The 123,317-nt window shown below is 39.3% G+C and overlaps 4 protein-coding genes across 7 annotated transcripts; 1 reads left to right on the forward strand and 3 right to left on the reverse strand.

Annotated features, from left to right (window-relative positions):
* Nucleotides 1-1,041: 1,041 nt before the first annotated feature.
* On the reverse strand, nt 1,042-37,906 carry SLC17A8 (solute carrier family 17 member 8). The gene is made up of 12 exons (XM_005242675.4): nt 35,701-37,906; nt 28,265-28,517; nt 24,448-24,566; nt 19,133-19,247; nt 18,579-18,666; nt 15,681-15,767; nt 14,593-14,732; nt 12,825-12,974; nt 9,732-9,864; nt 8,275-8,385; nt 6,783-6,910; nt 1,042-6,140 (listed from the first exon to the last, which is right to left on the reverse strand). The coding sequence occupies exons 1-12, from the start codon at nt 35,841-35,843 to the stop codon at nt 5,802-5,804; spliced, it is 1,806 nt and encodes a 601-aa protein (XP_005242732.3). The 5' UTR covers nt 35,844-37,906; the 3' UTR covers nt 1,042-5,801.
* A 13,650-nt stretch (nt 37,907-51,556) lies between these two features.
* SCYL2 (SCY1 like pseudokinase 2) lies at nt 51,557-92,814 on the reverse strand. Of its 2 annotated transcripts, XM_055808770.1 has the most exons (18): nt 92,665-92,814; nt 87,652-87,856; nt 79,547-79,704; nt 75,698-75,842; nt 74,971-75,120; nt 74,133-74,354; nt 73,160-73,276; nt 70,809-70,934; nt 69,198-69,374; nt 64,777-64,899; nt 63,411-63,524; nt 62,937-63,069; nt 61,001-61,119; nt 60,223-60,323; nt 59,404-59,470; nt 59,183-59,272; nt 57,955-58,074; nt 51,557-57,378 (listed from the first exon to the last, which is right to left on the reverse strand). In XM_055808770.1, exons 2-18 carry the CDS (start codon nt 87,826-87,828, stop codon nt 56,728-56,730), a joined length of 2,790 nt encoding a protein of 929 aa, XP_055664745.1. In that variant the 5' UTR covers nt 87,829-87,856; nt 92,665-92,814; the 3' UTR covers nt 51,557-56,727. The 2 variants fall into 2 exon arrangements, with proteins under 2 accessions (XP_055664745.1, XP_055664746.1); XM_055808771.1 differs by lacking the exon at nt 79,547-79,704.
* A 90-nt stretch (nt 92,815-92,904) lies between these two features.
* On the forward strand, nt 92,905-107,026 carry DEPDC4 (DEP domain containing 4). 3 transcript variants are annotated; one of them, XM_055808772.1, is made up of 9 exons: nt 92,905-93,030; nt 93,998-94,424; nt 94,943-95,097; nt 95,618-95,804; nt 98,080-98,306; nt 100,995-101,137; nt 101,361-101,486; nt 102,926-103,004; nt 105,417-107,026. In XM_055808772.1, the coding sequence occupies exons 1-9, from the start codon at nt 92,946-92,948 to the stop codon at nt 105,632-105,634; spliced, it is 1,647 nt and encodes a 548-aa protein (XP_055664747.1). In that variant the 5' UTR covers nt 92,905-92,945; the 3' UTR covers nt 105,635-107,026. The 3 variants fall into 3 exon arrangements, with proteins under 3 accessions (XP_055664747.1, XP_055664748.1, XP_055664749.1); XM_055808773.1 differs by having other exon boundaries at nt 94,946-95,097; XM_055808774.1 differs by lacking the exon at nt 92,905-93,030 and adding an exon at nt 93,131-93,427.
* A 1,657-nt stretch (nt 107,027-108,683) lies between these two features.
* ACTR6 (actin related protein 6) lies at nt 108,684-120,039 on the reverse strand. The gene is given in 15 exon segments (XM_055808775.1): nt 108,684-108,888; nt 110,243-110,372; nt 111,164-111,302; nt 112,225-112,396; nt 113,070-113,148; nt 113,336-113,349; nt 113,351-113,435; nt 114,110-114,165; nt 114,257-114,393; nt 115,217-115,340; nt 117,320-117,388; nt 119,144-119,205; nt 119,208-119,250; nt 119,252-119,261; nt 119,821-120,039. Coding segments are annotated over 14 exon segments (1,188 nt in total). The 5' UTR covers nt 119,889-120,039; the 3' UTR covers nt 108,684-108,888.
* Between the last annotated feature and the right edge of the window lie 3,278 nt (nt 120,040-123,317).

The raw sequence follows: 123,317 nt of genomic DNA on the forward strand, positions 1-123,317 counted from the left end.
CAAATCCTTGCTATTAATGACTCTGTGTTGCCCTGGGGTCTTGTGTACCATTCCATGAGTTAGCGAGGGTCAGAAGAAGCCACCCATGAAAACAAAAAAATACAGAGTAAAGATAAGGGTCCAGTGCAACTGTAGCCCTTTTCTGTGCTATGCCCAAAGCACCGTAACAGGTAAACCTGCAGCCAGCATGGAGCAATAGGAAAGTGAACAGTGAAGGACAGAGGATACTGAATTTCCTTGCTGAGGGACAACATGCCTGCTGGGTTTAGTCCCAGCTGCCTCTGCCTGCCCTGTACAGCAGCATTATTCCACAACAGTAATGTTACAGCCATTCAGGTTGATCGTCCTTCACTTGTTTTTGTCCTTAACATGAATGTCTTCCATGTCTAAATTCAAGTTGCACATTAGTACTATGATTTTCCCGTGCCCACCATGAAGCAGCAGGGACCCATAAGCTGCTTCCACCCCCCTGCAGATTTCTACCAGCACAAACTGCAGAACTGATCACTGTCAGGAAACAGATCTCTCAGGACATGCAGACATCTTTATTTTCATTACACGCAGAGGAGGGGGCAGGGAACAAGCAGATGGGATCAAAGTCCCCTCCCTAAAACAAGAAAAAGTCCCATTCTCCTTATCTTAATCATGGCATTAGCAAGTTTCTCTAATTCCCTCACTCTTCATCACAGCTATGCCCCGCAGAGAGAAAACACCTGGCACAGGTGTTTCTGGTGATGACTGCTAGCTCTCGAGAGCAGAGCTATCTTTATTGAGTACATTAAATATTTCCTGATTTACAAAAGTTGTCTTCCTGAGGCTGATGCTCCAAAGATTTGCGAGACACCTCTGGGCAACCACAGCTGTGAGCCAACGGAGATTTCTTTTTCATGAGTTTGAGTGTTTTCTTAACACGTATTTAACAAAACAGCCATGACCTGCTCAAAGGAGCTCTAAATTTGTGCAGGTAGAATTAACCCTAAAATAAGGAGCAAAGTAGATGCCAAAATTTTGTACAGCAAGAGTCTAAGCACCGACTTTATTGAGCAGATAAGTATGGTTATACATAAACAAATGTAGTCTGTTGGCTGCTGTAATTAAATGAGGGGAGGGAAACAAGTTAAATGGGTCAAGCTTTTGTTATGATCAAGACTTTAAATATCCAAATGGTATGCTCTTGGGGGAAAACCTGTTGGCTTTATTATGTTATTTAAAAGACAGTCCAGCACAAAGAAGTACAATCTTACTACATTTCTTACGTAATTTCTTTCTTTACTTACGTGAATTTGCATGTAGAAGAGCTCTAAACATGATAAGCAGTATAAACACTAAAACAAAAAAGGTTGAGATAAAAAAGGGACAATTTTTCATGTCATGGTAAACATTGTTATCAAATGAAGCTAAGAAATTACTGGTATCAGTATGTGAGTAATTAAAAGCATCTTTTCAAAGAAGCCTGCCAGACTGTCTTCTGTATGTACATATAGAGCTGCGGTAGTGTTAGTAGTGTATCTTACTAGCAGTGTTATCTAATCCAACATACGCATTTGGACGATATAAGAATGAGGAGTTTTTAATCTCTCCATTTATTTATTCCTGATTTCCTGAGAGTTAAGCTTTGAAATCAGTCCTGATTGAACTCCCTGAACCTTGGGATGATGAAGAATATCAGGTCTCAACATGCAGGTTTTTAACTCAAAAGTCTAGAGAACGCCAAGTTCTGTTTCAAGGATTTGGAAGCTGGTATCCATCCTCAGCACTGTCTGCATTGGCTCTTAGTGGCAACTGTTTTTCTGTTTTTCTCTTTTCCCCTTTCTGTTCTTTTAACCACAAGAAATATTCAGTCCTCTCTCTTAAATTATGAATAATTAAATAGCACTCTAAAATTAAGGTCTTTAACAGAAAATAGGAAGAAAAATAAGATAAGAAATTCAGGGTTTACAAAATTTTCCTCAAAATAATGACTAAACTTAAAGATTTCTTTAACTATCGGTAAACAGTAGTCAACTGGAAACATTCACACAAAGCCATGACACATTTTGCATGACTTTGAATTAATTTTTGCCTTGCTACCTTCAAAATAATTATGTTACACACATGAAACTCCTCCTGGCACTTTGTTAACATCTGGATGCTCTTGTTATATTTTTTACCCTAAAGTCTGTATATTCTTTTGGACTAAGAGATTATTTCCTTGGATAATTCACTCAGGTGAATTTTCATTGTTTCTGTCATTAATTTTTCCTTTCTTACTACAAGGAACCAAGGAAAATTTTGTTTAACTCTTGCATAAATATAAGAGGAGAATTAATACTGTTAAATTTCTGCTAGTAATGCCTAGAAAACATCAGACATCAAAGAAATAAAAGCTGCAGCTTGCTTTATTAAGAAAGATCAGTGGATAACAACACTGAACAACAAATACCTAGGACTTACTGTCCTACTTTTTCTCATCTCAGACTTAAATTAGTATTCTGTAGCCTACCTATTTTACCATTTCACAGTATGGAGAGATGACTCTTCCCAATATAAACCAAATGTTGCTTCCTTCAGCAATCAGAAAGCCATTTTCAAATCAAACTCTGAGCGTATGGGCACTGTCTTATATTTGAAAATATGCAAAAGTTATTTTGGGCATGGGGAGAGAGAAAAGTATAGAAATATGCAATAAATGAAGTTTAATCAAGCTAGTATTTCTCCTTAGAAAATACCATTTGATATTATCTGGGTGATGAAAATATCGTTGTCCACTAGCATTAGAACAGTGACCTCTTTGAAGTCAGGTTGGCATATGCCAGCTGTTTGCCTTATTGTTTAAATGTTCCAAATTCTAACGTATTTTAAGTCAGTTTTACCAGAAACACCCTCAGTGACTGCACTTTCTTCAGATCCCACAAGAAAAGGCTGTTGGAGCCAGTTGCAGATAGAGACACCCACTGGAGTTACAAAGCCTGTTTGTTCCCAGTAAGTTGGCTTTATTCTTGGTCATACATTATTGTGGAAGCCACTGTGTAAATCAAATTGTTTATTAAGTAACAAAAATTTCCTGGAAGAAAAAACTAACTTCCAAACAGTGCTGATGTTTACACTTCATGCAATGCACCTGAACAACTTAAAGAGATGAAAAGGAAAGGGAGAAAGGCAGCCCAAACATTTGAATGCTATTGCCTGGACAAGCATTGTGGTATGTACATAACTTCAACTGGTCAGAGATGATATTCTGCCTCTGGAAGCAGTTAAATCTAGAAAAGAAAGAAAGTACTTATTTAAATGCAAAAGGTTGTCCAAATGTTTCTAAACCATTTCTTTCAGGGCATTAAATAATACTCAAATGTCCACTGAAGTCAAACTTGCACTGAACTAAATCAGTGCAGTCTGTTGGTGGATACAAAATGATCCTGCTAATGTAAGATGTCACTTGTGATAGCTGTGGTGCATATCTATAGCAGTAAGAAAGCAGCTACGTTCACCAGAGAGGCAACTGAGCTCTCATGTGCCGGTTGGCCATTCCCGAACTTTTGGGATGTTTGTAGTTCTTTGTTGTAACAACAACATTCACTCCCTTTGTGTTCCTCATAGTGAGCCAGGAAAGCTACCCTTTATCATTACTGAAATGATGCTACTTCTCAAAAAACATTACTGTTTCTAGAATAGTCCATTGTTTGTTCTTCTCTTTCCTCTCTGCCAGATTATACTTAGATTCTTATATTAAATCCTTTCATAATATGATTTTTCCTGTTAAGAGTTTCTGCAGTAACTACATGCATGCTAAGTGCTTGGAGAGGGAGGAGGAAGCTGTTTAATTTGTGCATATGCAGAGGAGTGGCCCTTTCTTTCATAAGTTATGGTGGACATTGCAAAATAGTTTAACAGCAGCTGGTCCAGCTTTTGTGATAGACTGGTGAGAACATTTGACTCAAGCTTCTGCCACTTAAATCCCCAAATGTTGACTATGACCTGAAAGAAAGAAAATATCTTCTTATACCTGTTTTACATGTCAGTAGTGAAATCAGCAACTCTAGACTAAACTAAAATCTAGAATTTTGAAAAAAAAAATATTTTCTGTCCTTACAGAATAAAGATATTTTTTGAGGCTTATTAATAAACTGCATTGTATCAAAGTAGGATTGAGCTGTACCATAACAATACCCCTACCATTAAATTATTTGCTGAGACCAATAAAAGTGTCTTCACTGCAGTCAAATCAGCATCCATTCAGCTCCCTTTACTTCTGATCCATATATAGTTGTAGATTGTGTGTTGCTGGGCAGTAAAAGGAACAAGAGACATGAACAGAGAATCAGCTAGCTTCCTGATCTCCCTGCTTAATTATATTTGTAGGGAAGACAAATTATCCATGGATTCAAATGAATGTACAAGTGTAATTCCACTCACGGTATTCAATTGTACTTCAACAAAATAGCAAAATGCATGTTAGTGGCTATGTATGGTACATGAGAACAACAATACTGAAACATCACAAAGCACATCATAGGCTAGACAGGATAGCTTTCACTTGAATTTAATGAGGCATAATGTAATCATAACGAAAGACAAATTAAATCACAGCTTACTGAAATTCTCCATTCTGAAAAGAGTACTAATGCCACAATGAGTCTCTGGGTTGCAGCTAACTGAGATGATACAGCATGCTCCACTGGTTGATTCTAAAAATGGTAGAAAAAGGCTAAAGCCACTTTACACAGGCAAACATATACCAATGGCAAAAGAAAATTACTTTTAGACATAGGTACTCTGTTAACTCTCAAGTGTTACAGTACTTCATTTGCAGCAACAGTCAGACTGACGCATTGAAAAGTTATAGATGCAGAACTAAAGACTTTACTCGTGTAAGCAAGCTTTTTGACCTAAATGAGGACTGTTGGGTTTGAGGCCAGGAACTCTATCAGTATAATACTAGAAAAATATATTTAAATTACTTCACAATAATGAATTGAGTGAGAAACCTAATCCAAATAGGACTAAGATTTCCTTTCATAAGGATTAATTATATTACATCACTAATGATGATTTTGTATTCAAAATTTTTTCATGCCAGCACAAAATCTATGAAGGGGCAGAAATCTTACAAGTATCCAGTTTATGACCTTATCCAGACTCTGTGGGCTATGGTGGGCTATGCGTATAAAGCAGACTGTCAATCAATTTGAAGGAACTGTTGAAGCAATACTGTGCCATCTTTGCTACATGTTCCTCTTCCTGTTGTGGAGTGACCAGTAGTAATTAATTACAGCCTACTGTCATAAATCTGCTTTTCCCTCCACTCTGATCTTTTAACATGAGTCTGTAGTTTGACATGGAATAAGCAGCTCAAATACCAACCTACAGGAATCCTAAAAAGACAAAGCAGGGCCACTCAGACCAGATTCTCACACCACTGGAGCCCAGTAATTACACAAATCACAGTGGATCCAGCATCTGATATGACCTTGTCCTTTCTTTGTTCAGATAGGAAGATGAGGGTACTCCTTGCTCTTACAGTCAGTCCTACAGCTTGCACAAGGCAGGAACCTGCCATAGCTTGTCATCGCCTAATGGGTGCAGAAGTCCCTCCCAAGGGGATATGATGGCTGAGCAAGGATTTAGTATCACTTCTCCAAGTCCTATTGTTGTTAGCCCTCTTCCACACCACTAGAAGGGAACTACCGCCCCTTGTATCTAGCCACATGGCCCGATGTTACACAATTGAATAAGAGAATAAATATGGATACCTGATGATTTGGGGCAGCTAGGCAGGAGGGTGGGTGGGAGTAGCTGCTATACAAACCTTACAATTTCAAGTATTATGACAAATCTTGAAAATTTCCATTTTCATAATGGTAAGAAGTCTGTTCTTCCATGTCTTGAGTTACTTGCTTTTGCTTTCTCCATTCCCTTCTCTGTACTTCATTGTTTTGACTGGTAGCACCATACATCTTCTTTGGACTTACAAAAGTTTCATTATTCATCTCTGTTTCCTCAGCTAGTTCATCCTGATAAATTATGCCACATTTCTCTTCATTGAGGTTTTCAGGGTCAGCCCATTCCTGCTTCTCCCCAGAAGCAAAGATAGCGTAGAATATCACTCCACTGTAATGCACCAGCGCTGCGATCAGAAAGACGTTTTGCCATTCTTCACGGGTCTGAAAGAATGGTGCAGCTCTCATTAAGTTTGCAGTAAAAAAGAAATATTACTGTCTGAATTAGACCACAAATTAGCACATATTGAACAATGACTGTGATCAGTGTTTGATTTCTGATGTTACAGATGGAGCAATTTATGAGGGTCGTTATGAAGATTTTTTTCTTTCATAACAATGGCTAATAAAATATAACATGGGAATTTTTTTTCCTCACAGTGAATTTTCTGTCTTGCATGTGAAATATTCATGGAGTTGGAAATTCAGAGATTTCTCTAACAGTTAAGATAATCTTATTGTAAAACAGTGATTGGTTAGGAACCCTGTCAGGGATGCATTGTAGAGGAGTTTCCCAAGTCCTATAAGCATTCCCCAGTGGTACAAAGATATTGCAGAGACTTAGCCTCAGGTAGTATAAAATAATGTCTGATTAGTTACTTAGTAGATATTTAGATAAACAGGTAATTAGTTTATAATAGCCAAGAATCTGGCCACCAGGGTATTGTAAAAGTGAGTGTTTAAGACAACCAACAGAAAACAGCTGCAGAGATCAATGATGAAACGGAGTTTCCAGGAAGCTTTGAAATGTCTTATCTTTTGTGGCCTTACCTAATCCTTTTCCAAGAAAGCACAGAGAAATGTTACCTTATGTTTTGTCATTGCCCCAACGATAAGTGGGCACACCATTCCTGACAGTGTCCCCACACCATTGGAGATGCCCATCAGAATGCTAGCGTAACGCGGGGCTATGTCCAAGTGATTCACATTGAATCCTACAACAAACGAGAGACAACGGTCAACTGCACAGCATTGTGCTTGGTAGCTTTCTAGAGCTGTTCTGACTGAAGAAGCCAAAAAGGTAGGAACCCCCCTACTATATATACCAGAAAGAAGGGTAGTATTTTCTTGGTGATAAAGATGGAAGATATGTTGTAACTTTTTATTCTTTTTCAAAACCCCTTTGGGAATCATGTTGTATAGAAAACATAGTTTGTTTCGGCCTTGCTGAAATTTTAAAGTATCTGTGCTTCCCATTTTCTCATACTGAAACAATGCACTCTGCAAGTATCTTTAATTAAGGAATGAATGCCTCGTGTTAGTCAAATGTCTGATATATTTTTATTTATGACATAGTGGTTTTTAATACATATTTTCCAGTACTTTAAGTAGCAGTTTAACATGATAAAAAAACAGTAGGAAAAATAATTACCCTTACTATAGTGTATCTTTTGGATACATATTTTATTAAGAAATAAAAACAAATAGTAAAAATCAGCTGAGATAATTTTCGTGCTTTAGGTAATGAAAATTAGTCATAGGAGCTATGGATGATCACAAGAAAGGGTGATGAATTCCAAGTGCATGGGATTAAATACAGTAAAAAGTTGACTACTGGGAAAATCCTGCAATAAAAATTGATTGATAGAAATGGTCTTCTATGCAAGCACCTCGTAACTGAGTAAAAAAACTACTTCCCACCTGCACAGTCCTAAACCAGCAAAAGACCAGTAGTTACTTTGCTGGTCAATTTTGTTCAATAGATCCATCTTCCTGGCAGTCTGCTAGCTGACGGCCTTCCATATTCATAACAAAAGAGGTTTTTTTAATAATGATGGTACTGGTGGAGCTACAAAAGTCAATATGAGACTGGAGAGACCCATGAAAGTGTTACAAACAACTGTTCTGGAGAAGGGCTGGTTATAGGACACAACAGGGAGAGGACTGACCTAGAAAGCAGAAACTGGCAGCTAGGGCTGGGGGCGGGGCTGCAACTGATAGCATTTGAGCAACTATTCATTCCAGAGTAATTTTCTCTCTCTCTCCTTTTAGGGATACTGTTTATGGAAGAAGAAAAGGTGGCTGACACTGTAGAAGTATACTAGAAAATAACAGCACAAAGCTGATGTAAACTAGAATCAGTCAAGAACAGATTCTTTCAAAGCTTCATCTCTTATGTGCAACATGTTTCATGGACACCGGAGTAAATTACTTCTGATATGGGAAGAAACAGGGAATACCCATAAGCAGCCACATTAAGAGCAAACAGAATAATAGAAATTATGACAGTAACAACAGTGAGGATAATGACATCACTTTTATCACTAATAGTAAAACCAAGAATAAGATCAATTCTTACCTGAAATTGCAAAGCCACTGAAGCCTACTGCTAACACCAGAAAGGAAATAGCCACACCTTTTGTATGAGAATAACCAACTATCAAAAGCAAGGTTGCTTCCATCCCAAAGCCTTCAAATGAAACACATGGCAACAAATTACATTTAAATTACTATTGGTCATGGAGATACTAATAAGGTCTAACACGAACAGCAACTTAAGATGAGACAAAATTCTTTTGTATATTATAGCTGTTTTTGAACATGCGTGGAAGATTTGTGGATTCACAGAGATAGTTGAATATTTATTGTTTGAGAATATACTTTTTTCTCCTCATTGCTGTGTAAACGACTCAAGCAATTGGTGAAGTTAACTCACTGAGCAGTACAGGGACACAATGAGAAAGTGACTCTGCAAAGTCCTGAAAAATTCACAAACATGACAGGACAAGGAGAAAAACACTTCTTGCCTTCAATTTCTCATGGTTGTGGTGATGTGAGATGTGCTCGGTAAATGGAACAGAAGAGCATTTTACATATAAGTGTGGCACCAACACAATAGGACGTACCTAAGCATCACAGGGAATTTCCAGTCTCTGCCATCACAGAAACTGACATTTCTAATATGTAACATTACAATCCTTCTGGGTTGTTTGTTTTGGCTTGGTTTGGGGGTTTGTTGGGTTTTGGGGTTTGGTTTGGTTTTTTTCATTGTTGGTTTTTTTTAATGATACTGAAAATACACCCGGAAGATACAATGAATTTGAGAATCCTTTGTGACAATGCGTAGCCAAGCTGCATGGCATCTCTGACTGCAGGCATCTCTATTTCAGGCAGCCTATGCCATCCATAAATAATGTAAGCCAGGAACTGGCAGTGGAGAACGACTCCACAGGCTATCTGGCTTGAAAATTTTTCCCTAATTTAGTATCAACCCCACAAGTAGATGTCATTGATTTTCCAGTTCAGTGACTGAACTGGAAACAATTTTTTTTGTGCTGAGTAAAAATGCTTCTGTCCATCCCTCACCCTTTTTTTCACTCAACCCTTCCAGCCTAAACTTGACAGTGGTTTTTCTGCTGGAAGTAGCACATAGGAACATGGCCAGCTATTGCAAGACTGTATCTGCTTGGAAAAGCTCTCTCCAGCACCACAGTACAGGGTTACCTTTGTCCATACAAGTTTGCAGGATGAGGTCTATTTGATCATACTACTCTTCTCGGCCAGTCCCTATTGCCCTTTCAATTATTAACAAGGCTTCTTTCCTCCTCCCTTTTTAAAAGTGTGCTCATATGAGTAAGGATTTACACCATGAGGACATCTAACATCAGCTCTCCATTAAATCCTTCAGATGAACCAGCTGTAAATGCATTCTAGAGTAATTTGTCTCTTGTTACACTTAAACATGGACCAAACTATGATTTTTGCATCAGCTGCAGAACAGAATTGAAATATTGTATTTTCAGAATCCAATAGTACCTCCACAATTCATGACCTTCCTTACAGTGGTAGTGGTTAAAATATTCCTGCTCCGTAAGAAGTCCGCTAGTTGCCCTCCAATGGGTACGATGATAGTCATGACCATGTGAGGAACTGCCGACAAAAGGCCAACCTGCAATTAGACAAATGAGTGCTTACTGCTCATGTCCTCCCTCAGGATTTAGGGGGAAGGGAATAGGAACCATACCTTTCTTCACCCCTTTTTTACCCCCATCAGACACTTTTTTGATCCTGGATCCTTGTGTGGGGGAATTGCAGACAGGTCCAACAGGACCTGCAACCAAGACCTGGGTGACCTTAAGCTACTCTTTTTCCCATTTTTAAGGATTTCTGGGAGCTCGAGAGATTTCAGCATACTCTCGTCCAGGTAGTAGCAGCTTTTTTCCCAGGCCCTTCCAGTAATGGCAGTATGTGAGCCATGCCATAGCCAGAAGCTACCCACCTCAGCCCTGGTCCACCATCTCTGCTGGGGCTTTTGAGATGGGATTCACAGGATGCTGTACCTGGGAAGTGGAGCCTACAGGATGCTCCTTGGGGTGCCAGATGCTGTCCAGTCACTGTCCCTGACAGACAGGGTCAAAAACGGGGCTGTTTGCTCACTGCTGGGGTCAAACAGCACCCTGTCCAAAGGGGCAGTCAGTAACTGCCCCTGCCAGGAAGCCGGATCTGTGCAGACCATCTCTTGTCTGCCCAGCGCCTAAGGGCACCAATGAAATGTAAAGTGCCTGGGCACATTCCTTCAGTTTTTGAGGGGTAGGGTGGTGTTCCTTCCTTCCTTCCCTCTTTCTCTGTATATATATAATAAAAAGGAAAAAGACAACTCTGTCTAAAAAGTCTGGAGCTAATGCTCTGATGGAGTTTTCCCTCTCTCCAGTGACCAGCAAAGGAGCACAATAAAACTGCTTTAATTTAGCTGGTTAGAGTAGGTGCCCAAGGATGGGTGATGGAAGGAATATCTCCTTGTGGCCTAGGAGGAGAAGCCAGAGCACAAGTGAGAATCTCACCTTAGAAATATGCAATATCCCTGCTCTTCCATGGTTACACTGAAGAGCTGCATAGAAGACCGTTAATATTAAATTCTATCGTAGACATCACAAACCCCTGTCTTATGTGTCCTGATATTAGAGTGCCCTATCTTGGTTTTCACCTGCTTTTATATTTTTTTGTTATCCATGTTCTTAAGGAGCTCGTTTCTGGATAACAAATCTCTTCCTGTTGCCTGCTACTGTGTAAAGGAAGGAAAAACCTGCACATTGTGTATGGACCAAAGAACATATAGCATAAAGCCTGACATTATGGTATAATTTTACAAACTATTAGCATACATTTAAAGTCATGCATGTATTTTTATTTTTGTGGGATTGGAGCCTACAAATTGATGCTCATCTTCTTTTCATTTTCATAGAATCACAGAATGGTTGAGGTTGGAAGGAGCCTCAGGAGGTCATCTTCTTCAATCAATGCTCAAGCACAATCACCTAGAGCAGGCTACCTAGGACTGTGTGCAGACAGCTTCTGAATATCTCCAATGACGGAGACTGCAGCTGCTTTCCAGCTGGGTGACTCCCAGCATATATTGGTGTATGGGCCTGCTCCTCCCCAGGTGCAGGACTTTGCACTTCCCCTTGTTTGACTTCATGAGGTTCCTGTCAGCCCATTTTTCCAGCTGATTGAGGTCCCTCTGGAAGGCAGAAGAACCCTCTAGTGGATCAAGCCACTCCTCCCAGTTTTGTAACATCTGCAAACTTGCTGAGCGTATGCTCTGCCCCATCATCAAGATAATTAAGGAAGATGCCAAACAGGAACAGACCCAGTATGACCCCTGGGGTACACCACTAGCTACTGCCCTCCAACCAGACTTCGTGCCACTGATTACCACCCTCTGGGTCCAGCCATTCAGGCAGTTTTCAATCCGCCTCACTGTCTGCTCAACCAGTCCATACATCAACAGCTTCTCTATGAGATCTATAAGTACCTACCTTACTGAAGTCTAGGTAGCAATATACACCGCTCTTCCCTTTATCTACCAAGTCAGTCACTTCATCATAGAAGTTTATCAAATTGGTCAAGCATGACTTCCCCTTGGTGAATTTTCTGCCAAAAGGTTACTACTTTTTGTGATAACTCTGGTATTTATCCCAGGCATGGGAAAAGACTATTTTGCAGAGTTTTAGTGATCAGCATGTCATCTTCTAGAAGTTTTGGTTTTTTTGAAGCAGTAATTTAGTGAAAAGCTTATTATCTAGGATGTTCAACCTCCTTACATTGACAGTCAGTTTTACATTAGTTTTTAATTACTGAGGTACACAGAGGTGCAACTCTAGGGCTAATGAAAGGCAGTTCAAAACAAACAAATCTGTTTTGTCTTAATACCCCTTCATCTTGTTCTTCATCTCCATGCTGTACTTGGCTATTCAGTGTCATTGCTACCATGCCAGCATTGCAGAATCTGAGCACACTCGTGCTTCCAGACCACACAGGTAATGATGTTGTTTGGTATCAGTTTGCAGAATTACACTTGCTTGAGAATAATTTTCAATGTAACAAGTAGGTTTTTTAAAGGAATGTTGGGACAACTTCTCTGGAACAATTACTCTGAAGTCTTCATTCATGCTCTGAAGAGGGAATGTGACGATACTGACTAATGAAGTGGCAGTGGTCAGGAATATAAACCTATACAAAATTTGACCCCTCATCAATGAAAAGTAATGAAAAAAAAGATGATAAAAATTACCTGGCAAGCAATGCTAAATGGCCAGCACTAAACCAAATGTGCATTTCTGTTTACTTTGTGGTTTTCATGATATATGAGGTTTTTTAATTAACTCTCTCCCAAAACAACTTCTCAGTCATTTCCTTTCTTTTAATATAATAATATATATAATTTATATAATATAAAAATAATAATTTTATGCTAGCAAGCTTTTATTTCTATCAGATCACCAGAAGTATGTCATCCCAGCTACCGGAAATAATCTACTGTAATGATTCCAGGAGGATCTGGGGTTCCTCAAGCACTCTGCACCTTGTAGGGTGAGGTCTGAAGGTCACTGCTTCATCACAGACATTTACCTTGCTTATTGCAAATCCAAAGACTTCTTCAAAATAAGCAGGCTGACTTATAAGGAGCAAATAGAAGGTCCAGCTTCTGCAAAAGTTTGCCACAATGATTGCGTAGACTGGCATTGAAGTGAAAAATCTCTTCCAGGGAGTACTAAATTTCTAGGAAAAAAAAAACGAAACCAAAAGCGAGTAGGCAGAGGCAGAATAAACAATGAGACAGTACACGGCACCCAATTTACACTGAAAATCACTTATAATGCAAATAAAAGATATCTCCTGGATTAGTAGCAAAAGACAGGTAGAGAAACTTCCCTAGAATCTGTAGGATTTTTGAGGTGACTACTATTATAATACTACTATTGTCCTGTTTACTGAAATTACACAAGGTCTTCTGGAATCCTGCTATCGGGATAATAGAATCAATAACAGAATCAACGAAAACTAGAGAAAACCTTGTGTCATTCCCCACTTATTGGCATGATGAAGTTTGAGACATTCAATTGTGAAAAAAAGGTTATCCAAACTCAGAAACATGTGGTGGCACAGCAACAAGCAGCTACCTGCTTCAATCTAATTCATTTCATTCAGCAATAAATGGTAGTGGTAGATATATAATATATAGTGGTAGAGGATTTAATTAATACATTTAATTAATAAATAATAAAAATAATAAGTGGTAGAGGATTTAATTTCTATAACTTGCTTTTGGCATTTCTGTTTTCTATTTATGTTTCAATACTCCATACAGCAGGATTGCTTTACTTCAGAGCCCTGTTCACTTATAATGGAACTAAAATCAGAAGCTGAAATATGTAACTATGGCAATATACATTGACATTCTCCTTTTTTACAAAAATGGTCCTTGTGTTCTACAGACAACTGCCTGCCTGTGGTTTTGTGTGAATATATGATGGTGGTACTAATGTTCTCTGCAGTAAAACTACTGTACAGCAAGGGAAAACCATGACCTGGAACGAGTATGTGTGTCTCCAGCCAAGACCTGAGTGCCTTCAGCCATATTTCAGGAGCATGCCCAAAAGGAGAGTCTGGTACTTTACACTTTCAACAAGGCTGATACCCCAAACATGTAGAGGAAAGAGTCTGGAGTTATTTTGTTCCAGAATGTTCAAGAGCAAAAGCCAAGAAGAAAAGTCTATCAAGAAACAGTTTTATTTTTCACCACTAGCAAAAATAAATTACCTAAGGGAACGGAGAGAAGCCTGGTGGAAAAATAGGCTTTAACCTTAAGTTTCCAGGATCTTCCATAATTCTCTTAAAGAAAGGGTGAGAAGTCTTAAAACAAGGAGCTGAGAGGCTGTGAGAATGAGCAGGGCAGAAACCTTGTCCTCAAGCTTTCAGAATTGCAATCATCCTTAGTAAGAGCTCAACAGGCAGCTGGATAATTTAACATCTGCATCCAGTGTCTTGTTTAGCTATTTCCATTAATATTTTTAGAAAAAATATGATAGTTACTCAAGAGAGTAAGCAGGAGAGCAGAGTGTGTGGTTCCCTCTCTCTCCCCACTCCCTTCCCTGCATAGGTTAGTGAGGCCCCATAAGCCGAGAGCTGAAACAGCACTACATGGTTTGCCTGTTGCTGAACTCATCCTGCCCAGCTGCATGAGCCTGATCCTGCAGTTTTCATAAGAGGAAAAGCCCCTAAACATCAACAGAAAATAATTCTGCTGCTTTTATGCAGCCAATAGTATCCATCCAGTTATACGCTCATTCTGTGAAAGTGCTCACAAATTATAATCAGAAAAGCCTTATTTACTTACACTTGCACTAGCTAGGCTGGCTCCTTCTCCGATACTTGTTTCTATATATATCCTTTCTTCACTGGTTATTGTTGGATGTGCAGCAGGGCTCTCATAGGCATGAAGCAGCCAGAACATGTACCAAATAATCCCAAACATTCCTGCAGACGCAGGAAAAACAAAACTCAGTTTTAAAAGCCAATAAAGCCACACTTCAGTATCTGCAGGCCTTGAAGTTTGTTTTGAGAACCAGTTAGATCAAGTCTGCATAGAAAATATGCTCACAGAAGTAAGAAAATATGATAACTAACTCCGTGTAGTGGTAGTGTGTGCCTGCTCGCAAAGCATTTGAGCATTTTGTTACTTGTGTTACAAGATCTGCATGAGGCAGAGAAAAGGCAGAAGGAAAGCTCTATGTAGAATCTGAGGAAGAAAAAAACATGGAACATGGAACATGGAAGTCATAACATGGTTGCAATCTGCATAAAAGAACATTGCAATCAGATTGCAATGGCAAATCTTATGGTGTGTCCTGTGTCTCCAGAGGAAACAGAGAAACCCCTTCTTAACTGGGTTACTGATGCACAAGGCTATGTTTGAGCCAGCTCTGCCCCATCCTGTGTGGGGGAAGCATGAGGCACCACAGATCAGCCGCAAGGCCATACCCATGTGAGGGGACCACTTTGTAAAAGTGGCACTGCTTTACCGAGGGCGGGCAGCATGGGACAGATTTCTCAGGGCAGAAGGTTTCAGAGGCATCTGGTTCCTCACTGGCAGCGTGTGTTGTAGCACTTGGTGTTAGTGTGCACTCCTGGACACTTACCACATGAGTGTTTGTGCTACAGAGCGACCTTGGCAACTGCATCCAGCCCTCTCACTGGGTGACTATGAGCCGTAGCCTGGTCATTACAATTTTAAAACATTTTATAACAGAGGATTACAAAATAAAAGCTCTCAGAAGCTGCAATAAGTAGAGAATAAATTGGAATACCTATCTGCAACCTCTTCATCCACTAAAGCAACTTTGATCCATGCTTGTTATACAGGTTTAACAAAACAACTGGCAGTACCAGTCTAGTCATAGAGATCCTTCATGCTAAGCAACTCACCATAAATATAAAAGACTGATGACCATCCTATATACTGTACCAGCACACCTGCCAGTGGCATGGCAACCACCGCACCTGCATAAGACCCTGAGGAGAAAAAGGATTAATAAAACATATCAGCTATGATAGGCGCAGCCAGCTTGCAGTGCAGACAATCCAGACAGGTACTCATGGGGGCAGAGCTGGAGGGACATATCTGGCTGATTGGCACCATGATTTCTTCTGAACATGGGGAATGAGATGGAAGCTCTAAAATTTTGCTTGGGGTGTGTAAGGACTGGCCCTCGCTGGTGTGGGATCACCAGTCTCATTTTGCAGTTAGAAAGGCTCTGCCCTGTAGGCAAATGGGATTTGCAAATCCAAGACTGATGGCAAACCACCATGCAGGCATAAGCTGTTACGTATGCACTTCAGTGGGAAATCCCATCTAACCCCGTGGCATATGAGGTGTACTCTGGAGAAGCTAATGGCCCAAGTTTCAGAAGCCTTCTTGGTGTCCAGAAATCTTGATGGCTAAAGATATGCTGGGAGGCTCTTGTCATGGCTCTCGCCCCATGACCCCACAAGTGCTAGTAGTGGAGGGGGTGTTCAGATTAACCCTGAGTCTGTTTAACCATGTTCATTTAGTTCATATCAGTGGCATGAACAAACAGCTGGAATAAATAGACAAAAGTTGACAGGGAAAAAAAGGATAAAAATGTGGTCTGTGCCAAGGTTTCTGATTGGGAAATATATAATACTGGTGAAACATACTTCCAAGTGACTTGCAGAAAGAGACGAATATTTAAGTGCTTGGAAAGGAATTTCCATTAAGACCTTGGGGAGACTTCTTACAATCCAGATTCTTACAATTTGGTTTCAGTGCGGTGCCAGTGGCTTCACGTGTGAGAAGTGTTGGTTTAAATTATTCTAGGAAATGAGATACTTGTGTTTTTGAGAGTAGTACATACTTTGTTAGTGCACATTTGTTAATGCTCTACTCATTAGCAAATACTTCTCTGCAGTGTTTCACAGTGACTCATCTCCCTCATCTCTGTAATTCAGGCAAGAATATAGTCAAGAAGCCAGGAACCTGGTCAACATGGGGTTTCCTAATTCTTCCATTGTTCCTGTGCACCTTTCAAGTACAAGAATCAGCTACCTGTAGCCACTAAAATGGGTGCTGAGCAGCTGCAGCATGGAACTTTCTCTACCCAGTGCTGGGATTTCCAGGAGAGAGCACCGAGGGTGGAGAGGTTTCTCCTTTGGTCTATTGTTCTGAAGAAAATGGAAACACCTAAATAATCAGTAAATGCTGGAGTCATCTGTATTAAAAATAAAAGTCCTATAATATGCAGACCTGTTTTTTTTCTTTTGTTTCACTCCTCCTTTTAATCTTCCTCTTGTATTTTAGTGCTGTATTTTCCCTAGCCTTTCAGTTCTACTGCTGATGGACAAAATGTTTTTTCCTGTCACTTTCACATTTGCAATCGAGTATGTTCTTTTACAGGTATTCATCTTCAGCTGGCTTTACCCCACTACCTGTATTTATTTTCATTGCTTTCTCTTCCACCTGTCCCACTGCTTACTCTTCAAAGTCCTGATATTTCTGATTTATCTTCAGTACTGTTAGACATCCACTTACTGTTCCAATTTCCTAGTAACAAATGGGAATGGGAAGGAATACACCAAATACAGACAGTGAAGGTGTCCTAGCAGATGGGAAATAACAGAGTGAAGTAACGAGCAGTGGCTTTCTCTTCACTCCCAACACAGTGCATTTGAAATCCCAGCAGAACCATTACTGCCCTGTACTCTGTGTATCTGGACTTTTTAGGGTAAAAAAGTAGAGGGAGTACATTTGGATTATGCCTTACCTTCCTTACATTTAGCCGTCTACCCAAATCCAGCCTGGAAATGGTGAGGAAACTAACATTCACTGTTTCCCCTGGAATTAACAGGTAATTAAAGATTGCAGGGTGTATCCAAAAGAGGATGAAGACATCAACTAGGAAAGTATATGAAGAGAGGACAGCTCAAACTAGACATGGGAAAGTGCTGGACAGGTGTGACACTCACAGTGTCTTTTCTGGCAAGAAACTGTGGTAGTACAGTGACCTATGGCAAAAACTGCTACCTGGAGGATGGAATTAAAAGTAGAAAAAACTTCTTTTTTTGTTTTCCTTTTTCCCTTTTCATTAGTGTGGCTGTAAGTAAAAAGAAGATATCTTCCTTCAAGAACAAAGTGTAAAACCTCAGTATTTTCCCTGCTCCGTGCTTCATAACAAGGTTTAAGTCTGTTGCTAGAGGCTAGAAATATTAAAAGAGAATGAGAGAGTTCAGTTTCTCCCATCTTTCTACTGGGTTCCTCTGCTCAAAGTCTTCTGAAATTTCCCACAAGCCATCTTCCAGAAGGCCAGCTGTCAGCATTGGAAAGGGACCCAGAGAAGGGAAGAAAGTACGAGCCTGATCATAATTCAAAACAGAGTGAAGCAGAACAGCTAGTGGCAAGAAGTTACATCACCTCCACTGCAGTATGTTAAGCAGCTAGGCTAAAGCCCTCAAGTCCTTTGAAAATAATGTTTTTAGATGGGTGCTTGTTTAGAAGGGTCAATTCAACATGTATAATAAATGGAATCTCTAAAGATGGATCACATAAAAAAAAAAAAAAAGTAGTTTCTCTCTTGTGACTCCTCTAGACCCATTTTAGTTTACTATGGAAGTAATTCTGAGGGTTGGCTTTAAATGACAAAATGGTGACATATTAAACAAAAAGACTCTCAGGTTCCTGAGCTCAGACTACAAGCCAAATGCAGGGAAGGGCAGAGGGTTTGCACTTCCTTTTTAAATAGTGAAAAGAATAAAATATGTCTAATAGGAATATGTACTTACATAAACCATACGGGCCTATCAACTTACCGCAGAACGATGTGGTGGCCAATCTGCTTCTTTCCAGTGGAGGAGCCCACTTACTCCACATCCCGTGGCAGGCTGGGTAGGTGACACCCTGGCAGACATTTGACACATCATATGATTTGCTTTCACTGCATTCCTACTTCAAGCAGCTGCTGATACTGTCCAACCTGTCCTAGCTGTTTGTCACCATGGAATGATGTAGGAAGGGTTAGGTAAGCCTAAGTAAGGAAGTGCTTTGTTGTTTGGGTTATGAAGATGTTAAACTAATCTGGATAATTACTTAAATGGTAATGTGTTCTGAGGTTAGAATGTTGTTTAGTACATGCAGTGGATGATGCAAATAAACTAAAATAGCTCAAACTGCAACAGCAGAAACCTAAACTTTTTATTTTCTTTAAGGTAATTTAAAAATGATTAAAAATTGTCATCTAAAAATGAGTAACAAGTAAAACTATAGATTGATCAGAAAACCTGACCAAAAGATCTTATGACTTTTCAGAATGAAATCTCCAAAAACAAATGATGCATGAAAGGACCAGTATGGTGAGTGCTCCTACCTCCACCAGACCTTGCAGAATCCTTACAAACATCACACAGCCATAATGCACTCTTGCTGCAGAAGGGATGAACATGTTTAGTGTAGATGTTAGAAAGATAGCTGCTCCAAATACCCTGTGGAAAAAAGTAACACAAAAGGGAGTATAATTATTATCTACTTTTCCGAAGCAATGCTGTTCTCAGGTGCAGTTGCAGAGATAATCTCACCTACCACCTTCTCACCAACCCAAATACATGTAAAGCCCTCTTATTGGCAAAAGGGGATAAATCCCCATATGGTCAACACATTTTTTTCTCTGAGTGGAATAGAAGTTTTATACATACTTAAACAAAGATGCTGAACTTTTTTTTTGTATCAGAGGAATAACTATGGATGTTGGTACTGGAGGCTAAGCTGTTTAACACGAGTCCTGACCTGAGAGAAGCATTCCTGTCTTGGGGAAGAACTTAAATTCTGTTATATCAACAGGGTTTAACTTAAGTTGGGTAAAGTCTGGTTTAAATGCTTCTCTGAACACAGGAATGTGCTGGTTAGTTCCACTTGCTGCTGCTATAACATGTAAGAGCATTGTTTAAGAGCGACTCCTTTCCATCACTTCTCTAAATAACAGCTACATGTCCTTTGTGACTATGGCATAGAAGAGGCATATCTACAAGACAACTTCTGTGAAAAACATGATATAAACATTTTGTTATTCTGCTTTGGAAGAGCGCTTGCTGCAGCCAGGCATAAGTCAGTCACAGCTGTACATGTACCTGGGGCTCAGTGCCTTTGGAAAATCATATGCAGCCTCCCAAATGTTAGCACCCATTAGAGAAACAGGAGCAGAAACCTCTATGTAGTGGTAACGGATCCAAGCAGCATCCCTGAAATTCCAGGCCACTCGGAGGCCCTGGGGTACCACTCAAAGCCATGTCTGCCTCACTCACTGCAGTCTGCAGCAGCTTTTCCCAGCATAGACATGAGCTTTCCTGTGTTTAACTGAAAAGTGGTGCACACTTACTACCCTGTATCAGTACGAAACAACAGTGATGCTAGACCGGAAAGACAACTGGATTGACAGAGCAGTCATTTCAGTATGGCACACACTGCTATTTTGCCAGGCACTGATGCTATAGCACAAAGGAAAAGTGTCCCTGGATGCCCAGCTCTTGAAAGGACATCTGGGGAGCTCTTTTTAAAACTGAGGCTGCTGCACCATAAAAAACACCACTGGAAACCAAGAAAGAGACTGGCACCAACCAGCTGCACCAGTCGCTGAAATTACTGCCATTAATAGGCACGAGCTGTACTTGATTGAGTAGATTTCACATTATCTTCACATCTGGCTGACTGAAGCCTTAGGTTTCCTTTCTGTGCAACAAATGGGACTCAATAGCTGCATCACACACTCTGAACATCAGGAGTTCATTACTCCAGCCTCTACTGAAGCTGATATACATGAGGATCCCATCTGAGATCCTGTTACAGCACTGAAAGTATCAGGACTGGCAGTAGGAGTTCTCCACAACTGCCAAGCACCATTTAAATTGAATGGATTACTACTTATCCTCAGTAGTCTACTGTCTTCTTTTGTCTGCAATTCAAAGCAACCACATCTGGCTGCCTGCAGACTGCCTTTGTGTGGGAGATCTTTCATTCTGCAGATAGAAAGTTGCAGCAATTGGTGGCCCTGGGGACGACAGCAGGTAAGATATGGGAGGTCAGCCCAAAGCTGCCCTCAAGGTGATGCCCTGAGAATAAAGTGCCCTGTTTTGTTCAAGGCCCTCAGCTCCTAGCTACACTGATGTTAGCTAGCAGCATGCTGCTGTTTGTGGATTATAATTCATGTTCCTTTTCCAAACTACTCAAATTCAGTGATGTTTAATAAGATTTGATGTGCATGTGGCATTTCAGAAGGATACATTAAGCTTTATTCTCATATCTGAATATTATTAGACAGATATTTGAACAGAAATCATATGATTTGGACAACAGCAGTATTTCTCTCTGCCAAAGCCATACACAGATGTTATTATGCATAGCTGTTTATCATGCTTCACTTCAAAATATTTAGAAACTTTTAAAACCTTTTGTTGTCATTCTTTTCTTCTTTTTTTTTCTCCTTAAATAAAGGTTTCAGTTGTTTACATTTAAGTCTCTTTGAAAACTTATTCATAAGAAATACATGTCCCTTCATTTTTTTTAATCTGGTCTTATTATTCAAAGTAGGATTAATGGTAGTATTATAGCACAAAGAATCTACAGTCAGAGGTCAACACCATTTTATCTAAATTCTCTACACCTATTGACAAAAACAACAGTGGATGCCTAGACAGCTCATAATCTGAATGACAAGAAAGCACTCAACAGATGAACTCAAAAGCAAAGAGGCTGGGTTGACTGACAGGCAGAAGTGACAAAGAAACGGATTTGTACAGAAAGCAGTCTGAAACTCCAAACTAGAATACAAAGCCTATGGTCATATCTTGACATTTAGGAGACAGCTTTCAAAGCCAAGTAAACATTTAACTGAGAAATAAGTGTTACTTAGCTCTCCGTTATGATCAGTGAAGAAAAGGGTTTTGCACCTTGCTTCCTTGGCCCCTAACAGGAATATCAGGTTTGTTACCGTGATGCTATTGAGTCTCAGGGAACTACGGTAAATTATATAAATTAATAAGCACGTGAAAGAATAAACCATAAGAAAAAGAAAATGTTTAATTATTCAAAAGCTAATTCTGAAGACTGTGTTTCCAATCTCTGCTACTTCATTTAGTGTCAACTTTTAATATGCCTAGGTTGTAAATGTATCATTTATACTGAGTTCGAACCAGTGTCACTCTTCTGCTACTATTTAGAGGTTGAGTAGCGTTTCCACAAAGAGGCACCATCCTTCCAGCAGTTCACTGCCATTTATCCCAAAGAAGTTGGTCTCTACCATAACTAAAAATATCCCAGTTCTTTACAATTCACTCACATTTTCTTCTCTCCTCACTGCCATGATACCCAACCAGATGTCACTCTGGAACCAAAACAGACTTCTTCAGCAACAGATTTCTCTGCTGAGTGGGGTGCTGTTACTGAAAACTGGTATCAGGAGGTGCCTTATGTTTCATGTGTCCTTGTCACCACCAAACAATAATGAAATAACATTTAGATGCATGTTTGAGGATAAGCAGCAAGCTAAAGGGATAGCGTCACTAAATGCTTTGTGGACTTGGTAGAATGCAGACCTACACAAAACTGGACAAATGCATAAAGTAAATCACACGGTGTTAAATGGTTTTGGTGCAAAACCATAAAGGACTTCACATTTTCAGCTGTTCTGAGATCTTTCCGAATCCCACATTATTACAGATAATTTTTTGCATTAGAGAAGTGCCTGCAGTGGAGCTGTCCATGTGTGTTCAAGGCTGCACAGTGCTGAGCAGGATTTAAAGGGATGACAAAAGAGTCTGTACCTAAATCTGTAATGTCAGTAATAGGGTAGAATAATACATGTCATTGCCAAAGTGCAGCTGGGGGAAAAGAAAGCATTTGCCTTTTTAGGGGTAGTGGGTTCACAGACTGGCCCCAGATTTGCTTGTTTCTTGCCCTGTGTCTTAGCCAGTAACCCCTCTGAAACGGGAACTTGGCACCACTGGTGAATCTTCCCAAGCTGAAATTGGTTGGGTAAACAAGGAAAAAAGGGAATAGATGGAGTTAGCCAGACCTGTGAATCCTATTAATGCAAACAGAAATTCTTTTTGAGCTCAGCTTTTGGGATATTGTTGTTTCTAAGAAAATTCAGCTCCTGAACTGAGTTCTGATAGTCAAATCCATAATGTGACATGGTAGTATAGCATTAGATTGAGCCTGAAACTCTCATGGGGACAGAAATGCAGCTTTCTGTGCATATGCACAACACGTCCCTATGGAAGTACCCCGCTGACAGATTACATTGAGTTACAGTGTAAACGTGGTTGATTTTACTGTTTGCAAGAAATTAAGGAAACAAAAGCCAAACTAATAATATGCTGAATCATTCAGCCAACAGTGTGCACATCTGCCTTTTGAGGTCCTTCTGCTGCAAAAGCTGGTGGCAAGACTAGAAAGGCTGGGGAAATGATTAAGCTTAGCTAATTTGTTTAGTTTACTTGGCAGATGGAAAAATACTCTGCTTAGGCATTTTTGTGAGATACAGAAATTAATAATTGAGGATGCTAGTAGTGTGGAATAAGCAGGGCAAACTGAACGAGTAACTTTCGGTTACAGACAGAGGGGAGTTTGGACTAAGCTTCTGGGCAATTCTATGGGATGAATCTGTCCTGGAGTAATTTCCAGAAGGGCATATAGGTGGGAAGAACACCCAGGCAGTCTTGTAACCCCTATAGCTTTTTGTAGAATGCAGAAAGCGAAGTACATTGATGTGGGGCAAAAAAATATATAACTGGTCTTAAAGACCTTTTCCAATTCTGAAAGTGTTTCTAGGTAAGTCATGCCTTGTTTGCAGAGAATGAAATGAGTACCAACAATCTTTTTTATCTGAAGATCCCAAAAGCCCTTAACATGGATGCCTCATGAGCTCATTCACAACCAGCTCTCTTCAAGACAAACTCCCTCTCTCTTATGGTCATGTTCCAAGTTTTGAAGACTTTCTGAAGTAAAGCCTAACACCAAAGTTACCTTTTGGCAAAATTAGCTACTTTTCTTATTCTTGCTTTCAAAAGCAGTTGAATTTAAAAAAATCAGTCCACAAACACAATGAGCATAGGAGAATCTGTATAAATGCTCAGAGTTCACCAAACAGAGATCATGAAGCTCTATTAGAAGTTCTGGGCAATCTGAATTACAGTCAATACTGTATTCAGCCTTGGCAAGGATATCTGTGTGCATGAGGATGGATTTGTGTCTTCAGAACACAAATAGTTCTGTAATTACCACATGCCCAGCTTCAGTCTACAGGGAATTTTTAAAGGAGAAAGGTCAAATTCTGTTGTAAAATTATTGCTTGGTATTGAGCTAAAAAGCACTAAGGGAACTTCTGAAATGCAAATGCTACAATCCTTTTCTAAAGAATTAGGCATGGTTTCCTAACACTCTCCAGAAAGCATTATTGTTTAGAGAAGAAATGTGGAGATATTTGAGATGAACAAGCTAAATTTCAAGAATCAGCAATAGACCCATAACAAAAATCTAGTCCCATTGTTGGTTACAGACGTAAATACAGCACATTGAGTTACAGATGTGTATTCCTGAAACACATTAATTCACTATTTTGGTAATCATTTAAACAATGTAAAACAGTCATCAGGCTGTAAAGCTTAATTCTTTTGATTACTGTTTTCTTACCTGTTAGCAGCCAATTTGTTTGAGATGAACCCTCCTGGAATTTGTGTCACAATGTAACCCCAGAAAAAAGAGCCATGAATGAGTCCCACCGTCTCTGGATCCCAGTTGAATTGGGCTTTCTGTAAAGGAGACAGAAAAAAATACTGGAAGATGAAGCACTCATTGTAAGACAACCACTGTTTGGAAGTCACACAGAAGTCATCCCATCCTCCAAATCAAGGCAGCCTCTTCATGTTGGCTGGTAGGTGTTCCTAAGCTTGAAATCCCCCAGTTAAGACAAAAGGATGTCAGATTCTCATGTGAGATTATTGCCTTTGCTCTTAGCTCTCTGTTGGATGGATAGGAGGGGGAAAGGTTTCAGCCAGAAGGCAGCTAATGCTGGACCTTCAACTTTGCCGGTTTGTCACTGCTTCCCCATGGGCTGCTTAGTCCCGAAACCTTTGTTTCCAAGCTTGCTCGTTGTTATAACAGTGACCTGATGCTTTTCAATGGACATATCCATTTCCCTAAGATTATCAAGGTCCTTTGGGTTCACCAGCTTCCTGGTCAGGCTTATCCATAGTTCTTGACAGGGCCAAACACTGACCATCCACCATCTGCATTAAGTGGCATGGGAGCAGAAAAGGGGGGGCATGGAAGTGTCGAGGAGGGCTAACAGCTGAAGACAAAGCAATCAAGAAATAAAACTGGGTAACACTAGCTAGCTGACTAGTTTATCTTTTATTAAAAGTGGTGCCAGTTGTAGCGCTGGATTTTGATACAGAAGGCCAGCCACAGGCTGGTCATAGGTAATTCCTACCCAAAAACTCTGCAGCCAAGAGAAATGCTTTCACCATATACCTCATCCTTGCATACCAAGCAGTTTCAATCTTCTCAAGGCTTGTCCTGAACAATTTCTGTTCCCCAATGACCCTATTTGACATACCTTGTTCAGAAGGATAGCCAAAGCCCAGGGCAAAACACAGAGGAAGTGAAGAAAAGAAAGGTGGATCCCAGGTGCCCCTCCTGCCCTCATTCTGGGAGGTCAGACAGAACTTGACTCGGTATAAACCGCTATTGTAAGGTCAGTGTCAACTTATTCTCCTTGAACCCTCAGTTTAGAAGAACTGCTTTGGAGCAAAGAGAAAACACGATATTTTGCCTCATTATGATTTTTATGCAATCACACAGCAGGGAAAGGTGGCTAAGCATCATGTGAGGAAGCAGCACAGATATCTTTTAGATTCTGAATTAAAACTATCACTAATACACTACAGAAAAATGAAAACTAGAATGATAAACCTTAACATCTCTCTTTTCTGTATTACTTTCTGTGAACCAGTTTTCCCCATGAGGTTCCCACCCCCCACCCCCCTCCCAAACAAGCAAACTAAAAAACAGCTCATCATTTGACCTGCAGGGAGAAAGATGGCGTTAATTAGCCAGACATTTACATCAATATACATTCTGACAAGAGAGCCACTTACCTGTGCTGAGTTACATTGCTGTTTTAAATACTTAATATTCTACTAGTGATTTCCAGCTTAGTTTCTAGGTACTGTTAATGTCTGAAGGCAGAAACATCATGAGACATGGAAAAAGTTCCTGTATCAGCAGGTGCTCATGCCCTAACAGAATAATTTACGATTCATGAGAGGAATTTGTTCAAATTTTCTCAAACTACCTCTTCTGAGCTTCCCAGCCTATGCAGGCACATCCTTTCTCTTGCTCCAGGGGGGAAGTATAGAACCAGGAAGTCCAAGCAGGACCACAGGGAGCAGGGATTAGACTAAATAAATACAGATTCAGCAGCAAGTCTAAGCAGCAGGAGCTGGTCAGAGGAGACTGCAGGTGAAGAACAACTAGAATCATAGAATCGTAGAACACCAGGTTGGAAGGGACCTTCAAGGATCATGTGGTCCAAACTTTCTGGCAAAAGCATGGTCTAAACAAGATGGCCCAGCACCCTTTCCAGCTGAATCTTAAGTGTCCAATGTTGGGGAATCCATTGCTCCCTCGGGAGATTATTCCAATGGTTGGTTGTTCTCATTGTGAAAAATTTTCCTCTTGTGTCCAACCAGAATCTCCTCAGGAGTAACTCATACCCATTACCCCTAGTCTTTTCCATGTGACTACTTGTAAAAGGGGACTCTCCATCTTCTTTGTAGCCACCCTTTAAATACTGGAACATGGTGATAAGGTCTCCCCTAAGCCTTCTTTTCTCAAGGCTGAACAAACCCAGTTGTCTTAGCCTTTCCTCATATGGCATACTTCCTATCCTTTGATCACCTTTGTGCCCCTTCTCTGGACCCTCTCCAGCCTGTCCACATCATTTTTGTACAGCAGGGACCAAAAATGAACACAGTGTTCAGGTGTGGCCTGACAAGCACTGAGTGGAGCGGCATGCTGACTATCTCTGATGATGATGATGCAACCCAGCATGCTGTTAGCTTTACCACAGCAGCAAACTGATCACTCATTGTTGTCCACCAGGACCCCCAGGTCCCTTTTCACAGATCTGCTCCCCACTAGGAAACTCTTCATTCACTTTGGTAAATCTTTCTGGAGTTTATTGGGTCTGATTAGAAACACTCTGCTTGATAGCTAGGAAGGCAAGAGAAAAACACTGAAGGACTGGCCATGACATAATGTAGAAAGGGAAGGAAGATTTATTTAATCCCCAGGCCTAGAATCATAAGCCTCGCCTCTGGTCTTTGCAGATCAATAGCTCCTATGACCATGAGTCATGCAGGCAGGCATACTTTTAGCTTTGGAAATTTGCTATAGACACTTTCTGCACTTCTTTGTACTAAAAGTTAAAATATCTGGGAGAAAAGCTGACAAATAATTGCACTGCTTTTCATTCATCTCTAGAAACATGACAGATGACAGAAGTATCTGCCTCTTTGGGAGATGTGTTTTGTTTTAGGTAATGTGTTGACAAACCAAGGGTACCCATAGGCTGGGGGAAGACTCCATTCCCTGGGAGGATCTGATGATACTTTGTCCTTCTGTAATGGCTTTTCTCCTAGACCTCGGCACATGGGGAGTCATCAGGTAAGAGTCAATATTCATGTGAATAATTTATTAGGACAAAAACATCCAAAAATAAGTCAACAAGTAGAGGAAATGTAAAGCTTCAAGTTCATATAATCCATAAAAGGCCTAATGATAGCAGAGCCAAGTACCAAGGCAGGACTGGGGAAACTAAGTACGCATTGAACCTGCAGTTCCTTGGGTGCATTGTTAAAGGTTTGTAGGCAACAGCTGTGAACCACATGCTATCTACCGCAAACTGGAAAATAGCTTGGTACCCTCGCTGAGTACCTCTAGACAGCAGTCCGCATTGCCAATAAACTGTAAAAACCTGTTGCCTTATTGCCAGTGACTGCTCTAAGTTCTTGAAAGTCATCTACTGACCTGAATAGAGTGCATGCAGCACTACATACAGCAATTAGTAATTCCTTCTGCAGCAGCATCAGAGCGCACTTCCCTGAGAGAGAGTAAATAGTAAAAGCTTCTGCCACAGAAAAAAAATCCGTCTGCAACTGAAATGTCAGGGACCTGATAGATACACAAGCCAATTCAGTTCTCATTTCTGCTGCTTACAACCTTTACAACATTGCAAATCCTCAGTTCTTACATATTTTTAATGTGACTTTGACACCTAATTAGGAATTAAGCACCTACACATCTATGTGGATAGAGACTCACGTGTCTCTCTCCCTCAGTTTTTGATCTATGTATATATATGTACACTCAGTACTTTGATATGTCACACTTTGATGATTTTGCAATGGGGTCTGCTCAGAAAAGTGAAAGGAAGATGTTTTCTTACCTGCAGCTCTGGTTTTCCATTAATATAAATAGTGTTATTGTTCACCATTTCCACAATGGCAACGCCCAGGTTGCACCTAATTCCAAAGGAGATGCAAAAGCCCAGACCACTCATTATGGCAATGATGTAGCGTTTGGGCAGCCCACAGCAGTAGCAGTCGCACGGTGCTGGCTTGTGGGTGCTTGCCTGCACAGGCCGCCCCTCTTCCGTTAGCTCAATGTGATCTTCCTCTATGTTGGTGCCGTCAATTTTCCTAAATGGATGAAGAAAGAGAAAATGAAAATGCCTTATTGCCTCAGTAAAATTTTCTGCAATGTAGATGGCCAGTTACATGCTCCAATCAGCTGCTAAATCATCTCCGTGCAAGGCATTTGTCTCTTTCTGATACGATGAGTTAATGCTGGGCAGGCTTTGAAAGGTTGGCATAGACTACACGTTTTCATGAATGACCTCTGGAATTTATAAATCTGAGCCACCTAGCTGGACAGCTAGCTGGAAAAATGTTCACAGGCTATTCACAAGCATAACTGTGAGAGGTAAATTGAGCTCTGTTGTGATAAATTCTGCTGGTTGTTAGGAAAAAATATATATAAAGGAATTAAGCATAACTTCTAATTAGATCCACTAAGCAGAGCTGATGGAGGTTTCAAGAAAAGGGTAAATACAGCACAAAACATGGTTTTGCTCAGCCCAAAACTCCCTATGAATTTGTTTTCACCTGTGAGACAAAAATCAGGGCTATACTGAAGAGAAGAAAAGGCTCCGGCATCAGAGTCCCTATTTAAGATGTAAAAGGTCCAGGGCCAGACCTTCTCTGCCTGAAGGGATTTGAGGCCACATGTCCCCTCTTCTCTGAAACATCCTCTCACCACAAGGTCATTGCAAAGTGAACCCCTGCAACTCCTATTGTTGAATGCATTGCCAATGAGAACTGAAGGAAGACAGCGACTTTCTGGGCTGCCGATTCACCCCTCCTCAGCAGTAAAGGCTGGGATCAAATTTGGTGTGGCACTGCAGTGCAGCTGGGAGGAACCGATAGAGGCGTCAGAGATGTGGGCTCTCCCATTTACTCGGGGTAGGAGCAAATGCTGCCCAGCTGTTTCAGCCTGCAAGAGGTTGCCCAACTAACAGAGGAGTGCAGCTCCTCTGGCTTTGTGTGTCCAGCCTTTCTTTTTCCTACAAGCACGCCAGCTCAAAGATTCATAATAAAAAAAATTACACTCCCATGTAATTTGGAATTGCATGATAGTGCAAGTAAAAATGAATATGGTCTCCCAGTGTGATTGTTACTACTAATATACCATGGTGCAGGACCAGGGAATGTCTCTGGTAGAAAAGGTGAGGTGAGAAAGAGCTGAATACACATCCCTGGACTGCAGTTAATGCTCCCTTTCCTAACATTAACTTCCCATGCATTTGTTTTAAATGCTGAATATGGGTTTTCTGACATGCTGAAATGCTTAGCTGTGAATACACAACTAGCCCACTGAATCCACGAGCTTAAGGTAAAGAGTTTACTAAGGGGGGCCTCGACCAGCAGCTACATTACGAAGCCTTTCAGTTTTGGCATTGCTCTGAATCAGTAAACTCAGGATCCAGCTCCTTTTGTGTCTGCCAAGGAGTTACTCTCAGTACTGTGAAAATGTTAACAGTTACTTAATCTAAAGGAAGCCCAGCTTGCCACATAAAATGATGAAATTATTTCATTCACTCTTTTCTGATAAGGAGTAACTTATTTCCTTCTTCCACACCTGGCTGAGTGTATTTGAAATCTAATGCACTTTGGTTTCCATATACAAATCAGCTATAAAGAAACATTGTCAGAGCATACATGGATGAACTACACCTGGGCGATCTACACAGTAGCTGGTTGGCTCTTTGGGGAGCGTAGTACTGGTTTAATCACAGCTTTCTCCAGTTGCTGTAAGTCTAATATACTACCCATAGTCTAATACATAGTACTCTATACTAAAGCTCTTGCAAACATAGGTGGTAAGTATGGCTTCCTGGGGTGCTTCCTGTGAACTTAAATTTATCTTTCCAATATGAAGTTTTGCTTTAAAATCTCAGCATGTCTAGGCTTTAGGGCTATAGGTCAACCGGTGCATCATTTACTGTATTATTCCTGTTTACATAATATCATAAAATGATTACTTCAGCCTTAGTCTTAGCAAAAAGAGAAAAAGCATGCTACAGTCTATCATCTGACATTTCCAAGAAACACTAGAATCAGAGTGTTTTGTGCCAGAAGGGAACTCCTCGGATTATTTGACTTAATCCCCTGCTCAAAGCAGTGCTAACTGCAAGGTTAGATCATTAGCTCACTGTCAGGCTGGAGGGAAGACTTTGCATCAAACTGGGTAACGCAGGACATGGGGTATTGCTGTGGTGTTATTGAAGGTGATTGAGGTCTTTCGATTCCCTGGCAGGGAAACAGCATTTGTTAGTGAAATGAAAGCACCAAGAGTAACGCAGTCAAGCACTCTAAAAAGGAGACACCATATATTCCGTGCTCTGTGGGCTAATGTGGGTAGGTGTAAAACTGAATAAAATATCAAAAATAAAAGCCTCAGGAAGTGAAAAGACAATGGAATAATTGTTTTTTAGAACCGCTGTCTTCTCAAAAGAGTTATTAACAAACCAAAAGAAGTAATTTAATTGTCTTCCTCTAACATAATCTAAGATATTGATTGAATTAAATCAAAGCACAATTTGTCAAATTTTTGTACCTTTACCAGGTTCTCTATTTATAAGAGAGACATTAGACTGTAATTGGTACATTATTATGGCAGCTGGCCAAGATTAGACACATCATGCAAAGCCAAAACAACTGTTGTGATCTGGAAATTTTTAGCGGGCTGTCAATTCATATAGTCATGGAAATATCCTTCTGCTCCATACTCACTGTAAAAAGCAGTGAGCGAGGACTAGCACTATGGGCCAGCGGTGCCTCTGCAAAGAAATTAATTGTTTTGCTATTATATTCAACTAGTCATTAACGGAAGAATGTTGACGACTGATCCATGACCCCAAATCCCCACAAGTGTATTTCATGCCCCCAGAGATTAATGCTAACCCCTCTGTAGAAGATTTCTCTTTAAGAAATCTATTTTGCAACAGCAGTCCAAAAATGGAGCCAGGATGAAGCACTAGCAGAGCAGATATTAACACGGACAGTGTCTGACCAAGTCTTTTGGCTTTATTTTATTGAACAGGTATATAATGAAGGTATGGCAACTCCATGAAAAGATAAGATATACATCTTCCAATTGATCAATATATTCTGGTAGTGCTACTGAAAATTTCCACTTGTACACCAATGATTTAGAAGAAAACTGCTTCAGAGCCAGTGCGCTCTAATTATCTAATTCATGGAGGAGAGCATTTTGCTGCCTGGGAAATGTTTAGTCCTTACATCAATCTGTTTGCTTTTTTCAGCAAACATACAACCCTTGGCAAGTAAGAAGAGCTAAGCTATTTGAAGATATCTATATCCATGTTCTGTGCCCAAATGTCATAATAACAGTATAAAAAATTTCTCTTCTTTATTGAATGACTACTGTGTCATATACAGAATTTTGGAAGAATGAAATAAATTTTAAAAATTCCTATTAGTAAAAACCCTAGAACACATATAAATCATCAATCTATATTTATGGGATTTTAGCACAGGAATTAGTTATTTCTTCAAAGCATAATGTAGGTGGACTAGAATAATAGCATGTCATTTAATTTGATTAAAAACACATAGATACTACAGTAACAGGAAAATGTAAATATTTGATGTGTTAAAACACATTCTAGGATGACTTTTACCAGATATTACAGTTTTTCACAGGTGGCTGCAGCACAATCATACACAATTTTCAAATCTCACACCTACAAATCCAGCATCAGTCATCACATACAACAGATTACTGATGATCCTGGCATAACTTCAGAAACCTACACACTGACTTTTGAAAAGTATCATTTATCCGAAGGTGGATACAATCTTCTGAGATCTAGTTAACTCTCTAGGCATTTGCCCAAGTGACAATTTTCCATACCAAATCCTGCAATCGATGCTTTGGTACAAAACCCCAGTATACATAGGGATTCGTAAGTCACTCAATGCATGGGATCTCTCTGGCTGGTTTCTGCATGGTATTTGCCTGAAACTCACATCGTGTCTCAAAAATGCACACCGTGGGACTGCAAATTTTTGCAGGGCGGCCTCGCAGTTTCTCCTCAGCCTCAATACGCTGGAGGGATGCCCCTTGGGTGCCGCAGCACAGCACTGCACATGTGCACTGTGCCCTTGCACTGGGGGCCTCACACAGCTCTCAAACCAGCTGAGTCTGGACACGTGTTCGCAGTGCTGCATGGTCTGTGGTGCACTAAACTCTCTGTGCTTGTGCACAAAGGAAAAATCTGAGAGGGCTAAGTCTACAATCCAGTACAGGCAGAGGAGCCCTGTCCAATGCAAGGGTATATCACTCAGCTTCAAGGTCCAAGTTTGTTAAACAATTTAGACTGTCTAATTCATCAAGGGACATCTGCAGCAGCCAGAGCTACACCTACCAGAGCCCAGACTACATACAGCAGCTGTGTGACATAGCCCGTACGACTTTTCACGTTGTGATATTACGGAGTTGTGAACCCACTTAGTCACTTCTGACTTCATCAGTAAGATAGGCGTCTTGGACAAGCTAACAGCAACCGCTGAAATCCTGAGAGTAGACAGAGCCTGAGATTTTACTTGAATCTCATTAATTCATGTATTCATGTGTTCATGAATTTTTCTTACACTAAATAGTAAAAGTGTGCCTGCCAAAAAGCTCTGCAGGAAAACTTTCTTTTCTGAGAAGCATAAGGCTTGCAGAGCCCCAGCTCTGACACCCATTCACCCAAGCCTTGAAGCTTCTAAATTTGCTGTTGTTGTTGTTGTTGTTGCCCCACTGCATTAATCAAGAACAAACCCAATTTTGCATCAAAAACTATTTTGTACAAAACATCTAAAACATATTCTAATATCTCACAAATGAAACAGCTGGCAACAGCCTAAAGAAAGGACACCTCTGGGGTCTCGCCAGTTCAGCCCCCCTTGCCTCCCTTCCAGGATCCAGCCATTCTAAAGTAACCTCCTGTGGGCAGAGCCTTGCTTTGCAGCACTCACAAAATAATCTGAGGTTGCTACACATCTGTGAGGTGGCAGTAAGTTGTTTTATGGTGCTTTAGCATAAACAAGTTTGAACTTGTCTGTGGACAAGCGCTATGGAGCCGCTGGTATCTGACAGTTGGTCTTGCCAGACACTGGCTTCTGGATCTGCTCTATTGTTTGCAAGAGAGAGGAAATGTGTAGGAAGGCATAGACTCATCATATATACCAAAGCTAAAAAGTATTTTTCTACCCACTTTGCTAGTTTTAATCCCACATCAACACATGGCAGTCAGTGAAATCACAGATGGAGACCTAATCAAGAATGCATATTAATATAATTAATCATCTGTTGAACATGAGAAAATAAACCAAATTCTTTGCTGATTTACACCACATTAAAACCAATTGGGTTCTTGAATGAAGAGCAAACTCAAGGTTGCAGCTGGCATGTACATGTATGTACCATCATGTAAAAACAGAAGCATATGCTCTCCTTTGTAGGCTAAGCTGTAGAGAATGAACTTCAAGTAAAAAACACGCACATTCCATTCCTTACAGAAACCTTCAAATATGACTACATATTTTCTAAGAGTCTGCTCAACTTGCAGCAATTCTTACTTAGATCTGACTGCAAGGATAGTAAAAACACTTTGTTGTTTGGATTATTTCCTCCACTGGCTAGTACACTGGTATACATATGTTTAAAACAGAAAATAATTAAGTCCAGCAAACTTTCTTGTATCTCAACTCAGATTTGGTTTCCTTTGATTCAGTAGCAATGTTGCTGAAGTTGGATGCCAGTACTATCAACTGTGTAGGAAGGAGCCTGACACCCTTGACACATGACTACAAGAGGAGAGTAATCTGGATAATTTAAAGCTTGCATACCATTTTGACATAGCAAACCCAGTGTACTGCCGCATCAGAAACTCACTGAATACAAACTCTACAAGTGTTTGGTCAAATTGGCCAGCAGAGCCAACAGCAAAGAGAATTTATGACTGAAAAAATGATTTAACTTGATGTTTTAAAATTAAAATTGAATCCTTGGAATTACTGTAGAGTATCTTTAAAGTAAAAAAAAAGCAAAATGTCAAACTTCATCTATAACACTGTAAATCATGAAAGTTTAACTTGAAATTGTGTGGAAAACAATCTGTTCACATGGTACAGAAACAGTGTGACTGACAATCTATCAGTGCATATTAGTAACTTCTTTAAAAGTGTATGTGCTTATTTTCTTGCATATACATGCTGTAGTATAGTACATGTATGTGCTTATTTTCTTGCATATACATGCTGTAGTATAGTACATGTAAATTATCATACATTTTCTTGTGATCAAATGCATGTTTAGATGTTCCAAGAGCTGGATCTTAACTCAAAATAGCATTCCCAAAAGAAGGTAAAGGTATGGGTATAAAAGCAAATACAATTCTGTTGCTAAAAATACATTCAGTTAAAACGCTGGCCTGATCCATACAAAGATTTAACACACTTAACATCAAGCACACAAGAAATGCCACTGAATCCTCTGGCTCACATCTATTGATTGCACAAATACATTTTGTCAGTGGCCACTACGAATAGAAATAACCTTCCATTTAAATGAGAAATCTCTTTCCCTTTATGAAACTGGTGATTTGTTACATTATATTTTCATTTATAAAATAGTAAAAATATTTCAATGTTTTGTTTCATAAACCGTTGGTTAAGATAAAAATCTTTAATTCTTTTTTCCTTTTTTATAGCAAACAGCTGCTTCTCCTTTTTCTCTTTCTAATTTGTTAGTCTCAGTAAACACACGCATACGCATCCCTACTTAATACATTTTCTTCTACTGATTTGGAACAAGTTTTTCAAAAAAGCCCCTGTAATTTAGGGTTGTTAAGTCTAATTTCAAGAGGCATCATTTTGGGAGTGTTAATTCCCATTAAATCATCAGTTTTTCTCATGCAAGCTAAACCACAAAATTATTTCCATTTAATTATTTAGAAGTTTTTTAATTAAAACACTTTTTCATGCTCTTTGTAATATTAGAATGCTATTTTATAACTCATTTTCATGTTTGGTTTTTTGTTTAATATAAATATTCTATCATCTATAGTCACATGCTGTTGTAACAGTGCTCCTTTTACATCTTCTGTCTTGCAGCAAGATAGCTCTTACTATCTGAACTCAGCAATTTTGCAACTCTCTATTCTGTTTTATGTTTATACATTTTTCTATATTTCATTTCTCTTTAATAAATTGAATGAATGGACCTGTCTGGGAATGTTCTGTTGAATTTTACCTTCTCAGATTCCCCAGTGAGTCACTAACGGTGCTCTTCACCTCTTCCTTTCCTGGGTTAAAAAATCTTTCCTTCAGTGAACTGAACCCTTTGAAAGGCATTTTGTCTTTCTTCTTCAGTAAATCCCTTATGTTAACAAGCATTTGCTTCTGCTGTCATATTTCCCGACGCCAGACTCAGAAGCCTCTGCCAGTCCCTTCGGTGACCTCCACAATAACAACCAGTTGCTCAAGAAAGAAGCGTGGAAGAAAAAAAAAAAATAAGAATCAAAACAGATCTTCCAAAGCCAGAAAGTCAGTCGGGAAGAACTCTGGAGCAAAACCCCCTCCGAAGCTCTCAGGGACTCGGCGGTGCACTTGCAGCAGCTCTGCCGTGCATCTGTGCAGGCTTGGGTACCAGCCGGGGCAGCTAGTCGGGATGCTGCAGCTGGCAGCCCGGAGGTGCTGCCGGGGGCCGGTGTCCCTGGGCAGGATGCGGCTGCCTGCTCCACAGGCAGACCTCAGGCTGCCTCGCTGGGGCTCATCCTCAGTGCCCGCCTGCCTGCCTCCCTCCCTCCCCTGCCTCTTTCACACCGAGATCCTGTGCAAGGTGGTGCTATAGTAACGGACACAATACCTGTCCCTCAAGCCACTCCAGTTCATTAATAGGACCTCATCTATAGCAAGGGCGAGAAGTTTATTAAACATTTATGAATACTTTCTGCAGGGAGGGAATTGGTGCAAGCTACATTTCACGTACACTGTGTACCCCTCGCTGAGACGAGCACCCCTACCCCAATGCACCTGCTGGTTTGAACCCAAAGCCACCTTCCCCAGCATGGTCATTTATTATTGATGTTCCTGGGCCCTTGGGCAGACAGAGGCAGAGGTGCGTTGGTGCAATGCTGTTTGAATAAGCAAAGAAAGACCAGCTATAAATTAAATGCATTGCATTTTTGAACTACAAAGTAGCTGAAAGAGGTGAACAAGTCCAACTCTATGAGACTTCATGATGACATTACACTTTTCCCAGCATGGCAGAAAGCACTTAATAAAAACACTTGTGGAAACAGAGCCCAACAGTAGACTCGTCACGCCTGCACATTGGCTGGAGTCAGATGAAGAAATTCTGCTTTTGGCAAGGACTCTGTTACTGGATTTGGGCTATGGATGACAAGGAAAAGAAAAAGATGCCCCATTTAATATTGATTTTGGGCTCCTGTCAGCTGTTCCCTGGGTGGAAGGGAACATAGAGACTTTCCAGGTTGTTAGAAAAATGGAGAGCTTTGCATTTGCCACATTCCCCTTGCTCTCCCAAAGAAAGTTAAATTAAGAGCCTGTCAGTGCCATCAAGCCACCAGCAAAAGAACTGGTTTCCCCTGGAAGCCCCTGGCTGAAAATCGCCATGTGAAAGGCAGGTGGACAGGCAGCTGCCCCCCAGGAACCCTGGCTCCCGCCCTGCCACCAGCCGCCTGGTGCCCCCGAGCAAGCTGCTGCAGCTCTGCTCCCTCCCTCCTGCCCTATACCTGTCGTTATCCTTCCGATAAGGATACATAGCGGCCATGCTTTTCCCCCTAACTTCTGTTCAGGGCTTGGTCTACCCAGGCTCTACAGAGAGAGAAAAGGAAAAAGAAAGAAAGTGATTTGTCCAGAGAAACTACCCATCTGAGTTGTTTCTACTTGCAGACTCCTCATTTGGGTGTTTGAACCAAGTGAGTAGGGTGGAGTGGGATGTAAATCTGGGCCGAAGCAGGGCAAGGACTACCTGCCCTTCCATTCCTCCCCTGGCTTCTTGCATGGGCCACCAGTCTCTGGGTTTTAGATGCCTCCATAATACACATACCAAATGTCTGGATTGTCCCAGCTCCACTATGAAGAAGGGAATACTGGAAAAAAACACCTCCTCACAGTTAGGTGAGGCAGACAAGCAGCCTGCATTGAAATCCTTCATTCCTAGTATAAACACAAAGAGAGAGCAGGGAGAGAAGAGAAAAAGCAGTACTTTGGAGCTGAGCAAGTTTTGCTTGGCTGGAGCCTCTGTTGTTCCAGTTTCTTTCACTCTGAATAATTCATGTGCGGCAGGACTGCGTTGGAAATCTCCAGACTCAGCGCAGCTACCTGGCACCTTTATCCTAGCAGACAGTCCCCTCATAGCAAGCCCTGAGTGCAACCGAGGTGGTGGGGCTGGCCAGCTCCCAGCACTACCCGCCCACGTGCCTGTAGCAGGGCTTCTCTGGGCCTATTTCTGGCTGGCTGGGTTGAACAGCAACCGCTCTCACCGCCAGCTCAAGGAGTGCCTTCTACACCCGCCCTGCAGCATGTCTTGCGGCCCTGGGAGCAGCTGCACCTCATCGTCCTCACACTGCTCAGGCTTGAATCTGTCCACCTCCACAGCTGAGCAAGAGGAAGAAATTCCTCCTGATTTCTCCCTCCATACCCCTAGCCCCGGCGCACCCTGGCCCACCGGGCATGCCAGCAGCTCAGGCAGCAAAGTCACCACTATGGAGAGGAGCACAGACCCAGGCAACCACATGCATTAAAACAGGGTCTCCAGTTATCAGAGTGCACACAAAAAATGAACCCTAGCAGGCTAACTGCCAGGCATCAGAGGTATGAAATTTTTTTAGGGGTATATACATGTAGAAATATGTAATTAAATTGTCTTCCATTTAAACAAACATGTATTTGCTAGTATTTGGTATAGTTTCCTGAATGCTCTTCAGGTAGCTGAACACCTGAAACCATGTAATAGCCCAGCTCCAAACTGGAAATGGTGCAAATTCCAGTGCACAGATTTCACCTTGGAAGACTGAGGCTCAGGTTGGAAAGCGGTGCTCAAAGCCTGTATCTCTCAGCAGCTGTGGAACAGAGGGGTTTATTCTGCCTTTCTTTCTGGACTTCTGGTCCTACTTCAGTTAGGGCACAGAGGAGACGTAAAAAAGGAGCTTATGCTCAAAATTCAGTGCTTTGTTCACTTATCAACACGTTCTCTAACTGCATTCAGCACGGAAGTCTTAGATCTGTCCTCAGTGCATTTGGGAATGCTTCAAGCAGCTCCCAGATACATCCTGGCTGTCACCTGGCAGGGTTTGTCCCCCTCACAGATGGAAGGGCTCTCCTTAGCAATATTGCCCACCTCACCACTAGCAGAACCGTACATTTCTCACAGCAGGTTTCACCTCTCCCTCCTTTTTACGCTTTGCAATCCTTCCACTGACCGCAGTGCTGCAGCAGTAGCCCCTTTTGAAATTCAATGACCCTTTCCCTAAGACGTAAAGAAAGGGTGTTACTCTTGCTTTCCTGCAAGGAGGCTGCTTGGCAGGAGCAGCACTCCTTCTCCACTTCCTTCTCCCCAGGTTCACAGAGTAGTAAAAACCCCAGACTCCAAAAATGCTGCTGCAGAGTGTCACAGCAGCTTTGCAGTGCCCTGCTCCTGTTGGGGCACCATCCACAGGGGCACCACCCAATTCCCAGCAAGGATATGCTGGATGAGGCCATGGCAATCCCTATGCAACTAATCCCGGTACACATTTTGGAGCATCAGCTGAGGAAATCTCTTTTCATTGACAAGACCTAACACAATAGCTCTTACGGACACAGCTGTCACTGTTTCTACTTTTTTTCTTTCCTGTGTTAAACCTACACCTGAATTTTCTTTTGCAGACATTAAATTGCCCCATTGTGATTCTCCTTCTGATGTTTCAGACCTTAAAACACATTGTATTATGTCATATCGTTGTAAGTCTGCTGCATGCAAACTGGAATCTAAGCCCAAGACACAGCATGATTTAGGCCTGCACTTGCAAAGAAATATTTTGCAAAATTAAAACTAATCCTAGCCCATACAACTTGTAGCTCCTGCTGAAACTACAGACTTATATCCCTGAAGAGCCCTAGTAAGGCTGTATTAAAACTATATTTTAGAGGCAATATGGACATAAACCCAGCACGCAGACAGGCACTGCTGTGGGCTGCTAGTACACTATCGTTACCTCGGGTGCTCAAGAGTAAAATCAGTTGTAAGAAAACTCGGAAACTGGTCAAGTGCTCATATAGGATGTGCCATTCTAATAACAGCTGTGCCTTGCAGACATGGGGCTAGATTTGGAATTGCAGCACCCCTTAAGAAAAATAAGCATGAAAACATCAGATCTACAATAAGCATAACTCTCACCTGGAAGAATAGTTTGTACAGGTGCAAGTAAACGTACACCTAGAGCCTATCTAATTTCTTACAGTTATTTCTTTAGTTGAAAAGCCAGGAAAAGTCATCTTCATGCTACTCCTACTGTTTTTTCCTCAAAATAATGGTGGTGAAAATGTCTTTGCCACATTCAAAAGAGAGAATTTTGCTGGTTTTCACTGCTGAAATTACAATGTTTCACTGCTGACTGGGTAGCATACACATTTCATGTGCAGGTGTCATTTAGTGTGCCTCTCAACTACAATTCCTGACAGCCTTGCAAGCAGCCACTTCTGCCAATGTTTGTAAAACATACAATTTTGAACTCCTTACAAGTACTTAATGATCACAGTCATTCACACCCTGACACTAACATCCTGGGAAAGTCAATTTAACCTTTTTGTGTCTCTGCTGAATTAACATAAAGATGCTTTACTTCCTGCTGTGTGGTCAGCCTTAACAATAATCAAAGGCTGCTGGGGTCCTCCAGTGGAAATATGGGCAAGTGCAAACTGTTGCCTCAGCCTGAGTAATCAAGGTAAGACTAGAATAACCGTGTTAATTTTTAATCGGTTTCTTTTCAGTTCAAGGCCATGTGATCACATCCCTGGTGCTTGTGAGCTGCTTGCTGGAGCACAGTTTGCTCTTGTTATTCCCTTGGAGGAACTTTACTTTGGTAAAGTGAGTTAATTATCTGTGGCTCTGGGCTTCCCAGGCGAGTTTGTCTTTTAGCTCTTATCAAGAGCTCAAAGGCTGGAAAATCCTGGCTGCCCTGACTCCCTAACTTAAGATTTCTTGGAATTAAATTGAACTAAAATATTTCAATATTTCAAAATTCAGTGTCTTTGGATGTTTTAAATACCTAATTTTTCTTCCAAATGGAGCAAAGTAATGAAGCAGGACTGATGAATACTGCCTTCATCTGCACATAGACATTACGACTGGTAGACTTTGATGTCTACAGCAGTGTGAATTTGACAATGCTTTTCCCACAGACAAGATCTCGGTAAAGTTCTCTGGTAGATTTCATAGAATCACAGAATCATTTAGGTTGCAAAAAACCTTTAAGATCATTATGTCCAACTATTAACCCAGCACTGCCAAGTCCACCACAAAACCATGTCTCTCAGTGCCACATCCACACATCTTCCAAATACCTCCAGGGATGCTGACTCAACCGCTTCCCTGGGCAGCCTGTTCCAGTGCTTAAAAACACTTTCAGTGAAGAAACTTTTCCAAATAGCCCATCTAAAGCTCCCCTGGTGCCACGTGAGGCCATTTCCTCTTGCCCTGTCACTTGGTACTTGAGAGAAGACACCAACGCCCACCTCACTGCAACCTCCATTCAGGGAACTGTGGAGAGCAGCAAGGTCCCCCCTGAGCCTCCTTTTCTCCAGGCTAAACAACCGCAGCTCCTTCAGCTGCTCCTATTAGGACTTGTTCTCTAGACCCTTCACCAGCTTCACTGCCCTGCTGCGGACACGTTCCAGCACCTCAGTGTCTTTCTTGGAGTGAAGGGCCCAAAACTGAGCACGCTATTTGAGGGGCAGCCTCACCAGTGCCGAGTACAGGGGGACGATGCCTTCCCTGGTCCTGCTGGCCACACTGCTTCTCATACAAGCCAGGATGCTGTTGGCCGCCTTGGCCACCTGGGCACACCGTGGGCTCATATTCAACCCGCCACCAACCAGCACCCCCAGGTCCTTTTTCCCCAGGCAGCTTTCCAGCCACTCTGCCCCCAGTCGTAGCGTTGCCTGGGGTTGTTGTGACCCAGGTGCAGGACCTGGCACTCAGCCATATTGAACTTACACAACTGGCCCCGGCCCATCAGTCCAGCCTGTCCAGATCTTTCTGTAGGGCCTTCCTACCCTCAAGCAGATCAACATCCCCCCTCAACTTGGTGCTGTCTGCAATCTTACTGAGGGTGCACTCGATCCCCTCATCCAGATCATTGATAAAGATCCTGAACAGAGCTGGCCCCAGTACTGAACCCTGAGGAACACCACTTGTGACTGGCCACCAGCAGGATGGAACTCCATTTACCACCACTCTCTGGGCTCAGCCGTCCAGCCAGTTTTTGACCCAGCGAAGAGTACGCTTGTCCAAGCTACGAGCAGCCAGTTTCTCCAGGAGAATGCTGTGGGAAATGGCATTAAGGGCTTTACTAAAGTCAGGTAGACAACATCCACAGCCTTTCCCTCATCCACTAAGCAGGTCACCTTGTCACAGAAGGAGATCAGTTAGTTAAGCAGGACCTGCCTTTCATAAACCCATGCTGATTGAGACTGATCACTTGGTTGTCCTGTATGTGCTGTGCGGTGGCACTTAAGATGATCCATTCCATAATCTTTCCCAGCTTGAGGTCAGACTGAAAGGCCTGTAGTGCCTCAGATCTTCCTTCAGGCCCTCCTGGTAGACGGGCATCACATTTGCTAACTTCCAGTCAACTGGGACCTCCCAGATTAGCCAGACTGCTGATAAATGGTTGAAAGTGGCTCAGTGAGCACTTCTGCCAGCTCCCTTGGTACCCTTGGGTGGATCCCATCTGGCCCCATAGACTTGTGTGTGTGTCTAAGTGGTGTGTCTAATCCATTTCCCATTGGATTATGGGGGCTTCATTCTGCTCCTTGCCCCCATCTTCCACCGCAGGGGGCTGGGTAACCAGAGAACAACTGGTCTTACTGGTAAAGACTGAGGCAAAGGTGGCATTAAGTTCCTCAGCCTTTTCCTCATCCTGTGTCAGTACATTTCCTCCTCCTCCTCTTTTTGTTGCTAATGTATTTATACAAACATTTTTAATTGTCTTTTACAGCAGTAGCCAGGTTAAGTTCTAGTTGGGCTTTGGCCCTTCGAATTTTCTCCCTGCATAACCTCACAACTTCCTTATAGTCCTCCAGAGTTGCCTGCCCCTTCTTCCAAAGGTCATAAACTCTCCTGGTTTTATGGAGTTCCAGCCAAAGCTCTCCGTTCAGCCAGGCTGACCCTCTTCCCCACTGGCTTGTCTTTTGGCACATGGGGATGGCCTGCTCCTACACCTGTAAGATTTCCTTCTTAAAGATTGCCTGGCCTTCCTGAGCTCCTTTGCCCTTCAGGACTGCCTCCCAAGGGACTCTCTCAACCAGTCTCCTGAACAGGCCAGGCTCTGCCCTCCCAAAGTCCAACCCAGCATTTCTGCTGCCTCCCCCTCCTCACTTCTCCGAGGATCAAAACCTCTATCAATTTTGTGATCACTATGCCCAAGATGGCCTCCAGCCATCACACCACCCACAAGTCCTTCTCTGTTCACAAACAGGCCCAGTGGGGCACCTTCCCCCGCTGGCTCCCTCACCAGCTGTGCCAGGAAGTTACCTTCCACACACTCCAGGAGCCTCATAGACTGTTTCCTCTCTGCTGCACTGTATTTCCAGAGACATCTGCTAAATTGAAGACTCCTCATGAGAGCAAGGGCTGGAGATAATGGAAGTCTCCCAGCTGCTTATAGAATATTTCATTTTCATCCTGGTTGGGCAGTCTGTAACAGACTTCCACCATGATATCTCCATTGTTGGCCTTCACTCTGATTCTTACCATAAACACTCAATCCTCTTGTCACCATCGTAGGCTCTGGACAATCATAACACTCCCTAACACACAGAGCTAACCCACCACCTCTCCTTTGCCTATCCCTTCTGAAGAGTTTACAGCCATCCATTGCAGAACTCATTGTGTGAGCTATCCCACCATGTTTCTGTGACGGCAACTATGTCATCATTTTCCTGCTGTGCAACAGCTTTCAGCTGCTCCTGTTTGTTGCCCATGCTGTGTGCATTGCTGCAGATGCACTTCACTTGAGCTGCTGATCCCGCCACTTTTTGGTGGGAGAAGTCCTAGCTCCTACATGACCATTCTCAGGCTTCTGTGGTTTCTAACATATCAATAACCCTTGTGTCTTTGATGCCATATGGATCTCCATCACCTACTCCACTGAGATGGCAGACCAAAGGACCTTGCTAGCACACCATTCATCAAATATTGGCATGTTGCCCCCAGGCTTACCTCTAGTGAGCCTGGTTTTATCCCTTCCCCACTTCAAATCTAGTTTAAAGTTCTTTCAATGAGCCCTGCTAACTCCTATGCAAAGATCCTTTTCCCCCTTTGAGATGGGTGTACCCCATCCGTTGCCCGCAGGCCTGGCATCTTCTTGGTATCTTGCCCAATGTGTGCTACCCTACTGCCATTTTTAATCAAATCTAGGCACTTAAGATCCCAGAAATCTTTATTCCTATGATAAGGGTTGTAATCAGCTCAAAAGTTAAGAGAGAACACAGAGGAAGGGACAAGATGATCCCATATGTTTTGTTTCAATAGGACACAAAGCTAATACCACATTTGGGGCCCCAAGAAATCACAAGATTATAGCTTAGGAAGTATGAGAGTTCATCTCTAAATGGGTTTATTTTGCCACTTTCTTTTCTGAAGTTTCAGAGAGCATTAAAGTCACTCAAAGCTGAAATTGTCAATTCATCTCAGGAAGCAAAGCATTAAATAAGGCAAATAAAAATCCTCCAGTAGGAGACAAGAGTTGTAATACTGCACTTCTCCTGGAACAGGGGCACCGCACACAGGAAACAAAAATGCTTATGTGATACTTGCCCATGGTCAGCTTCTTCAGGGAAGGGCACTGCAGCAGCTTTAGCTTTCTCCTGAAACCAATTATTTCCGAAGAAAACATGTCAGCCATGGATTTCACATGACAGTCAGTTTCATCCATTGTATTTCCAACAGAAATCACATCTGTAGATACAGTAAATAAAAGAAACAAGAAAAGAAGGGTCCAGACACAATAAAAAGAACACACATTTAGACATGTTGCAGAAGTGGCCATATAAAGATCAGTGTGAGCGAAGATCATTTCATTCACAGTGTAACCAAGTACCAATCAACCAGAGTTAATACTGAGTGATAATACTTTTCAAATCCAAACCTTACCATGGCACCTACTTGCCGAAGCCTCTGTCAGCCTCATGCTCCCTGGAAACATGGGATTATCAGCATCAGGGCATGAGTTCAGGATTCAGAGGGGGAGATCAGGGTTCCTAGGTGAGTTTCCATATTACTTTCTCAAAGGACTTTCTTTCAGCACTTCACACGTGCAAAGGCCCGCCCAGAAGACAAGCATATATTATCAGTAGACATGAAACTTTGGGGTGAAACTGTTTCTCCCTTTGTATTTGTATAGTCCCTGGTGTACCGGAGACCCTATTTCTATTGGCAGCTGTAAGAGTCCTTGCAACATTACATAAAAGAAGGATACTATAGGAATTCAGTCTTTAAGAGCTACAGTACCTGATGTCAGATAAAAGGGGTGACCAGGGATTCCATGTTATACAAGCATTTGGATTAAATTATCAGAATGGTCCTTTGGGTTTTGAAATCTGTGGTTTTCCAACACCTGCATTTTTCCTCCATAAATGAGGATGGATTCAAAGACTTCAGATTTCTATTTTACCATAAGTGAGAACTGAGTCCTTTCCTGCTGTGTCAAAATTCTTTGTGCTGAGTCAAGCCAAATCAAATTTTCAGATGTTATGTTTGTTTCCCTAATGCCTGCAGCAAAGCCAGCATTAATTTCAAATGGTTAAAAAATTCATCTTTAGTTTCTGTTTCCTGATCAGATAGCAAATTGGAAAGAAACTGGATCACAGTTGGACAAGAAATAAAAACAGAGGCTCCTGGGATGCTAACAACAAATAAAACAATAATGGAAATAACAATTGTTATTTATAGTTTTTCTTACTTGAAACTGCAGATTAAGTGGTAATTACTTACACTTTACACAGTAAGTAGGAGGGCTTTAAAAACAATTCTGTGTAGAAAGTTACTATGTGTAGTATATCTGTTTCCCCATAAAGAAAAGGACAGAGCTTCTATAGCATCGCACCAACTACAGATATATTTAATGATGATTTCTGTGCATACAGGAATACACTATGTTATTTAAAAATAGGTCCTTTTGTACTTTCACAAAGCAGTATAAGGAAAGTCTCATAGCTGGATAAGAACATTTCTGTGTTTGCAGTTGTGTGTAAGTTCCTTGGGTTATAGTGACACCTTATGGTAGCTTTACTGTATTTTACAGATCGACTTGAAAGTTAAGATCTCTTACAGCCTTTCACAGCCTGTCACTCTCAGCAAGGAACTACTTCGATGTTTTCAGAAATCTTTTTGTTACAAGTTACTCAAAAGATCATTCCAACTCTTCAGATTTTTGGTTTCCCTTTTTCCCTTACCAAGAAAATACATTTTGAAGGGGAATAGTCTTTGGCACTGACTTCTCTCCATGTTTAACAGATATTCTATGCCAGGTAGTACCTGTGTAACATGCCATTCAAAAGCACCTGTGCTAATACGCAGCTTCTGAGTACAGTTTATTACTGGACTGATTCACGAAATTATAGCATGCAGTTCATTGTGTTCCTCTAATCCCACATCTGATCTCTTTAAAAGAAAACGTCATAATAGAAGTTAATGAAAAAAATCTTTCCTTTTAAATGTTGTTGAAAACCAGACCTGTAGGATACATCAGCATATGGCCAAACCAGCTACCATGTGAAGACCAGAACTGATAAAACCTGCCTTACTGGGGCTCTCCCTTACATGAATTTTCTAGTGTCTAACAGGAGCTATCTCACTCTACTCTCCTTCCCTCACTTGAAGTGCAAAGCTGGTCCCCCAAATGAGCTCATAATTTTCATAAAACTTAGATTAATACCTTACCTGTAGTATTTTAATCACACTCTCATCAAAAAGAGGTTGAAAGTGGGCAATAGGTCCAAAGCTGCAAAGGGCTGAGGGAATGAAAGAGAATGATGAGAAGTCACATGAATCCTAAAACAGCTGAAAACATGCTACAGTTTCCTTGGAAGGGGGAGATGTGTTTATACTGAACTGCACTTAAGGTTTATTTGTACTAGAATAAAATAAGCTCCAGAATACCTTTTATGTAGCCCCTTCTCATTAAAAAAAATTATTATGGCATAGACAGAGACAGTTTAAAATGGTAAGTCATCTTTTTGTTTCATTGAGTAAAATAACTGTGTTTAAAATGTCACCTCTTACGATCTATAAATTAAGAAACTTAAACTACATGGTTTTGCCAAACTTTTACAGACATTCATATTGCTACACTAGCTGAAGTAACTGGCTAAGCACCTAGCAACAGCTACAGGGTTTTTTGAGAGCAGGTATCAGTTCTATTTCCATTTAAAACTGCTAGTTTTTCAAATTGAAGAAACTGAGCAATGCCAAAGAAGAAAAACCTTCTCTTCCCTTACAACACATGCATAAAAAAGAAATAACGAAGAATGCAATTCATCAACTGCAGCATCTTGAAGGACGTGGTGACCATAACACACAGGTCAGGACAGTGCTTGTAATTACTAATACTTCTGTTGAAATAGATTTGTTTTTAAACACACAGGTTTAATATAGTTCCTTTCTCATGAATCTAATCTCTATGTAGTTTTACATACTGAATATTTTACCTACCTTTCACCAGAAAATCGTCTGCTACAGCAAAACGGGGAAAAGTAAGTAATTCATTCAACTTTCTAATCACAGTTATTCAATCTAACAAAGCAGTCATTTCCAATGAAAATAAACACACAGAAATTAAACATCCCAGTAAGTGTTACAGCTAAATTACACCTAAGCTGAGGCAGCTGCCCAGCAGCAGCAGCTGTCGGGACCATCTGAGCTCTCTCATGAGCACCCTCTGCACAGGCAACTCGGGAATGTGAACAGAGCATGTGGGCTGGGGTGGGGGCTGGCGGGGGCCACACTCTCAAAGAAAACAGGTCCATGTCTACAGGGCTCGCACTGGGCATTCTGGCAGAGGACAGTTTCCACTCTCCTTTCTTCTTTTTTTGTCAGTCATTCCCTGAAATCTGCCTCTCTGTGCTGAACAGTTGCCGTATCGTTCTGGGATCTGGATTTAACAATCCTCAGGATCATTTACCTGCAGTTGCTTTTAACATTTTTCCCTCAGTCTCATGCTGCCCATAGAACAGGTAGCAAAGGAAACAGATGCCTACTCACCAGCCACCTCCATCAGACAGTCTGGCAGCTTGCCAGAGCTGAACCACCAAGCAGAGATGCAGAGCCTCAGGTTGGGTTCCCTTCTGCCACCCCTGATGGCAAAGCAACAATCCAGCTGAAGAGCAACAGCCACCAAGTCCAGGTTGCCACAGTCTTAAACTCAGCATTCTCTTACCACGTACCACCAGAGAAAGACACCTGTCAGGGCCCTCTGATTTTTGTTACCCTTCCACGATTTTACCCAGGCCTGCGCTGCCTGCGGGAATTGATGCAGGAAAGAAAATCAAAGAGAGAGGACCTGCAAGAGATGGCTGTGCCAGAAAGGGCCTGGAAAAGTACCAGAGACAGAATCCTATGAAAAATTCTGACAAAAGAAGTGCTATACATGGGATTGACCTCACTTAAGCTGCTAATTATGTGTGAAGAGACCTCCACTTACTTAGTATCTCCAATGTGCAGAAAATCAAGGCTTTGTACTATCTATGTCATGAAAAGAATAAGGAAACACCTCTTACCCAGCAGCCAGTTAATGATCTCATTACCTTAATTAATAGTTATAGTGCTTGTTTAATCAAAGACCTTCAGCTGTGTGGTTCTGGTTTGCAAAATGTGGCAGTAATTATAATGCAAAGGTGGTATTTTACTGCAGATCTTCTTGTAATGGTTGTCAATCAGTAAAAATCAAGCAAGGAATTCTTCAGAAAACATAGCGCATATATGCACCATCAAACTACAAAAAACTCAACTAATTTTACAGTTTTCTGCTTGCCAAATAAAAAAGATTAATCAATAAATTAATCCTGTATGGGCCAACAATGAAAATACATTAGTACTTTATACTGAAATCGCTCAGATTGCAGAAATAGCATTTAGTATCTATCAACTCAGAAATCCACACCAAAAACTACTTCTCTTGCCAGTTTTAGACAACAGATCAAGGCTTTGAGCACAGCTGGCATCAAAATTGTATGTAGTGTATTCCAGATATTTTAAATTATATTTTTACATACTTTTTTTTCTATATTGTAACCAAGTAAAGCCAGGCTTTGTAGCATAAGGCTTTTTGGGGAAAGGTTACGTTTAAAGTTCCTGTTTAACTAAAGTATGAAAATGACATTTTAGTGTGATTTTAATCTTCCTAATTCTCCTGCTCTGATTTTGTAAGATACAATTGTTGTAAAATACATTTTTTTAATAAATTCCTTAAAATCAACCCATAAATAAATAAATAAATTTGAAAAAAAAATATCTATCTGGTGCCATGTTAGGATAGATTCTTTAGATAAAATTTATTGCTCCGGTTATTGGTGTATCCCATTACTTTGTTACCATTTTTGCTTATTTGTACTTATTTGAAGTCACTTCTGTGACATCAGCTAAGCACTTATTCACAGCTTTTGTGCTATAGGTGTCTATTTTATCAGCGCGGCAGAGGCAGAAATCTGATTTCTAGGTTTTGGGTTCTCTTTTCTAATTTGTTGCATTCTTTTCTCTATTACTTGAATTTTCTGTTCAGAAAGTAAGCCAGTTATTCTTCCTTGTGGTATCTGGTTCTTAAGACAGCTGCTGGAAAGCAAGCTCTTCAAAATTCTGTTTTTGTTTACTCTTAAAACCATAGCCTGAAGCTAGCGTTAAGGAGATGCAGAGACAGAAGTGAACAAATACCGCCTGCGTAATACCTTCAACTCCCAACACCTAAACCCTTGGTTTTCGGGTCAAAGAGAATAATGTTTTCATTAATATAGTTTCAAATGCAGCTTCTGCTTTAATTATTCTTGATTTGAATGGCGATACAGCACAGTGTAAAACCTAGTCTTTTGAATGTTGTGCAAAAGGTGATGCATTTTAAGAGATTCCATTTAAAAAGGCTAAATAATGATTAAGGCACAAGCAAAAAGCGTGACCAAAAAACCCTTCAAAAATTGGTAAGTCGATATAGGCAGGCCATCTCTATCATTTCTATGTTGCTCCACATCCATGACTGCCTTAATGTGCAGCAAGAAAATGCAGTAGAGCCGTAACAATATATTTCATAGGCAGGTGTCCTACAGAGGAAAAAATGAAAAATATTTTTTCAAGTTTATAGTTAACTGGTTTAAAAGTTTATAGTTAACTCTAAATTTCATGCCTAGAATACTTAATAAATTATTTTAGAGCTTGAGGAGTATTTATTTAGCAGCTCTTGGGTCTGTCTGTAAGTAGGAGTTTATTTTTGAACTCCTGGTTTGTAATTTGGGGTAAGTTTGGCACTTGGAATCTACCTTGTGACCCTAAGAGCCAGTTTTCCAATCTACTGAGCAACTGCTGTGGTCTCCAGCTGGGAACATTTGTGCAGGGAGCTTCTGAGACACAAGACAAAGTGCATTTGTGTCTGGCAACATCAAATGAACAATTGTGCATAACTCCTCACAAACAGCCCATTTCCTACACAACTGCATTCCTCACAACTGCAAACTTGGTAACATAACACCGTTCTACAAACACCAACATAAAAAGGATCAACCTAAAGCTCTGGTGTACCACATACCTAAAGGAGGGACTAGAGGTACTTAAGTGATGAAGCACAGACAATTAGCTGCCAGTACTGAAGTATTTCAGGCAAAGAACAATCAACTGCAAAGATCTCCAGCTTTTCCCGTTTCAAGTCTTAGGTTATCTGAATTAATAAAAGAGTTTATCGAACTGTCAATTTTAAGCCCCAGCAAACCTACACAGAACACCTGGATTTCAGCACTTGAGACTTTCCTGCTTAAAGAACAGGTGACAATTACGGATCCTACCAAACTCCAGAAACAGAAGGGACAAAGAGAACATCACCATACTAAAGAACATTCAGGTAAGATCAGGACTGCGAGCTGCTGAGCAACTTGAGGCAGGCATTTTCTCAGCAGGGCGCCATTAAGTATGTCTCCACCTTACTCAAAGTTCCCTCTCTTCTGCTACAATTGACTGAAAGCTGGCACATAACAAGGCTGTATTGCCTTGATGGATACAGCTGGGGAGGTACAAGGATGCTGTCATCCTCAGCAAATGAAAACGAAGAGGGAATTGGAGCCACCTGATGCTACCTTTCCATTTCCACCTAATCCACTTCTTTCTTCTTTTACTCTCCTCCCATACAATCTCTAGCAGACAATACTGCTTCTAAGCAGATCAGATCTCAGGTGTCTCATACTTCATCAATTTATACCATGCAAAAAGCAAAGAACTAGCTTCCTTCAGAGTGCTGCAAACTAAGCCTGACAAAACAGTATCTTGAAACCCAGGTTTACAGAAAGGGCTGGTCTCTGGGTAAACAAGCGGTGAAAACGCAAACTGATCCCTATGTGGCATCAAAACCCCAGATTCTGACATGGGCTTAGTGTGCTTTCAGGAAAAGTAAATGCTAATTTATGGGACATCTAGCGCATCAGTTTTTCCCCAGGACTTTTATTCTTTGCATGAAGGCCATACTTGACCACATTTTACATATGTCTGGACATCAACCATTCTAAGAAATGGAACTCAAAATTACATGGGATAAAATGTATTTCAGACAAAATATACAGTGAGAAAGGTTTCCACATAAGTTACTATTAGTTACTTTTACGGAAATGTTAAATAAAAAGATCTTCCAACGTGAAAATATGAAAAGTTCATTTATTTCCATAGGCAACCTCATTCAGAGTACAAAGTGATATGAATTTCTCAAAACTGTTACTGTACCTTTTACATGTTTTTGAAATAACTGATCTAAAAGTTGATACAAGAATAAATTCGTTTTTGAAGAGCTGTCCAATAAATCTGATACACACTAATGCCATGCTATGACAGTTCTATTTATGAATCACAGCTGACACTACAGTAACATCACTCTATAATCTCATGAGAATCTGAATGTTTTACAATAAAACATAAAACTGCCACTAGTACAGAGACTGTACGATTAGACAAATAGACAAGTATTAAATACTTTGCACAAGGCCTGAGTTCACTATAACACATTTTGATTTACAACTTCATCTCAGAAATCTGTACAGCAGTTAGGATTGTTTCAGAGAACTTAAAGACAATACAACTTCAGGGGTTTAATTATTCTGTTGATAGAAGTGTGAGGCCTGGAAGGCAAGAGGATCTGGTGTATGAATCCAAGGTTTTACTGCCTTGTGTAATTTCCTTGTGAAGCGGTAAAAAACCTAATGGAAAGTAAGGTACAAGGCAGGACCTCACTTGAAAATCAGCTAACTCAACTGAAATTCTCCAGATAGGTTTCCTCGCAGCTATTTCAGAGTAAAAGTTCACAATGAGTATATAAAATGCAGCATATCTCTTAACAAAGACCAAAAAGCATCACATATACAACAGGGTATTATTTCTGTACTCCCCCTTCCTATATTTCTTTCATTGGAAATGGCACAAATCAGTGATATCCCACCCACCCACAATAAAAAACTCCTAATCAATAAACAAAGCTCACTCTAAAGTCCAAAAACTTCACCTGCAATGAGAGATCCAGTGTTCATAAACTTATGGTTTAAAAACTTTCCTTTTCTGCTCATGTCATGTAGATGACAGAAGCAGACTAAGCATGTAAATTTGTAATAGACAACAAAAGCATCATATAATTCTTAGCCTGTATGGAAGCCTTGTGGAATTTGATTCAATTCTACCTTCTCACTTAATCTTTGCTCTTTTGGTGCAATTGAACTGAAAAATCTAAAATCCTATGATCTATACACACACTCACTTACCCATCTAGAGATATACATAACATTGTAACAGGGGTTATAATACAAAAATTAACACACATTTTTCTTACTTTAAAAGGCCATTGGGGTATTTGTTTCATATAAATGTGAAACAGCTGTTGATAAAAAGACAAAACTCAACAGAAGAGGAATGTTTTAAATAATAAGGCTTGAAATGTTGTGCACCTATACATCAAAAAATTCAGCCTTTTACTTGGGGTATTCAGCATCTGTACAGACCTGTAAGGCCCCAACTTTCCCACATTTCTAATTCACATCATCATGGAGAGAAGAAGACACAGTATCTTCATTAAAACAAACTAGGGTATTCCACCCATATTCCTCATAAAATTTCTCTTCCTAGTTCCCAGATAACTGGTGGAATCCTTTACCTTTCAACAGACTCACTCTGGTACTCCTGTCCTGCACAAGCAGGTTCCACAGGCTGTTCTGTGCCTTATTCGCAACACTTGTGTGATGAAAAGGAACAGCAAATCTGCTCCCTCCTCCACCCTTGAAATGCCACTAGTGCCATTTCATTCACTATTTCTCTCAAACCAAATGGAATCAACAGTTCTAATATGGAAAATGCTGCTGTCTTGGGTGCAGTCACGTTCCTTTAGCATACACCAGAGCAGTAAAAGCATAACTGATGCTTATACTTGAGATGTGCAGCTATTTCCACTTCTTTCCTCCTTTTTGTAGTAAATACAATAAATAAAAATCAATTAAAAAATAGGGACTTACTCCCTTACCTTTTCCTCTCCTTTAGTAATGAATATAAGTAAACCAGGTGGGCTGGGCAGTTCAGCCCAGACCCTGTTCTAACTTCCACAGCGGAACAAAGAGCTGCTTACAGTGGTTGCACAGAGTGGAAACTGTAAGGTGATGATATAATCTGCCAGGCTTCCTCTTTTCTATCTTTAAATTAGGTTGAATACAAAGGGCAGAAATCGTGTGTAATTTACAGTATTGTTCAAGGTATTGTAAAAAGAACTTATATCAGGTTACTTTTTCAGTAACAGAAATTGCAATTTCTTAATCAGATACCAATTTCAAACCTGTGTTTTCCATTTTGTTTTGCATTAGGGCTAGACAGTCCCTCTGCTTCAGGCCAAGCTAGATGCTAACACAGCTTTCCATCCAAGACCAGAAACAGAAGACAGCTGGAATGCTCACTCTTGTAACAATGTCCCTTCCTTTTACTCTTTCCCAAACAACAACTTGGATGCAAAGTACAACTGTTGCTCTCAAACAATGGTATTCCCTCTGGCCACAACCTGAGTCTTCCAGCCTCTTGCAGGGCCTCAGAATGACGACTTGTAAGTGGAGAGATCAACTGGACAAGCTTCCTAAAGAAAAACTACTGTAGCAGGAGCCAAGTGACAAATGGCCTTGGTGACTTACCTCTTGCAACTCCTCCTTCCTTTAAGTTAAGAAGGAAGTATTAGAGAACTTCACAAACACCCTGTTTCCTGACACATGAAGTAGGAAGCATTGACAAGGAAGAGGGATTCAACCCTCTCATTTTAACTTATTTTTGCTTTTCTATTTTTCAATAACTGGAAAATTTTGTTATAACTTTTGTAAGCACCCTTTTCAGTTTTCTTTTTTAGAATGACCAGAATAGAGGAACAACAATTGCAGCAAATGAAACCAAAATGATATTCTGAAATATAAATAGGAAAAAAATCATATTACTTGAGCCAGATAAAGATCTTATTCCATAACATTACCACTGCATAGAAGAGCCTCTCTTGATTTGAACTAGTAGGATTTTTTTCACTTTGTTCTTACTAAATGCATTGTATTATCAGATAGCCCATGCCAAAAGCACATACCCCAAACCCCACAGTTTAGGAGGTCTAGTATATAAAATCAGATCAATTTATTTCACTTAATTCTCCCTCCAGTAGGTTAAATTAAAATCCAGTTCTGAAAAGCCCCCAGTCCAGGGGGATCAATGACTGAAACCCCAGATCAGGACACTGACATTTAAGACTGCCTTCACCATGAATATATTAATTTAATACATTGTAGAGTCCTAAAATATGTTATTTTTTAATATAAACTTATTTTCCAAATAATTTAGAGGAATACAGATTCAAGTAATTCTTCAAAGGCTTGCCTTAAGTTACCCTAACGAAACGCAGCTTTCAAAAGTTCACATAAGACATAAGTGTGATTGAGTGTATAGAGTACTAGTAACTGTATATTAACTTCCTAAGTTTAACAGTTCTAGTACTGTACTTATGTGTACACAGATACCTTAAACATAACCTACAATGCTTACCATGAATATTAATAGTACATAAGCATCACAATGTGTTAGGTATTGTTTTCTAAACCACAACTTCACTGGTCCCAGGTATTTTAAAATGGTAGGACTAAGGCAGCAGCTATAATACATAAACAGTTATTCAAGAAATATGCTTAATGCTATTACCGCTTAGAACTGTGGAAATATAACAAAATACAAGTCACATTTACAGCATAAGGCCCTTTGGTTTCTTAAGCAGCAAATGAAAGAACAATTTCTTCAGTGAAAGGCTTTGAAAAATAAAGCATGTAGGCTTTCCATAAAAAAGGTGACTAGTTCTTTCCTTTTCAAAATAGCCAGCTATAGTCTTCAAAATATTATGTAAGAAAGCTCCTGAAATTCCTAGGAAAGAAAAAGTTAAAACCAACAGTAGTATCCAACAGAGTAGAGATTCTATCATGGGCAAGCTGAACATACACCTTCCGGGAAGTAGAAGAAACTACTGTTTGGATTTCTGGAGAGCTTTATTAAATTTGAAGTAATACAATAAAAAGGACCTGAAATACCTGTGTATTTACCATATATTCTAGAGCTTACAAATCCACATTTAAGAACTCACTTCATACTAATTTATCCTTCACGAGGACCCGAGTTAAAACAAAATTCAAATGAAACAGTTTATTCCAGTCAAGGCAATTTACGGCAGTTTGCTTTTTCACACAACTATGTGCAACTCGTATGAGGAAATCCTTTTCTATCTTCTCAATGGAGCCAAAAACTATAAAGTAATTAAAGATATTTCTGTGTAACTAAACAGTGTGTGATTAGTTACACAGAATTGTTTGGTTACACAGCTGGGGCAGTCAATGTGAATTTTACAGAAAACATTCTTTTTAGGAGGTTCCGTAACTACTCACAATCTTTTTTCCACACCTGTTAGATAGATACTGTTAGAAGCAGTATCAAATTAGCCAAAACACTGAAATATATAATAAATGCGATCAAGTCACCACATGTATTTTAAAATCTTAAAGTGGTATGTTGCTTTTGCTATGGGGCTGGTAACAGGGATCTGGCATTATGAAAGAGGTTGTAAAACGAGCATGACCATTTGAGCAGTGTTCTCACTCTGTCCAAAACTTGCAGAAAATTTTAAAACAATTTCTTATGCCTCCTGAATCTTGCTGTAGTTCACTGTCACATTGATGCTAACTATCTTATAAAAGAAGAAAGTAAAATTATTTTCTTTTCTTAGCCCCTTACACAGTTACCAGTTAGAGATCTTTCTATGTAACATGGCTATCAAAATTTTTGAGGGGAAAATGACAGTTTGCACCAAATTCAGGCAACACAAATCACCAATAAGAATTTAGCAGATACTGAAAGGACTGGGCTGCAGGGTTGCATTCACTAGCATTACCCCCTAAGGATTTTTAATGAACTTAAACAAAATTTTGTAGGAAATTTCATAGGAGTTGATTGATCACACTTCTGAATAATTCTGAAATACTTAACTTGTTCCTTTTCATCTGAATATATGCATCCTACCTTCAGCGCTCTGATGTTCGGTAAAGAGACAGGAAATCTTTAGCACGTAAGATGACTTTGCACTTAATGCAATTCCACTGCAGTACCAGGTGAATGCAATCAATATCAGTCTTTTTTCCAGTGCAAAAGTCTTCACTGTGCTGGGTTGAAAGTTTCCCCAAGTCATGCTTTTACTAATCAAAAAAAGATGTTAATCAGCTTACCCATGATCCAAATTTCATCAATCTTTGAAAGAAGAAAACAAAACAAAACATTTTACCCAAAAAGATCTTTTAAGTCATTACTAGCTGAGCTGCTGTTTGCCATTGTGTTTGCTGGCTGTGCAAAGTTCTGAGGAGCAAAGAAAGGATTACCCTGTATACCAAAGCCAGGCTGTCCTATCACGTTCATCTGAGGCCCCAAGGCTGAACTGCTTGCATTTGGGGACCCTTGTGGGGGTACAAACTGATTAACCCACTGGCTTGATTTCTGTTGAGCCAACTGTTTCATGCTAACTTTGGGTTTCTGAGGACCAAAAAGGTTATCTAAAGGAGACATATCTGGGGGTCTGTTTTGTTGTGTCAGTGGACAGATTGCAGACGCAGCATTCATAGGACTGTAATTTGGCATATTGGCAGTTGGTACAATGTTCATCTTGGTTGTTCCTGCTGCACTTGGACCACTGAAGAAATTCTGAGTGGGGGGACCGGCTCCCATACTGAATCCAGCAGTCTGAAAACCCATATTAGTATTTAGTCCGTTTGTTATATTTCTCTTTGTGTTGTCAACAGCTGATGAAAATCCCATGCCAACACCCATAGAAGGGACAGAAGAGAAGCTGTTTGAAGATGCAACTTTAGCTTTGTTGATAGAATGGCTAGTCAAAGATGACATGTTATCTATCAAGGTATCTGTCAAGTCTCTTGTCTGCAAAATAGATAAAATGAAATTAAATACTTTTTCTGTATAACATTCTAGCAACAGTCTTTATCATTGTTCCTGCAGAAGTGGCATTCATTTTTCAGAAACTGGAATTTACTGCATGGAACTGGACACGAAATGTAATTATACACAAGAGAAATAGGTTATTTTTGTTCTTTGCTACTTAGAGCTGATTGCTATACAACTTTAATTTGACAACTAAGACTATACATGAAGTACTACCATAACCACTTGCTTACATACCCATTTCTATACCCCCTTCCCCTTTATATATTTAGTTAATAAACTCTTCAGAGCAAAACCTTTTCCAGTGTGTGTTCTTCCCTTCTTCTAGAATAATGGCCTTCCAATAATAATACTTTTGGAATCTCCTGAAATTTAAAAAGTGGGAAACATTGCTAACAATACAAATGGAAGGCAGATAAATATTTATTATAGTTTTCCCAGCTGTGCCATCGTACCACTAGTGAAAACAAGGGTGACTCACAGGAGGAAAAAAAATGCTAAATGCATATAGCACTTGAAAGAAAAAAGCATCACAGCTCCAGTGTTCTTTCTCACCTGCTTCACGGGAGGTGTTATTGCAGTTGCTTGTGGCTTAAGAGGTTGCTGACTTTTCAGTTTTTGCACCTGCTCTTGCTCTTTAGCTAACTTTTGCTTCTCTTCAAGTGTAAGTGATGCCTTTAAAAGAGTAAGTACTGATACTAAGTTGCACAGAATGGTTATTCTTACATTGGTATTTTCATTTCATGCACAGCCCTGTCATTTCAATAATATGTGGTAGAACAATATATATTATTTATACAAAACAGAAATGGATGAGCACAAAATCTATTATAATATTAATTATATTGCTAAAAAGTACTTAAAACAAATAACTACAATATTAGAAGTAGCATAATGAGAAATATGGGCAGATCTTAAATAAAGAGGTATCACAACAAAACCATTTTAGCATACTGTTCTTAATGCTGGGCATAAGAAAAAGTGTTCTTCACAGTTTTTGGTTTTATATGGTTACCAACCGGCACTTGATACAGAACTGCAACTGACCATGGAGCTGGAAAGGGAATTTTATTTTACTATTGCTTAAGAGGTTTTTCAGGATTTAAACTCTACTTTTTTTAATGATGAAGGATAAAATCATGAAATCATTCCCCCACAGTCTAAAATTAGCAAGAGGGTTCAGATAACTAGAAATGGAAATGGTAAAATGTAGAGATCCTGGGGAACCATTTACCTAATTAGTATCATGAAAAGAATTTTACAATATTTATGCTTATGTTTAATATTCTGTCATGTCATGGTTCTTCTTTGCTTCTTGTATTTATCTGTATATTCATTTTCACTATAACTTTGAATTACATAGTAAATCTTAAGTCTGCTAACTACATGAAATTCTACATTTTATCTTCATCTCTGCAATTTTATAACAGTTGCCCATTTCCATTTTCCTATCTAAATCCACTGCTGAAGTTTCAGTTTCATTGAAATCTATAATTAAGGAGAAACAAAGTGACCAAAAATTTATAATCCTAACTGCTGCCTACTTTGTACAAAGCTATTTTCAAGGAAAAGCTTTCACAGAAATTCAAGGAAATGATTTGAAAATTTTTCAGTGGACCTTCATATGTGATTATATACAGTGCTGTGCTATACAAAAGTAGTTAGTTTTTCTTTTAAAGCTTTAAATATGATAAATACGTTCACATACTCTTTTTATGCAATTTTATCAGCCTTGTATTAAACACATGGATGCAACAGAATCCCAAAACAAAGTAAAACACACCTTTTTCTGTTTTGATGACATCTCATTCTCTTTACTATCAGATCCACTAGTTAGAAGATCAGTTCCACTAGTATTAAATACCTTGTCAATCTGTTTAAGTTCAAAGAAAGAAAATGTAGTTATTTGAAATGCTGTAACTTAACGTAACATAAATATTGACTAAGTAATTTTAAATTTGAGATTTCTGTATGTAAGTAATGCAATAAAATACTGTCACTTACCTGATTACCTGTACTACTAGATCTTGCCTCCTCAGACACACTCATTTGGTTAGCTATATCCAAAGATCTAAATAGTGCAGAGTATAAATATTATTAAAAGATAACTTTGCAGTCACATCCACAACACTAATTCAGCAGTGCAGATTATTTTTCTGCATTTAAACAGTAACAAAAAATTGCATTATGAAAGCACTGCCATTTTTATAGAATGCCTGTAGGAGACTGCAAAATTATAATATTCTAAATTGTAAAGGTTTCCCAATGATTATTTCACATGGTCTTAGCTCCTCCTTTTGAACAAGGTGACACAGACTTTAGGTAGCCCAATTTAATTTGTCTCAGAAATATCAGCTTGTATCAGACTCCATAAAACAGCCCTCCACATCTTCAAATATCACAGCCTTCTAAAAGGCTGCAATGTTTATGTTTCTTCAGCATGGTTTATTTCTCAGCAATTACAGAAAAGCAACTTAACATATAGAAAGCAAGACATAAACTGTTCTAATGGAGCCCAGTATGAACTTTTATGTTTAATGAATTAAAAATTACTGACTCTAAAAGAATAAAGCGTGACTGAACTGTATAAAAGCAAAATATTTTACTCTATAAAGCCACTAACATCACAACATTATTACCACTCTAGGACTTATAAATCTTCTGACAACTGTGCTCATCTGAGGAAATTCTTGACTGCTGAACTAAGAATTACCTAGATTATTTTTTATTGTTATGGCTAGAGTTTTCTCACATTTGCTAAAAGCTAACTGACATTTATCTCTGCTCACTTGTTCCTTATCTAATACAAAAATAAACACTTACTTCTGTTGCTCTTGCATGACATGAAGTTGCTCAAGTTTTGTTTTATGCTCTGCCTCCAATCTATTAAGCATATCTTTTATCACACAAATAAAAGAATTGAACTGAAAAAGAAATATACAAGAAATTTGGATTTTGCAGTGATGGAATTCAGACACATGTAACTTAAAGGTAATACCTCAAAAAACTTACATTATACAATGTCAGATAAACTGCCGATTTTAAAATAATTTATAATCCACCTTCACTAACTTGCATTAGATACCCAAAACCGAGAAGAGTGTATACTGAAACAGTGAAAAATACGTATGTCTAAAGAAAAACAAAAAGTGGGGCAATGCAGACAAAAAACCCACAGAGATTAATATTACCAGATTCATTTAAAAAAACCCAAAACCTATTAGGTATTCCATTTCCTACTATTTCATAGCAACATGGCTGCAATTCTACATTACCTGCAATATTTACAAACAAAGGGAAGAAACATTAAGATTGTACTTTAGCTTTTAATTTGAATTGTAATTATGTTAGTAGCTAACTGCTTTTGCAGGATATTTGGAAGGTGACAGTATATATTTTGAAACTTTATACCAGTTCAGTTAAATCTACTGAAAAATAACAAGCATTAAACATGCAAATACAGTAATACTGGAAGGTTTTTTTTGTTTTGTTTGTTTTTACAACAGACATACAGCAATGTGTGACTTTTTCTCTGACAACAGTTTAAATTTATTCTCTGCCAATTATGAAGAAAAAGCATGCAAAACAGTCATGTTCCTACCTGATTGAGATTAAGATTGTTCTCAATACTAAGAGGAATCAGATGGGGTAATACTTTTCCTGCAAGTTGTTCTTTGGTAATTCCCAACTTCTTATGAGTAAATGTACATTTGTAAATACCTGGCATACAACATCAAAATAGCAAAAATTGTTTAGTAAACAATGTGAACAAACTCCCAGTAGCTTGCTCAAATATGTATTGATCATCTGAATGTACACCAGCACTGTGTGCAATAAGGGACAACCATGAGCAAGACAGTCGTAACAGCTAAGTACTCATCCACAGCACAAACATATTATAGTAAGAGGCTTTGCTACAGTTCAGAACAAGCGCAAGTCCAAAGTAACACTTGGCAGCTATGAAACCTGGTATTAGTCAATGTATTGTTCTGGTCAGTGATCTGAGAATATGCATCTTGGAACAGACCACGAGCAACTGAGTTACCACAAACTGACAAAGTGCCACTGAGAAACTAAGGGTAGTTCTCTCTCTCCTGGCACATTGAAGTGCCTAGGATTAACTATCACACTGCTCTCTGACTGCATTTTACAAAGACTCTTACCTAGAAGTTTGGGTCTGTGCTACACATAGGATCAGAAATCATGCAGTCTTTATCTGTTCTAAAGCCACTGAAAAAGAATACTGACAGGCATGAGGATTCCAGTGTTAAGCCTACAAGTTCTATAGTGTTTCTAACAGGAAGGTTCCTCTGCTGAAATAGTCCACCTCTGGTGGCAGACACTGAACATAGTAGCATAAAGGAAAAAGAGACTTTCCTTACTTTCTATGGTTAGTATTAGAACAGAGCTGTCAGCTGGCCAAAGAGGATACCACATACAAGATGGAAGGTATTATGATTCCAGAAAAAAGGAGAGCCTGAGTATATAAAATTGATTTCAGCCAATCATTTCCAAACTAGGGTTCGCTTATCCACTGTATCCGAGTAGAATTCTGGAGTAATGCAACTAATGTAAAAGACACTATCCCTCGTTCTCAGTCAGCAAATACAAATCAAAGCTGTAAGGATTAAGGGAAACAGGCAGCTTTAGATCGGTACCGACAGATGCCTTCTCACTGATTTTAAGCAAATCAAAATAATGCTGCCATCACGTACTATTACAATGCTTAATGAAGGCTGTTGCTGGTACAGCTCAACTGTTACAAATGCCTTCTGTCTACTGCTTCAGCGTCAGTAAGAGAAAGGGTCAGTGTCTTCCAGACGGCCATGCAGGCACCTCTGTTTCTTGGCAGTGGCTCTGGTCACCTGGTCTCCTTGAGCCCATTCAAGTTATTGAAATCACACATCCTGAGTTAGGCGAGCACCTGAGTGGCACTAGGAAAGCACAACTGCGAGTAAGGCCTCCCCTCCCAGAAGTAACAAGCCATTAGGCATTTTTAGCTGTTTTGTGAAACCTCACCCAGACTACGCTCCATTTCAGTGCAAAGGCAGCCATGTTTGTTTACATGTCCAACAAAATGAGTCTAACAAAACCTGCAGTGAAGAGCAATAGATTTGTAGACAACCATTTATAGCATCTGACATGCAAGAGTGGTAAGAGAAGGCAACATAACACCTTAAAGTCTCCAGCAAGGTGCTCAGTATCTGAAAGACGACAGATCATATACTCTTCTGAGGAAAACAGCCTCTCTGGTTGTGTGGACCATACAGACTATGAAAGTGTCACAGCCCAAGAACTGCAATGAGCAGTCAGAACTACACTGGGTCTTGAAGACCACAAATATAGGTACTAGTGTTCAGAAGTACCAGCAATACATAAGGTAACTGAACAGGGGCATACTGAAGAACCAGAAACAAGAAGTTTTTAATAGTCATTTGAGCAATACACTATGTAAACATTATCAATGATAACACAGAAAGCTCTCAGATCTGCAACATCAAAGCAAAAAAGAGGAGAAAGTTAAAAGCATTAATTACCTAAAATTCCCATTAGCACTGCAGGTTCCTTGGATGGAATTTGTTGTAGAAAAGGTAAAATATCATCAAGCACAAACCATTTATCCAAGTACTCCAAAATCTTGCCTAAACACACTAGTGAGTTTACTCGGACCTGTGAAGTATCATAAGAATTAAACTCTTTACCATATTTTTGCCTAAGAACAAAAAAAACGTACAAAACTTACACTTAGAAGAAAGCAGGTGCTACTAAAACTACAACGGAACACAATTCAACAATTTCAAAATATTATTAAACAGAATAAGCTGTTAACAACTTTAAATGCTGTTAGACTAAAAAATTAAATGGTGCTTTTATATTTGTAAAGGGTAAAAAAAGTCTCAAGAAGAAATCAGAGCACATTGATGGGCTTTTCTTTAAAGACACAACAGAAAGCAAACATAAATAAAGGTAACATTCTGAGGACTGAGAGATAAAATTATTAGGATACTTACAGCAAGAGAAGAAGTTTGCAAACATGCATTTTTAATTCTTGGAATTAATGAGTTTTTCATTGATGGGTAATCTATTAAATTGGCAAACGTGGGAATTATGTTTAGGCAAAGCTCCTATAAAAAAAAATTCCCCATAAGTTCAAAAAGAAACATGCATGTTTATTACAAAATTAGTATTATATTACTCAAGATCAACATTAGTTTAAAATGTCTTTTTAAGCCTTCCTTTTACAGAAATACTAAGGAAATATTATGTTCAACTAAGCTGACAACCTATCAGACTCACGTAAAACCAGCTAGAATAATAAAGCATCATGATATATATATAGAAGCTTGGAAATGGATTTCAGAAAGAGTATTCACAAATTTCTAATAAAGTATTTGGACAGCAAGAATACCTTGCATTTTCACAGAACACCTTTATATATAACTTTTATTACATCAAACTGTAACATTTTCCTGTATAAGTCAAGCAAACCTGAATGAGTACTACCAACACTGCAGCAGCACAATGATAAGCTGAGAGATAAAAGAGCGTATTCAAGATTAAACATACAAAAGCAACAGAGAAAAAAACCACACCGATTTCAGCTCAATCTCAAAAAATAAGAGACATATTAAGTATATGTTGCAAGTAAATACCTGAAAACCAAATTAATGATGCAGGAAAAAACCTCACACCAGATAATTAGAAACCAAAACCTTTCTCCATAATATTGCAAAGGTTTTGCAAAGGTAAAAGTCACACTGGATTATCCAAATCCTTAATAATTTATCTCCCCCTCCCATTCCTGACTGCCTTTGGGTAACTGGAAGTTAATTCCCATAGAAGAATGATTTAAAGAAAAAAAACACCCAAACCTTAGAAAGGTAGAGAAAGCACAAAGAGAAAAATTAAAATATAGATCCATAAAAATGTCACCAGAAGGTATATTAATATGATTTTACAGCAAATTAGGCCTTCCAAGGTAACTGTCAGCACATATTCTTACCAGCAGAACCTCAGAGTAAGCTACCCCTCAGTGATTGGTAAGGCATGCATGCCCACATAGTTTCATAGTTTCTGCTGCACAGGCAATGTAGTATAAATGCACATTCTACTTTTCTATGGTGGCTAGTAAGAATTTGGGATAAAAGCATGAGAACAACAGCCAAACAGTTAGTCTCTGGAAAATAAGGGAACCAAATTTTATTTTACTAAAACAAATTTTCTTTGTTAAAACATTCATCTGTTTCAACACTCAGGAACATTACACAGCTTTATAATTTTTTTCAAGTAAACAAACATATGAGTATAGAAAAAGTTGGCATAGCACCTTAAAGAAAAGGGAAAAAAAGTTTTAAGTAAAGGCTGCAATTACTATACCTGGATCTGAATTGAAGGTGCTTCCAAGGCTCTATAAACCATTGGTAAAACACTGTTCTTTATTTCATCTGGTGGAGTTTTGGTTAGAAGCAAGTCCATTTTTTGCAGGAAGATCAACAAGATCTATTAGAAGTACAATTCAACAGTCAGAAGTTTTACCTCCAGAAACATTAATTATAAGTTAAAGTGTGTTGTATCATATCATAAGAACTTCAGAAGTTTTCTTATAACTCATTAAATGTGATCACTTACCATGTTGCTTGCCTGAAGGCATGGAAGACAAAAAACACTGACATATTATTGAATTTTAAAAACAGCAAATACAAATCAAACAAAATATGCATGTTCTAGACTAATCCTTCTGAAATAAGAAATCATAATGGATAAGGAATTCCTGTTTCTATTTACAACATGGTCTTTTTTTAAAATTCACCCACAGAAAATCTTTATACATGCATCACTATTGAAAAATCTAAACTTTCAAAAACCTATGGCTCAAATGCTGTCCTCAGAGCATTTGACCATACCTCCACAGATAAAAGCTGTAATCCCTCTGTATCTAGAATCAAAACAGGGATACAATGAAAAGAATATTATAGCTACTATATGCACACAAAATAATTTTATTCTATTTCACATGGGAATTGTGTATCATAAAATGAAAAATCCCAAACAAAAAAAAAATCATATCATGTTAACCTAAAAAGCAACACTAGAATAACATATTTACACAGTGGGATTCACCTTGCTCAGGCTTAGCCATCTAAAAGTTAGCTGCTATTCCAAATTACTCATGCAGGCTCAGTCTCCAACAGAGCGAGCTATGTAACAACTCATGACACTGTCTTGATAGGTCAGACAACTTCCTACAGGTGACACTGACTATCCATTGATATCTAGACTCCTTCTCAAGAACAGGTTAGGCTAGATTGATAAATCGTGGTGAATGCTATCGCAATAATAATAAAGGGCCAAATATTTCATAGGAGGGAAAGATTTCAATTTTTAAGCCTAAAAATACATAGCAATCAGTGCTTGTATGCCAAATAAACAGCAGCATCAAAGTGTAGAAATACAAGTGTACCAAGACCACATTACAAGTCTCCCCCTTTCATTTGCTTTCCTTTACAGGGAAGAAAAATAAAATATTTTAAACCGTAGTTAATGTGTTTTCTTATAGCATATTTACAAGTACCTAAACTGTACACATACACACACAGATTCATTCATTCTGTGAACCTTGATTCTGATGCAATATCCCCAAATTTGGGAAGATTAGGGTGAGATTGACCAAATCAGTTTTAAAGTTAGATTTTATAATTATTCTTCAATAAAGAATTTTATTTGTCCTAAACTTGGATTTTTGAAACCTACACCCGCTCATAACACTGTTCTCTTGTCTAGCAACCATGTAATACTGTGGCATGACAGTTTCTATGTTAGTTAAACATAACAGTTTTGGAGAAGGATCATTAGATTTGTTTTGCAAATTTGAAAAGGGCATGAATGAAACCTGACTTAACAACTAGTAAAGCTCCTTTAAAATAAGAACCAGATGTTTGAACATACAACAGACTGCTTTTAAGTTAAACATTGTACTACACAGTCATTTAGATTCCACAGAAGTATTTCTACTGTTTTCCACTGGCTGTCAATGCTTTTCAATTAAGGTAACACAAAGCTGAATTGGTTTTGGTATCTACCTGTCTAACTAGAATGTAGTTCACACTGTTCCAATGAACCCTTTTTAGTTTTGGCTTTTTAGGGTCATATTTGATACTTTAAATCTATTTAAATAGAAACTAAGATGTTACAGTCACAGATTCACACATATCATCTAATAAGCAGCAGCGACGGCACTCTAAACGATAATGCTAAAGTGTTTCATTCATTAACACAGAGCCCAGTACTTTTCAGGGTACACTTTGGCGTACTGAATTAGAAAATTAATTTACAGCACATCATATGCTAACTCTCTATGGATTCCCCTAGATATAAATTAAGGATTTGTCTACACTGGGAAGTTATATCAGACTAAGCCAGGATGTTAATTTACAGCTGCCCTGGTTTCAGCTGGGATAGCATTAATTTTCTTCATAGTAGCTGGTACAGCACTGTGTTTTGGATAGAGTATAAGAATAATGCTGATAACACATGGATGTTTAGTTGTTGCTAAGTAGTGCTTACTCTAAATAAAGGACTTTCCCAGTTTCCCACACTCTGCCAGTGACCAGGTGCACAGGAAGCTGGGAGGGAGCACAGCCAGGACAACTGATGGGAACTAGCCAAAGGGCTAGTCCATACCATAGAACATCATGCCCAGCATATAAACTGGGGGGGAGTTGGCTGGGGCTGGCTAATCGCTACATGGGGACTGGCTGGGCAGTGGTCAGCAGATGCTAAGCAATTGCATTGTGCATTTGGGGTTTTTTTCCCCTTTGAGTTTTATTACTCTCTCCTCTCTCCGTTTCATTACTATTACTATTGTTACTGTTACTATTACTATATTTTATTTCAATTCATAAATTGGTCTTAGCCCACAAGTTTTACTTTTTTCCCTGATTCTCCTCCCCATCCCGCTGGCAAGGGGTCAGGGGTGTGGGGGTCGAGGGAAGTGCGCAAGCGGCTGCGTGGTACCCAGCTGCCTGGGGTGAACCATGACAACAGCACACCTGCTACTCCATGCTAACTCCAATAGGATGATATGAATGAGTAGTTTAACTAAATATTCCATTCTCATACTATAAATCCCCTCACACAAAGACGTTGTGAACACTGGATAACAATTTCTTCATACTGAATTACAGCAGCTTCCCAAGTCGAGTATCCTATGAAAGCTAAGGAACAGGCCCCTCATATAAATCTAAAACATCTTGAGAGAGCATTTGGAAGAAACACTAGCACCTTCCCTGTCCACCCCTCTCTGTGTGATACAAATACACATTGTTGCCTAGCGCAAGGAGGGTCAGATCTGGAATTCTGTCCTCTGGCATTTTGAACCTTTGCATTTTTTTCCGCAATTCCTGGTATATTAACTTCGAAAACCTGTCCTAGATTACTTAAACTTTGCTATACTAGTAAGACCCTAGAAGTAATAGTGGAATGAGCTATCTAGTATACTTAGTGTGCATTAAAAATGTCAACATAAGAATGTAATACATAGTATCTAGAAAGCTACAGAAAAGCTTGGCAAAGCTCACTCTTTATGACCCCAAGTCTGTATTTTGCTCCTCTAATTTCTCAAGAAATAAACCAGCTTTTGTGCACATTATGCTCCAGATGCAACTTTGAGACAAACCTTTTGCAGTGAGGACTATCTCACAAGTCTGGTATTAAAGTTAGAAAAACACAATGTTACCTTTTATGATGAAACAGCACAAATAAGGTATTCACTGGCTTTCAGTTGGTTAGATGTTTAATTTTTTCAAGACAACAACAAAGCTAACATAAAGCCTCAGTATACCAAAGGTAAATGGCATTAAGTAGTTCTAATTTTCTGAGGTACTCTCAGTTAAATATTTGTCCCCTTTCCCCCTTCCCCAGTATGCAAGTTCTCTGATCTTGTTTTCTGAAACTCAGAAGGTCTACTTTCGCACTCCTACGTTTATCTTGCCCCTTAAGTGCTCTGCAGAGAAGTAACAGCATCCAGCAATAAAATAAGTTGAACTAGAACAAATGCGTAGCTGTCTTATCTGTGGAGGCACAATGCCTAACTTTGTCACAGAATTCTCAGGGATCATCATGCACGTGGCGTTGACAAAAGGATGTGTTTTTTCCTTTGCAGTAATGATAATGTCTTACTACTTTTACACATGTAAAAAACAGAAAAGGTCTATTTTATTTAGACAATATGTTTGTCAAATAAAATGATAAAAATTTCACAAATTCATGCACAGCCCTCAAATAAACACTATTTTATTATCAGCAATGAGAAGCACTTCAGAGTGTCAAAATTATAACTTTTCCACCTTGTGATCCCAGTGTCAGCAATCTGGATACAAGAAAAAAAAAATCATAGGTTCAGCTACTGGTAGAACATATGTAAATATTTTACTGTACCACCCTTCTCAGATTGCCTACATGAGTGATCAAATAGTTATAAATTTATCTTCTACAACCAACCAAAAATAAGAATTGAGTGATAAATTAAGTGTTTTCTTTTTTGCTAATCTAAACTCATCTATAAATGCAAATATTCCCTCAGAAAACCCATCTAAAGAAGCAGGGGTAGAGGCTTTGTGAATTTCCTGGAAAAAATCTATTTCATATGAATCAAGACTGACTGCCTGGACAACTACATGACAGGCTGGGCAATCTGTGTGAGCTGGAAAAGGGAAATAGAACAAATAGTAATTTTTCAGGGGAAAAAAAAAAAACCAACCACACCAAAGAGAAAAACTGTAATCTGAATATTAACATACCTGGATTGGTTCTTGCTGCTTAAAAACAGGACCAAGATCAGGCAGAATGAGCCTGATATATTCTTCTTTGGTGCATTCTTCAGCAATTAGGAGAACGTTAGGCAATACAAAGGGTACCATATCAGGATTCACAAATTCAGAAGTCAAGCAAGGCAAAATTCGCTGAATTATAACACGCTAAAAGAAAAACAAAACCAAGCATGCATCACATTGTACTGCATTGCAGTAAGTTACCATTGTGACAGCTCAACAGCTTTCGTACTAACCTGATACTTGCAAAAAAGCAGGCAGATAACTTTCAGTTTTGAACTCTCATTTTCACCGTATACTTTAGCTAATTCACACTGTGCTACTTTGCTTACTTTTCTTGCACTCGAAACATAACTGGAGACTATAACAACTATGAAGGTGAACAAAACCCAATTAGCTGTACAGAAAATACAAGCTTCAGCCACATAGATGAATTATGAATACGTCATTCTATATGCTTTCTTAAAAAAAGACCCTAGCACCCCAAAAAATTAATCATTTTTTCAGTACCCCATTACTCACTAACCAAACACATAATCCCATAAAACTCCAGGTACATTTCCTAAACTGGATTTTGCTGACAAAATAAGTATGCAGTGATTGTCTAACTGTAGAGTCAGACATCCTTAAGTGCTTTTAAATTCAATAAAGAGAAATACACAGTTCAAGGGTACACTCCCTTCCCTCATAAAATATACTTTCATGATAGAAAAAAAAATTAATGCCTTAAAGATGATTAGGTCAATCAGTGGCTGTCTAAAGTTAGGTGAAACACATCCCATCTATTTCCAAATTCAAAGCATCGATGATTTCTGATCAAAGGAAAAAATTACTAAATTAAAAAGAAGACACTATTAAACATGAAGCCTGAATTTTGCACTGTGTAATTAAAAAAAGGATTAAAAATAAATTTAATGCAATGGTTGAGAAGCTCAGCTATTCTATTATGCATTAAACTAACCCTTTTTTTCTATTACATATGCTTTATGCTTTACATACATTAAAGAATACCACAAAAGGAAAAGGAGTCAGTCTAGATGTAGTGCCTAACGCTACACACAAAAAATCTGTATTGACAGACATTTGCTGCTCAGGTTTCTGAGCACTGCTAGCACAAGAAAGCACTTAGTCTATTGAGGGAAGGCAGCTTTGCGTCATCCAATGTTAAGGTACTGCCTTGCTATAAAAAAACTTGAAGCAATCTTATTGGGAGAAAAGGTGGCAAGATGACTTCAAAGAGCTATGATAGCACCTGGAAACAAAGGGAAAGCTTTTTCAAGTGGAGAGAAGACAACTCCCTTTCAAAGTGGGATGAACTACAAGAGGACATGCAAAGATGGTTCCTTACATGTACTGATAGCACAATTTGGCATTTTCTATTTAAAGAATTATTGATAGCTGAGGAGTATTTCCACACCAACTATTTTCTAATCTCCCCTTCTCTTCTACTATGTTCTAACAGTCTCATGGCAGTCTGTTATGGTACAATGCCACATAAAGTCCAGCATTCCAGGATTCACACTGTTAATAGATATTCACATATTTTTTAACTCACTATTTCAAGACATCATACAGACATACCTTAGGTAGCTTTGGCAGAACCTTTGGTAGCCCTTTAAAAAACTGTGATTTCTGAAGGTTATCCCTTTGAAATAATGAATCAAAATACTGAAGTGTCATTGCTCCTACATCATCGAAGAATGGTATCTAAAAATAAGATCAAAAGCTTGTGATCTGGAGGGAGACAACATTGAAACTGTTACAAAGACTCCAAGATATAATCATCTATTTACCTTTTCAGTGTACTACAGTAAACCTTTACAATAACTTGCCTGCAACTAACAATTAGAAAAGTACATTTTTACATACTAAGTAGTATAATATTCTCAAATAAAGGTTGATTATTAAGATGTAATTTTCCTAGCATTTTGAAGAAAATCATGCATGTTATGTGCATCTAAGTTAACTTTTTGTTTACCAAAAAAGGAATTAAAAGTAAAAACCTTGATTAAAACTTCTCCTATGAATAATTATGCTATTTAATATTACAACAAAGCATTACCTATTAGGCCATCCAGACCTAGCTACCCCCCTCTGGAAACTTATAATGTATCAACAAGCATTTATAAGCAATAAATGTGTAATTACATACATTTCCCTCCAATGTTCAGACATCCTGTCCACTATAGTTTCTCCCATGTTTATATTACTTCAGCAAAGAGGGCATAGGCCTTCTTAAGAATTTTATAACAATGTATATATATAGAGACCAGGCTTATAAAAATGGCACCAACAAAATACCAGGGGGTTTCATCTATAGCCATGGTATATCAAACTAATACTGATTGAACTGCTTCATCATTAATGAAAGATAAAAATGCGTGATGATAACAAGAGTGTTTATATAAAAATCCATCGCCATATATTCTGCTTTCAGTTAGCAGATGAACAAAAAAGACAGAAGAGTGTCTATCCCAGACCTACACAGACTGGAAAGAAAAGTTCTGCATTCAAAAACTTGCCTGGGTAAGATTCCTCCTTCCTGCTAGGGAGGGATATATTATACCTCATGGGCTTGCAACAGTTAAAAGACCAAGCATGGTCTCTCAAGACTATTTAGACACTAGGTTTTGGTTGAAAAATTTGTGCAAAAGAAAATATATAAAAGAATAAAAAAAAAATAAAAGAAAAATATAACAACCTTTAAAGAAGCTCTGCTGTAAGGCAGAAAAAGAAGCCAGTAAGAGTACGGCAATAAATAAAAAAAGAATCAGAAAAGACTGGAGCAGGGCAAGATAGAAGAGAATAATCTATCAGCAAAGAATTCAAGCTAGATTGCACTGCAGACTTAAATCCTGTCTTCTAGATCATACACCAAAATGTATGTGATCATGGAATCCTACACAGGTTAACAAAAACTAGTTAAAGCTAGCAAAGTAAACTTGCCCATGACAAGCTCAATTTTAGCTCACATCATGCTGGCCATAACTGCTTTTAGAACTGAAGCTCTAATATTCCTGCCCTACAATTCAGTCTGCAGTACAGATGTGGTAAAAAAAGACTTAACATCTTTATAAAACCATACTGCTTAATACAACCATTTACAGATGTGTTTGTTGGTCCTTCAGACAAGTGAGTTGATACCCAAGTAGTATTTGCCAATTTCCTCACTTCCCATGTTTCAGCATATATGTTGGCAGAACCACCACCTGTTCCCCCTCCCTTCTTCACTCGCTATTTTCCTCCAACTGTCAAGATTATTAAGATTTCTCTCTCTGCATACAACATTTTTATATGACAGGAAAAGAAGAAAATTGTTTAGCTAAGCAAATCTGTAAGCAGGAACCTGAAAGGTTATCATACATGAGAAAATAGGGTATAAGACAAAGGAAGAATCATGTTTTTAAGTTCTACTTTCAGATAGGAAAGCTGAGGAAGAGTCTGTCGAATTAAAACTTAAATTATCCTACTTGCAATTAATTTTTGCTTTACTACGGCAAGTAAGCTCTGAATATATTTTAAGCTATTCTTCTGCATATTTAAGAATACACCAAAAATCATAAGCCAACAGTTAATCCTTACGCTTATTGCCCTTTAAAATTTTATGGCTTTAAAATCCTTCCAATACAGTTTTAAAGACTGAATTGTATAAAAACATAGCACAGAAAATACTTCCAGCTGTATTGGAAAGCAACAAAACAGTGTGGCATTGAAACATTCTAAATTCTGTCTCAGCACCCTTTTCTTCCATATTAATAAAGGTCAGCATAAGGACAACTTTTGGCATCAGCTAACATCATTATTTCCAAAACAGATAAAAAGTATTTAACATTTCAACTAAAGGAAAACACTTTAAAATAGCTCTACTATTTCTACAAGTCCAACACTATTTTCCCTCTTTCCTATGACTGCTGTATTTTCCATGAACTGACCTTAGTCATTTGATCTGCGTCTGGTCTGACTGCTGGAGCTACATTTAGGAGTAGCTTTACATGTTCACGCACCTCTTCTGGTATATTCTGAAGAGTACTGGAGCTTAAACGGCTCAGCTGCATAAGTAATTTAAGCACACGCACCATGAAGTCAGAAAATCCTGCATTTAACTATTTTCAATATACAACAGGACTATGTCCTCTTGATGGTCTCTCTACCCACACCTTTGATATCCCTCCCCTCTCCCCTTTCATAACCCAATTGCTTCTGAACCCTCATAATCTTCTTTCTGTCTCCCAACAGCCTACCCACTTCAGGTCACACTCCCCTATTTCCAACTTCTTGTTGGGTTCAGTTTATCAGAGAACACACCCCCAGTATTTTAAGCCAGGTACATGTTATCATCTGAGATACTGTCTCTACACATTAAAACACAGTACACACTGTTAAGCAATGGGCACCCAAAGAAGTTACGAGAAAGGAAACTTGCATATGAACATACTTTATGGCAGCTGATCCAAGTAACTGTGTTCTGGTAATATTCATAGTCCACAAAGAATGTGAAATAGCTGATAGTTAAGTGGATACCAATTGCAATGTTAAATGATCAAATCACTCTAAACTCAGCCACCTTCAGCATCATAGGTCACTCACTGCCTTGCGTTTAATGCTGTTCACCCAACAGGTAAAGAAAGTACTTACTCCACAAAACCAGCATTCAACAGGTTTACAGAGAAATCAAGCGAAAAATTAAATTTGTAGTTTATAAAGATAGCACATGTAACCTTCTCTACACATATTTTTATTTTCCATATTTTGCTAAGATTCTTTTTTCTTATAAAGATAGCATGCAAGGTATCAGATTGTTTATGTTGGAGCACTGGTATTGTGTTCTAAATATTTAAACCTATTTTAAAACTAACTTTTCAAATATGAAAATCAATGAATAATAGCCACAAATAGAATAAATACCTGATCCAGCTGTCTACTAAAGCTTTTATAAATATCCTGCTTGTTGACCTCAAAAATTGGTTTCCCTTTATTAAACACTGCATACATAACAGCTCCTAGAGAGTACATATCACTGGCTGTCTCACAGCTCACGGAGAGAATATATTCTGGTGCCAGATATTCAGGATTTGGAAGACACAAGGATGGCAAGTTTGGATCCCATTCCTTACAAGGGAACCTTGGCTACAAGAGAAGTAAAAGGAAGTACATTTACTAGGGATTTTTAGAGAACATTTTAAAAAAGAAACTCAAGCCGCAAAAAATAATAAATCACTCAAAATCCATTTTGAATGAAACAGAAATGGAGTAATACAAAACTGCTAAGATTCTGTGTCCATATCTTAAGAGCGATTAGCTGATGCAGTTAAGTCTGAATATTAGAGCTGGGAAGTGTAATGTAAAATCAATGCACACTGTTAAGAGCAAACATGAGCTCTGATGGGAATTCATTTTAGGAGGCAGCAACCAGGCACTGAGTGGATGCAAAAGACTAAATTAGGTAGCCCACATGCAGGTGAGCAGAAGTGGCACAGGCTTCAGACTCTGTCTGAAACCATCATTAGTCTATTTGGACTCCACTGAGCCAACTCAGGCGCCTTTTTTCTGTGATGACCAAAGGCAGCACTTCAATCCAGACCTGTGCCAATTTATTAACACGTGCCAAAATGTTCAGACTTCCTGCCAACAAAATATAGAGGTGAATATTAAGTAAATTATTCTGTACTGAAATGCAAGGTCATGAAACTGGTTTCATACAAAGATCTGATTTTGAAATTTAATGATTATGAAGATCTATTACCTCCTGTTCAGATGGATTTGTTGACTGGATACAAAAATCAAAGCCCATAATTTTCCAAGCTCCACTCTTATTCAGAATTATATTTTCAGGAGTAATATTTCCATGGACCATTTTCACACTGCTATGCAAAAATGACAAGCCTTCAGAAACCTGGTAATAAAAAAATCATTTCAGGTTAAATATTACCCCAAGTATCCTATAATACATTTACAAAAATTCTGTTCTTGTTATCATGGTTAAACTGGTAAGTTAACTAAGAAATAATTCTTCACCACTATTTTAGGCTATGTCTTAAAAATTATGTATGAATTAAATTCAACACAGATGGGTAATCAGCAGATGAGATTACTAATGTCAATTAACTATCACAGCATAAGAATAATAACGCTTTTCAAAGTTGACCAACGTATTCACCAAATAAAACCTGGGAGCTACTGCTCCTTCACAGAAGATAAAAAAAAGATTCACATATGGGAGAGACAGCTGTAGCATAGATATTTATATGGAAAATAAAAATTCATTTGATTTCATTTTATCCACATCAGAATATGCAAAAAGAGCCTCCAGGGTTCATCCTCTCTTATACAGTGATCAGGGCACTATCAACTCTCACTTCCAATTATCTGATTTACTATACACAGACAAAACTTTAGCAGTTTACAAACTTTATAAAACAATCATTAATACTAAAAGCACAAGAAAATTATACGGACAACCTATGTCATACCTGAAGCAAACCATATTTGGTCTCCACATCATAAAGTTTGTATTCTTTAATGTCAGATGGTAAAGGAGAAGGTAGGTTGTCCCAGCTGCCAAGAACATTAGCTAAACTTGCACAGACTGGTTCTGTACAAAATGCCAAGCAATCCCTGTACAGGAAATACATAATAACATTTCTTGTAAATAAATGTAATAAAACTCTTGACTGCAAATAAAGAACTACACAAACATAGTATTACACATTACCAGAGCACCAAGCTACCTAAAACCATGTTATATTTCAAGTTTGGAATTCTTAAAAGTAATACTATACTGAAGAGAAATACATGAATATCTGAAGTACTCAAAAAAATATTAGAAGTTATTTTATTTTCTAACATTCACATACATCACTAATGATGCACACAATGCTTCATAAAAAGTTTTAACAAAACAATGTTTTTCTTGCCCTGATCCAGGAATATCAAAGAAATAGTTCTTACTATTATCAAAACTTGTAAAAACAGGCTTTTAGCTGTGCCTAACTGACATGTCCCTGAGTGAAGCAATACTTAATGTGGTCAGATAACCATCTGATACAACATTAATAAAACATAAGGTAGCACCTGAATATTCTTTTACTTTGCAAATAAATAGAAAATAATAGCTGCAAACACAAAAACAGTTGTATGAACTGCAGTTTGCATGCTAAGTGACTGTTTTCTACATTATTTTATCTATTATTTATTTATCTTCATGAAAAACTACAAGTCTTTTTTAAGCATTTTTGTGTCAACAGTGATTGAAAAGCACAGATGAAGCAAACTTTCACCCATAAAGTGGACTGATTTTGAAACACGGTGTTACAATCTCCGATTTCAAAGTCCTGAAAACAATGTACTGTTATACATTATCCACATTATTTATTTGTCATTTTTCACATTCTTCATACTGGTTTGCACAGCGATGGAAGCTCTGAACAGGCATTGCACCTTACTTCTTACTTGTTTTAAAGTTTTCTTGAAGAAAGCATTATATGGATGGTAGGATACACTCCTGGTTTAAGGATGAGTAATTCATGAGAACACTAAATACTGCATCAGTATGAACAAAGAAAAGTGAGACTGAGTAACAGTAATAAAGATATATTTTTGAATATAAAGTTATAGGCAAGACGACAGAAGCCTAACTTCTTGTTCATTCCACAAAAATATCACAGAAGACATGATCCCTCAGCATGAATCTACCACACAGTAATTATGTATCTCAATAATTAACAAGCTTGCTCTTTGAAGTAAAGTAAGGCTGATGAAACATGAAAACCTCTTATTACTCATACAGATTTTAATTTTATTTTATTTTCATCTACGGTCTTTCTGAAGGAAAAACAACTGAAAATTAAAATATATTGAATCGTGTCAGCCAACCTGACAGAAATTCTTTGCTTGGTTTCCTCCCTAGCATTCTGTTAACACCATCCCTTTCATGTCTCTATTAACACAACTAGGACTATAAAACTTGTTTGTGTAGTAATTACAAGGAAGAATCAGAGCACAGAAAGACAAAGCCCTTAGCTTATACATTTAGTTAAGGTTAAGGCACAGATAACAGAAAATACCTAGGGAACAGTTAGTCCGTCATTTTCATAACATAAACACTCTGATTGCTGTTGTTTTGAGGGAATAAAAAGATGGCTGTTTATTTTTTACTTTAGGAGCTAATTAAACAAAAGGACCCAAACCAGAGTAACAGAAGGATGGGCCAAATCTAATTAAAGCAACTGAATACTGCAGAAGCTTATGTCTGCCATACAGTGCTGCTTCTTTAACAGTTCCCTGAATAATATCAAAATGAAATGCAGTGTAAGATAATAAAAAGAAAACAAGTTAAAAATAAAAGTGATGGCCAAAAATGTATATGCTTCAGGAAAAACAGCAACAGATGGAATGTCTGGCAAATTAAGTATCTGAGACTCTTCACACTACTACTGTTTTTAATGGGTAGTAATGACATCATGAGTGAACTTATAATTTGGCTTTTTTATCCTTTTCTCCAGTAACAAGTTAAATATAGAATAATATAGCTCATCTGTGCTGTTACTGGAATTCAAGACCAGTTATAAGTAAATTTATATTAAATATTTTGTATAAATAATTATTCATTATATAAATGCATGTAAAAATGTATATATATTTACACTAAATTATGGTGAGTACCAATAAGTTGGAGTAGAAATATTCTAATAGTGGAAAAGCTACACACTAGTTTCAGAAAGTTATGTCCTTTCTTTCTATATCTACTTCAGCTCTGCAGGTACACCAAGTGTCCCTTTGCCCCACAAAAAAGGAATAAAGGGTGAACTTAAGCAGTTCGAAACAACTGTATGTTACTTTGGAGACACAAAAAAAGACCAGGTACAGTCTAGCCAGAAGGAACACATGACAGATTTCTTCAAGAATAAGCACTCTGAAAAAAATGTGCAATTCTAAAGAAATCTTACAGCATGCTTGCACAAGGTTACACACACAAATATTCTAAGCAAATTTTTCATTTATGAACCCCCTCCAAAAACTGTTACATCAGTTTCTGGCACAGCAAGCAACTAGACAGGTTTTGTGCTGCCGGTGTTTCTACTAGGCATAGGGTACTACTACACCGTTAATTTTACTCAAAAGGCTTAAATTCTTCACAAGAACAGCATTAAAGCTTTCTTAACACTTCCAGGTATGAATCATAGCCTCTTCTTCTGAAGTGCAGAGTTCAGGGAAAAAATAATTACAGATACAGCTGCCGAGTCAATCGAAATCGTGTGACAATTTTTGGAAGAAGCCTGGAGAATACTCTTGGGATTCACTTGCATACACTATGACCAAGACGACCCTAGGCCATTTACCACGTAATAGTTTATTTACTGTTGTATAGTACTGAGAGCTGTCTTTAATTTACCTGATTAATCTTCCTTAGGCTTTTGTAAGGGGCATACTGAACCATACGGCCATGACAGCTTTGAACCCTTGCTAATGCGAAATGTGTTTAGTAGTGGAGGAAAGATATCTATGAATAGACAAGAAATCTTCCCCAAGGTAGGCATCACAAAGATGAAGAAGCATTCCTATAGTATAATCAGCTCCTAGAAGCCAGCACATTCGAAAAAATGCAGGTTAACAGACACAATCAAAAACGTAGAAGTTTGGAAAGAAACATAACGTGTATTGCTATTAGGCTACCATTTAGAAAAACTACTTTGGAAAAAAACTTTTGAAATGTCATCATCTTCCTCAGCAGGCTCAGTATCAGCTTTATATTGTAACATGAAAACGTTTTATTTGTAAGATTTTAGTGTGTTGTTATCATTACAGTTGAACAATGGATCTCTAAGACTAACCCATTACTGTGCCTAGTGACCACTTTACATAAACAAGCACTACAAAAACACACATTCTGTCTCCTTTGACTGGCATGTGAGGACCTTTTAAGCACGTATGTGGCCACAACACATACAATTTACCAAAAATCTCCAATCTCACATGCACTAAGTACATAGATCTCATAAATGGAATAAATGTATAAACAAAATTTTGGAAGAAAACCATACCACATTTTCATGTTGTAAGGGTCATGTGTAGCCTTATAGTTACAACTGGACTAAGATCGTGCAAGAGATTATTAATTAGATCAACTATATTCACACCAAAAATGCATCCTATGGCTTGGGGGGGAAAAAAGTCTGAGAGTTGATGAATACCATTCTCACATGAGTAAATACAGTAAACTTGCATCTCATCAGATGTATGTGTTGAATGTTCCAGATATTTTAGGTCCAATAACAAAACAATGATTAAGAAAGTCTGTTCTCAACTTTACTACAGTTTACCTGGATTCTTCCAATGGATGTTGAACAGTAAGTAGACGAGGGTGTCGAAGCCTGGTTAGCTGTTGAACACCTCGTTTTAAAGAATCTATTATCTGATCCTTTTCAAATTTTTGATACTTGTCTATTAGTTTCTTATCAAAGACAAAAACAGCCACTTCCTAGAAATAAACAACAAAATTAACTCAGTATGTAACACAGCCAAAAAAAAAAGCCTATACACAATTACATAAAAACACACACACATTTTTTTGAATCAACAGTACAATCCCACCAATGCAATAAGTCGTTCAATGTATACATCAATACACGTTGTCCTTATTTTGTCCCAGTCATAATCACACAGGTTACTGTATATAACCTCTGGAATATCTATTTTAAGAGTTAAGGTACTACTGCTCCTTCTCTTACAAACAGTAATATGTAAACTACAACCCATATCTACACAGTGACACAGCAGCAGATCCACAGGACAGAAATCAGCTTGATTTTAAGTAGATGAAAGCATTTACATCAACTATGAACAACTAAAATATTCTGAGCATATCTGCATTCATTTGGCATTAAATATATCAAATGGTGCCTTAATAAATGAGACCCTGTCTCAGTATCCTGTGTCTCAGTGTCCTGCTCCAAATCAGTATGATCTATATTAAACTAGACATTCATGGAAGATTAAATTTAGAGTCACAGCACTCAATTAATCTGATCAGACCATTCACATGACACAATATTAAGAATTTTTTAATGCTTAAAGATGTGTAAAGAGAAGTCCCAGAAATACAGTAGATGTTAAAAACAGAGAAAATAGTTTTTCCAACCAATCTCTGCAAATGGAGTGGGACAAAATTAAGAAATTTATACAAAACTATGAAATTACAGAGATGGACGTGAAATAAAAAATTAGATTATTTCACCATCTTGGAAGTCATAAGATAAATAAATCAATCAAAGAAAAAGGAATTAAAATTTTACCGTGAAAGAGAGACTTCCTTATACTCCTGCAGCAGTATCATGAATAATAATAAAGGCTAGAAACCAGTAGAAAATTACATGAAAATTCAGTTTTTAGTCCCAAGAGGAAGTCTATGCTCTTGTACTGTGCATTTTATAACCATTATTCTAATTGAAATCTCACAAGAACAGTTACATTATTGATTTTTTTTAGAAAAAAAAGACTTCTAGAAATAGACTATATAAAAAATAAATTCAGTCTAACAGCAAAAAAACTGAGGTTTATTTTTTGGCGGATTCCTGTTTCACTAAGCCATCAGCAGCTGAACATCTATAACTCAATTAACTATGCTTTTCCTGCTCCTATCCATACCAGCTCCCTGCTCCAGCTCTTAGGTGTCATGGATCAAACATTAACATTGACACAAGGCAGGGAGGAACCAATGACAGGGGATGGAAGATATATACTATACCCACTATTTAAAAAAATCCAGTACAAAGTGTGAATGTATTGAGCAGTACATGATCAATAACAAAATTTCAAGCTAATACAGCACTTCTGAAAGCACTCTGTTCAATGACAAGTCAAAAGAATCAGAAAGTGAATGCTTAAATCAGATAGCATGGGACATCAGCAATGGTTTGATTTCACAATGCTTATAAATAAGTTCTGTTGGTGCTTGCTACAATCCTGCATTGTTTGTTTGAAGTTTGACAGAACTTTTACATATCCAAAATTAGCTCACACATAGACTTAGTTATTGTGAAGTGCCAAGAATCAAAATAATTTGAGCTGTGTGACAACTTGCTTTCAATACCTACATTTTCATGTAATATGTCTGATACAAGAAGAAAGCAAACAGCCACCTCTGCTCATGCACACTAAAATGTTAAATATGTTCTGATATTAATAATTCAAAATACAGCATTCTGAAATTCAATTTCATTGAACCAAAAATCAACATTGATTTTTATATGCGGAATTCTATATCAACAATATAATATCTTAACCCTCATAAGTCATCAGATACTGTGGTACAAATGGAGAGCCGAGTCATTGGCCATAGAACACACTCTCCATGCACAAAAAGTATTGAAACTATATAGTACACTTGAAAACATTTAAAAGCATGCAAGGTTTTATGCTGTGTGAACCAAATAACCCTCAAATTTTTGCTATGAACACATTATTTCTATTTTTCCTTTTCTGTTTTACAAGAACTGATACTCAACCCCCAAAAGGAGGGCTACTGACTGTAGCTGATAGTTTCCATGAAAGTAATTACAGGAAATAGAATCCCTTACTGAGATGAAAGCCTGCAAAGGCTTACATAGTAACTACTTCTTTCCACAGAAAGCTCTGAGAGCCTCCACTTTGTTTTTTTCACTTCACAGGTTTGAAGAGTAGCTTCCTCCTGCAGATCACTACTTGTTATTTAATTATGCAGTTGTGTCATAATTCTGACTTTGTGATATAAAAATAATTTTGACATAAAAAGACTAAAATATTTTTATTTTATATATTTTATATAATATAGAAATATATTTTTTAAAAATACACAGAAAGTGAAAAAGCAGAGACAAAACAACCCTTATCTTTAACGACACAAATTTTCATTCATTATGTGATAGCAAGTATACACACCTTGCTCAACATGCTCTTGTGTCAACACAGTATACTGGTAATACTTGCATTTGGAAATACGGACAAGTATGTAGGAGACTAGACCGACCACCTGAGATCTAAGTGTAAATCGCAGTTCTGTCAACAAACATGAGGTAGCCCACACCTGTCTCACCTCCCATACGTTTAGGCCAAGCATTAACTTCAAAGTGGTGTTAGGTAAAGCTCAGTGATAACAATCAGACAGCTCTATGTTGTGTACCATGCAAGTATCTGCCAGGATGAAGACTTTCAAGAAAATGTCAGTTGTTACTGCCAGCAATTCAGAATTTTTAACATGAATTGCTGAAAAGATCAGTGCTTAAGTTCTGCAATGCCTTTGCCAAGGAATTAAACACCACCTGTGCAAACAAGAGTAAGCATTGTTTACAACATGTAAGACACAGGACATGGTTTAACTGGACTATAATCATATTAACTCATCTAGAACACAACAGAAAAGTGTGTATCAGTTCTCTTTGACTGTGCCTGTGTATTTCAGGGGAATCCTGCTGACCATTAGCCAAAGTCCTGGTATTCACTGATACACCCCTTCATAAAGGTTCTTCTATCCTTACATTGTTAATCACTAAATGTCCCAATTTTCTTTTCCCAGCTTCTTTGAGCAGTTTTCCTTTGTATTGGGTCTGGCTGAGATGGAGTTACTTTCTTCATAGCAGCCCATATGGTGCTGTGTTTCAGACTTGTGGCTAAAACAATGTTGACAACACACCAGTGTTTGGGCAATTGCTGAATAGTCCTTGCACAGGGTCAAGGTTTTCTTTTTTCCCCCACTCTACCCACACACTGTGAGTGGGCCATGGGTAGGCAGGAGACTGGGATGGGGAACAGCCAGGACAGCCAGCCCAAACTGGCCAAAAGGCCATTCCAAATCACATAACGTCATGCACAGTGATAAAAACTAGGGTAGCGGAAGAAGGCAGCTTCCAATGTGGCTGCTGTTTGGAGACTAGCTCGAATATTGGTCTGCCTGTGAGATGTAGCGAGCAATTTGCTTTGCTTAGCTTGTTTTCCCCGCCTGATTCTTTCACCTATTAAACTGTCTGGACCTTGACCTATGAGTTTTCTTGCTTTTCTTCTTCCTATTTTCTGTCCCCGTCCTGCTCCAGGTGGGGAAGTAGTTGTGTGGGTGCTTGGTTACTTGTCAGGTCAACCCACCGCATCTTCCACATCCATTTGCAATCCTGCAATCCTTACGAAACACGCACCAGTTTGAAACACGCACTGACAGTTTAAAATATGTCCTTATTTACCCACATAAACACTTTATAAAACAAAGAGAATGCAAAAATTCTGCCCCTGCCTTAGCCAATGCAATTGCTAGAAAAACTAAACAAAAATAACGGAAAGAGGAAAGAAGAGAGAAATAATTCTCCCTAACCAGAAAAAGGCAACCAAGCAACTAATGCATGTGATGCTTTCTGTCCTGCTCCCAAGAGGAAGAAGGCAAGACCTCAGAAAAACACTGTTGTCGAAAAAGATGCACACAAAACTACAAAACATTTCTAAATTAAAGACTCTAAAAGCTGTGGAAATAATGATAATGGAATAGCAATACCTCTTCCTATTCATCTCATTGCGTACTGAGAAAGCACGTTAACAACACCTGTAGAATGTTCAAGCACTATAATGATGAATGCTACAGAAACTGAAATCCTTCTGTTTTCAACAACATTTTGAACAATGTGGAGTAATAATGCCAGAGACTAAGCACAGAACAACAAGGAAGAAAAAAATCTACACAAAACATTTAATAACTACAGCTCCCCATCCATCCTGTGGACTGAATAATGTAGCGCTCTCGTGGAAAAAAATTAAATGTGATCACGTTAAAGACTAAGTCATGAATCTAAAAGCAAAGGAAATTTTAAGGTAGCAGTCAGAGTGCTTGATTTTAGAACATTTATGTTTGTTTTCCCTCTCATTTTTGTTCTCTATTTTAACCATATGCATGCATGCATTTTTTAATGAATAATCAAACGTAGCTCAATATGTAAATACATGATGTTTTAGCAAAGCCTCCCACTGTGCAAAGCAAAAGAGTCTCTGATCTAAAATACTGGAAAGCATTCCAGGATTACTCTGGGTTTTGCCAGAAAAAGATTTTCCTCCAGCTTTTGGGGGGCTTATTTTTAGAAGCTTGCCAATGTTTTTTTACAATTCTGTTCTCCCATTCGTTTCATTCAGTCGTAAGGCATACAATACAACTACTTCAGTTTTAAAATGAAATAGCCTTTAAAGTTTGAATAGTAGAAAGCTTTCATTTCAAAGCTACTATATGCACAGCCAAAACAGCAGAAAGCTTACTTACCTACAATTAATATATTTAAGTATTACCACAATAAAAGTTAAACACAACGACAGTAGTCTTTCAGTGTAAACCATTATCTCCTTAATTCTGTTGGTGTTATGACTGAGCTGGCAACAAGAACATTAAGTGACGTTAACCTATTTCTTTATTTATGATTGCACTTTCTAAGCAGAAGAAAGGACAAGTGCCATATTGTACCGGAAAAAAATGTAAGTGCATACAGACAAAGTTAAATCCATAAGCAGAAACATATACTGTAAAATTACCACGTTACTTCATGTATACACATATTGCCAAAAAGACTCATAAATCTTTCAAACAAACAGCAGCAAATCAGCTATCAAATATTATCAGACAAACATATGTACACAGGTAAGTAATTGCCCCATATTCTGTCAGATTGTTATTCAGTCACCCACAAAGTAAGCAAGAAAAGACAAGACATATTAAAAAAAGTAACCATTCAGAAATCCAAGAAAACCAGCAAGGCAGGAACCAGGTGGAACTCTGAAAAGCGGAATAGAATCATACATTTCTACTCTCACCATATATGGAATATTTGTAACTGTCCACTGACTTAAAATAGGAAGCGAATCAACCCATATTTGAAAACTTAACTTCAGCTGACCAGCTTCTGTAAGACTACTGACTTCCATTTATCCTGAGAACAAATATTTCTGATCAGCTCTACTGCTATAATGCTAAAATTCAAAATTTAGCTATTTTATCTGGCTACAATAACTTAAAATTATTACTTGTGTTAATGTAAAGTGACAACAACATGGGCAAATAGGCCCTTAGATCCTGCTTGTCTGATTACAATACACATTTACTGTAAAAAAACTGTTTGTAGCTTCTAACTAGATACATACACTTCCAATACAGCAAATGTGTATCACTTCACAAAAATGACTGCTACCAGTTGGAAAATGACAGTCAACCACTTCCATATTGCCCAGCCAATATTCAAAAGGTACATGCAAAAGAAGTAAGAAATATTGTTAAAAAACAGATATATTGCAGTAAAACACAACATAAAACTGTATTGCTGTGTAGTTTTATTCCGCAATGGCAAACTGAATGTTGACCTGGTGTTACCTCACTGGTAGTATTAATAATGAATGGTAATTGCATGTCAAATCACGAGCCATCTGAAATTGCCTGCAGTACAAGCGCTGCTCTATTTTTAATAACTAATGATGGCATACAAATGTACACGTTAGCCAGTGTTTACAGATATACTCCAGGACCACATGTGGTTAACACCTAACTAAACGGCAAAATCAGTGGCCATTCAAAGCTTGAAAAACATGATTGACAGGAACCAAGTTACATACACTCTGTCAATTAGGCAGTAAAAGAAACCACTACAACTCTCCAGACCTTAAAGCTGCACCTGCTACAGGTCAAATTCTTACTGGGCACAAAGATTGTATAAAACCTATCACAACTACCATACCTGCAATGCTATCACTTCTTTGTATAGTTAAATAAGATTTTTAACAAAATCCCAACTGGTACATTGGCTAAATTCAGAAAATACTACAGAGTTCTGCAACAGCTAGACAAATGCTTGAGAACATGAAAAAATACCTGCTTAACATTATTCAAATTCTGCTACAATCAGATCACACATTCTCCACAGATTATTTCATAGAATCTTAGAATGGTTCAGGTGGGAAGGGGCTTTAAAGATCATCTAGTTCCAACTCCCCTACCATAGCCAGAGACACCTTCCATTAGACCAGGTTGCTGAAAGCCCCGTTTCACCTGGCCTCTGAACACTTAGAGATGCGGCATCCACAGCTTCTCTGGGCAACCTGTTCCAATGCCTCACCACCATCACAGTAAAAAATTTCTTCCATCTATCTAATTTAAATCTACCCTCTTCCAGCTTAAAGTCATCACTCCTTGTCCTATGACTACATGCCTTGTAAAAAGTCCCTTTCCAGCCTTCTTGTAGGCCCCCTCTAGGTACTGGCAGGCTGCTATAAAGCTTCCCCAGATCCTTCTCTGTTCAGGCTGAACAATCCCAACTCTCTCAGCCTTTCCTAATAGGAGAGGAGCTCCAACTCTCTGATCATCTTTGTGGCCCTACTCTGGACCCACTCCAACAGGTCAACATCCTTCTTATGCCGCAGGCCCCAGAGCTAAACACAGTACTCCAGGTGAGGAGACAGTTCTGCATAGTATATTTCTTCTCTATTTGCTACAGTTTATTTTCCCACCATCTAACAGATTTGGTGTATGTTTTTCGAAGTTATTCCTTTCTGTCCATTTCTTTTTGGTTCATCTGTAGCAAGCTGATTCATTGTCTAAGTGACTCTACATCAAGTTTAACTGAAGGCTTTAAGTTATTAACACTTCTACTCATTGCAAGTTCTATTTACTCATTGAAAACTCTATTTCCTCTCCAAGTCTGAAAAGAGACTTTTCACATTTCTCCAGTACAACGAAATAATTTTGTATAATAACAGTTCTTAAGCTCTGTTTCTGGCAAACCTTCTTCCAAAGTCACAATCCCACTATCATATACACATGTGGCTTCAAGTGAGTCAGAAGTTTATATACTAGTGCTCTAAATTCTAATACTTCAAGGAAACTAAAAGGGAATAATACTGATCTGAAAGCAGTACAGGGAAGGCACGACTCACTTCCTCTACAACCTCCTCTATCTCATGACTTAACGTTTCTGACTCTTCAATTTCTGTATGGCAGCTGAGCAAAAAAAGAGTCCCTTTTGCTGAGAACAAGTGATGGCATACTTCATGATTACTTTAAACTGTAAGCCAACAGTTCTGCCAAAAAAAGCTGCAAGGTAAAACACATTCAGGAACTGATCCATATTAAAACAAACTTCTTCCTTCTTGTCAGATCACCTCTAACTCAGATTAATTCTTGATCTTGGTCTCAAACTGTATGCTCTGAATGCAGAACCACTTCCTTCTCCAGCAGTGAAGGTTTAAAGCAATTATCACCTATGTAGCTGAGAACATTATACTTAAATAATGTTGAGTTCTTCGTTTCATTTCACTTATAGTACTAGCTTTAGCGTTAGTCTGTCCAGTTGGATTTTGTTTTTAAATGCCACTTACCAATTGCTACCTATCAGTCTGTTATCTAATGCTTATAAACTTAGGTCTTTACTTGACAACCCACCTGTTTTGTTGATTTCTTAGTTCCATTGAATATCTTCCAAGCAAGACCATTACCACCACTGGCAATATGTCGGCCAACATCAAATTCCCTGGTAACAGGATTTCCCATGACTGCACTGGTGACATCAGCCGTTACCTTTGTAACGGTACTCTTCAATTTATTCAGCATGGACTCCATTGTCTCAACTGTGCACCAATGTATTATCCTACAAAGACAAGAAAAAAATGCTTCACAGACCTCTCACAATTTCTGTTAACATGAGACACATGTTGAAAGCTATAACATCCAACCAAAGATCCAACAGGATACAGGAGTAGCCCACAAAAAGAATACTGAAATTTAACTTCCAGGGCTTTGCAGTTATACATATTCACATGCATACACATATCACATGCCATTGCTTCTGCTCCTCAGAAACTTGATCACTGTTCATTAGATCTAATAAAGCAATTAAGGACTGAGAAATTCAATCATTTCTTGAAAATAGGTAATTGAATATAGCAGAGAATCTATAAACTGCTCCCATGAAGTTAAAGGTTCACACCCTGTATATCCGTATCAGGCAATAAAGAGAACTAAATCCGAAGGAACCCTGAATTCTATTACTCATGAACTACAGGTTTTCTGAAGGGAAAGATTGCTTAAGATCCCAGACTAACAAAAGAATAGATGTGTATTATACAGAAGACGAGTCAAAAACACATTCTTTCCTACACTGTGCTTGACAAACTATAAGCTCAAAATTCAGTATTTTACCCATCAGATTGCTGACATTACTATTTGTATGACCTAAGTATTAATGACTCTAAGTATTAATAAGTTGCTGCAGGGGAAGGAAAAAAGAAACCATCTTCTCATGCTTTATTTTAACAAAATTGCACAAGGAAGATTTTTAAATCACCTTGCCAATTTAAGAGCTAAAAGACTGTGGCAGCTTACAATTTAGTTCCTCCTCCCCTGTAGTGTGTACTTCCACAGATTCCTGAGTTGTCATAATCAGTTCCAAAAAATCTGACTTGCCTATTCTGCCAGACAGAAGTTCTGAAGCCTATGTCCCATTTATGCAATTGTCTCTGATAATGGATACACAAGAAAGAATGAAGACAGGAAACAAACAGCAAATAAAAGAGACAGACGTTAATCTTCCTTATTGGTGTGAGAAAAGATGAAGAGAGAATGCACAAAGAAATGATTTCCTGAAATCAGTATTATGTGGAAGATTCAAAAGCAACACTTAAGGATATTTCTTCCTTCTGTCTTTCAAATAAGGTGTGAAGAGTACTATTCCTTCAACCTATAGCAAAATAAACTTAACATAGCACATCAGCAAATGTACTCAAATCTGCAGAAATACCGTTTGCAATTATGGTCTTATTTGTCATATACTCCATTTATTGGCATATAATTTGTGTAAAACTATTTCTTCGAGAACTAGAGAATATCATTCCCATTCAAATGGAAAGACAAGAACCTGCTGTGATGAAGATGTTTGGCAAGTCCCAGTAACAAGGAAAAAAGAAGCAAAAGACATTAACAAATAATCTAAGCACTGGAAAAAATAAGCCCTTCTGATTGGATGTGAGGTGCTTGCTTGTACACATTAAAGCTCTTCCCACTGTATTATATACATTGGCATATGTTCTTGTCTACATAGATTATCTGGCATCTGACAATATATGCATTTATGCCACAGCTTTTTCCAGATTCAAGACACAGATGGAGTCTGTTTCCTCTTCACAGCTACTTAATCTCACAAAACCTGTAGAAACTTATTTTTGACACCTGTATACCTCAATTAAACCTGACTGATATCAACCACACTCAAGTTATTTGGACATGCCCATGTTCTCCCCCTGGTACTATAGATCTGCTTCCACTAGGAATCAGGACAAATAATGTGATTAACATTAAATTAGAAAGATAGGCTTATTTTCTAGAAGAGGTAATAAACATACTAAAAAAAGTCTAAAGAAGTTGTGGGAGTTACCCAACACTTCTTTCCAGTGTAGATGTGTGTAACTCTATTAACTTAGTCCTAAGCAAATGCTAGCACAGTGTTGGAAGCAACAGAGCTATGCCGCTCTACCTTGATTACTGTGGCAGCTACATCCCACCTTCAGTATTCTTCCACACTGAAATGTAGAACTGCACTAATGCTGTGGCTCCGTAGCTGTTTCTCCAGTTTCCATGTCAGCTGAGTGACACAACTTTGTGCTACTAAATGAAGAACCAGACTAGGAGTTTTAAGAAAATATATTATAAAAAAGAAAGGTATCTGGCTGCACAGATCTCGATCTTGCAAATACTCAACTTTTAAAATCAGAAATAGCTATGGTTCCAACAGGACTACTACTCAGGAGCAGAACCAGATACGACTACAAGCATGTTCAGTGTGGAGCTGGTCAATTATGGGGACTGAGTTTTAGACACAAGAAGCTGAGTCTGAATACAATGAAATAATCTTAAGAGTAATGATGTACTTGCTTGGTATCTATTAACTGTTTTGTTGAGAACATAGCTGGAAATAAGTTATGGAAACAGAATTCCTTTATTAAGTAATTTTGCTACAGTACGTGACATTTTATTACAATATATTAATTTTACCTCATGAATTGCGCTATGGAAAAATGCATGCAATTCCTAATGTGCAGCCCTAAACCAAACTACTGTTAGCCAATGTCTAATACCCCTATATAAAGGAACTTTTCATTAACCTGATAAATACATAGAAACAAGGATCTCCGAGTATTCTAAATAAGAGCAACAGGTATTTCCAGCTCTCAGAGATTTTATTCTGCAGCTATTCCATGGGGCAAACTCTATATGCTAATGACTATAAAATCAATCCTAATAAGTTTGAGATAACAACAAATCTAATTTATTTGGTTTTAAATCTTGTGCTTTTTGCATTGTTTCATTCACTTCATGCCATCAAACCTTCTCTAGTATCAGTGCAACACAATCCTGCGTTAGAACTCTCAAAACTAAAGAGAGACTTCGCAAAATTAATTGTGGAGATATTATGAAGAAATCTGAAAGGGAGCTTCTCTATACAGGTAGTGGAAAAACGGTGCAGCATTGATCAAATCAGAAGTGCCCTCTACTGTGGGTGACAGACTGACTGCAGTGAGAAGCCTGGAAAAGCCACTAGGCGAGAATGTTAACAACATTCCAGTGTCTGAAGGGTTAGGATTTAAAAATCAAGCCTGGTAGACCCTGTCCAACCTGTTCCTCTCCAGCTTGACAATATGCAAACGACTGTTAAATTTAGCTACTGAGCAAGGACTACTGAGAAACTTACTTCTCAATAAGCAGCCTGGGTTTTAAGTTTACATCCATCTAACTGTAAATTTGTAGAATTCCTCATGTCAAAATTTGGACTGTAACCCAATATAGTGTATTTTGTTTTATAAAAATGAATGTTATTACATAAAAACGCAGTATGTATCAACAGGGACAATGTACCTAGAAAAACCATGCAAAAAAACTCATTTTGGGTATTATGTATAACACCACAAACCATGATGATTTAACCATATCTGAAATATGCAACTTCAGTTCTCAACTGCATGAAAACTGGTTTCTTCCGTTCTTTTAAGACTGAACTACTAATTATAGAAAAATGAACAACCACAGGACAATTAACTGTCACCCACAATGAAAGTTTAATTTCAAGTTAAAAGGTTAATAAATTAGAAAAGCATACGATCTTAAGAGTAACAGCATTCAGAAAAGCAACACAGGACACACAAACGTTTAAGAACTTTGATTTCTTCTTGTTTGAATTTCATGGGTAATATTAATGCTACTGATACTAGGTCCATAAAACCCGCAACTAATCCTAAAAATAAATGGTTGGTGTGTTGTTTTCATGAATTCCCCTCACAATCAGTAATGGTTTTTATGCTGATGTACATCAGCAACAATACCTCAGCACAATGACGACTTAATCATTTGGCAGGGTAAGAAGCAACAGTCAAGATAACAATAAGAAATGAAGTGAAACATTAAAATTGTTCAAATAAAGGTAAATCCAGTACAAAGATTCCTCACCATTTTTTCTCACTCATGTAAAACAACTGCATGATTTAAAAGTTATCCTTGAACTAATTTAAAGCTTCATCTGATGAATGTATATGGGCGCACACTGTACAGCTGCGCATCATACACTCTACCAGTATTTGGGCCTGTATCAAGCTGGGACTCCCCTTTGCAAACCAAAGCAACAGGCAGGCGCGTGGGTACTTCATGTCACCCAACTCAAACTTCCATCCCATCCATCTGACCCAAACAATGATGAATTCACAGAAGAAACAGGTGCTAGAACAACTGTGTTCCACCAAACAAAAGAAAAAAACCAAACCCGAACATTTTTCAGGCACAACCAAACTTTCGCACTTGTCACAAAAACAGGAGGATCAAACGCAACGACGCACTGCACAGGTACGGCATAGCTGCCCTCGCTGCAAGTCACCTTCTTGATTTTTATTCAGCGATGCATGCACGGGGGTCTGCCTGGCGCCTGCTAACAGGCAAAACCTAACCTATATACCGCACAAACCCCTGCACCGTCTCTTGCGGGCCGGTCCTCCCGGACAAAGCATTTATCGCTGTTTACGGTGAGACCGGGCTCGCACCACTCCACCGAGAGAAACTGCCGCCAGCAGCGCGCAGGGACTCCCCGCTTCCCGCGGCCCCAAGGCCGGTGAGCGCTCCCTGCGCGGCGGGCGGGCGGGCGGGCGCCGGCCGCGCTCCGAGGCGAGCGGCGCTTGCGGGAAGGTTACTCGCGACCCGCCGGCCCGGGCCGCTCAGCGGTCCCGCCAGGCCCGGCTCACGCCATCACGGCGCCCCTAGGACGGCCCCGTTCCCCTCCACCCCGCAGCGCCGGGCTCCTGGCACGCCAGGTCGCCGCCCCGGCTCCTCCGAAGCCAGCGGGCCCTGCCCTACCCGCGCAATGCCACTAGGCCACGGGCAGCCGCTCTCACCGCAGGGCGCGGGGGACAGGCCTCTTACCTGAGCCCACGAGAAGCTGCCGGCGCAGCGCCCGGCTACGCGTCGCCCTGTCGGCCCGGCGGGACCGCCTGTCACGCCGGCTCCGTCTCTCGCTCCGGCCCCAGCGCCGCTCCAGCTACTCCATAGCGACGGCGGCAGGCACAGCGCCGGGGAGGGAGGCGGCCGCAGCGCGCCTCACTTCCGCCCCGGAGGGGCGGTGCTGGGGCGGTGGCCGGGGGAGGCGGAGGGGGGCGGGAAGTGATGCACGCTCCCGGCTTCCGCCAGCGGCGCCGGCCGCCCTTATGGCGGGATATTTGACTCCGCGGTTCAGGAGGCTCCGCAGCCAGAGCGAGTTGGAGCCGCGGCGTGGGAGCGGGCGGCGGCGAGGTGTGGGAGGACGGTCGTCCTCGTCTCGCCGCTGACGCGGCTCCTTGTTCCGCGGTGTCGTCGGGGTTGGCGGCGGCTCCGCGCCTCGCCGGGGGGCGGGGCGGCCCCTGAGGGGCCGGCGCGTGCCCGCCCGTTGCACCGGAGCTGCGGGGGCCGCCGGCCTGCGGGCGGGAAGGCGGGAGCTGGTGTGGGCGCCAGCAGCTGCTCCGGGGGAGAGGAGCCTCCTGAGGCTGTGCCCCAGCGGGCGGGGCGCGCTGGGCCTGGAGCGGCGCCTCGGTGTTCGGAGCGGGAGGTTGCGGGGCGCGCAGGTTTAGTGTGATGCAGTGTCGGTTTGGTGTCCGCCGAGCTGAGAGCGGTGTGTGGAGGAGAAACTGAGGGCTGGAGGAGCGTCCTCCGGGTGAGGCTGGGAGAGCTGGGACCGCTCAGTCTGGAGGAGGGACCGCTCGGGAGGTTCTCACCAGCGCCTGCGGGTAGAAGGCAGAGCGGGGAGCCGGGCGCTCAGGGGTGCCCGGAGAGGTGGTGGCTGCGCCTCCTTTGAGGGTAACTCAGGAGCCGCCTGGGCCTGGGCGACCGACTCCGACAGCCAGCTCTGGGCAGCCCTGCTTGAGTAGGGGCGTCGGACCGGATGGACTCCGAAGGCCCCTGCCTCAGCCGCTCTGGGATTCTGTAATGAGCGAACGTGCGTGTGTACACACGTACAGCATGTGTGGTAATAACAAAGAAACCTTCCTCTTCTGTTTTTAGTGTATTTTCTTCTCTTGACTCTGCCCTAGGGGATTGAGTCAACTTACAAGAAAGACTGCTTCATGAAGTATTCTCTTTCTCTGTCCTTATAAAATTAAGCTGACTTCTGGATAATTTTTAAACATATATATATCTATAACTAATTTCACAGAGTAAAAATATTTTTTTTAAATCTTCAATTAGAGCTTTATAAACCTGTGAAACTTATATAAATATTTTGCAGATTTCGATGGTCCTTTCCAAGCAACTCAGCTGTGGAATGGTATTATTCATGCTCTACATAGTCAGGTGGAAATCAAAAGACGTAGACAACACCTGAAAACATATAAAAACTGTTTCACCGGCTCAAATGCTGTTGATGTGGTGCTGAGCCATCTTATGCAAAGCATGTACCTAAGCTGCAATGATATTTCTCGGCTGAAGGGAGTCCGTGTATGCCAAGCATTGATGGATCACAAGGTGTTTGAGCCAGTTGGAGCAAAGCTTTATTTATTCAAGAACGAAAAAGAAACAGAGTTTGAAGACACAAACACTAGCCTCTATAAATTTGTAAATAGCAGTCTTACTCCTCTTCCTCCAAGAAAGAATAAAGGCAATGAGATCTTGTCTCCTGAGCAAATCTGCAAACAGAAGATAAAAAGACTTTCCAGGTGAGCTACTCTGAACTATTCTGATGTGGTTTTGTGGGTTTTTTTAAGGTGGGTTAACTGTAGATGAGGTAATGGCTGTCTAACCCAGGTATGAGAGACTTCTGAAAACTACATGCCAGTTCTGAAAAATATGCCTAAATAGCAGACGCTACCTAATATTTCTTGGTAATGTTAAACTGCTTTGATCTTTTCCTTGTTATTTAGAGTCTGGGACAGTAGCATAAGCCTAGGAATCATTTTCTTTTGCAGTCAGTTGTGCTGAAATCTGAGTATTAGCATGAATAGGCTACTTGCTAGAAGCTAGTAAAGAGAAATGGAAGTAATAATCAATATTTGGAATCAGTATGCTTCCCCTTTCCACAAAGCAGATGTGAATGATTGGTTTTCTAGCAGCAGGATAGACCCTAGATCCAGTGAAGCCCTAAAGTCCTGATTTAACAGCAGTTTAGGAAGTGACAGAAAGATAAATGTGTCCTGGTTGTATTTGTTATAAATCTATTTCTTTTTTCTCCCCTAAGCAGAACAAAGTGTGAAACAACACTTTCAAACCCCTTAGCATTAGAAGCAGCTGATAAAAAGAGGGTAGAGGAGCTTCTTCGATCAATAAGTGTTCATGCCTCTCTACCTCCAAAGATCATGGTTAATAAACAAACTCATCTGCTTTCAAAAAGAGGTGAGGATTTGATTTTTCTTTTTAAAACTTGATTGTTCTCCACTGGATGTAATTTGAGTATCTCATTTCTGTTACAGACTGCCCCTCAGAGTCCTAGATTTAACATGTCACTAATGACAAAACAGATAAATGATTGCTAAATGGGTAAATGTTCATAGTAAGTGAACTGAAGGAAACAACAACAGGATTATTTTTTTGCATGTGGGTGCTATTCCACTTATGCAAATACCACTTCAGAAGGAAATAGGTTTTAAGTTAAGTATATTTTCTGGTATGTATTACTTGTAAGAGTAGGTTATTGCTAATTCTAATATGATGGGGAGAGAGATGTTCTCTTTAAAGCCGCCTTCCTTAGCATTCCTATTTTGATCCCTTCTTTCCCAACATAGAAACTTCGCACTGCTGTTACCTATTTCTCTTTGAATGCTTAAAACATTCTTGAGTGAGTAAACCCAAAGGTTAGTGTTTTGCATAATATCTTATTTCTCGGGGTCTTTTTTTGTTTATTTTATGGTATCAGTAATAGAAGATGTCTGGAAACAGCAAACTCTACTACGACTGCTGCAGTTAATTGATGTTCCGATTCTAGAAAATATCTTAGTGTCTTCAGTGAAAACAAAACCAGAGGGATTTGGCAGAGAAGAAGACCTGATTATCTCAAATACGTTCCTGGACAGAGAGGTTACGTGTATATTAAACTTGCCTGAGTAAGTTATACATCTATAAAATTGATTTGTTAGTAAATGCTTTATTTTACTCTTGATTTAAGATACGTGTTAAGTCAACAAAATAAACATCGTTACACTCGTATACTTGTAGACAGGGGAGCATTAATACACTTCCCTCTGACTTCTCAGAAGTGGTAAGGGAATTCACAGAAAGTATATGTTTAGGATTGGATGTTTGAGGGTTTTAAGATTACATCAAAACCTTAACTTTCAGTGTCAAAAACACTCCTAGATTTCAGAGCAGGCACTTCACCATTAGGTCTCTATAACAGATGTTAGAACTTGAAAAAAAAAAAAATGATTCCAGGGCTTCTTGTTTGCTTGCTATAGTTCCTGGCAGTGGTGCTGTGGAGATACAAAGTCAGTAAGGCATCTACTGTTAGCAACAGAAAAGGAACAGCTAAGCTGTAACACTGAAGAATGCTTATATCATGAGAATAAAAAAGTGAAAGTGGTGTGGCTGTGTGTTGCCAATGCTCTTTTCCTTAAATGTTCTATTATTTTTGTAGTTTTCCAGTTGATCACACTTGGGCTGATCTCTATCTTGGCATGTACTTTTAATGAATTGTCAGGGCATGTCTCCTCATGTGTGTGTCTTAGTAATGATTGTTTCTGTCAACTCAATACAATTTTTATCTGTTTGTAAGATTGAGGTTAATCCTTGTACCTAAAGACTTTCTTACGGTTTTTATGTATTCTTGCTTTAGGGAGAAAATATGATTTTTTTTTAATGTATGTTTAGAGTTTTATATAAGCTAATGGAACTCCTGATTCCAAACTAGGTTTATTGCTGGATAGCATCTTAACTCCGTGGATTTTTCCACCTGGAATGCGTTGATGAACACTCTTGGGGGGGGGGGGGGGGGCTTTATACTTCTGTTTTACTTGATTCTTGGGTGATTGGTGGGTTTGTGTCTTTTAAAATATCTTGCATGTGGTTCTTACTCTGTATTAGTCTGTGTTAAGTGTGTCTAACATTCAGATCTTTGCTAACATATCAGATGAATGTGCATACCTCATTGCAACATTCTGCAATTTACTTAAGTGGGGGGCTGGAATAGCATCTTTTTAGGCAGCATCTTATTCAAGTCTGGCTTACAGCATGCCTGAGAAATGGAAAATTCCAGGTATAAAGAATAGCTACCAGTATTACAAGCAGTTGTAGGATTAATTGCCTCCAGTATGAAGGTGGTGGAGTGAGCATAATTTATATCTCAACTTTCCTGTTTCCAGTTTTCAAATAGCGTCATGTTGTACTTGAAAGCTGTAATCAAATCCTGCTTGCAGTGATCACCCTGTTCATGGAATTGCAACTAAAAGGAGGTCATGATCCTCTTTCTATTTTACTGTTTTACTTCTTTTATGCATCCAAGAGTTAACAATTATTGTTGGCTGCGGCAGTTCAAACAAAAGTTCATCTAGCTGTCCAGCAGCAATGTTTCTGCTCTCCATGATAAAAGTAAGATTCTGTAGGTCTTAAATACTTGTGAGAAGATGCAGACATTTATTGATTCAGCTCAAATTATTTTATATGTGGAGAGGCAGTCCCTCTGCCTTCCACAGTTAATATAATTTTAGATTTCTTCTGTACAACATGGTTGAGTTAGTGACTTTTTCCTCTGACCTTCCAGCCTCTCTAAACAATTGAGTTGTCTACCTAAATTTTAGGTAGACGTTTAGGTACATTTTCTCTCCCTAGTGAAGTCATACAGGCAACAAATGCTTAAGAAAATTCATGCCTTTGTAGTAGGTCATACAATAAACTGCTTCCAGTGTCTTCTGGGATTTAAACTTTTCTTATTTTCCTCAGTTTTCAAACTAATTGTTGTCTTTCTCTTCTGTGGAGATCCACTCGCTTGCTTTTTCACCCTGGTTAGCCCTGGTGGGTTTTCATTGTGTGTGTTGGAGCAGTAGTGTAGTGGTGCTTGGCTGTAAATGCTAGCGGAATCAGGCAAGTGCCCTGGGGTCAGTGGTAGTCTGGCATGATTGTAGCTTGTTTTGATCTGGGTGTAGCTCAGGTGTATTGTCTGTAGCATAGGAAGACCATGGAAGTTGCTTGTTTTGGGCAGGACCTTGAACAACTACAGGGAAAGAAGTTAAATAAAACTACTTAATAAGCAACAAGTATAATGCTGGGGTTCAAATATGTGACTATATCTGCATGGCTATTTCTACCTAATTTTCTTTAAAGGATTAAATAAGAACAGACAGAGTGTTTTAAAGTAAGCACTAAAACTAACTTTTCCTTCTGCAGGCTTGACAAATGGCTCTATGCTGCAATTGAATGCTTGGAGTATTTCCCAGACCAATTCATAGTGATGGTTAGTCAGCAGTTACCTCAAAGCACTAACAAACCCGGCAGTCTGAATACATACAAGAAGATTCTCTTTGACATTATAATAAAGTATTATAGCCAAAAGAAGGACTCCCTTCTTGCCACTCAGGATCTCGATATTCATTCAGGAATTATAGAACTTATAGGTAAGAGCAACCTAGAACAAAAAATACAAGTGAAAGCAGTGTAAAGGATGTAACTTACTAAGTGTTAATCAACTGAATCATAACACTATTTGCAATGCTGTTGGCGATGCACTTTAATTCATAGGTTGGAAGGGAATGCTTAAGGTCACTAGTCAGAACCTCTGCTTAAGGCAAAGACTAATTTCAAAGTTAGATCAAGTTGCTTAGGGCCTGGTCCAGCTGAATTTTGAAATTCTGCAAGGATATAATCACCAACTTCTGTGCATAACCTCTTTTAGTGTGTAACTACCCTCATTGAGAAAGTGTTTTACCGCTAGTCAGAACTTCCTAATTGTGACTAGTAGCATAAAAGTAATATCATTGCTACAAAGTTTTCTTGTTAACCAGAATAAGCTTTTGTGAGTTCTGAGCTTAGGGCTTTTTTAGTAATCAAAGTTATTTAAAACGATAAAAGGGCCTGCTGAGATGGTGATTCAGGCTGTGATCCCCCTGCAAAAAACAACACTGCATATGCTCACAAGTAAAACAGAAGGGTTTAAATATAAGTTTAAGATTAATCCTACCCAAAATAGGCCCTGTTACTTCTTCAGTTCAGTAGAGTTTATGAGGTATTGTCAAAAGTTTCAGGTTTTGGAGAACTATGACAGGCTTACTGATACAGGAGAACAGTTGGCCTGTGTAAAAAAATTGGAGCAGTGGTGGATCCTGTGGCCAAAACCTCATGGAAATAGAGGGCAATATTTATATTAGTAGTATTTTGCTAAGGAGAAAAAAAAAATACTGGATTGTAATAGAAGTCATGTAAGGGAAACTATTGCAAAATTACATAACCCATCCACAAAAAAAGAATGCTAACTTGAAATAACTGATTTGGCTGCTGGTAACTTCTGCTAATTGTTCACTTAAATTAAAGAAGCCATAGTTCATATACACAACTTAAATACAAAACTGGTCTAAACCAATATTATAGCATATTACTAAATTAGAGAATCAAAACAGCCAAATCAGTAGGCAAGGGAAAAGACAGTGTCATAATTATGTTGAATTACTCAATGCTTTAGTTGCCTGTAGGTCTTAGTAAGTATCTGCTTGTTCTAAACTAATAACCTGGGAAATGTCCAGGGCTATTTTGCTTTCTTATTCTTGCTTTAGTTTTGTCATGTTTCCAACTTGAGTAAGACTATCTCACAAGCAGTTTCTAATGCTTTATTATTTTTATTAAGTGATAGCTGTAACTTTAGCGTCAGGAAATTCTGTGTTTGAATGTATTAGTTTGTGTTCTGGTGTCCTCAGCTGTGTTCCAGTTTATACTGGGTTGCTGTTAGGAGATTGTGCTTAACTATTTTACAACCATTTTTCCTTCTTGGTGCTATGGAATAGATTATGGTCATTAGTGAATAACAACTCGGATTCTAATAATAATAATTTTCAAATAGAATCCAGTGCAATTAACCTTACTTTGATAAAGTGCTGTTGTTCTGACTAATGCAAGAGAGCACTCGAACTAGCTGTGAATATCTACGTATTTAAAACACTTCCAAAATTAGAGAAGTGCTGCAGTTAGCTAAAGTATGTCTTCATTTTGTTATCAACGTCTATATGATTTCAACTGTGTTTTCATCAGTTGTTAAACAGTCTGATTTAAGATGGCTGAAAATACAGATCTGTTGTAAAGGCAAACATATTGCTGCACTTGTTGCCTTTAAAACGAACTGATCTAGAGTACTTACGTTACAGATGAATGCATCTGGTTAAACTAGTCCATGTGGTATATTGAATCCTTTTAGATTGGATTTTTTCTTTTTCCTATATTCTTTTAAAGTAACTTAGTAAAACTTTAACCACAGATCAGAGAAATTCTTACACTCCAGAAATGACTGAACTTCCTGTCTTCCTATCTGTACTTCACGCCCTTTGGCAATTTGGCAATTCTTTCCTGCTTTGCTTTTTTTTTTTTTTTTTTTTTGGTCTGCCTTTCTTCTGGTAAAGGGTCACTTACTCTTTTCGTGGTGAAAATCCTGGGCTATTTCTTGTAAAATGTAACTTCTGTCCCACTAATAGGATAGAGGCCAGAAAATCATATGTAGGTTCTATTCCTGTACCTACCCTCATCTTGCTCTTGCCTTAGGAAAGTTACTTGACTTTTTGACTGTTCTTCACTTTCAAAATGAAGTTAGATAGAATTATCATCTAAAGAGGGTTTTATTGGAGATTATTTCCACCTGTAGGTAACAACTAACAAAAAAACCCAACAAAACAAAAAATAAACCTTCAAATACTCAAACAAAACAAACAAAAAAACCCCAAACCTCAAAATAATGAGGAAATTAGAATTGTTCAGCTCATTAATTACTTTGACATGAATCCTGGAATATAATACAAAGATCTATAAACAAACGGTGCAAACAGCACTTCAGTGTTCGCATATGGTACACAGAATATAGTAATGTCTCGTATATATTGTTTAAGCACATCTGTTCTCTGACTAGCTATGGGGCAAAGGCTTTAAGCTTATATTGACTAAATGCTGTATTGAGTCATGTCAGAAAGGCTTTTGAAGTCAGAGAACCTGCTTGCTTTGGAGGTAAAAAAACCCAAAGAATGGGATTAAAACTGGAATTTAAATGTGTATTCTTGATTATTGAAAATGAACAATTGGGCTGGATATGCTGTTTTGCTCCATTACAGAAAAAGGAAAAACAGATCAAGCTCTAGAAGCATCACAACTTTATTTAAAATTATTAGCACCAAATACCCGGGAAGAGCTACATAGACTCCTGACATTCATAGCCATTGCATCAGAATCTGAGGGCTACAAATTACAAAAACAAGTAAGTATCCATAATTTTTAGTGTGGGAAATGGCACTTTCCCATAGTAAAGCTAACTCTTCCTTTTGTCCAGAGTTAAAGTATCCTGTTTGCTGCCTTCCAACGGGATTTGTTTTAAAACAAGTATCAAGATGTTCTTCCCACTGATAGCAGCATGTTATGCTTAGTCTTTGCTGACACTTCACAGGTAAATCTAATGCCAAATTGGAGTTCTCTTTTTCTAGTTTGAGAACAGATCGGTGATCATCAAGACTTGCACAAAGTTCATTTTGCAAAATAAGACATTGTCAAAACCACAGGCAGAACTGCTGACTCAGTTTCTGATGGACAATCACTCCGAGCTCTCCAAGGTAGCGTTTTCCTCTATCTCATTGGCTTTGTCATTTCAGATGTTTAAGTGCCATGAAGTGCCTTTTTGGAGATGGCAGGTCTGAGGAGCAAGGTTTAGTGTTCCATTTGTTACAGTTTAATGGTACAGTCAAGCAGGGTGAGAAGCTATTCCTCCTATATAGGAGAGACTATAGAAGACAGCTTTTTGCGAGCTTTGCAAGTCCTTTATATGTAATATCCTCTCTATTTGCATCATCTGTATTAAGAAAATATTTAAAGTGTTAAGAAATCCTCATAGAGGCTTTTTGGCACCTTATTTCTGGTGACTGCCTACTAAATTTTTAGACTCTTTGCCTTTCTCATTTAGAAGTGAGCTGACATACTCTGAGTGGTATATAAGATGACATGCTCTGGTGCCGTAGCATAGATACACAGCTTTGATAAGTTTTAAGAGTTCCTTTGGTATTTTGAAATGTTAGCTTCTGAATAAAAGAAGCTAAATAGAACCTCAAAATGCGATGGCTTTTCTACTTAACTTGATCAGATATGTAAATATAAAGAAGACAAAATATGTCTGTATTTATGTTCTATCATACTGTCACACATGTGAAGAGATGCAGCCTTCCCTGACTCAATACTGACTTTCTGTATTCAGCCAGTGCCAGTGCAATAAAGTTGTCATGCTTCTCTACTGTTTTCTTCAATTACAAAATTCTGCATTAAAACATTAAACTATACGAATGAATTACCTCAGCTGTTGTAAGATAAGCAGTAGACATTTATTGTCTAGCTACATATAAGCCTAACAGTAACATTGATGTGGTTTCAGTAAAATATTACTTTTAATTCTTATACAACACATTGATTTTTCACTTCTGACCTCAACTGAAGAGACATGGGAGATTTTTTCTTTATTAGCTCCAGTTTAGTTTGAAAGTGTGAAGTTATTAGTGTGAATTTTGGATGTGTTAATGTACAGCCAAAACTATTTATTTATTAAGGGTTCTGACATGACGGTTAGGGCTTTGATTCGTGGTTGGAGATTGAGCCAGCTCTGACAAATGGAGTGCCCACTGCTTCGTAGCAGTGACAGCAGAGTGGGTGGTGGCTCACTCTTTCACAGCTTCAGTTGAGAACCTTGCGTATTATATAAGCTGGAATCAGTTTACGATCTACACTACAATTTTAGCCATAGTTCAGTGTAAAACAGCATCTAGAACACCTTCCTTATTTCTTTGGCCAGAAATATCAGAAATAAAAATACGCATTTTAGTAGAATTGCACTAAAAGACATAGTTTTATCAGAGACTTTGAATGTGTACCGAAGTAAGTGTAGGCATAGATTCTTCTGCAGTTAATTAGGGGGGTGGGGTGTAAACTGATTATCTGAAAACTGTAGATTTTCAAAATACAGAACTATTGCTTTTGTAACTTTTCCTTTGTTTGGTTGTATTTTCAGAGTCCTTTAACTCTTCTGGAACTAACTAGTAGAAGACTAGAGAGTTTGCTAGAAGGACAAGATCCGGATATCAATTCAGGTAGATGATGTGATACACACTTTTATATAAACCATTCTATACAAATTCGTTTACCATCAGTTGATTATAATTTGGAATAGGTTATGTTTTTTTCCTTTATTAGAAGTGAAGCATTAAAGTGATTAGTGGGTAATTTGCTAAATAATTTCATTATCTAAGCAAAATGCTGTTCTCTGAATATTGGAGAACAGTGATTCTATTAATTATCTGGTCTGAACACATTACGCGTGAGTTTTTTACCAAATAATTACTTCTGGAGAAATTAGTGCAAAATGTGCTTCCCAAAGTGCCGTGCTTATGATTTGGTTTGTGAATTTGATAGGATTTTATATTCAGGAACAGCATTCTTATATTTCTGCCACAAGATGCCTAAAAATTCTCATAGAGTTCAGTAGTTTGAGGTTCTGATAGATGTCTTGAGCAGAGAGTGATTTTTAGCGTTTTGAAGAACTTCTTCCTTTTCTGGGTAAGCACAAAAGTTTATTAAGAGCTTAAGATTTACAGAAAGGTAGAGTAGCCTAAAAGGCAGACATTTGTGTACGTGGTATTAGTGTTTTCCAGCGTATTTCTTTTTCAAGCTAAAATTCTATTTGGCCTTGCTGCCAAAAGTATCTTTCAGCACTATGATTAAAATGGTTGGCTTAAATAACTGAATTTCTCTCTGACTCTTTACCCTTCTTCCTTTTGACTTCTGTATTGCATTATGTGCTTAAGCCATTAGGGAACTGAGTAACACTGTAAGATACTATGCTGTTTAACACAGCAGCTGCCTGAGAGGTAGTTTCATATACAGAGTCTTACCATTTGTGGTGGGTTCTAGAATGTGTCCAAATTGTTTTGGGTTCAGTGTTCTGAGTGTCGCATATTGTGTAGCCAAAGAATAACAGAGATGAGCAACAGAAAAAGGAATTGCCTGTCTGCAGCATTCTTGGAGCCTATGTGGTCTCCATCCATTAGCACATTGAACAGACATCTGAAGTACAAATCCCATACTATATTCTCCTTACTAAGTTTTGGAGTTTCAGTCTGTAAGTGCATATAGAGTCCATCTACTTGTTGAAATGGGTAGTTTGATCTGATTGTAAGCTCTCCAGCATGGCATATTCCTGCTTTCCTGTGTGCCTCATGTTCTGGTGTCATTTTTCCATTTTCTCATGGAGGAGACTGGAGAAAAATCTTTCCTGGGAGCTAGTGAGCATTATTAGCTGGTGAGCTTCCTGAAGAGTGAGTGGGAGCAGGAGGGAAGGCTGGGGGGGCCTGATAAGAAAAGAGATCTATGTCCTGCAGGAGGGTAATCCTTACGTTTGTTGTAAATACAAAGTACTAAAAACAGTGAGGGGACTCTGTGACGTGTGTTAAAACTTCAGGGTGAATCATTTAGCCCAGTAGTTTAAACTGGTTTACTAGATTAAGAGCTAATCTTTTTGCCAGAAGTTGTTAAGCTTTCCCTTTTGGAAGAGCTGTTCTTTCTTGACCCGAGTCTATGAAACAATAAAAAGTGTTTCACATCTGGTGTTCGACAGACTGTAAAAGGAGGGAAGGACATGTGCATGTCAAGATTCTGGCAGTTTAGGTTATTACCACTCTCTGTGTGAAGCCTTAAGAAGATGATGTTTGTACAGAAGGAATAGTAAGAATTTTTTCCCCTTTAGGCAATTGACAGTTGTTCAACCAACTTGCTGTCTAACATGCATAGAAGGAAAAAGTGTCTGTGGAGTAGCTGAATGCCAGTCCTTCCTCAGGCCAGAACTCACCTGCCCAGTGGTGGGGCTTGAATTCTTGCAGGGCAGTACTCTACTGCATAGGTTCACAACTTCTTTTATAGCTAAGTTGTGCCAGAGTTGTGTATCTCTCGGGGTCCAGTTCCTTGCTCTGCCATCACCCTGCACTGCTGCCTGTTAAATCACTCTGCTTCTGGTGCACTAACCATGCTGAGCCATCTAGTCGCCTAGAAGTCCCTGAATTCTGTTCCTGATTTCAGAGGTGTGGTTCAGAGGCAACTGTTTCAAGTATTTGTTCACTTGCATTAGGTATTGGGCCTTGCTGCCGATCTGATAGACTCACAGGGAATCACTGGATAGTGACAACTGCAAGGTGCCATTCTTCTTGTGTAGCATTCTTTGTTATGGTTTCTGATTGCCAGAACTGTATTGGCTCTGTCTTGCAGGCCTGTTCACAATACAAAATCATCTGTGATACTGCACTTGTAACACTGCTTTTCAATTTTGTTTTTGCAATTAACATTTAGATGTTTATGCTTCGTGGAAGGCTGTATGTTTCACATAGTTTGTAGAGAACTGAAATCGCATCTAAACTGGAGTACCAGTATACCTATGTTTCTGATCAGATTTTTTTAATCAGGCTCTTACATGTTACGTTAAACTTAATCTGAACCTCTGATTTCTTACAAAGGCTTCACCTTCTGTCAGCGTGTGACAGCTAAAGTATATGAAGATCAAAAACAACAAACAAACCAGCATCTTCTCACATTGGTTCAAGAGATGGTCAATGACCCCACTATTCCTTTGAAGCAGAAGAAGAAATTAATTAAAGAATTCAGAAAACACCATTCTCTCACCTATTGTAGTGGTTGTAAAGCTACATGTGAATTTTGTATTCAAAATGGTTAGACTCAATTCAGCCATTTAATTTTTTTAAAAATGGGAGGGTGCATATGACAATTGTTCCCTGCAAACCATTTTCTTCTTATGTTCTTACACCTTCAGCTACAGAAAACTACAACTATCAAAATTACTATGCTGCTAAAAAGAATTAATCCTTATTAATGACTCTTTAAGCAAAATGTACTTAATTACTTGCACACTGCTTGTTCTGCTTTGAATTCAGGGTTTGGCACTTTTTTCCCTTCCATGTCCCCATGGCTTTCTGGCTGAGCCAAGTCTACATTCAGACCCACGCTTGGGTTGACAGTAAGGTTTTCAATATTTTCTATCTAATTCATACTGTAACCTAGTTTTAAACTGTTGATTATAATTCCTGGGAGTATTGTAGAAGTGTAATAAGTGTGTCAAAACCATTAGGAGCAGGTCAGTGGATTTTGAATCTGGCAGGCAGCATTTGTTAGGCAGGGAAGCTGTGTGTGCTTGCAGCCAGTAATCATAGCCTATTGCTCCTTCCCCACTCTGGCAGACTGAGCTGCTGCTAACTCAACAGTTATGCAAAAGCAAGTAAAAGGTTACATTTAAAAAAACTTGAGAAACAGTAATCTTGGTTTAGATCTCTTGGTGTACATAAGCAATTTATTTTAGCATGAGGATACTTGGATATTGTCCAGTTATTTATCATAAATACTTTGATAGCTTTTATGGATTCATAGGCCAAAGCTAGAAGGCATATTGGCTTGTCAACACATTGATGGTTAACTGTACGTTGGCAAGGAAATGTTGATTGAAATCATAAATAAATATGCAATATAATGTTACAGGGTTTAAATTACTTCCTCCATCCTCATGACAGACATCTAATTAGGCATTGGACATAGAAATGTAAAACTGAGGTTGGAAGGGACCTCTGGTCTAGTCCTACTGCCCAGCTCAAAGTGAAGTCAGTGCAGGCTGCTCAGGGCCTTCTCCAGTTGAATTTAGAGTATCTCACCTTTCAGGTGAGCCTGGTCCAGAGTTTGACCAGCCTCACAGTATGTAAACAAAAAAAAACCAACCCACAAAGAAATCATACTACCTTATGTTTGGGTAGAATTTCTTGAATTTCAGTTTGTACCCGTTACCTTCTGTCCTTCCACTGGGCACCACTGAGAAGCATCTGGCTCTGTCATCTTTACTTTTTCCCCTGAGCCGCCTTTTCTCAAGGCTAAATAACCACAGCTCACTCAGCTTCTTCCTTATGTGACAGGTGCTCCAATCCTTTGTAATTTTCTTGGCCCATTTGCTGGACTGGTTCTATATGACCATGATTTTTCACTGTGAATATGCTGCTTTAGGTGTCTACATCCTCCGCTGCTCTTCAAATGTGTGGTCAAGTTAGCAGGATACCAAAGCTTTCTAAAAACTAGTGCTCTTTGCTTTTATAAATTGAAATGGTTGCACTGTTAGATACAACCAGCTCTGTGTACAGGTAGTAGGTTGTGCAAAGTTGCATGTTTCAAGTAGCCTTATTTAAATGATCTGGCCTTATTAGAAGTCGGAGAATGTAGTTTAAATCTCTGTCCGTGCAGCCCTGTTTATGCACTTGTTATTTGACAGGGACTGTACAATGTGAAATAAACTATTTCTGCAGGAAAAAAGACCAAGTTTCACCTTCCGGGGTGAATACCCTAATTACTAGATTTCAGGGCCTCATATTCTTTTTCTAGCCCTGGGGGTGGGGTGGTCATTCTCACAGAAAAGGGTACATGTACAGGAGTAGGTTACTGAGGACTATGAACAGGTATTTCCTGATCAAGTGCTTCTGGTGTCAAGTAGTGGGAGAAAGGGATTTGAGTTTGGTTTCGCTTTCCCCACCTCCCCTCCCAGTCCCTTTACAGGGTCTCACTCAACCGACTCTGGTAACAGTGAGGGATGATAACGTGGTAATTTCTCGGCTAGATAGACTGGGAAAACTGTATTAAAAAAAAATCTTGCACATTGTGACTTGATTAGAAGTTTCTTGTGATAATGTAAAGATGATAATAAAGCATTACATAAAAAGCGATGGATCTATCTTGTCATTTCATAGTGCTCTTGTAAGAAAGAGGGAGCTTAGTGGGTGTAGAGCCAGGTATCAAACAGCAAGGAAATGCTTCAAGTGGACAGGAGTTTATAGCTGCCAGGTGCTTTCTTCTGTTCATGGGACAAGAAGTCAAGATTGATCTAGTTCTGTAATGGAAAGTAAGACCTCTTTAGAGCTCTGTCTTATTCACCTACCCTGATAGGTGGGTTTACTAATTTTTAATCTTCTGTTGAAAGAAACATGGTTTACATTTAAGTGTAAGGGCCTGCAGAACAGAACAAGTTTGGTGAACTACAGATTACTGTTTTTTACATTGTTACGCTTTGTTACATTTCAAAATTAGGAAAACCTTAGGACTTTAAAAAGTTCTGTCACTTTAACAGTATTTGACACAGAATCATCTGGTAGGGATGCTGGACCTCTCACTCATTCCCATTTATGATTTCTAGCATACAGCTATCAAATTAATTGCCAATATGAATTTGTATTTGAAGTACAACATTTCCAGAGTGAAGTTTACTCTAGCGCTACTTTCCAGTGCAGTCTTAACAAAATAAAAATGATGCCACCTTCAAAGGAAGGAGGGCTTGTATTCAAACATAAATATTCATGTTTGCCTCTACAAAGGACGAGGTTACTTGTTGCTTTTATAGGAACAATGTGCATATTCCCTTATTTTAGGTCCCAACTAAAGCATGCTGACAATATTGTGAAGCAGTTATTTAAAAAACTAGATGTCAGACACAAGAGCCTTTACATGTGGCTATTAAAATAACAGTGTATTAGACTTATTCAGGTCCTGTATTTTCTTACGGAGTAACACAACAGCTGTATCCAGGAATTTGTAGGCAGTGTTCTGATGCATTAATATCCCAGCTGCCTCCTGTGTGGCTCATGTAGCTATTAATGGGAGGAGCAGGGTACCTCTTCCATTCCTTTCAGCAGGTTAGACTAGAGGAAAGCCACCATGACCTGGCAGTCCAAAGTTTAAAAAAAAAAAAAAAAAAAGTCAAGAAGAAAGATCATCCCAGGAAACTTTTTAACGGGGACAGCTCCTCATCAAGATCTCCCATTCTCTGGGGTGTTGGCTTCTCTTCTATGTTACCCTTATGCTGAGACCTCTGTGTAGCAACGGGAGCAGCTCATGAGAATCTGTAATGTTGATCAGAACAATGTGGATCCAACTCCAGGTGCTCATCTGAAGTAGAAAAGAAATGGAAGCCAGAGATGAAGGAATCTCTATCTTAATGCCATCAGTAAGGCTGGGGCTGGTGGTATGCCTTTGTTTCCCATGTTCACAGCTCTGACCATTCCACTACATCAATTACCCTTTGGTCACACATCATCACAAAGAACAATTTTTCAGAAGGCCGTAATTATCTGTTGTGATTCCAAGTGCCCTGCTCTGGAGCTTGCCAAGGACCACTAAAGGGACATGAAATCTAGTGAAGCTTCTGCTTAATCCCTGACAAGAGAGGGCAGACAAGAGAGGGAATATGAGATTTCAGCTGAGAATAGGATATTCCTTTGCAAATTGGAGACCACTGAGTGTCACCAGCCCTACTAAAAGGGTGATACCCCTGTGGCCACAAGCTGCATCAGGTCAAAATCAGTGTCAGCATCTAGGCCTCCATTATCTCCATCCCAGCAACCAAGCAAGCCAGGTGGGGCACCCCATACTAGCACAGCCCTCTGAGGCTTCTATCTGGCCAGGAGCATGTACTGTCGCTCTTTCCGTGCCTGCATGCAGTGCTGCACAGACTGATGGCACAGTAACAGAGCTTCTGATGCTACCTTTGCTCTACAAACAGAAATAATAAGCTGGGGCATTTGTGTTTTATCTAGAATGCCTGGATAGGGCCCAGCTGGGATTACCCAGGACACAAGCTGCAACCTTTGTTCACCTCTGACAGCTGCTGACTTCACCTTTTCAGAAAGGTGAGGGAGCATCAGGAAGCTTATTTGCTCAGCCATTGTTTCAAAACAAACAAACAAGAACACACCCTACTAACCCCAAACCCTTTTAAAAAGAAATTGTTCAAATTACTGCCTTCTCAAAGCAGAAGTATACTTTCAATAGCAGCAGTCACATTTCAAGTATACTCCTCTCATGGCTATTCACTAAAATAACCAGAAATAAAACTTAGGTATTCCTTATGAGATGTGTTTAATGTCCATTCAATTGCGTGTGCAAATTAGAATAACATTAGTTTCTGGAGAAAAAAAATACTTGATTTCTTCTCACAATGTATTCATGTCACACCAGTACAAGCATTCAGTATTTTCACTGCCTCATACATTGAGGTTTTCTGCAATAAGAATACAATGAAACTATCAGTAGAAGATGAGAACATAATGAAATTACAATGAACATATATTATTTCATAGTATTAGGTTTGTAAAACTTTATTTTTAAACTCTGAAAATTAAGTTTTTCCCAACCTACTTAAATAGAGGAAAGCTAAAACACAATCCTAACTGAGAGATAACAGTTTGTAGTTCAAACAGTTCCATTCTGAGTAAAACAATGGAATAACAATGTATCAAACTACCTATATATCAAATTTCTCTTCACAGATATTGTGTCCATGTTCTTCATAATCTTCTCTAGTTACTACCATGTCTTCAAAATCATCGTTTTCAGAAATGAGCTTTCCCCCTTCCCAAGAATAAGTAATAGGGCTGAAAAAATAAACAAAGTTATTGTTACTCATCTGTAAATTCATTTAAAATAGAAGCGTGCAGTGATGATTTCTAAGACTTTTATTTAGCCATAACTATTTAAAAATATATTTCTGTTTGCTAAATCAAACCATCCAGCTCCACACAAGTTACAAGACACAAATTCTGAAATTCTGGCAGGGCTAACTGACTTTGCTTTGTTTAGAAAACAAGTGCTTCTTTGGAGGCAGGTGTGGAGAGGGCAGGAAGTGGAGATGTCTTTGCATTTATACTCTGCACAGATAATGATTCTTTAACAACATTTTAAAATACTTTTTAATAATACTCTAAAAAAGTAAACATTTGTTTGGACTTTCAAGATATACTTGTTTGTCTCAGCTGCGTACTCTCTCTCTGCAAAGATGTTACCCCTTTCGAATCCCTGAAGTGGCTCCTTTAATAATGACATGGTAGCATTCAGGTGCTGAAAGTTCTAAGTAAAAGTCTGGATTCTAATCTTGCATATTTATGTATCCACTTAATGACAATAGTGTCTTATTTATCTGTTACTGAAATCATTTACTTATATGCTTTATTAGCCAAAGTACAGGGCAAGCAAGTGGTCTTTAATTTATTTGGTTTGCCTGAAAATACACTGATTTAAAACATTCTTTTTTTGTACAATTTTGGTTCACTTCCTATTTAAATTAACTCCTTTACTCAATCTGTCTTTTTAATAAGGAAAAGAAATACTACTTTATAGTTTGTTCTGCTAGAAGGACAAAAGTTGTTCTGTACAGTTTAGAACTTACTTTTCAGGAAGAACAACAGAAACATCATAATCAGTTGGAGTAAGACATCGAACTTCAGAATAAACCCGATCTCTGAAGCCTGGAAAAAGGGTGTTTCCTCCAGTCAGAACTATGTTTTTGAAGAAATGAGGCTGCATTTCTGTAAAATATGTAAGTAAATCTGTAGTTAGAGACTGAATATATATTTAAAGACTAAAAGTTTTTTTCCCCAAATTTGTTATGAATTGGAACAGAAGTAATAAATATGCATAGAAGGATTTCATGATCATCTAATGGTCACATCAGTTAAATAGCTTTACTGAGAAACACAAGAAAGCGACCAGTCACCCTCTGTTCTTTGTGATTTTTAGAATCTGGCTTCGAAAACTACTGTTTTCTGATGTTGTCTATTAACGTTCATGTCTGCCAACACAATGCCCCTTTCAAAAGGGATTTTAGATGATACATTTTTTTTAAGAGTACAAAATAGCCTCAATACTGCCATACTTATGTGGTATCATAAAACCTATGAAAGTCATCTTTGTAGTAATAACATTAATTACATGTACATCATCTATAAAATGAAAGCTTTAGTATTACTTCTGACAAACAGCAGTCAGAAATGTTTTATACTTTGATGCTTAAATTACTGAGTTTGGTCAGTTTCATTTTTCTCATCAGTTTGATTTTTCTCTTCAGTGAAGAAAGATACTTTAAAACACAAAACTTATTTCAAGTATATCCCATCATCAGTGTCAAAGACAGATAGGTCACATTAGAAAAGGATGTTAAGAAGAATTTAGTCTACAATGATTATCTGAAACGAGTAGAAACCAATCAATGAATCACCACAAAACTGCATTTACCTAACAGAGAATCTCGTAGACAATCAGTTCTACAGTATATGACACAAACCAGAAGACGGAACAGTTCACAACTACTTAGTAACTGGCATATTTAGAGTACTAGCTTCTTAAGACGCTCTGGATGCTTAAAAAAACCAAAACCAACAAAACATACCAAACCAAACCAACACAACTCCACCAACCCCGCCTACTTTTCAAAATATTTGTAGTTTGTACCTTCAGGTAAATTCTGAATAGAATAAACAATGGCTTCAGGAATTCCCATCTCTTGAATACCAATATCCGAAGGATGGAAGAGTATTTCTGGAACTGCAAATCTTTCGTTTGTTAGACGAAGTATTTGTTCGCCAGTCTTGTATTTTCCACTTAACACCATCTCTTCCCTTGGCTAAATTAAAGACATGAATAGTAGCCACTGCTAAGAAAAGAAATCACATCCTACAGTATTCAGCTAATCTTTTTCATGTACTGCAGAGGTAGGCAGCATATTCTACATTAAGTCACATTATCAACAAACTTTTAAGAATAATATGTACTCTGGTATTAAATCTGAAGTGACTTTGCTCTTATCAACTGCAGTTTTGCCTGAAGCAAAACAAAATAGGTATGCATGAGAGTGGCCTTAAAATACTGGGACTGCTTTTGAAACTATGGCCAGCTCAGTAAATGAGATAAAATTGTGACATTGTCTTCATTGATATGAAGACTTTTCAGGCTCTTCTACAACCTGACTTTGAACCTTCTACTTATTCGGGTATTTAAATATCAAATCCCACTAACTGAAAAACCCCAACAATAATGATATGGATAGGTTGTTTGACAGAGTACATGCATAGAAAGCTACAAGTATTAATTAATAGAAACATAAAATGCTATGCTGGAAAAATAGTATTTAATTTTAATCTCAACTTCCATATAGAAGACTTTACCAATTAATTGCAGATCACAGAAAGATGTTACAATACAGCATTAGAAAAAAGAAATTCTTGTTAATGTCTCTACTAGGACTCGTGCAGGGGAACAGGGTCCGAAAAATACTTCAAAAACCATACTACCATTACCTTACAAAATCCTTTTTTGATTGTGCTGAAGTCTGCAAAACATAATCTACCATTACAGTATTTTTCCTCTCCTTTCAATCTGAAAGAGAAGAATGTAAAATACCACAGAATAAGGAACAAGTTCTAAATTCAACTATTTTATACTGAAAAGACTTCCTTTGACTTAACTCGGCAAATTTTCTGACTAAGAGTATAGTTTTATTTGGTCATACAAATGGATTATTCAGAAGGACAACCCTCTGACGTTGATACCATTATGTACGTACTTGGCAATGTCCATTGTCCTTGTAAAAGTCTTGAGAAACGTAACACACATCTTCTTTCACTTGATTAATTACATGCGTTTCATCCATAACGTGTAGCTGCCTGTGAAAAATGAAAAAAAACCTAGAAGTTTGAGAATAATTAAGTCTTAGATAATTGACTACCTGTCAATTTTCCACTGGAGATGAGCAACCATAGTTTTCAAATCAGAGAAAAGCTACTGTCACAATATCTAAAACTTGTATTCAATTTACAAAAGCATTCCTGCCTAATGGAGTTTAGTATTTTCCTATTTCACAGTTCAATAATACAAACATCTACCTGCATTTGCCCCCTGTCTTTGTAACAAGTATAGCCATAATCCTGCAATTAGCTTTACTAGCCAAGACCTTTACCTAGATAAAGTGCCAAGCTAAAGGATCCTAACAAAAAGTTGATCATATTGAATTTTATTTTTTGTACTGATGGAATCAGTTAGTAAACTGATTGATGATCTACTCAGACATCTCAGAAAGTATGTAAGGACTTGTATATTGTGAGCACACAGGTAACCTCAGCAACTTCAAAAGTGCTGGCACTTTAAAAACCGTAACAGCCTAGTTCTTCAAAGAGTTTAAGCTCATCTTAATTCATCTTGATCTTAAGCTTAAAATGGTAGCTAACAGATTATAACAAACAGCATTTTAATCTAAAATTCACAGAAACAGTAAGAATATCCCCACAAACTTCTAGCTCATTTCATATCAGGTCTCAAGATGATGATCAGCATGCTTTACCTGTAAGAGATTATCTCCTTTAGATGGTTGGTTAAGAGTTTCCTCCAACGTAAATCCTACAGAAAAGGGACCAACAGAAGGAATTCTGTCATTATTAACTTTGGCGCATAGCAAACAATTCTTCTTGAAATACAAGCTGCAGTTTACCTGATGATTGCTTCCTTCTTCTTTTTGACTTCTACAATAAGGTACAATGTGTGTAAAAGAGTATCCACTATCCACAATGATACAACATAGCTCAGATGGATTATCCCGGAAATACCTGTGCGCACTAAGAGCTCCAGCTGAAATACAGAAAAATTTCATTCAATTTTTACATGAATATACACTTTTAGAATTTACATCGAATTGAAAATGTACTTGCTACATATATCAAATGCCTTTCAACAGACTTCCAAGAGTGCAATACCATAACACTACAGCCAACACATGAACTAATTCTGACAGCAGACAAAATTAAGTCTCATATATGCCCCCATTTCTTCTTTTTTCAATAATTTCAGTCCATGTTCAGTTTCTTTTCCTAATGTCCAAGCAGACTGATCACACCAATACTTATCAAACCTATCTAAAAGACTATCCCATGTCCAGGTATCTTTCAGAAGGGCTCTGATGTTATTTACACATTCCCTGTAAGATACATTTCATGATTGTAATGCTGCATTTTATTTGCTAATACAAACCCAAACCAAACCAAAGACCACTCCCACTCCCCCCCCCCCCCCCAAAAAAAAAAAAAAAAGGAAAGCTATTAAAGGCTTCATACAAGTTTTTGGTAGACTTTCTCAAATGCTATCCTGTTTCAAATCTGTTATCTCTGCCATCCTGACTCTCCTTAAATTTCCCACTCTCACAAAAGTAATATAAGCGTATAGCTGGAATTTCTAAAAAAAAAAAAAAAAAAAAAAAAAAAAAAAAAATTTAATCCAGTTTGAGTACACATAGCAGGCATATTACTCAAGGACCAGGAAGGAAATGAAGTAATTTCTTTACTATCTTTATATATACATGTGTGTGCATATACAGGCATGCACACAAGCATGCTTATTTATTTACAAGGTTAACTTTCAAAATACATAAATGTAAACTAATAGGAGACAGACTCACCATTTACTCTAAGAACTGCCTGAAACTGATATTCTTCAAATAGAATTTCATTCATGGATTCTTGTATTGAACTGAAGTTAAAATATGGTTCAGTAATAATAATATTGGTATCTACAAAATCCACCTAAGAAAATACATTAAGATTGTCATTACACAAAACTTAGAAATTAATACTTCATTACCATATTTTGCAGAAGTTGAAGATCATGTAAATTTGAAGACATCATCACCACTTGCCATATGTTCATAGAAGCTAGGCTTAGAAAGTTCTAGGGTTTTTTTAAAGACTTAATAAACAGTGATGCAACTTTATGAAATTAATGAGTAAAAACATGAAAGAAGGGAACACCTTCATATATATTCAGCTCCTGCTACCATCCTTACAAGTAGTAATCCAACTTTGTAAAGAGATACCCTTAAAGGAACATTACAATACTAATGTAAAATACCTTACACTAATCGTGTCAACTACAGAAGATAAGTCTCTTCTTACAGCTCAACACTTGCATCACAAAATCACTTATATAATAACAAAAGATGAAGTCCTGCACAAAGTTGAATCAATAATAAAAACTTCCAGTGACCTCTCATAATGCCAGCAAAAGATCCTGGACCTTGCACATTTACTGATATCTCCAACTCCTGTAGAGAGGATTTTATAGAGTTACTTCAGTCATAACTAGATATGGCCATAAATGTATTACCAGCTGTATCTTTCTGTAGTCTTCACTCATGTCCTCAAAACCATGACTAAATTGAATCTTGTTCCAAAACTAAAACAAAAGCTAAGTATTAAAAGCCAGCACTGTATATTTTTCCTGTATGGAGACAATATATTTTGAGGTATTACTTTAATTCTCAGTACCATTCTGCCCTCCAAGGTGTTAGAAAAAACAAAATCTTTCAGAGTATATAATACTTCTTTAAAAGAAAAAATAAATGGGAAGCCTTACTACACTTCCTGTGCTAAATCTAGTTTGTGTGATAAATTAAAAAAATTAAGTATCAGATATTTATACATTTGTCAAGGTTTAACACCTCAGCTGGTAACTAAGTACCATGCAGCCACTCGCTCCGCCTCCCCCCTCACCCAGAGGCATGGGGAGAAGAATCAGAAAGGAATGTAAAAACTCAAAGGTTGAGGTAAAAACAATTTAATATTTGAAATTAAAGAAACAAAAAGAACAATAATAATAATAACAGCAGTAATGATTATAATGAAAAGGAGGGAGAAGAGGTGAGGAATTAAATCCAAAGGGAAGGGGAGAAAAGAAAGCAAGTGATGCACAATGCAACTGCTCACCACCCACTGACCGATGTCCAGCCAGTCCCTGAGCAATGAAGAGCAGGCCCCAGCCAACCCCCTGGTTTATATACCAAGCATGATGTCCCCACAGTATGGAACAGCTCTTTGGCTAGTTCAGGCCAGCTGTCCTGACTGTGTCCCCACACCCCCCATTTCTTGTGCCACTCCAGCTTGTGGCTGGCAGGGCCTGGGAAACTAAAAAGTCCTTGACTTAGTGTAAACATTACCCAGCAACAACTAAAACCATCAGTGTGCCACCAGCATTGTTCTCACACCAAATAAAACCACAGCACTGCACCAGCTACTAAGAAGAAAATTAACTCTGTCCTGGCCAAAACCAGGACAACATTCAATTTATTCATCGGTAGAAAATGGTTTGCCAAAGAGGGTTATTTAATGAGTATGTCTTTTGGCCTACTGATGTAGCTCATCACTCTTTCACATAAACAGTTTCTTGATCTCTACACCACATTGTACCTGTCTATAATTATTATTATTTTTCAAACTTGAACTCTTAATAATATCGATATGAATTTCTTAACATATGTGAACTGAACTCGATATGAATACACAGAAGACTAAAAAAAATTACATTTTTTAAACTCATACACCAGAGATCAAAGCAAAAATTTTCTTCAGTTAGCAAAAAAATAAAACCTGTCATATCTAATTGAAGGCCCTTTCAAAGAGAACAGTAAGCTCACCAGCTCTATTTAATATTTGGATGTACTTAATGTTAATTCCACTAGACAGTATTTAACCTACACAAAATCTGTAATTACAAAAAAGGCTTTTACCTGATACATTTCTTTTCCAAAAAGATAATCCCAAACCTGTCTCTGGACATCCCAGTTCACCAAGTAACCCTGTAGAAATTTACAAAAATATACACTGTTTAGAAAATAAAGTGATACTTAAAAAACATATTACTAGAAATCAAGAAATGTCAACGGATTAATAGGCTGGCAAAACAAAAAAATCTGAATGTCTAAATTCACATTTCTATGCTAAGGAGTAAATGTTACATAGGATAATGAATGTTACAAATATTCCCCATCAATCTGTTAATTACTACACTATAAAAACAATGCAAATTTGTTTCCTATATACATTATTCTCTTTGACAGAAGCCTGACTGAGGTTTGACCTCAGTGCTGGGGAAGGTTATGAAGCAGATGATCCTAAGTGCCACCACATAGCACGTATGGGACAACCAGGTGATCGATCCTTATCAGCATGGGTTTATGAAAGGCAGGTCCTGCTTGACTAACTGATCTTCTGTGACAAGGTGACCTGCTTAGTGGATGAGGGAAAGGCTGTGGATGTTGTCTACCTGACTTTAGTAAAGCCCTTAACGCCATTTCCCACAGCATTCTCCTGGAGAAACTGGCTGCTCGTAGCTTGGACAAGCGTACTCTTTGCTGGGTCAAAAACTGGCTGGACGGCCGAGCCCAGAGAGTGGTGGTAAATGGAGTTTCCATCCAGCTGGTGGCCAGTCACAAGTGGTGTTCTCAGTGGTTCAGTACTGGGGCCAGCTCTGTTCAGGATCTTTATCAATGATCTGATGAGGGGATCGAGTGCACCCTCAGTAAGATTGCAGACAGCACCAAGTTGAGGGGGGATGTTGATCTGCTTGAGGGTAGGAAGGCCTACAGAAAGATCTGGACAGGCTGGACTGATGGGCCGGGGCCAGTTGTGTAAGTTCAATATGGCTGAGTGCCAGGTCCTGCACCTGGGTCACAACAACCCCAGGCAACGCTACGACTGGGGGCAGAGTGGCTGGAAAGCTGCCTGGGGAAAAAGGACCTGGGGGTGCTGGTTGGTGCGGGTTGAATATGAGCCCACGGTGTGCCCAGGTGGCCAAGGCGGCCAACAGCATCCTGGCTTGTATGAGAAGCAGTGTGGCCAGCAGGACCAGGGAAGGCATTCGTCCCCCTGTACTACGGCACTGGTGAGGCTGCCCCTCAAATAGCGTGCTCAGTTTTGGGCCCTTCACTCCAAGAAAGACACTGAGGTGCTGGAACGTGTCCGCAGCAGGGCAGTGAAGCTGGTGAAGGGTCTAGAGAACAAGTCCTAATAGGAGCAGCTGAAGGAGCTGCGGTTGTTTAGCCTGGAGGAAAAGGAGGCTCAGGGGGGACCTTGCTGCTCTCCACAGTTCCCTGAATGGAGTTGCAGTGAGGTGGGCGTTGGTGCCTTCTCTCAAGTACCGAGTGACAGGGCAAGAGGAAATGGCCTCACGTGGCACCAGGGGAGCTTTAGATGGGCCTATATGAGAAAAGTTTCTTCACTGAAAGTGTTTTTAAGCACTGGAACAGGCTGCCCAGGGAAGCGGTTGAGTCAGCATCCCTGGAGGTATTTGGAAGACGTGTAGATGTGGCACTGAGAGACATGGTTTAGTGGTGGACTTGGCAGTGCTGGGTAATAGTTGGACATAATGATCTTAAAGGTCTTTTGCAACCTAAATGATTCTGTGATTCTGTAATTGTTAAACTTCACACTGCTGAATGTGATTCTTGTAAGATACACATATAACTTTGCAGTTGGGGCGCAGCGTGTGAAAACCATTCCTTAAAACAATTTACATTTGGCTATCATATTAAACTCAGCATATCTTACTTACATTTCTGGAAAGGGAGAATATAAAAAAGACCAGAGGGATCTTTAATTTCATCCAGTTGATTTGCGTAAAGGTTTTCAAGCGTGCAGTCTTTGACCTGAACTGACAGTTGAGGAATAACGCTGGAAAAGATTGAGAAGTTTCCTATTCATCATGAGACAAGACACTACTTTCCACGAGCAGCACACCTTCCGTAACTTTTCCTGCCGTGCTCGGTTATAAACAACCCCATTTACTGGGGTCAGTTTTTGGGGACCATCTCCCCACTGACACCGCCGCGCAGGTAAGACACCACTGGGGAAAATCAAACACCCGGCCCCGCACTGAGCCCCCGCCGCCCCCCGCCGCCCCGCACCACGAGGTGAGCGCCCGGCGCCCCCACCGCGTCCCAGCCCCCTCCCCCGAGCCGAGCCGCCGCCGCGGGCGGAGGGGGACGAGCGACCGTCCCGCCGGGCCGGCTAGCGCGCGCTGCAGGGGCGGGGGGCTGGGCCGGGCCTCTTCCGCCGCAAGTGCGCGCGCGCTGCCGGCCCGGTCGCCGGCGAGGGGCCGAGGGAGAGGAGGGGCGGCCCGGCGGGCCGGGCCGGGCCGGGCCCGGCCGAGGCGGGGCGGCGGGTGTGCCGGGGGCGCTGGCGCAGCGATACGGGGCCGCCCGCCCCGCTCCGCCCCCCCCCAGGCCCTCACCTGACGTTCGCGTGGCTGTAGCCGATCTTGGCGTTGTAGGCGCCGTTATCCAGCACCAGCGTCGCCATGTTCCCCACGGCGCCACGGCCGCCGCCGTCCCAGTATTGATCCGCCACCGCCGTGGGTCTCTATGGTTACCATAGAGTGGAGGAGCAGCGCGCCCGCGTGGCTTGATGGGACGCAGGAGTGCCGCGGCACCGCTTCCGGCTGCGCGCGCCCGCGCTCACGTGGCTGGTGACGCTGCCGGGCCGCGCAGGCTATTGGTCGAGCGGCACCCGGAAGCTCTCGGCAAAGGCTCGGGCAGGGGAGGCGGTGCTGCCGTTCTCCGCGGTCCCCGCGTACCCGCCCCTTCCTCGCCGGGGCCGCGCCGCCGCCGGTCACGCCCAGCGCTGCGGGGGCAGTAGCGAGGGGGGGTGGCGGCGGGGCCGCCCTCCCGGCCGCAGCACAGCGGGCACGGGGCCGTTAACGCCAGAGCCCGGGGCGGGGAGCGCGTATGAGGTTGGGGAGGCGGCGGCGGGGGCGCCCGGCCCTCGGATGGCAGCGGGGGGGCGCCGCGCGTGTCCCGGGCAGTTCAGTGCAGCCGCTGCCGTCGTGCGGGAGCCCGGCGCACCGGGCGGGGACGCGATGAATGGAAACCGCTTCGCGTGAGGGCTGAGCGTGCGGCCGCCCGCCTTCGCTGCGTGAGGCCGTTAGTAGATGAAAGGGAAAAGACTCTTATTCCAGCATCACCGTTATACTGTTGTTCTAAGTGTGCCGTAACTAGCATTCTTTAAATAGTATAAACCCCAGTGTTATTGCTGTTTGCTGTCGCTGAGTGGCTTTTACTGAAGTCTGTCAAATACCATGCACTTTTATAGAGTCACAGAACTGCAGAAGAGCCTAGGCTGCTGGAAGGGACCTCAACAGATTATCTGGCCCAACCTTCCATGGGAAAGGGACCCAAGATGAGATGATCTGCCACCCTGTCCAACTCTGTCTTGAAAACCTCCGGTTATGGGGGCTCCACCATAACCCTGGGGAGGTTGTTGCAGTGATTTGATTCTTCTTGGTGTAAATAAGTTCCTTGTATCAAGATGAAACCCATCCTGGTGCAACTTCTGCTTGTTGCCCTTTGTCTTCTCCTTGTGAAGACACTGCCCACATCCTCTTCGTAGCCACATTTCAAGAGCTGGAATACTGTGATAAGGTTACCCCCAAAGCCTTCTCTTCTCCAGGGAGAACAGACCTAACTCCTTCAGTCTTTCTTCACAGGGCACATTCTCCAGCCCTTTGATCATCTTCACGGTCTTCATTTGGACCCTCTCCAGTCTGTCCACGTTTTTTTGAATTGTGGGGACCAGAACTGGACACGCTACTCCAGGTGTGGCCTGACAAGTGCTGAGCAGGTTGGGATGGTCACATCTCTGTCCCTGCCAGTAATGCCCCTGCAGATGGAGCCCAGGATCCGATTTGCCTTCATTGCTGCAGGCGCACTGCTGACTCCTGTTGGGCTTGCTGTCCGCTAGCACCCCCAGGTCCCTTTCACCAAGACCACCACACATCCTAGCCCACACTGGGCTCTTTGGGTATGTCCGTCTCAGGTGCAGGATCTTGCACTTGTCTTTATGATTAATTTTGCTTCATATATATGTATTTTGCTTACCATCACTAGTATGTTTGTTGTTAACCAATAAACTAGAAAGTGCATTACAGTTTTGTATCTGTAGGTAATTGGCTTTCCTGGAAATATCAGAACTTAAAAATAACTACTACTGTATATGATGACTCTTTACCCTAACAAGCATCAAATGTCTTCCTATGAGCCAGGCTGTTCAGCAGAACACACAGCAATCTGACTTTAGACCAATCCTCTTTACCTGCTTGTCAGTATCTTAAGGACAGCATCCTTAATCCCTGCTCTAGCAGATACATTCTTTGGTTCTTGAGGAGAGGTCACAGGAATTATCAAAAGCCTGTTTTTCCAGTTCAGGAGTTTCTGAATTCTTTTAAAGTACACTGCAAAGTGTTGGTTGCTAGACGAAGAAATCCTACATAGCAATGTTTATAAGTGCAAAGTAGTCAAGAAGGCTACGCCACTCTTTGCAGTTATCATATTAAGGTGACAACTGATGACACTCTTACAAAGTTCTTCAAAAGGGTTGCCTTCCTCTGTTCAGAGCAGGAATTGGTCTTTGGGACTTTGTATCAAACACCATTTTCACAATAGAGGCGGTCTAATTATCATCAACATGCAAGCAGAAATTCCTTTGCTGGCAAACATGCAACTGTGATTTAGAGAATCAGTCCAAAGTCTTAATAAACATTGTCTGGGGCTATCCTGATACTAATTTACATCAGGTTCTAAGAAGATGTGTCAGATACTCTGCTCAAACCAAAGGATAAGCTGGGCTTATCAGATGCTCTTCTAATTCCCTGGGGTGGTGGTGGGGTTGATCTGTGAATTTTTCTCCATTTCTCCATTCAGTGTGCTTTAAGAGATGGGAGAGAACATGAGGTCATGATTCAGATCAGCCCTGCCAGACAGGAATACTTCTGATTTCCAGTTCTGATGTCAGTGAAGAGCCTCTGGACTTTCTTTTTTCTGCCAGAGTTATGCTTGTGGGATGCTTGAAAACACACATCACAGGTCCTGCTTTCCTTGCCCTTCTATTTTCTGCTTGAAGAGAGGCAGATCCATCATGATTATGAACATCGTTTCTCCAAGATATTGGCAGAATTTTTTGTAGTTGAGAAAATTGAACTTAAACCAGGAGTAAACATCTTAGCTTTTTACGCTGCTCATTGCCACTTTATAAATCTCCTTTAAAGAATATAATGAGGTCAGTATTACACAACTGTCAGAATTTTAAATGCCTGGAAAAAGATCAATTGAAAATGTTCATCTCCTGACCTATTTTTTCTGTTACTGCTTCATGTTTCTGACTTAAAGGTCCTTAGGGTTTTGGTTCATTGCATGTAAATTATGCATCTGTTACGTACATGAGAAGCAAAGAAAACATTATCTGATGTCTTTCCTCTGCAGCTCTAGACTATATTGTATAGCTGGGAAGGCATCATTCATAGAGAGGTCACACCTGAAAACCTTGTTAGTTTTAGAATTGTTATTTTTTTTCTTTTCCCAATTAATACTACAGTTTAGGGTATTTGGTTACCAGTAGTGAAATTCTTCAAGATACCTTTTATGAATGAGGGACCCCTCAGAGAAAGGGGTTACTGGATGAAAAAAGCCAATACAAGATATTTGGGTTTTTAACTGAGTTTTGAAATGTATTTATTTTTTAACTGAGAATGCTTTTTAACTAGCATAAGAAGCTATTATCTCAAAATTAAAATAACTTGTAGGCTTCATACTTGCCACAGATACCCAGTGACATGTAAGCACCGGGGGCACAACCTATTTTACAAGTCTGTGCGTTGGAGTAATTGATGAGAAATTAATGTTAAGGGAAAATACATGTATTTTCGTATGAAATTATTGCCACATCATTATATGTTTC

This window comes from Falco peregrinus, chromosome 6 (genome assembly GCF_023634155.1).
Source record: "Falco peregrinus isolate bFalPer1 chromosome 6, bFalPer1.pri, whole genome shotgun sequence".
In the NCBI taxonomy this organism is placed as follows: domain Eukaryota; kingdom Metazoa; phylum Chordata; class Aves; order Falconiformes; family Falconidae; genus Falco; species Falco peregrinus.

Excerpts from the sequence above, each read along its gene's own strand:
- DEPDC4 (XM_055808772.1), top strand. The coding sequence starts at position 92,946 with ATGGCGGGATATTTGACTCCGCGGTTCAGGAGGCTCCGCAGCCAGAGC. Across the intron at positions 94,425-94,942 it reads AAGATAAAAAGACTTTCCAG|CAGAACAAAGTGTGAAACAA; the intron begins GTGAGCTACTCT and ends TTCTCCCCTAAG. Across the intron at positions 95,805-98,079 it reads TGTATATTAAACTTGCCTGA|GCTTGACAAATGGCTCTATG; the intron begins GTAAGTTATACA and ends TTCCTTCTGCAG.
- SCYL2 (XM_055808770.1), bottom strand. The coding sequence starts at position 87,828 with ATGGAGTCCATGCTGAATAAATTGAAGAGTACCGTTACAAAGGTAACG. Across the intron at positions 70,935-73,159 it reads ACGCAGATCAAATGACTAAG|ATACCATTCTTCGATGATGT; the intron begins GTCAGTTCATGG and ends TCTTATTTTTAG. Across the intron at positions 59,273-59,403 it reads CTAGTAGTACAGGTAATCAG|ATTGACAAGGTATTTAATAC; the intron begins GTAAGTGACAGT and ends GAACTTAAACAG.
- SLC17A8 (XM_005242675.4), bottom strand. The coding sequence starts at position 35,843 with ATGCTTGTTAACATAAGGGATTTACTGAAGAAGAAAGACAAAATGCCT. Across the intron at positions 14,733-15,680 it reads ATCAGTCTTTTATATTTATG|GAATGTTTGGGATTATTTGG; the intron begins GTGAGTTGCTTA and ends CTGCGTCTGCAG. Across the intron at positions 9,865-12,824 it reads TTGGATTTGCAATAAGCAAG|GTTGGCCTTTTGTCGGCAGT; the intron begins GTAAATGTCTGT and ends GTCTAATTGCAG.